Raw genomic sequence first — 135,921 nt, 5'->3', positions numbered from 1 at the left:
TCTATATTAAGCACAGTTTTAAACATTTTGGTTTTGTACAAAATCTGGTAGTTCTGTGCTGCAAAATCGTAAGTATTCTGCAGAAAGCAATAGGTTAAGAAAATGAGCTTCTTTGTTTCTCTACTTGTGCTGCTGGCCGTCGTCTGCTTCAAACCAAGTTTGCAAGGTGAACTCTAACATGGTGTTTTTTCTATACTTTATGTGAACTAACGCGACAGTTTATATTTTTATAACGGGTCGGGCTTTCCAGTTTAAATTTGAATAAAACGGGTTTAATTCGAATTTGAATTCTCACTATCATTTCCGTCCTAATTTCCAACCAACTTCGGCCCAGTTTGCAACATCCTTAATATAAGATGTGTGTTGACTTTTGCGAATCTAAAACGTATTTATGTGGCACAATTTAATTAAAGAAAGAAAATATATAGAGGTTACGGCCGTATTAGGCGTTTAATTGAATTACTATCAAGGATTACCAGATTTTTGTTACCTTTGTTAACGCATTGTTTTCGAAGATAGAAACTAAGTTATATTTTATTAAGATTGTAGATTTTTTGTTCGTTGTTTTAAGTGTCCATGCATAAAAGATAAAAAATGACTAATTTTACTATCCAGTTCCTATTTCGATGTTTGTTACATTTCAAATTATTTGAAAGTGTTATTAAATGTTTCATGAAGAAAACAGGCATTTTAAGTTGGAAAAATACGCTTATGTCATGAGCGATGTTTTAGATAAGATACCTAATATTTGTTCGCTTCATTTGCTCATGAACGTTTTTGTCTCGTTTTTATGGAGTGCATTAAAACATGACGGGATTTTTGGATGTTGGCAAGATTTCCAAGTAAATAAATAAGTTATGTGCGTTTTTTCCTAAAAGTTACTTTACCAATTTTTAAGAGCATGTAGTTATAAGTTTCGACGTGCTAAAGGGTTTTGTAATTACTTTGAGAAAAAGTTCACCGATTTTGACATAAATACTTTTTATATTCTTATTTGACAGCCATGATTACAAAGAGAACAGCTTTTATCACAACCCAACCACTCTTGGAAATTGCACTACAGTTCATTGTGTCAAAGATGCTGTAAACAATAGTATGGTTTAGCCTTTTGGGACAAACGCTTTTACCGGAACCGCCATCGAGAGAGCTGTCAAAGTAAGGCGTTGTTTCAGCGGGATATAAAATGCAGAAGCTCTTAACTTTAAAGCTTCTTATAGATAGATTTCAGAAGCTCAGCCAACGCCGCAACCTCCAACAAATTTCTGATACTTACAACATACCGAAAAGCAAACCCTGTTGAGTTGACTAGCATGTGAGTATTTAGCGTAATGACCAATTTTATATTTGTTTTTAAATGTCTTTTTGTTTTTCGTTTTATTCGTAACCATATTGTTGCTACGACATCCACCCCAGTGACAACCTTTATCAAAATTATTTCAATTTTATTGAATTCATGTGTATGCTCACGGTCATTGCCTTTCTTTTTACACAACAAAAACAAATACGTTAAAAATAATTCCCAAAAAATAGCTTTTTTTATTGTCTTCATAAACAGAGGACTGAAAGAAAACTTTATGTAACTGCAACACTTTGCTATCAACACCAGTCTTAACCAATTAAACCTACAACACTTGCATTGCTTACAACAGTTACGATTTGACGAGCAACAACAACATTACAGTGTACGCCATTGGAATCGGACCAGACGTTGTGTGTTATGAACTTCAAACCGTTGCTAAAACCGCAGTTACACTGTTGGCCGATTTTGCCACTTTTGGTGACACCCTGAAAAATATTGTATCTGAGATTATAGCAAATGCATCCATACCAGAAGGTATTTCTTGTTGTTATTAGTCGGTGTACGACATGTTTCACAAACTTGTTAAATCTCGCACTACGTTTGCCAGACGTAGAGGAAAACAATATTTTAGAAAATAAATTATATCTAAGCTGACCATTACCGGTATACAATCATGAAGTGATCTTTATTCGTTACAACTCACATCAAATTATTTAGTTCTTAACTTCAAAACCCCATTAAATGGAATTAGGAACAAACAAGGTAGTGAAGAACCCGTTTCCGTCTTTACCTCATATATTATGGACATTTAATAAAATCATTAACTAAAGCACAGGAGTTTTGCTTTTCTGTGTTTATTTGTTTGAAATACTGACCAGTTTAAAACTATGATCAGCCTGGGATGTATTTTTTCACTTTAATTGCAATAAGGCATTGCGGTTTGCATTTGCAATATTTGCATGGTTAAAAATGTCAGGAGAGCGCTAAACACCTTAAAATATCTGCTTCACTAACTTGCCATGGAATTGTTTTGTTCCAGATCCTTCATTCCTGGATGAGTTGACAAATTTAAATCCTGCAAGTGTGAGGGAAATAGAAAACATCGAAATGCGAGTTGAGAATTTTTCCCGAAATCATTTTCAAACAAACGGAACCACTTATAGTAGCGGAGATGCTCAACTGCACATCGTAGTTACCAACATCAACCAGGAAACATACAACTCAAATCTTCAGCTTGGGTCATCTCACATCAACTTTACACTGCAAACAAATGGAGTGAAACAAATCATAATTGCGGTGCTTGTCTTCAAGATAAACTCAACACAAACTACACAGACTCAACAGATCGAAGCCGGTTCATTGGCCACAACGCGGTACATAGCTACGTTCAACACACCCTACATTGCTATTGTGGGTTGGGATGCCGATAGCTTCAAGCGCTTACGCCGCAAACGATCAACTACCGATGAAATAAACGATCAATTGCCTGGAGAGGCAAGTTTCGTCATACCTCCAGCATCACCAGAAACGGTCTGCAAGCTGATCAAAGTGGGAAATATATCCCACGAAAACCTGAAGATAAAAAAACTGGAACCAATCTGTCTCTTCTTCGACAGAGTGGAAAGAAAATACTCGGATCGTGGTTGCGTCACAATCACCGATGACGTAACAGGCAACGTCACCTGCAAGTGCAACCATCTTACCTTGTTTACAGTTTTACTGGCTGTCGAGTTCACCACCATACCAAAGGGGGTCAAGGTAAATATTTAAATGTGATTTTTTAAACAATTGCTTGCATTTATGCAAAATTTCGTTTCAGATCACCTCTTACGCTACAGAATAAACTTCAGTCGTGTTTCTGATCGCCACCATAATAATCCTCTACAAGTCGAAACACAGCGGAGATCGGGTTCCGGTTCAAATCAGCTTGTCATTGGCTCTTCTGCTTTTCCACGCTGTCAATATATCACATGATCTTGCAGTGACGCACGAGATTCCATGTGTGATTCACACAACAGCCAATCAATATTTGTTGCTGTCTTCAGGTAAATAAAGTAACAAGCATTGCCTTATATTATGTGTTCTGGTGCATTTGTTTGTTTTCAGGAGTGTGGTTTTTAGTTGAAGGAATTCGTCTCTTTATGGCAACTTCGTTTCCAGTCAAGTTTCGAACCCAAAATGCGTCAAAACGTTTTAAGATCTTCATGGTTATCGGTTGATCATTCCAGCATTGATAGTGGGACTATCCTTCGCTGTGGGGTTTCTCCTCGACATCTACATGAAGCCCCAATCATTGTACGAGCAATGCAACAAATTTGTTCAGGTTCGAAAGTACGACAGATGCTGGTTGACTCCCGGTACTCCGATCTTCTACTCCACGGTCGTCGCTCCTCTTGCTTTCGTCCTCCTTATCAACTCCATGATCATACTAAAGATCACACATGTGATGCTGCACTCGAGGAAGATGCGGAACAGAGGAGAAGATCCCGGGACAGAAGATGCTTTGAGAGCTGCAAAGTCTTTCATCTTGCTCTTCTTTATGCTTGGTGGAACTTGGGGTTTGGCTTTCTTTACAGGTAATATTTGTGCATGTGAATTTTTCAAGTTTCATTTACATTTGCATCAGTGTTAGGACTTTCAAGGTTATGCTTTATCAACAAATCGTTTTTGCAGGTATCGTAAACGAGATTTCGAACGAGGTGTTTATGTAGATCCACAGCTTGCTGAACGGATCGCAGGGAATCGTCGTCTTCCTGCTGTACTGCGTCATGGATGGCGACATCAGACAGAAAATGCCGACGTGCAAACGTGAAGCTGATTTCAGGTCTCAGTAGCAGAGAAATAAGGCATATGCAAAAGAGGTGAAAGTTCAAAAAATTAGTTTGCAGTTGTGCAATGTTATGAAAGAGCAAGCGTCATTGGTTGTCATTGGTTGTCTCAGACAATATAAAATTTGGTTGAAGCTCTAAACCACCAAGTCGGATTTTGCTATTCGATACTGTATCGTATTGTATAAATGTTAACGTTGGAAAAAACTATACGTTGAACTTTTTTATGCTTGCTTTGCCCCTCACCCAAGTGCTGAGTGCCTTCTAAGGGGTTACCCCAACTTAGTGAATAATCATCAAGCAAAGATCGTGTGTTTCGTTTTCAGATTTGACTTTGACGTTTCGTTACTATTTGTGTCATAGCATTGCATCTGTAAATTCCGTTATATTTTGCATTGGTTGGTTACAAGCAGATTTTAAATGGTTCATAAACATGAGTTTGTAATCATCGGGCAACGAAACCACATTCCTTAAATTGAACACATTGTTTAGCTAATATAAGATTATTTTTTACTTATAACCACAAACATTTGGGTTTTGCTTGGTGGGAAAGACACGAATTTAGTTTTTGCCAGCAAACATTTGATGCCACCAGTGTTTTTCCACTGTAGACATTTGCAAGCATTCTTGTTTTTGTATTGTAATGCTTCCTGTGTGTCTGGCATTTGATTTCACTGCAATGTTTGTAATCTTACTTTGTAATTAAATGAGTTTTTGTCTTATTTACACACTGACGTATTCTCATGTCATAACTAAAACATGTGTACTTCCTACCATTTCGGCTTCTCTGGACTCCAGTTAACATTAAGATCCCGGGAAATTATCAGGAAAACACAGGACACATTCAACCATAGCTCCTCCACCGATGTTGTGTTGTTGCGTTATGTTGTCAGAATATCACATGCCTTTTTGACCCGTTGTACTGCACTGATACCATGACATTAGAGCGTGATAATAAACAAGTGTGAGTGTGTATAAAACTAGTGACATTTTTAATGTGTGCAACTAAATGTTTTTGAACAAATCCAATCAAAACGGCGCTTTCCAATCATTTTAGCAATTCCTCAATGGCACCTTAAAATATTCACGTTTCCACCCTAATTAACTATAGCCAAACTAGACAAACACCTTTTAAGATGCGGTTTTACGTTGACGTACCTCCTCTATGGATGAAAGTCTGTTCTGTAATGGATCGGTGGAATCAAAACAACTTTCGTGTCATTTAATCTTATGTTCTGCCATGGCTTTTGTGGCAATTTTAGTTTATACCACAGGGCTAGCGTGCTTTGGAGAAAGTTATTTTCTATTTAGTATATGGTGTAGCATTCTAACAGGCCCGTCAACAATTCGAAAAACTTTAAAATGTGTGCTACCAAAAGCAACTGATTGTTTTCAAACAACTCCAATCTAAACGAAGATTCCTATCTTTTTTTAGCAATTCCTCAATTAACAATTTCAAACATTTTCATTTTTACCCTGAGAGGCCAAAGTCGACAAACGACGCCAAACTACAAACACCATTTAAGATCAGGATTTGGATTGTAGTCATCGCTCTTATTTTAACGTGCCTCAAATTTATTACATTTTGTTCAATTTTTGCTCATCTAATTATACCTTTGTTAATATATGAGTGCACTGTAAACACATTCTTATTATGTTTATATTTTGCCCTATTTTTGCCTAAATTTTAAAGTCCACTTTTCTCACGGGTTTCGAAACCAGGACGCTCCTGAGGTCGAATCATATGAGTGTAACGCCTCGGACTAATTGGCCCAAGTTTCTGCCAAACTGTCCACATTATTCCAACACATTACAGTTAATGATGCACCCATATTTCGGTTGGCCGAAACATTTCGGCCGAATATGCCGTTTTCCAATGTTTCGGTTTCGGCTCGAATTTTTTAGAAAACCGGCCGAAACCGAACTTTTTAATTGCATACATTTAATCCCAAAACTTTCAATATCTCGAAGATGAAATATCATAAATTAACTGATTGCTGCGTCTAAAAAATACAAGTCACGTTTTCTGCAAAATATTGGAAGCTTAGCAAAGCTTATGCATTGATGGTTAAAAACCTGAATCAGAAAGAGGTTTTAGAATATGCTTTTCAATCGGGTTCTTGGCGGATCACCATTTTTGTACGGGTTCGAACCCAGGACACTCCTAGAGACGAATCTCGGTCAGGTTTTTTATGTCTGTATATGGATCAGGCACGCCAAACCATTCGGCCAAGTTCCTGCCCATTCAGGCGGTTTGGTGCATCACTAATTACAATGACATGCAAACTGCAACAGACCTGTTTTTGTTTTCAAATTTTTCTGCCGCTTGACGACGCTAGTGCACAAAATTACATCATTTTGTCTTGAACGAAAGTGAATCATCCAAGTCACCGAGTTGAGTTGAGTTTATTTCGCCGGTGATACAAATCGTACCAGCACAATTGCGCTAAAATATTCACCAAACCGGAAATAGCTGCGCAACGTTGGGACGTTATAAAGCGCGACAAAGGTAAGGGCACAATTGTTGGAAAGATGATAAACCAGCTGCAGCTACACCGTTACTAAAAGCGTTATTTTCTATTATGACGTAACAACACGCTGCCTCTGGTCCGTCCCGGAATCGGTTAAATGTTGTAAAACATGGCTGATTTGTCCAAATGGCGTTTTTGATTAAGTCTTGTAACTTTTTGTATTTGTACTCACCTAACATTGTTCTAGGGCAGTGGTTCTTAACTTTTTTTTACTTTGCGACCTCTTTAGTTGTTTCCTAAAACAACGTAAACCCTTTACAAATACATTTAAGAAGTTTTACTACCATAATGTGTTTATGAACGTCACGTTTTCTTTGCGGTACAGAAAACTTTTCAAATTGTGGGTATGGCCTATGTCACCATAAATCTTTTCAATATTTTGTGGTATTTATTTTAGAAACACCTAAAACACAATCGTATAAGATTATATGTTTGCAAACGATGAATTCTAAATCAATATGTTGTGTGAGTTATAACTCTGAACAGAAGACACAGGGAAAGTTTGAATAAAATTTTCCCAAAATTTTTTGCGTCTTCGCGAGCCCTTCAGAATTGCTTGGCAACCCCTTTGGGGGTCGCGACCATTAGGTTGAGAAGCACTGTTCTAGGGGGATATTTGTGCACTCGTTATGACTGAAGACCCTAAAATTGAACTACCAAGATATTAAACCTAAGGTAAACCGTTTTAGCCCAAAGACCAGGTTGAAGAAACTAAGCATGATGCAATAACCAGTGGGTAATATTGAACATGCCCTTTGTTTATCGGGTTTGAAATTTAACAACGTTCCTCATACATTGGAGGAAAGTTACACAAACCGTTTTTAAGTAAACAAGTAATATATATTTCATAAAGTTTTAACCACGACCACGAAGTGCACCATCACAGAAAAAAGCGAAGATAGGAAGAGGTTGTTGAACTCCTTTGCTGACTTGACTCAAAGTTGATTTTACCTTCACAATCAATTCATATAGGTAACATGCTACAGGAGGCAGGTGGATTTGGCCAACTGTGGAGAACCGATAATAAGCATCAGGTTTTTCATACAGTCTTGCTTTCGTGTTTGTACATAGCTGCCTTGCATGTAATCAATCAAGTATTGCTGCGAGGAAATTGTTGTGATGCTTTTGACACTCGTGTCATGACTCATGACCCCGGAAGTTGAACCTTTTGTTTTATACTTACAACGCTTCGCAATGAGTTGATATTACATGAACAGAACTTATTACTATTTTCAAACGTTGTTGTGACCTTTATTACCTTCTTGTTTATTCCTGTATAAACAGTGCCAAATTTAACCGTTCAAATAGATAGGGTCAGCTACTTGCAATGGCCACTAGTGGCTCCAGCTGATCCATTTTTGTTTGCGTCGTTGTCATTAAATGTGTCAAAACTGCTTACTTACTATATGCACGTGAACGAAATAAATGAATTGAATAGCTACTGGCTGGTGTTGCTGCGGTCAGTTAAAAATAGAAAGATACAATGCAAGGTGATATCAAGGTGAATAGTTTAGGACCTCCGTGGGTCTGGCAGTTTAAGTCTAAGACGAATGCTGTCATTGGTTTCAAATGATTTTGTAGAAATAAAAGTAGTTTACACATGAATGACTATGTTTTTTGCATGTTTGTGTCGCAAGCCTTAACAAAGTGTAATTACGTCTAATTTGACCAGTTGCAAAATGGTTTTGTACAAAATCTGGTGGTTCAGTGTTACAAAATCGTAAGTACTACAGAAAACAACAAGTTGGGAAATGAGCTTCTTTGTTTCTCTACTTGATGCTGGCCGTCGTCTGCTTCAAACCAAGTTTGCAAGGTAAACTTAGACGTAATGTTTTTTCTATGTAACATAACATCACAACTATGTTAATTTATTAATCACTACATACATAATGTCTTGATTCTGTTATGCGGTTTAAAGTCAGGCAAGGTTTTTTGGCCACATTCGATAAATAGAACAGTATGGGTTTGTTTGGGGGTTAACTGATCGCACTTGGTATTATTTCTGTCTTAATTTCTTTTTACTTTCGGCCCAGTTCACAACTTTGTGTGGGTTTCCTTTGCAATAAATGTGATGCCAAATTTGGTGAAAATCTGGTGACTCAGTGTTACAAAATCGTAAGTATTCTACAGAAATCATGTGGTTGACAGAATGATCTCCTTTGTTTCTCTACTTGTGGTGCTGGCCGTCGTCTCCTTTAAACCAAGTTTGCAAGGTAAAGGATCTGACTTCTCACTATAATTTCTGTTGGAAATTTTCAATTTCAACCCAGTTTGCAACATGTTAATTTCCTTTACTGTGCGAGTGTGCCAAATGTGGTGATTTGGAAATATAGGCTACTTATGTGGCAACGGAAATTAAACGTTTGTCTACCCTCTAGATCAGGGGTGTCCAAACTTTTTTTAACGGGGCCAAATTTTACCAGGTAATGACGCCCGCGGGCCAACGTTATTTCAGAATTAAGACACAAATTTACAGGATTTAAGGAAATTTTGTGATTTTGTTGAGTCAGCACCTTCCTTTTTACCGGTAAATGAAGTTCCATGGAAAGCTTTTGCGTGAAGTAGCGTCGCCAAAACCCAAAAACTTAATACAAAGTTCCAAACTATGGCGGGCCATACGCAACATAATTTAAAAAAACAGCCGCGGGCCACTTAAAATGCCGTCGGGGGGCCGCATTTGGCCCGCGGGCCACAGTTTGGACACCCCTGCTCTAGATATTAGGGTCGTATTAGGCGGCAAATTGTATTGCTATTCGGGTTTATACGTAAGTTAGAGATTTTCGGTCTTTGTAAACTCGTTTGGCTTGTTTTGGGTTCTGGCGCAGTTTGGACACCCCTGCCATGTGTATTTACAATTTAACCCCGGTTACCAACCTTTGCCCCGATATTTTTTCTTTTTTTTTTCAGCTCAACAAATCGATATTGTGTTTTTGGTGGACAGTACTAGCTCAATAACAACTTCTCAGTTTGCAACATACAAGAGTGCTTTTGTAACAATGGCTGATGCTCTAAAAGCGGGTTTCGACAGACACTTACTGCAAGTTGCCATTCTACAGTACGGAAACAACAACATAGCAAAGTAATAAAATGTTTCAATAATGCGCAATATTTAAGACCACTTACTTTTAATTGGATCGCACATTGTTTTTGTACGTATCAACGCAGCGTAACATTACGTGTAATAAAGTACTAAACTTTGTAAGTACCTCATACGTAACCACCCATATTGACGTTTGGCATATTCCAAATAATTTGTAAATATTTTGTTGTTGTTGTAAATAGGATGCTTCATGTGAAACATTTTAGTCTCATTCTTTGCTTGACAACGTGCTAGCAGAATTAAAAAATCGTTGCCAAAAAGTCTATATGAACGTTTTGTGAAATACAGCAAATAGGTTGGGTGCTCTTGCAGTTTTTTTTTTTGTCCCAATAACTTTACCAATTTTCAAATACATGTACGTGAGGTTAATAGCTTTTCGACATCTTGAAACTTGGAAAGCAATGTGCATTAACACGGTTTAAATCTATTTTTGGCAGCATTGACTACAGCGACAACAGCTTTTATCAGAATCCCACCACCCTTGGAAATTGCACCACAGTCCAATGCTTTAAAGATGCAATAAACAATAATATGCCTCATCTTCTTGGTGGAATCACTTTTACCGCAACCGCCGTCGAGAGAGCTGTCAAAGTAAGGCGTTGTTCTAACAAGAAATCAAACGCAAAATTTATTATGACTTGGTTTTCTGTTTAGATCGACTTCAATTACTCTGCTAACGCCGCAACCTCCAAAAAATTTCTGATTCTTACAACGGACGGTGCTGCAACGGACGCTCATCTTTTGGATACCAGGTTGGTGTTTTAAGTAATGAGCAACATTCACTTACGTCATTCCCATTATAATCCCGATATTTGTACTCATTTTTTTCGTATCCTTAATGTTGTTGCTATGGCACCCACGCAAGTATAGATCAACGTATTTAACCTACTCGTTCCCAACCTTACACTGATCGCAATACACCTAACGAATTTTTCTTTCGCTGCGTCCAACCTGAAACTGATTTGACTAAATGGACCAAAACAATAGGTCTGTTCTACTTGAATAGTATAACATATTTCTGCAAGCGACAAGGTTTGGCCCAAAAATTGGACTTATTTGATTGCATTCCAGACGTGTTTTCTGATGGGCTTTGTGATGTGTTACACACGTCGAACAGCAGCATAAAATGCTGTTTAACCAATACAAGTAGTAGGGAGGTATAAAATGTGATGCTGATTGTTTTAGCCTATTTAACATGAATTCGTGTCAATTCTTGATCTTAAAATTGGTATGGCAAAATTCAGAAAGCCACCTGCCTACCATTAGGAAAGTGGTATCAAACTTTAGGAACCACTGATTTAACCTTTCGAAACTACCCAAAAAAATAGATTTCCTAATTTGTTTTTTCTATTAAGCAAGATAATTTCAAAGGCTGGGGAAAATTACCCTAAACATATCTGTCAGATTGTATTACAAGAAAAACGACGGTAATGAAATTTTTGATCGAACGACCTTAGTTTGTATACCTCTCATGGACAACATTTAATACTGGTTAAACCTACAGCACTTGTATTGCTTTTTACAACAGCTACGGTTTGACGAGCAGCAACAACATTACAGTGTACGCCATTGGAATTGGACCAGACGTTGTTCAAAGTGAGCTTCAAACCATTGCCAACAAGGGAACTAGCAACGACAGAGTTACAATGTTAACCAATTTTACTACTCTTGGTGACATCCTAGTTAACATTGTATCTGAGATTACACCAAATGTATCTGAGATTACACTAAATGTATCTGAGATGACACCAAATGTATCTGAGACGACACCAAATGTATCTGTGATGACACCAAATGTATCTGAGAATACAACAAATGTATCTGAGATGACACCAAATGTATCTGAGACGACACCAAATGTATCTGAGATGACACCAAATGTATCAGAGATGACACCAAATGTATCAGAGATGACACCAAATAAATCTGTACCCGAAGGTAACTTTTTGTTGTGATTAGTCGGTGTACGACGTGGTTCTCAAATATGTGAAATCTTGCACTACGTTTGCCTTCGCGTAACCACCAGAGCCATAACAAAAAAATAATATTTTATTAAGGAAATGATATCTAGGTTGTCTCTTACCATTTGTTAATCAAAGTGATCTTCAAACCAGTGCCAACAGAGGAAATAGCAACGACAAAGTTACAATGTTGCACAATTTTACTGCCCTTGGTGACACCCTGGTTAACAATTTATCTGGGATTACACCAAATTAATCTATGCCAAAAGATAACTTCTTGTAGTTTTTAGAAGACGTGTTGATCGAATTTGTTAGGCGCGAAGGCAAACATGGTTAGTGTGGCATCCGATATACCAAATTGTCATTGAGTTGTTTTGTTACAGATCCTTCATTTCTGGATCAGTTAATAAATTCAAATCCTGCAAGTGTGATAGAAACAGAAAACATCGAAACTCGAATTGAATTTTTTTCACGAAATCATTTTCAAACAAACGGAACCACCTATAGCAGCAGAGATGCTCAACTGCACATCGTGGTTACCAATATCAGCCAGGAGACATACAACTCAAATCTTCAGCTTGGGTCATCTAACATCGACTTTACACTACAAACAAATGGAGTGAAACGAATCATAATTGCAGTGCTTGTCTTCAAGATAAACACAACAGGAATTGCACAGACTCAACCAGTCGAAGCCGGTTCATTGGCTACAACGCGGTACATGGCTACGTTCAGCACAACCTACATTGCTATTGTGGGTTGGGATGCCGATAGCTTCAAGCGCTTACGCCACAAACGGTTCACTACCGATAAAGGAAGCGATCAACTGACAGGAAACGCAAGTTTAATTTTTCCTCCAACATCACCAGAAACCGTCTGCAAGCTGATCAAAGCGGGAAATTTTTCCCATGAAAACCTGAAGATCAAGAAACTGGAACCAATTTGTCTCTACTTCGACAGAGTGGAAAGAAAATACTCGGATCGGGGTTGCGTCACAATCACTGATGACGTGACAGGCAACGTCACTTGCAAGTGCAACCATCTCACTTTGTTCACTGTTCTACTTGCTGTCGAATCCATCACCATTCCAAACGGCGTCATGGTAAAGATTTAATGTAAACTTGAACAAATGGCTCACAAAATGAACAACACTTTATTTCAGATCACATCTTACACCACAGAATCAACTTCAGTCGTGTTTCTCATCGCCACCATAATAATCCTCTACAAGTCGAAACACAGCGGAGATCGGGTTCCGGTTCAAATTAGCTTGTCACTTGCTCTTCTGCTCTTACACACTGTCAACATATCACATGATCTTGGCGTGATGCACGAGATTCCATGTGTGATTCACACAGCAGTCAACCAGTATCTTTTGCTGTCTTTAGGTATATAAAGTAACAGACCAATTTTAGTTTCAAGCATTGATATGTATTTTATGATCTGACGCAATTGATTTTTTCAGGAGTATGGTTCCTCGTTGAGGGAATTCGTCTCTTTATGGCAACTTCGTTTCCAGTCGAATTCCAGACCCAGGATTCGTCAAAGCGTCTTAAGATCTTCATGATGATTGGTTGGATTGTTCCAGCCTTTGTAGTGGGAACATCCATGGCAGTGGGGTTTTCCCTCGACATCTACATGAAGTCCCAACCATTGTACGAGCAATGTAACGAATTTATTCAGGTTCCCAAGTATATGAGATGCTGGTTGGCTCCCGGTACTCCGATATTCTACTCCACGGTCGTCGCATCTCTTTCTCTCGTCCTCTTAACCAACTTCATGATCATCCTGAAGACGACACATGTGATGTTGCACTCGAAGAAGATGCGGAACAGAGGAGAAGATCCAGGGACAGGAGATGCGTTAAGAGCAGCAAAGTCTTTCATCTTACTCTTCTTTATGCTTGGTGGAACTTGGGTTTTGGCTTTCTTTACAGGTAATATTTGTGAGTTCTTTCAACGTTTAGTTTTCTTAAGTTGTATTAATGCGAGGAATTTCAAAGATATGGTTTTACAAACAGATTACATTTTCAGGACTCGGGAACGAGATTTCGAACGAGGTGTTCATGTACATTCACACCTTGGTGAACGGGTCGCAGGGAATCGTCGTCTTCCTGTTGTATTGTGTCATGGATGACGACATCAGACAGAAAATGCTGACGTGCAAGCGTGAAGCTGATGTTGGTTCGAAGCAGCGGAGAAGCGAGGCAAAACCAAAAGGAGGTGAAAGTTCAAATGCAGATGGAGGTGAAAGTACAAATGCTGGAGGAGGTGAAAGTTCACATGCGAAAAGAGGTGAAAGTTCAAATGCAGAAGGAGGTGAAAGTTCAATTGCAGAAGGAGGTGAAAGTTCAAACAATTAGTTTGCGGTTGTGCAAAGTCAGCTGAAAACTTCATTTTTGCGACCGTTGTTCTAAGTTTAATACGTAACTGTAAATATGTTTCCATTGTTTTTGCGTCGTGTTTTATTGGTGTACGCCGTTGTAAGGATAAACATAAAAAAAGATACTACTGATTAGCTATTGGTCGCTTTTACACCTTTAAACTCAGTTTTCATCAGCGTTGCAACAGTTTTCTGTGCGTTTTTACCCTGTGTGGTGTTAAAAGATCGGATAATAATGACTTCTAGAAAGAGACATCGAAACGTTAGTCCCTTTCGCCTCACGCTCGTACAGCTACTGTCTTTTGTCAAACTAAAGTAGCAACAAAGTATCAAGTGCTGCGCATTTTGTCACTCTCATCATTAAACACATATCGTGTGTTTGTTTTTCAGCTTTTGCTTTGATGCTTTTCTTGTGTGTAAGTATTTGTGTGATACCATTGCATCTATTGATACTGTTTTTCTGCATTACTTAGGTAACGTTTAGATTTTTAATGATCACCTTTTAACAATGTTTACTAAAAAGGAAATGTTTTACTTGTGGTGGCGCCTTCCTTTGAACATATTTTTTAAGTTTATGTAAAACGGAGTTGACTTATTACCACGAACATTTGGATTTTGGGTACGAAAGACTCCAATTTAGTTTCTGTCGGCAATCATTTCATGCCACCAGTATTTTTTCACTGTAGACATCCGCGAGTATTCTTATTTTTTAATTGTAATGCTTCCCATGTATCTGTCATTTCATCTCGTTACAATGTTTGTACCTTGCACTTTTGAACGCGTTTTCGTCGTATTTTACGCCCTGACAATGCCACTCGTTCCAAATGCCTACATATGCGCTTCCTACCATTTCGGCTTCTCTGGGTACCATTAAACGTCAAGATCCCAAAACTTATCAGGAAAACACAGTACACATTAAACCATTGCTCCTCCGCCGATGTAGTGTTGTTGCGTTTTGTTGTCATCGCATCACATGCATTTTTGACCCGTTGTACTGAGAACGACTGCATTGATACCATGTAATATGCGCGTGATAATAAATGAATGTGTGTGAATGTGTGTTAACATACTGCCTAATTTTTGAAATGTGTTTTTCCATAGGGAACCAATTGGTTTGGAAAATTCAGCGCTTTCCAGTCCAGATATTAACCAAAGCCATACTAGACAATCTTCATTTAGGATACGGCTTTACATTGATCCCAATGGATTAAATTATGTTTACCAGTAACCATATGTGACAATAAACTAAGGTTCTTTGCGCAGAGGTAAATCGTTTCTTATTAAAGAACAATTCTAGCTGAAAACCACTAGGCTAAAATAAAACTAGGGGAAAGTAGGGCAAAGCGGGACACGGGGCAAAGAGGGACAATGGATTATTTTCGCAGATATTGTCGTTAGCGCCCCCTAAACGTTTTTATGCAAAGTCGACCATCTTGTCCAGCAGGTGATGGAAAAGTTTGAAGAACTGGTTTATATTAGTTCAGTTATGAAAGAAATACTCCTTCTTAACTTAGGTGCCTTAACTAGTTTGTTCATAGGCATAGGTTACTCAGTACCATACTGGTATTCGAATGGTTGACACCCTGATAAGAGGTGCTCCTGAAGGTTCAGAAGGATTTTGTTCATCATCAGACAGGGTTGATTCTGACATTTTCCACAAGTGGTTAATTCACTTTAAATCTCATTCCAACTCAACTGCTGAAAACAAGGTTTTGCTTATGTTGGATAATCACAGCAGCCACTTATCTCTACCTGGAATTGATTTTGCTCGAAAACATGGAATCATTATGCTGTCAATCCCTCTACATAGTTCGCATAAACTTCAACCTTTGGACAAGACATTTTTTGGCCCTCTGAAAATATTTTACAATCAAGAAGTTAGCAAATGGCTGGTCAATCACCCAGGAAAACGTGTTAGTGACTTTGATGTTGCTGAGTTGGCAGGCAAAGCTTATGTGCGTGCAGCCACGGTGGAAAAAGCATCCAATGGATTCCGATCTTGTGGGATCTCACCATAAAATCCAGATGTTTTTTGTGACAGTGACTTCGCTCCTTCAAATGTCACAGAGATCATTGCTGGAACAACCTCTGATGCTGCATCTCTATCAGATGTGTTGGAAACTGAAGCACCAAACTTAGAAAGTCCTTCAGCTAACGAAGTGCCAAGTGTTGCAGAAATAAGCAATAATATGTTACCAGTTGTGATAGAAAGTGCTGCACTAAACCCAGCCAGTACTTCAACTAGTGACCCTGTTGTGGCTAACGCAAATGCAGAAGCATCCACTTCTGGTGACCTTTTTGAAACAGCCACAGCCGAACTTTTGCAACCGGCGGTTGATGATCAGCCTTGCTGCAGTTCTTCGATGCAATCATTGGCAACGCCACGAAACGTTTCTGTGCAAGACATATCGCCATTGCCTCGTGCTAAACTCTCCTGTCGTAAAAGAAAAGCCAAAAGATCAGAAATTTTAACATCATCACCATTTAAGAACAGTTTTGTGGCAGCTGGAAGCAAACCAAAACCAAAAAAAAACAAAATCCAAAGTCCGAGAATCCAACAAAGACCAGCCAAAAGAAACTGTATGCGAAGAAAGTTTAGGTCATTTTTCTTGCATGCATGTATCTTGACGTATTGCACCGGTCAAACTCGGTCAAAACTCGCTTTTCTTTTTTCTACACAAAAGCTTGACCGGCTAAAACATGTTTTCTAATCACCGCACTAGTCATATACCGGTTGAAGGCTATCGGTTTATCGCTAATTTGCGTGTTAACGGGAACCAAGTCTGAAACGGCTTAGATTAAGAACCACTGATTAAGGATCACTTTTTTAATTATTGCGTCTACTTGGACTACAGTTTAAAAACACATTTTGGTTTTGTCTAACATCTCTTAAATTAAGAACTGCAAAATCGTAAACAGCGGCAAGCACAATACGTTGACAAAATGAGCTTCTTTGTTTCTGTACATGTGGTGCTGGCCGTCGTCTGTTTTAAACCAAGTTGTTTTAAGGAGTTAAGAAAATGTATATTTTTGGGTTCGGGTTTGTCCTAGTTCTGGCAAATTACCCGGTCCAAATCGGTTTGCGGTTTTTAGAACGGTTCAAATCCCCTTTCGTTTAAAGTCTTCAGTTTTGAAACGTCTTATAGCTGCATGTCGTATTTATTCTTCAGTGCCCTGTTTTAAAAGAAATCACAAAAACATAAAACTGTTTTGGTTCCAGTTCGAGCACAACGTCAAATAAAAAATATGGTCCAACTTCGGTTCGTTTTTTTATGTAATTGTAATTTGCGGCTCGGTTTCAGTTTCGGTTCGACTCCCTGGTTTTAAATGCTGCACTTGTGTCGTCTTTTACCAGTTACGGTTTGACGAGCAGCAACAAGATTATAGTGCACGCCATTGGAATCGGTCCACACGTTTCTCCAAGTCAGCTTCGAACCAGTGCCAACAATGAAGTTAACAACGACAGAGTTACACGGTTGAGCTATTTTACTACCCTTGGTGACACCCTGGTTAACATTGTATCTGAGATTATAGCAAATGTATCTACGAAATGTTCCGAAGGTAACTTCTTGTTGTTATTAGTCGGTGTACGAAATGTTTCTCTATTTTGTAAAATATTTTACATTAGCGTGCCGGTAAAAGCCGGCTTAAACACAATTTGATTTATAAAATATCATTTTCGAATATGAAAAACTTCCGCATAATTCTAAGGGAAAAAGTTAATTAATGAAAAAAAAATCCTGTAACAAGAAATTCTGACCAGTTTAATATACAACACAAACTTCCTAAAATATTTGTTTTACCAACCTTCCACTAAGTTGTTTTGTTACAGATGCTTCATTTCTGGAACAGTTGAGAAATTTAAATCCTGCAAATGTGATGGAAATAGAACACATAGAAAATCGAGTGGAGAATTTTTCCCGTAATCATTTTCAAACAAACGGAACCACCTACAGTAGTGGAGATGCTCAACTGCACATCGTAGTTATCAACATCAATCAGGAGACATACAACTCAAATCAACAGCTTGGGTCATCTTACATCGACTTTACATTGCAAACAAATGGAGTGAAACGAATCATTATTGCAGTGCTTGTCTTCAAGATAAACTCAACACAAACTGCACAGACTCAACCAGTCGAAGTCGGTTCATTGGTCACAACGCGATACATAGCTACGATCAACACAACCTACATTGCTATTGTGGGTTGGGATGCCGATAGCTTCAAGCGATTACGCCGCAAACGAACAAGTGTCGATGAAATAAACGATCACATTTCTGGTAATGCAAGTTTCGTCATACTTCCAACATCACCAGCAACCGTCTGCAATCTGATCAAATCGGAAATGATATACAACAAAAACCTTAAGATAAAGAAACTGGAACCAATCTGTCTTTTCTTCGACAAGGTTAAAAAAAAATACTCGGATCGTGGTTGCGTCACAATCACCGATGACGTGACAGTCAACGTCACCTGCAAGTGCAACCATCTTACTCTTTTCACAGTTTTGCTGGCTGTCAAATCCACCACCATACCAAAGGGGGTCAAGGTAAAGATTTAAATGTGAACCTTAACAAAAGGCTCCCAAAATTAACAACATTTTGTTCCAGATCACATCATACGCCACAGAATCAACTTCAGTCGTGTTTCTGATTGCCACCATAATAATCCTCTACAAGTCGAAACACAGCGGAGATCGGGTTCCTGTTCAAATCCGTTTGTCATCGACTCTTCTGCTCTTTCACGCTGTCAATATATCACATGATCTTGCCGTGATGCATGAGATTCCATGCGTGATTCACACAGCAGCCAATCAATATCTTTTGCTGTCTTCAGGTATAGTAAAATTAAATTAAAATTTTCAAGTATTGATTTATGTTATGTGGCAGGCGAGGATTCAACCACTGAACCATATTATGTGATCTGACACAATTGCTTTTTTCAGGAATATGGTTCCTCGTTGAAGGAATTCGTATCTTTATGGCGACTTCGTTTCCAGTTGAATTCCAAACCCAGGATTCGTCAAAGCGTCTTAAGATCTTCATGATGATCGGTTGGATTGTTCCCGCTTTGATAATTGGAATATCCATTGCCGGGGGGTTTCTTTTTGACATCTACATGAAGCCCCACCCATTCTACGAGCAATGTAACGAATTATACAGGTTACAAAGTATGACAGGTGCTGGTTGGCTGCCGGTACTTCGATCTTCTACTCCACGGTCGTCGCTCCTCTTGCTTTCGTCCTCTTAATCAACTTCATGATCATCTTGAAGACGACACATGTGATGTTGCACTCGAGAAAGATGCGGAACAGAGGAGAAGATCCAGGGACAGGAGATGCGTTGAGAGCAGCAAAGTCTTTCATCGTACTCTTCTTTATGCTTGGTGGAGCTTGGATTTTGGCTTTCTTTACAGGCAATATTTGTGCGCTTTTTTATATTTTTAAACGGTTTGATTTTCATAAGTTGCATCAATGCAAGGGATTTCAAAGATATGGTTTCACAAACTTATTACACTTGTAGGAATCGGGAATGAGATTTCGAACGAGGTGTTCATGTACATCCACAGCTTGGTGAACGGATCGCAAGGAATCGTCGTCTTCCTGTTGTACTGCGTCATGGATGACGACATCAGAAAGGACGTGCTGACGTGCGAGCGTGAAGCTGGTCTCAGGTCTCAGTAGCAGAGAAATAAGGCAAATGCAAAAGGATGAAAAAGTTTAAACAATTATTTTGCAGTTGAGCAATTATATGAAAAAACAAACGTCATTGGTTGTCATTGGTTGTCCCATCATGCAGCCGATATAAAATTTGTTTGCAGCTCTAAATGAACCGTCTAGTCGGATATTGTCATTTAATACTGCACCGTGTAACTTACAAATGTTAATGTTGGAAAATGCTGTACGTTGAACTTTTCAATGCTTACTTTGCCTCACACCCACTCTCTAGTTAAAACTATTAAAGCAGTTTCCGGCACATGAAACTCACAAGTATTGGGTGCCTTCTGAGGGTTTACCTTGATGAGTATTGCACAAAATGTGTTTCGTTTTCAGATTTGGCTTTAATGTTTCCATGATTACCGTTATATTTTGCACACTTAGATTTTAAGTCGTTGATAAACTTGAGTTTGTACCTATTGGGCAACGAGAGTGTCCACATTGTTACGCTAATATAAGATTAGGTTTTAGTTATGACCACAAATATTTTGGTTTTGCTGGGTACGAAAGACACCAATTTACTTTTTGTCAGAAAACATTTTATGCCACCAGTATTTTTCCACTGTAGACATTCGCAAGCATTCTTGTTTTTTTACATTGTCATGCTTCCTGTTTCTGTCATTTCATCGTATTGCATTGTTTGTAGTTTGTATTTTTAAATGCGTTTTCGTCTTATTTACACGCTAACGTATTCACATGCCCTAACTAAAACACATGTACTTCCTACCGTTTCAGCTTATCTGAACCTCAGTTAACATTAGCATCCCGGAAATTATGAGGAAAACACAGGAACCATTAAACCATAGCTCCTCCACAGATGTTGTGTTGTTGCGTGTTGTTGTCATCACATAACATGCCTTTTTGACCCTTTGTAATAAAAACGACTGCATTGATACCATGTTATAAGTGTGTAATAATAAATAAGTTTGAATGTGTGATAAACTAATGACTGATTTTTGAAATGTGTGTTAACCTACTGCCTAATTTGGACCTGTATCGGACTTTAATTTCAAATCATTTTTCTTGCATGCATGTATCTTGACGTATTGCACCGGTCAAACTCGGTCAAAACTCGCTTTTCTTTTTTCTACACAAAAGCTTAACCGGCTAAAACATGTTTTCTAATCACCGCACTAGTCATATACCGGTTGAAGGCTATCGGTTTATCGCTAATTTGCGTATTAACGGGAACCAAGTCTGAAACGGCTTCCCGCCATGTTACATTTGACGTTAATCAATTTAATGAATAATTACGGTTCAGAACGTAGTTAATCTTCTCGGGCATACGTTTTTAGAACTATGAGCGCATATCAATATGTGACCTGAACGCTGTATAAATCAGCGTGTTTTAGACTTAAAATGAGTTTTCCATAACAGTGCATAGGTGTATAACAAGTGTACATGGGCAAAACAGAGCAGTTGATAGCTCACGCATTGGCGTTCTGACATTTGTGTTGCGTGTGTAACCGCAAAGTGGCGCTGTTGTGTCATGCTATATCGAAATATAAATTTGGGAATGTTACTTTAGGTTTAGTTAAGCAGCGTTAGTTTGTTTATTAGAGTCAGATTGACGGAGTGTTCCAATTGTCTACCTAAAGGGCCAGTACAGACCCAATAAATGAAATTCTGTTTTTAAAACCATATTTAATAATGGATGGGTTCTTTTTTTTCACGGGGTTCGAACCCAGGACCCTCCAGGGGACGAATCCCGATCAGGGTTTTTATGTCTGTACATGGGTCAGGCGCGCCAGACCGTTCGGCTAAGTTCCTGCCCTAATGATGGATGGGTTCAGTGCATCACTAATCACAATGACAGCCAACCGCCACATACCTGTTTTGTGTTTCAAGTTTTTCTGGCGCTAGACGACGCTAATGCACAAAATTTTATCATATTGTCTTGAACGAAGGTGAAACATCCAAGATACTAAGTTCCTATTATGACGTAACAACACGCTGCACCTGGTCTGCCCTGGAATCGGTCAAATCTTGTAAATCAATCAATCAATATTTTATTTGTCGCGCTTGACATTGAAACAGTTGCATAAACAAAATAGTAACGAAAGTAATGTATGCGCGACCGGGTCAGTGAGAGCCAAACTTTGGACATCGAGTCACTTGACCCGTTTCTGTTTATTTCAGAATCAAAAGGAGAAGGGAAAAAACATTTCGTTTCTACCCTGTAAAACGTGTCTAATTTGTGCAAAAGAGGTTTTTCGAAGTCTTGTAACTTTTGCATTTGTACTCACCTAACATTATTCTAGGCAAGTGGTTCTTAACCTTTTTTTACTTTGCGACCCCCTATAACGCGACCTCTTTACAAACACATTTAAGAAGCTTTACTACCAAAATGTGTTTATCATTAAACGTCACGTTTTGTGCGATACAGAAAACTCTTAAAGTTGTGGGTATGGGCCATGTTACCATAAACTCTTTCAATATTTCGCGCTATTTATATCGGAAAAGCCAAAAACACAATCATATAAAAGTATATATATTTCCAAACGCAGTTGTTTCAATTCTTAATCAATATGTTGTGTAAGTTACTATTCTAAACAGAAGACACGAGAAAAGTTTGCAAAAAATCTTCCCTTCGCAACCCCTTTCGGGACTTTGCAGCCCCTTTGGGGTCGCGTCCCTAAGGTTGAGAAACACTGTTGTAGGGGGATAAATGTGTGCACTCGGTATGACAAAAGTCCCAGAAATTGAATCACCAAGATGTTTGAATAAATCCATCAAAGTAAGCCATTGTATACAATAGTCCAAAGCCCAGGTTGGAGAAACTAAGCATGGTGGCAATAAACCATTGAGTAATATTGAACATGCGCTGCGTTTACCGGGTTTCAAATTTAACAAACGTTCATGATACATTGGTGGAAAGTTACACAATCCGTTTTTAAGTAAAAAACTCACATATTTTAAGTTGGTTGAACTCCTTTGTTGACTTAATTCAAATTTGTTGTTTTTTTACATTCACAATCAAATTCGTATTGGTATCAAGCTGCAGAAGAGAGATGAGTTTGGCTTAATTGCATGGAACTGATAATAAGAATCAGCGTTTTTCATACAGCCTTATTGATTCCGTGCTTGTATATAGCTACTGACTGGCGTCGGTGTGGTCAGTTGAAAATAGAAAGACGCGATGCAAGGTATATCAACGTGAATAGTTTAGTACCTCCGTGGGTCTGGCAGTTTAGGACTACGGCGAAAGCTGCCGCTGATTTCAAGTGATGTTGTGAGAATCAAAAGTCATTTACAGCAAAGCTACATTGTGTTTTGCATGTTTGTGTCATAAGCTATAACCAAAATAATTTCGTCTACTTGGACCACAGTTTTAAAACACATCTTGGTTTTGTCCAACATCTTTTGAATTGAGAACTGCAAAATCGTAAGGAGGCTATTCTACAATAGCAACAAGTTGGAAAATGAGTTTCTTCGTTTTCCTACTTGTGATTCTGGCTGTCGTCTGCTTCAAACCAAGTTTGCAAGGTAAACTCAGACATGGTGTTTCTTCTATATTTTATGTAAACCTAACAAACACAACCTGTTGATTTTTCCTTACGACAATCAAATAGATTCGATTCGAAAGCATTGACATTTGCCCCCTGGGGTTAAATTTTGGCCAACAGTTTCCAAAGTTTAAGGCCGTATTATAAGTCATATTGCACTAAAATTAGGGTATACAAAATAATGTAACTATTTGGAACCTTTCTTAACTCCTTTACCGCCCGATTGTGAACATAAAACTATGCCTCGCATAAAACTGCTCCAAGACCAAACTTCAAACAAAGTTTGTTGTTAACGTTATGTTGAAGTGTGAAAAAAATATCAACCAAATTAGGCAAAGGATTTTTTATAAGAAATGTTACAACGTAATGCTTGTTTTTATTTACCCTAGCGGCATTACAATTAATCCCCACTTACCATTTCATTGAACTAATGCTTTTTGTTTTTCCAGCCCAAGAAATCGACATTGTGTTTCTGGTGGACAGTACTAGCTCAATAACATCTTCTCAGTTTGCAACATACAAGAATGCTTTTGTAACAATGGCTGATGCTCTAAAAGCGAGTTTCGACAGACACTTACTGCAAGTTGCCATTCTTCAGTACGGAAACAACAAGATTTTGAGGTAAATAGTTCGTTGTACAAAAATTTTTCTACTGGCGTAATAGATATGTCAAATTTCCGGTAACCTGCTTAAAATAATAAGGAATTAAAAGTTTTTTGGGAAGTGGGGTTGTAAATAGGATGCTTCATGTAAAAACATTTTAGTATCATTTTTGCTTGGCATTAAAACGTGCTAGCAACATTAAAAAATCGTTGCCAAAAACTTCAGCAAATAGGTTAGGTTGTCTTGAAGTTTTTTTTTTTTTTTGTCCTAACAACTTCACTAATTTTCAAACACAAGTAGCTACGTGTATGAGGTTAATAGCTTTCGACGTGCGAAACTTGCAACTTGGAAAGCAATATACATCAACACGGTGTATATTTATTTTTGACAGTCCTGACTACAGCGACAACAGCTTTTATCGATATCCCACCACCCTTGGAAATTGCACCACAGTCCAATGTATTAAAGATGCTGTAAACAATAGCATGCCGCATCTTTTCCACGGAAACACTTTTACCGCAACAGCCATCGAGAGAGCTGTCAAAGTAAGGCGTTGTTCTAACAAGAAATAAAACGCAAAATCTGGTATGACTTGGTTTTCTGTTTAGATCGACTTCAATTACTCTGCTAACGCAGCAACCTCCAAAAAATTTCTGATTCTTACAACGGACGGTTCTGCAACAGATGCTAATCTTTTGGATACCAGGTTGGTGTTTTAAAAGTGATAAACAACATTCGCTTACATCATGCCCATTATAATCCCGGTATTTGTAGTCATTTTATTCGTATCCTTAATGTTGTTGCTATGGCACCTACGCAAGTATAGACCAACGTATTTAGCCTACTCGTTCCAAACCTTACACTGATCGTATAACACCTAACGAATTTTTCTTTCGCTGCGTCCCATCTCAAACTGATTTGACTAAAATGACCAAAAATAGGTCTATTCTTCTTGACTAGAATAACATATTTCTGCAAGCGACAAGGTTTGGCCTAAAATTTGATTTATTTGATCGCATTCCAGACGTGTTTCCTGGGAGGCTCTGTGATGTATTACACACGTCATACAGCAGCAATAGTGATATCATAAAAGCTGTTTGGCCAATACTATTGATAGAAAGGAATAGAAATAGATGCTTATTGTTTTTGACCTATTTAACACGAATTTGTTTTTAAACGTTTGGAAAATACCCCAAAAAAGATTTTCGAAATTGGTTTTTGCTTGTCTATTAAGCAATGATTATTTTTAAAAGCTGGGAAAAATTACCCTGAACATAGCTGTCAGATTGTCTTACAAGACAAACGAAAGTAATAAAATTTCCTTAGTTTGTATACCACCTTAGTTTGTATACCTCTCATGGACAACATTTAATACCGGTAAAACCTATAACACTTGCTTTTTACTAGTTACGGTTTGACGAGCAGCAACAAGATTACAGTGTACGCTGTTGGGATTGGATCAAACGTTAATGAAAGTGAGCTTGAAACCATTGCCAACAACAGAACCAGCAACGACAGAGTTACAATGTTAACCAATTTTACTACCCTTGGTGACACCCTGGTTAACATTGTATCTGAGATTACATCAAATCCATCCGGACATAAAGGTAACTTCTTGCTGTTATTTGACAAGTTTATCGCATTTGTTAGTTGTTGGAGGCAAACATGGTTCGAGCTATGTTTAAATTTATGTTACGCTTACGCCTTATGCGGCCTGAAATTGATTTAAGTCCGTTAAATTTATGTTACGCTTACGCATCGTAAATAACACAGGCACGATATGAGGTAAATGCCACAATGCACCCTTGGCTTAGTTGGTGTAGAAAGTCAGACAAGTTAGAATATTTACAAGGAGGAAAATCCGTTAAAACTAATTAGGCATCTCATTTACCAAACTGTCATGTTGTTGTTTTGTTACAGATCCTTCATTTCTGGATCAGTTAAGAAATTTAAATCCTGCAAGTGTGATGGAAATAGAACACATTGAAAATCGAGTTGAAAATTTTTCCCGAAATCATTTTCAAACAAACGGAATCACCTACAGTAGTGGAGATGCTCAACTGCACATCGTAGTTACCAACATCAACCAGGAGACATACAACTCAAATCTTCAGCTCGGATCATCTCATATCGACTTTACACTGGAAACAAATGAAGTGAAACGTGTTGCAATTGCAGTGCTTGTCTTCAACATAAAGACAACACGAATTGCACAGACTCAACCGTTCGAAGCCGGTTTACTGGCTACAACGCGGTACATAGCTACATTCAAAACAACCTACATTGCTATTGTGGGTTGGGATGCCGATAGTTTCAAGCGCTTACGCCGCAAACGATCAACTACCGATAAAGAAAATAATCAACTGTCAGGAAACGCAAGTTTAATTTTTCCTCCAACATCACCAGAAACCGTCTGCAAGCTGATCAAAGCGGGAAACATATCCCATGAAAACCTGAAGATTAAACAAGTGGATCCAATCTGTCTCTACTTCGACAGAGTGGAAAGAAAATACTAAATATATCGCGGTTGCGTCACAATCACAGATGACGTAACAGGCAACGTCACTTGCAAGTGCAACCATCTCACTTTGTTCACTGTTATACTGGCTGTCGAATCCATCACAATTCCAAAAGGCGTCAAGGTAAATATTTCAATGCGAACATTTAAATAATAGCTCACAATGATGCAAAATTTTGTTTCAGATCACATCTTACAGCACAGAATCAACTTCAGTCGTGTTTCTGATCGCCACCATAATAATCCTCTACAAGTCGAAACACAGCGGAGATCGGGTTCCAGTTCAAATCAGCTTGTCATTGGCTCTTATGCTTTTCCACGTTGTCAACATATCACATGAACTTGCCGTGATGCATGATATTTCATGTGTGATTCACACAGCAGTCAACCAGTATCTTTTGCTGTCTTCAGGTATATAAAGTAACAGACCAATTTGAGTTTCAAGCATTGATATGTATTATATGATCTGACGCCCCTGCTTTCTTTCAGGAATGTGGTTCCTCGTTGAAGGCATTCGTCTCTTTATGGCAACTTCGTTTCCAGTCGAATTCCAAACCCAGGATTCAACAAAACGTCTTAAGAACTTCATGATGATTGGTTGGATCATTCCAACCTTGGTAGTGGGAACATCTATTGCTGTGGGGTTTCCACTCGACATCTACATGAAGTCCCAACCATTGTACGAGCAATGTAACGAATTTATTCAGGTTCCCAAGTATATGAGATGCTGGTTGGCTCCCGGTACTCCGATCCTCTACTCCACGGTCGTCGCTCCTCTTGCTCTCATCCTCTTAACCAACTTCATGATCATCTTTAAGACGACACATGTGATGCTGCACTCGAAGAAGATGCGAAACAGAGGAGAAGATCCAGGGACAGGAGATGCGTTGAGAGCAGCAAAGTCTTTCATCTTACTCTTCTTCATGCTTGGTGGAACTTGGGTTGTGGCTTTCTTTGCAGGTAAGATTTGTGCATGTGAATTTTTTCAAATTTCATTTGAATTCACAGTTACATAAGTGTGAGGGCCTTCAAGATTACGCTATATCAACGAATCATTTTGCAGGTATTGGAAACGAGAATTCGAACGAGGTATTCATGTACATCCACAGCTTGGTGAACGGATTGCAGGGAATCGTCGTCTTCCTGCTGTACTGCGTCATGGATGGCGACATCAGACAGGAAATGCTGACGTGCAAGCGTGAAGCTGACGTTGGATCCAAGCAGCGGAAAAACGAGGAAAAACCAAACGGAGGTGAAAGTTCAAATGCAGAAGGAGGTGAAAGTGCAAATGCGGATGAAGGTAAAAGTTCAAATGCAGAAGGAGGTGAAAGTTCAAATGCAGCAGGATGTGTAAGTTCAAATGCAGAAGGAGGTGGAAGTGCAAATGCGGAAGAAGGTGAAAGTTCAAAGATCTAAACGAGTCGCGCTGAATAAAAACAAACGTCATAAGTTGTCTCGGTCGAACTAAAATTGGGTTGTAGCTTTGTATGAACCTCCAAGTCGGATTTTTATACTACATCGTGTTGTTTGATTGTTAATGTTGGAAAGCAATATGATGAACTTCAATGTATGCTTTGCTCGCCACCTATCCACCCTCCTGTTAAAGCTGTTATTTTTTGAAACATGAAAGTAACAACCGCTTAGTGCCTTCTAAGCGTTGAACCTTAGTGAATAATGCACGTAATGTAACTCTCATCATTAAATCACTGGTCGTGTATTTGTTTTTCAACATTAGCTTTGATTTTTGTGTATGTATTTGTGTCCTTGCATTGCATACGGTGATAGTGTTTGTTGCATTTCTTACGTCAAACTTTGTTTTATTTAATATGGTTGGTAAATTTTAGATTATAATAATTGCACAATGAAATATGTTAATCCGCTCTTTTGGAACATCAAGTACATTGGCAATTAGATCGTTTAATGCACAGTTAAATCACGCTGACGCCTTTATTTGAGCATAGTGCTAAGCTCAAGTAAGGTAAAGTTGTAAGTTATTGCCACAAACATTAAACTATTAGGTGTACACCAAAAACACTCGATTTTGGTTTGTATCAGCATTTACTTTATGTCATCAGTATTTTTCCACTGTAGACAATCGCAAGCAATCTTGCTTTAGCATTGTAATGCTTCCCTGTCTATGTGATTTCGTTTTATTGCAATGTTTGTATCTTGTTTGTATGTATTTTGAATGTGTTTTCGTCGTATTTACCCACTGACGTATTCACCTGTTCCAAATGTCTACATATGCTCTTCCTACCATTTCGGCTTCTTCTCGCTCCAGTTAACATTAAGATCCCGAAAGCTGAAAGGAAATCCCGAAAAGCTGAAAGGGTCCCTGAAAGGAAAAAACATGACTGTTTATATCATAGCTCCTCCACCGATGTTTTGTTGTTACGTTATGTTATCATCTCATTACAAATTTTGCCGTTACCTTTTTCAACCTTTGTACTGAGAGCGACTGCACTGATACCTTTTAAGAGAAATTCCTTCTAGAACTAACTGAACTGAAATGATAACTTGCCTACTTAGCTACGACGTTAACAAAGTATGTAATTGTCGTTGTTCCACCAAGGCATTGTTTAGGCTTCAAAAAAGTTATAATTTCGTTTTCGCGTTTGTACTGCACTTATAAATCAACCCAACATTGTAACAACATATTTAGTGGATTTTCAATTTTGGTTGTCTCGCTCGTTAGAAGTAGACATAGCGACACAATTGCACGAAGACAATCACTAAGCCGGGAATCGCTGCGCAACGTTCAAACGTCATGGAACGCAAAACATTGTATGGCATCATTAGCGGGTAATGGCTAAACGCACTACAGCGACACCATGAGATAAAGCGAACTATAATTTATATTTGCAATTTAATCTGAGACACCAAAACAACTTTCGTGTCATTTAAACATGTAAAGTTTTTGAAACAAATGTTTACACTTACAGTTCGTTCTGCTCGATGTTCGTAATTTATAGACATATGTTGTATCGTTTCGTCATAAGTTAGATCAAGTAAGATATAACTTGCAGTGCTCTAACATACATCTAATTATTATAAATAGCACAATATGTTTATAGCAATGTGGCTATTGGATTTAACATTGCCAAAAGTGATGGCATCCATCCTGGTAAACCGACTGCGAATACCTTTAAATCGAGTAAAAAGGACTGGACTTCGGTCATGCAACCAAACGGTCCTTTTAATTTTAGATTTTCCAAATGGTTTATTTGATTGTTCAATCACCGCCAACAAATTCAGAGCAGCTCACTAAAGCGAATCAATCCCCACACAAAAACTGATTGTACATCTTTTCGATAGAAACGCCGCTTCCACTATAAGCAGCCATTAATAGAAAAGTTGTTCTGCCTGATAGGATTGTTAATTGTACCCAATTTTAAATATCACTCTCGTTTGGAAGTAGCGGTTATGGGGTCATTTATTTTCTTAAAATCGTTTGCCACCACACACGGACATTAACAGTATCTAATAACGTTCTTTCCTTTTCATACCAAAACCATATTTTTAATGTAATAGCACTCAAAGCACAAAAGAAAAACAAATACAAATGGCTCATAATACAACATCATTTTGCTACATTTCCAAAGTTTATCTGTACAATATTCGGAAATAAACAAATAATCCAATACTTTTTATTTCTGAAGAGGAATTTAAATGTAAGAAATCGGTTAAAGTTAAAATGAAAATACAAACTTCTGAATTCTTCCAAAATGAAATGCCTTTTCAATTTTTTTTTAAATTACCAATATTATAATCTTGGTATTGCTAACGTTAAAATTTTCGTGGAAATATGTTCACACAAATATGTTCTAGAAAATGTACACAAATAAACAAAGATAACTGTTTACAAACGGAAAACAAGAAAACGCTTGGACAATAGCCCTTTGCGCAAGCAAAATGATTAATTACATGCTGCAAAACTGTTTTTGCTGTTTAAGCCTTCCCTTCATGTAGAATAATATGTGCAGTAATGTATGGCTGCGTTAGGTCCATACGCTCCAGTGTTTAAAAGTGTAAAATAAGAATCTCATCACACTCATGATAACGACAAAAATGAAATATTTTTTAGTGTTCGTTTCCATTTTAGGCAAAAAACATCCTAAACCTTTAATCCTACAGTGAATGTAATCATGTTAACACTAGTCCACGACGTACGCCTAATCGACTATTTCTACCACTCTGTCTTCCTCCTGAGCGTTAGGGTTGTATCTAACTGTAAAAAACCTTACAGGATTCACAGAAGTGGGCAGAGTAAATACTTTCGTATCCACCCAAGCTCCTTTTGCCTTGCTCATACATTGACCAATGGTTTTTGAGTAAAGCAAGGGATTCAGGGCGCTGTTGATTGGAAGCAACAGACAAGCGCTCAACACGTAAGCATCTGGTGGCATCTTAATTCCTCCAATACTCAAATATCCCATGACACAAATTGGAATCCAGCAACAGAAGTCGGTCAAAATTAATCTCGAGATTCTCTTCTGCATCTTGGAGCTGGCATCATTGCTTCTAGACTCTTTCATACGGTTGCTCTGTTTGTAGATGAGAACATATGCAACCACCATGTAGATAAACATGAGGAAGTTGATTGTGATGAGCAATGTTGAGTATTCCCATGCAAATTCATTAATCGTGGCAAACAAACGTGGCATACAAACACTTGTTTCTCCATAATATCCAAACTCCCCTTTAATGGAATTTCGTGGGAAAGCTTCTGCAATGATTTGTTTCACATCAATCCAACTCTCTGATTTTGTCAAAGAAATTCTTTCCGCAAGCAAAGTCATATTTTCTCGGGAAACAAAATCTGTTCCTAAGAGGTTGTTTGGGAACCAAACATCAGTTGTAAAATATTCAGAAGTAACCCTTAGTATTGGAATAGTGGCCAGAAGAGTCGCGACACTCCAACAGAATATTTCCACAAGCACAACTTTACCCACGCCCATATGTCGAATAGAAAATGGATTGAAAACTGAAAACATGCGAAAAGTTGTCATGGCTGTCATAGTAAACGCAGACGATTCTGACGATATCACTGCAAGCGCTCCAAGTCCTGAACACAAACTACTAGATCTCCATTCCTTGTCAAACAAACAATACGAGCCAGAAAATCGAGTTCCTTGCACAATAACTGCAAGCAGATAAACACCCATCAGGAAATCCGCAAAACACAGGTTTAAAATGAAAATCCGGGTGTTAATAAATAGGTTTCGGTCTTTTTTCACCTTACATAAACTGTAAATAGTCCCAACAATTACTGATAAGTTTCCTCCCAAAGCCAGGACTGAAGTGATCCAAAAAATTACCCGATAAAAGGGATTGGCAATCATTTCGTTGACATCTGCAAATGCGTCACTGGCCAAGTTCACACATTCGTCACTTCCGTCCGAACAATCCTGAATTCCATTCTGTACGACTTTCCAGTCAACAGACAATGGTTGTTTGTTTGTGCAATAAAATCTTTTGTTTCCACATCGACATTTGCTTTCGTCAGATTTATCTTCGCAGTCAAATATTCCGTCACAAAGATTGTTATTGTTGATGGAGATTCTGTCTTTATTTTTGCAATAATAGCTTGAATTGTTGCAAAGTTCCGCAAATTCATCAGAACTATCGTCACAATCAGGTTTTCCGTTACAGACGTTACGAGCTTTTATTTTATTCCCGGGGCTGGCCAAACATTGAAAAATGCTCGAACATTTTGAGTCTTTCGCAATATCACTGTAATTTTCAAAAGATTGTCCACATATCAAAAACAAAAAAAATTCTACTTTAAATTCAAGTTTGGATGCAAAGCGTGCAAGACGATTAGTCACATCTTTTCCACCGATTGTAATTCCAATTCTGTCATCGTTTGTGTTATCTAAACAAGCCTTGGTATTTATTTGATCGCGGCACTGTATCGTTGAGTTGCACAAAATAGTCTTTTGGTCGACACAGTCTGTTTCACTGTGGCAGTGCATTTGATTTGGAGGACAATTACCCCGTATTTGATGACACAAACTCTGATTTGGACACAAACATTCATCTGACATGTCAAAACAATCGATTATGCCGTCACAAACTTGCTTGGGTGATATGATCAGTTTTCTATCCAAACATTGAAAACACCTGAACCTGGCATTGAGAAAGCAAAGATCAGAGCCGTCATAACATTGAGCCGTGGAATCATATATGTTGGCTTGCGGCAAAACACAAACACCTTGTCTCGATGATCCAGAGCATTTAAACCCAAAACCTTCCCTAATTTCGTCACTACGGTCTTTGCAATCCCATGCATCTCTTACATTACAAAAATCTGTTGAAGGCACCAATCCTCTATCTTCACAAATAAAAACTTCCTGGCAAAATTTTGGCGGATTCTCACACGTTGCAGTTAAACAGATGACTTTCTCAATTTCACAGTTATTTGGATCCAAAGCACATGATGTTTGGATCACTGTGTTGCATGATGCTGGTAAATTAGAGTGCACAAGATACCTGGCAAGTTGTTCACTCTTACAAGTTGTAGCAAGCATTGTGCAAGATTGACATGCGATGCTATTGACAGAACAAAGCTCGTCACTTCCATCATAGCAATCTTCAATTCCATTACCCAACCAGTTCAATGGTATACATCGACCATCAATTGGACAACGTTTGTTACCAGGATCACATGGACATCTTGCGTAAACTCCAGAACAGTTACATGTGTGATGTGCCTCGTCACTGCCGTCAAAGCAATCAAGTTTTCCATCACACACCAGCTTTCGATTAACACAATTTCGTTCTGCATTGAGGCATTCTTCTGTGTCAGCACATGCGCATTTAAACTCATCAAATGGACAAGTGCAATTAACTTCATTACTCCAGTCTCCACAGATGTTATATCCGTTGCACTGTAATGCTTTGTTAACGCAACCAATTAAATGTGGACAGTGTTGTGTTTTGTAACAAGGACATTCTACTGCATCAACAGGGCAAGTGCAACCAATTTCATCGCTCCAATCTCCACAGTCATTAATGAAATCACATACCTCGTTTTTATTGATGCAACCGCCGGTAAAAATATCGCAAGTTTTGGTCTTATAACAAGGACATTCAAACTCATTGGCCTCACACGTGCAATTAACTTCATCACTACCATCCAAGCACTCAATTTGCCCGTTACACTTCCAGTCTGCCTTAACACAGCCAATAAAACCTTTACAAAATGTGTCAAAGCAATCACACTGAAAAGTTCCATTAGGACAAACATCCATGGGTAGCATTTCATCGCTCCAATCTCCACAGTCGTTATTCCACCAGTCATTTACCTTCGACATCTCAATACATCCTGGTTTGTCCCCACACCGACTAAACTTGTGACAAGCACATTCAAACATCGAAGAAGGGCAGGTGCAGTTGGGGACTTTGTACGGGGGTTCGCACACTGTGAGATTCCTGTATCCTGCAATAAGTAAAAATAATATTGGCTAATTTGTGGGTTAATTAAAAACGAAAAAAAAATATATTTTCAAACTAGCCTAGTAAAAAATGCGAAAGACAAAAAAACGAATTTTACCTTCGAAAGGTCGAGGAGCGAGACTTATATCTTCTCCCGGACATTGTTCATGTGCGAAACCAACAGCAATCAATAGAAATAATAATATCATTTTGTCTACGATTTCTATGAAAAATTTACAGAAAATTGATGTTCTAGCAAAATGTTAGTTTGTGCTGTTTAAACAATGTCTTTTTCAAGGACACGACTTTAAAACACAAATTCCAGAACCGATTTTAAACATGTTAAGCAAAGGCGACAAACTGAACTCATGGCAGAGTAAAGAAATTTTCGTTGAGTAAATTTATCGGCAAATTAGGGTACTAAATATAGCGTTGCTTTAATGCTGATTACTATTCTATTAGTAATGCTTCTAATTGCCAAAAGTTGATAGCTTTCATCAATTGTACCGCAAAACTGTGGCTCGCAATAGGATGTTATGCACGAAACAGTTTTCAGGCGGAGATTTAAAAAAAACGCGCAGTCCCCTATAGACACCAAATAACCTCAACCAGCAGTTAAGCTTCACCGACGGGCACGAAGTCATTTGATTTGCTCATAATAAACCACGCTAGTGAGTTAAGGTTTGCAATTAGCAGAAGCTGACAAAGCTAACTCAGCTGTTAATGCAACTACAGCAGCGAGCCTGGACAAACTCCTGAAATAGCTTAAACTAAGTGAATACCAAATAAACTAGATTGGATTATTTTTTTCTGTGAGTTAACTGCCTACAAATGTGTAAACATGACAAAATACATGCAAAAATAAGCATTTTGACAACCCGCAACTTGATATTAAGAAATGACACCAACTTCGCGACAAACCCAACACTGAACCACAGCAATGGACAACGTTTATAGCTGCAGATGTGGAAATCCATTCAAACGCAGGCAGTTTCACGTCAACGTAAACTGACATTTCCGTTGCTGAAATTCTGTCAGCGATCAGCAATTTGATATTTCCTTGCGATGATGGACAGCAATATAATCGGGTCTATTAAGCGCAGTGACAACGACTATAGTAGGCTACGTGGGTAAGCTAAATCTCTTACTATGTAAAACTTAAAGTGAGGAATTCAACACCAACTAGAAGTCATTCAGTAGAACATCGATTGTTTTACCACTTGTGACTTCACAGGTCAACTGTTACGTTTATTTGGGAAAAACAGTACACAACGGTTGGTGAAAACACATAATTAACTAAAAAATCCTACTTGTTCGAATATGTAAACATTATTATTTTGAAATATTGACTTTCTTAGATGTAAAATACTTTAAACTACTAAAAACAATCTATGCATTAAAGATTAAAATAGTCAAACAATGAACATGACATCATGAATGTGACGCTTTCTCTCATGTGTCCTCCCTTCACGCAAGCGTCACACAAAGTGGCTCAATAAAAAAACGCTGACACGATAAATAAACGGAAATTCGTTTTTATAGTATGGTCAAATCCGTTTTTTCTAAAGAAGAAAAACGAAAGCACATAAAGAATCAATCGCTCTACAACACGAAACAAAGTAAACATACCGACTGTTTGGCCACAAGGGTTTTTGCATTAAATGATGCCTTAAAATCCGAACAAATCATGCACAACATTTAAACATTTACAGGTTTAGAACTACACATTATAGGACAAAGCTAAACTTACCAGCAAAATGATTCACGAATGAAGCTCAATCACAATTAGCAATTTATTTTTACTTTGCAGCAGCTAAATAAAATTATCAGTGTTTAGATTACGCTTCAATACAAATTAAACGTGTCAGCTGTACACAAACACACACCACGAGGCACGAGGCAAGTTACAAAATAATTGCAACATACACAGTAAGCAGGCAATTGACGTCACACAATGGAACACTTATTGTCACGCAATCGAACACTAACTGTTGCGTTACAGGACGATTGTTATACGTTTTGCCGGACAAACGAAAGAGACAAATAAAATCCACACAGGTTAAATTTTGAGCAAGAATTCTATTGTTTCAATTAAAAATTAGATTACTTTGGACAACACATCCTTACAAATTAAGCCAACCCCTACTAATTAAACAGTAAAAGCACTGGACAGCGTCAGTGGGCAGGGCAGCAGTTGACAGCACGGGTTTCGAACCCGCATCAGACTGAAACACAACAGATGTGAATGCTAAGTAACCACTTAAACAAGCCAGCACCGAATCGCAATGTCTAAAACGGGTATATGAACGCGAGTGTCCTTTGTAAACAATCCCATTCAGTCGCTCCAAACAACAATGGAACAAGGCGAAATTTAATCTCCTTGTTCAGTTTGCCGATTAAATGATATGTCACAACAATTGGTTGATAGACGCAAAAATATTTTTAGATGATAAACGACGCAATTTTAGTTGCAATCGTTGTCATGCCAAGGTTTAAGCTATATCATGACAATATATATTTTAATTTTCTTGCCGATATAAATTTCATTCAGTCCCTGGGCATTTCAAACAAACTCGCGCATATACTAGATTGAAGAATGTTACACTGTATTTATAAAGTACAAACATAAATAATGGAAATTATATTTTTTGGTGAGTTGGTTTTGCATCTGTAGGTAAAGTCATATTTCTTCTACGGTGCAATAAAAATGTAGCAGAAAATAACACTTTCTACAGGTATTTTTTTTTATCTAAAACTTATTTACAAACAACATTTTTATTTCAAAAAAGCTATTATAGTTACTGTTAGGAGTGTGATGTTAAAACTGATGTGATTTTTTTTAAAGAAAGTTGTAATTTTTTGTTGTGAGAGAAAGGCTGTGTTGGTCCGGATAGCTTGACACGCACACTACATTTGAATAAAATGTGTTACGTTTACGTGTCAATGTGTTGTGAATTAGTGGAGACGCCGGTAGGCCCGGTACCTTATTGATTTAGTTTTTAAAGTGATAGCAAAGGTTTCATGAAATATTTTAAACACTTAGTTATACAAGTATCATTGGCGCACAAATTTTTTTTTAATTTGCTTATGTTTTTATTCTCAATTCTTTACATGCATTTTCTGCAAACTGCAATTAAAACTTTTGAAGTTATATTTTTGCCGTTGAGCCAGTTTTGCTACAGGTGTATGTCTGTAAAAATGCATAGTGGTAGGTTTCATATAAATGTGTTGTAGTGTTGCATAAAACTATGAGCTACATATTATTGAAAACTTTATTAAGTCTTGCAAAAAAAATGACCGTGTCTGTGCAAATAAATGACTAACATTTTGCTCTTACAATAGGTAGCATTGTGTTACAAAAATGCCTACTTATATTGCTGTACTTAACTGTGTTGCATTGTGTTCGTTTTAAAACTACTAGCAACGACCAACAAGCTTGATTGAAGAACATAGTTTATCATGTAATTGTAAACCATTTTGTAACAAATATAATGATCTTCTACAATTTGTTTGAAATTGCAAAACATCATGGTATATAAATTTAACAACCTTAAAGTATGCAACATTTTCATAAAAGTGCAATCCGTAAACTTTTCTAATTAAATTATGTTTAAAATCTGTCTGGTTTGTAAAAATGTGAAGCATAAAGTTTTGTTAGCTGATCATTTAAGTGTGCAATTTTGCTGTTCTACCTGCTATAAAGCAAATGATATTCAATGCATGGTTTGTTCGCTGGGCATGGTTTACCTGAATCATTAGATGTCTTTTGGGGGTGGTTAAGCAGTGAGAACCCTATTCTTCCCATGTTTTGTGTTTAACATTTAATACCACACTTCTGTACCCTACTTTTTAATGTATTGAAACCTTTCCAGGTTGTTCACAGAAAGGAGTCTGAAAACTGTTCTAAATAGAATCACATCATGCGTCATTATTTATTCCATTTGTTCATCATCTGTTTATTCCAGCATCTGCACAGCACCTTAGCTGATGCGGGAAAGGTTGTTTATGCAGTTAATGCTGGGGGTGATGAGCATACTGATTCATTTGGAATTCATTATCTGTAAGTTAATGCTTTTTTTTCTGTGTTGTTTATTTATGTAAAATCACCCAAACATTAAAATATTTTACATTTGTTTGGGTCTAAAATATATATGAACTGTTTTTATTTGGTACATAAATGATTTTTTCCACTAAGAAAAAAACTGTATATATGTTGGTATAAGTGTGTGATTTCCAATTATATTGAAAGCTGGTAACATTATAAGCTTAGTGTAATGTATGCTAACATCACATTGTACCATACCTATATCCAGGGTTGCCATCGACTTGAAACCAAAAATAAGGACACCAAAAAATGAAATTTTTGTTCAAAACTAAACCAACGTTTTTGAACAAATCTTTGCATTTACAAGAGCCACGACATATCATATGCAATATTTTTGCCAGAAACAATCTTTTTTAGCTACTCCTTGTTCGTAGAAAATATACTTCGTGCAACTCACAACAGCTCAGGTCTAGGCGAACTGTTACTTGCAGCATAGATTTGACCAGTAATGGTGTTAAAAAGAAGACAAAAGAACGACTCAAGTCAAAAATAAGGACATTTCTTAGAAATAAGGACAATGAACTTTTCTAAGACATAGCCATTCAAAATAAGGACAAATCTTAGAAATAAGGACGGTATGGCAACCCTACCTATATCATATTGATTTAGGTTGTTATTTTGTTGATTATGCTACTGACAATATTTTAATTCAGTGCCTTTTGTTTGCCAAGCATATTCTATCCAACAGTATATATATATATATTACTGTATTGAATTATTAATGAGTTTATATGTAATAACAGCCCAGAAACTGTTTCTTTGTTGTTGTTGTTTTTTTGTAATAATTTGTGTTTTTGTCATGTCAAAATTCCAAACACTAACTTTAAGGTGAGAACTGTCATGGCCACATTGCAAGTTAAGTGTAGTGAAAATTTTATGATATTCTTTAGAAAGCAGTTTCAAACATGAACAGATGTTGCTCTATGTAAAAGCAATATTGACCAGATGTTATTGATGGTTTAGTCCCTGTTTTGTTGAATTATTTACTTTAAATTGTAATTTGACACCTTGACCAACTGCTCACATTCTGAGATAATAAATGTTAGTTGCTAAAAGCATGAATATTATTTCCTAAAAAGGTTGATCACAAATGTAATTGAAAGTGTTAAACTATATATATCATCAAATCATTTTATATCTTAATACACATACAGCTGTTTTGTCAAATGCAAATTGTTAATGCAAAAGCAATGATAATGGTCTTTACTCCTTTGGGGTGGCTAGAAACCAGTTTAGTGGGACCAGTCAGTTGTTTCCTAGCAACAATACTTGCAACTTTGAATTAAAAATAATCAATATCACCTAAAAGATGTCTAAATCCCCCTAAAAAAATCTATTTATCTATAATAGACTGTCTTTTGCCAAACCCTGATTTTAGTGCAAACAATGGTGATTTTCTCGAAATCTGTTATATATACATCTGGAAACCTTATCTGTTGTATAATTACCATGATCTATATAGGTTACATAAAATGTAACAGTGCCCAGTAGGAGATCTTTAAGCACTTCCCAGCAAAAGCTAGATTCCTTAATTGCCCTTAGTTTAACTTAAAGACATGTCAATCAAGATACATGTGGTGACGACTGACGGCGTAAAACACGCTTTCTGTCAGGCAAAAATGCGGAGTCTTCAATTTTGTATGCTTGTCCTGCCAACAACCATCAAACCAGTTCATATCTGTTGTCACTGTAGGCTATTAAAGCTAAAGACAGAAATGGCTGTGCTGTAAAGCAAGGGCATTACAAGTTTGCGATTATTGTGTTTAAGAATTAACTTTGAGTATACACAGCCAATTTCGCATGGTTTATGGTGGAATGGTGGAATAATTTATATTAACGGCATGAACTAAAATAGATGCTTTTCAGAAGTAAAATGACCAAAACAAAAAACACTGTTTTGTTTCCGAAAACCACTGTAGATATCTCATCACTCTTCAGGATGTTAAAACAAAGCCCTTGTTGTCCTATATTATATGTAGGAATTGGAAATAAGCCTAGACACAGGCGCCTTAAGCCGGATTAAACTATTGACACAAGGATGCAGTTGCCTAATAAAGGACCTGGGCTGGTATTTTAAATACAATAGTCTCTCTGATAACAATCATCACAGACCACCATTTATTTTGTTCAGCTTGAAAAGGTTCTAAATGTTTTAATTAAAGTATGCTGAAAATTCCATTTTAATTCGGTATATATAAATGTTTTTAGTGTGTGTGTGTGTGTGAATTGTCAGATAGGTTACATGTTTTATAAAGCGTCTTATTAAATACTTTTGCCATCATTAGTGACATTGTCAAGTTTATACTTAAATCTAATATAAATCATAAAGAGAAAATGCTTGGTGACCGGCTGATTCGGTATAACTTCTTTAATAGGCCTGGCGTACATACTAAATCGTCCATGATAATTCATAAAGTAATCAACTATAAAATATCTCTCTTTTTTCGCAGGACCGACCCTCTGTCGATCGGGGTCAAAAGCGACTACGGTCGTCGGCAAGCGGTGATAAGAGCGGCACCTAACGACAATATATTATACCAGACAGAAAGATGGCACGACGCCTCGTTTTCGTACGACATTCCCGTCAAAGATGAAGGCGATTATGTACTGGTTCTCAAATTTGCTGAGGTGTATTTCTATGGACCAAACCTGAAGGTAAAATTTGCTTTAAATGATGAACTTTACTGTTGTATCTGTTATCTATTGTTTCGTGTGCTTAACCGACAAGCTTGATTCGGTATAGTGCCTTTGTTACGCCAGACCTACTTTGATTTGTATATCAGTATGCCCTATTTGCTGGTCTGCATGAACGCTGCAGGACTGATCCCTGTTGTGAATTAATATTCATCTAAACTGGCGACGTTCTACAACGAAGCTGACATGTGCATCATACAAGGCAGGCAACGGTGCTTGTGATTTGACTTTCGACGGGCTCACCACTGAGTCTGTGTAGCTCAATTTGGTAAAGCGCGAGTCCCGGAAAGGCTCCTGACCTCCTATGGTGGGTTCGAATCCCACCACAGGTCAGATTTTTCTAGCTCATGCCTGGTTATATGCGAAAACACTTGACAGACTGGCTCAATTCCGTATGACCCCTTGGGCCTGACGTACTATGATTTATATATCAATGTGTCGTGATCCCTGGGCTGCATGAATGCTTCAGGCCTGATCCTAGATATAAATTTATATCCATCTTAAATATAGGCAGTGTGATGACCACGTTGACTTACCGAGCCTTCTTTCAAGCACTATTTATCACCATCGTTTTAGCGTATGTTTCGCATTCCTCCAATTTGAAAACACACAACCTTTTAACGTGGCTGGTCGAATCACAGGCTCCTATTTTACCAACGGCTACCGTCAAGTCATAAAAAGTCAAACAGCTGGGCGAGACATTTTTGTGGCCTGCAAAATAAAATACATATCATTCCAGACCAAAAAAGCTTTTGAAAAGCCAGTTTTAGAAGCCAAATATGTAGCGAAATAATTGTTGTCAATACGCAGTCGCTAGTAGATGTATTTAACATACAGCAAAATTTCGCGACGACATATATACGTAGTATGGTCACTTAAAACAATTTTAAATGTCAAGCCGTATCAGTTACTGCGGTAATTCAGCTTGTCCTTTCAAGTTTGGTGTCGTTTGTCTGTTCTGCAAGCAATTCATGTCTCTGCCCTTTCTTTATTATTTCCCATTGCTTTGTCGACTTGGCATCATTTCAATCGCTTTAATCGTCCTTACATGTTGTCAAACAGAACAACCTTCAATTATCAAATGAGTCCCATTTTACTACCAACGTGGTTGTGTTATTTCAGCTAATTGAGAACTTTCATAATGAATAACTACACTAATGGAAAAGATTTTTCCAAAGAATGCAAAAAAATTAACATATATTCATTTAAAAGTGATTAGGTGTGTTAAAGTTTGTTGAAGTTTGTTAAAGTTTGTTACTCCTGTGAAATCAGTGATGCACCGAACCCGCCTAAGATGGTTCGGGCCGAAACCGAATATTCGGTCATTAGGCCGAACCCAAAATCCCCGCTCTTACTGATGTTTTCAACTGAACCTTGTGTTGTTAATGCAAATAAACTCAATTATGACACTCCAAAATCACTTTCACAATGCGGAAGCTTTACTAAACTTGTAATATTTTGGAGACAACGTGGCTCGTATTTTATAGATACAACAAATAGTTAATTTATGATGTTTCGTGTTGGCGAAAATAAAAATTAAGGAAAATGTTTCGTTTTTTTTTAATTGAAAACTTTGGGCCAAAATCAAAACATGGAAAAACAGCGTATTCGGCCCAAATGTTGCGGCCAACCGAAAGTTCGGTGCATCACTAGTGAAAATAGACATATTTTCGCAAATTTTGTTGACTTCTTGACTAATTCTCCATATTTTTGTCGGTAGGTCTTCAATGTTCGACTTAACGATCAACACTTGGTGGCGCAAGACCTGGATATCTTCAAGAAAGTCGGTCACAGCACAGCACACGACGAAATTATACCGCTCACAATACGCAAGGGAAAATTAAGCGTTATGGGCGAATTCTCCACGTTTGAAGGTGTCCTAAAACTCGAATTGGTCAAGGTAAAATGTTTTTTGGTGTTGTTTTATGCAAGGTTGTAGAGTGAAAGGTTAAGAACATAGTCAAAGTTGGAATTTTTGATTTTGTCCACAAAATTTAAAGATTTTGGGGCTATTTTTTGCCAATTTTGTCAAAATTCCGTATTAAACTGGAACAATTGCCTTTACAAGTCAAAATCGTGATGGTTTCTACGATTCGTAGGAGTCACGGTCAGACTTAACTATCAATATACACTGTTTCGACACAAAACTGATTGTGTACTTTGGTTTGACACATCCAGTTTTTGTGAGGCAACAATTGAAGCCATTGTTTATTCTGTTAGCGAACTAGAGCATTTGTTACGTATACACCTCATAAAAGGCATATGTGACTAACGTCAAGTCGTAATACACTGTGGTTTTTCTGCTGCCGGCTGAAACGTGTTTGTTATCTTTGCACAGGGCCAAGCTGACAACCCAAAGATTTGTGCGTTCTATCTTATGAAGGGAACGCCGGATGGTAAGTTCTTAACACTAGGGTTTGTTTTTGATGGAGTTTAACCCTTTATAAGTAGTGCACAGCAAAGATATGTTTTGTCCTCAAGCCTACACATAAGCTGCTATAGCAGTGGTTCTCCGTACTTGTGGTACGCCGGATAATTTAGGTGATATGCAAGTAGCTTTCTATCATGATTGAGCAACTCAAGTGAATAAACTAATCAGTCGCAACGGATCATACGCGTTTGCAATGGCACTAATTGCTATTTCACCAAATTGCTGAGTCAGCAAGCAATTATTGCAATTTACAAACGCCTATGCTCCGTTGCGCCACTTACAGGAAATTTTCAAACCTCTGGTCTGAGTTCCTGTGTTAGTAGCTCTACCAAACGGAATATGCAGTTAGAGATTCATCTGTACCTTAATCTTCAACATTTTTTACTTGTTAATCCAATCCAGACGTCCCTAAGCTCCCACAACTGAAGAAGCCAGTTGATGATGAAGACGACAGTGAAGAAGAATACGATGAGGAGACGGAGGACCCAGTAGAGCCTGCATCTTCTTCCAAAAAGTCCACATCTAAGAATGGAAACAAGAAATCCAAAATCAAGTCTGGTCCTGCAGCAGCAAATCCGTACGCAGAAGACAGTAGCAGCCTTGTGATGCCAATCATGATTGCATTCGGCCTTTTCATTCCGACTTTACTTTGCCTGTGCCGACTTTGACCACTGTCGGTTCGGTTTTTATACTGACATTTAGGACATCCCATTGTTTTTTGCGCCCCAACGACGGAGCAGGGCATTTTTTTTAATTCATCTGAAACATTCGGGGAGCAATTTCAATCGTTTTTATCTGTATGTAATTTGCTGAGGCCAATTGAAATTAGGTGTTGGTTGTTGTCATGGTTACAAGGGCACCAAACTCTGTGTCACAACGATTCGGGTAATTTTCACAACGATTGAGGGCCGCATGAGGTAAACATCCTAATGAAAAACAATAAATGAATAAGTTGAATTCTTTAGACTTAAAAAAAAACTTGATTTATTCTCACCGCCCAACAATTTGAATTTCTGGCATATGTAATAATAAAACAAACACTTACGTTTTAGGAATATTCCGGTCAAATCGTGTGGTTCGTTTTATTGCATACTGGTTTTCAAAGAACCCACTAAAAGCGTGCATTTAAACAGACCACTTGTGTGCAATGCGTCCAAATGCTCAAATTCCTAAGATGAACATTACTGAAGTTTAAATAATCCCCATATATAGATGTGTGCTTCACTATAGGTTACTGAAGATGTCACCTTTTTCCAGGTGGCGTAGTTTAAACCAGCCTATTTTGTTAATCTCAAAGTCGTTCACCCAAAAAATCCCTATTCTGTAGGATGATTGTTTGACCTAATATTTAAACCCGTTTTGGGGACTTTTTTTCTGTTCGAGTTTGTCTGCTCTGTTTTGTTACTGCTTTAAAACAACCTGTTGTAATTTGAAAACATTTATTTATAAATTACGCCAATTTCTGTGTTAAGACGCATGCAAAACGTAGGTACGTTTTAAACCAAACAACCCGATTGACCTAAATTTGAAAATAATATTCACATTATGACGTCACATTGGAGCAAGCGTCATGCCATTTACTATTTAAATTCACTTCCAATGCGTCAACAGAAGTACGAAAATACTTGTTTCCAAATGAGATAAATTTTAAACCCTACTTTTAGCTGTTTATGCAAATTTGCTTATGTGCGCCCCCAAGTGGCGATATCTTACCGTTTTTGCACCAAATGTTCGTCTGTGTGTTCGTTCAAAGTCTGTAGTGGTTGTAATGTCATCGTAGTGGCTTCTGCGATACCAGTAGTTCTGACACTAATCTGCTCCCTGCTTTATGTGTACTGAGGATTTTTTTCCTTTTCATGCCGCAAAAATCTGTCTGTTCTGTAACGGCAGTGGTTCTGAACCAGACCCGAGAACCACTAGACGAATTTTTTTGCCCATTAAAAAAACGATTGTCCATTACGTCACAAAAGTATGATGTCACCAAATTTACAAATAATAAATGTAATTACCACATAAAAATGTTGAAAGGTTATTACCCACTGGTTAAGAACCACTTCCGTTTGCTACAATTCTCACATAAAAGTAAGTCATTATCTAACTAGCTTTGTGTAGTCAACTGTGACTTTGACACACAAAGTTGCACAAGTTTTCTGCCTGAAAAACATAGCGACATTTCTATTAAGCGGAATTTGATGATCTGCAAAATGACTTCATCCAATTAGGTTGTGTGTTTTGTTCGTATGTTGTGAAATTTTCGATGTTCAGTTCGCGTTTGACGCACATTTTCTTCCACGTTTCTAAGGTAACCAAGACAATTTCAAGCTGGTTTCATATTTGGCCTGTCAGTGTTTTTAGCAGTTAAATAGATCAAATCTCTTTGTCAGTTTAGAACAGGGGTAACCAATTTTTTTAACTGCGGGCCGGATAATTTTAACAATCACGCTCGAGAACCGCATGGGTTACAAGCCCTGAAGCAGCCTTTCCCAAACTGGCACTCACGAGGCGATTGTATTCAGATTGTGCCACTATTTAATTGTAAAATTGTGAAAAATATAAAAGTGTCTCATACCAACTAATGCACGTTTATTTATACCATAAAGAACTAAAGAGGCAATTGTTCGCACACAATTTCTATTCTTTGCTTTTGTCTGTGACGTAACAAACTGCTTTTGGATGATACTTATGCCTTGTAATCCTGTTAGACCAGGTAAAATGTATTACGAATGTTTTCACAATCTTTAACGCCCCCGGGCCGTAATTAGGTGATCCCTGGTTTACAACATAGGCAACGGAAACTTCTGCTAGTTCCATTGCTGCATGTGCACTGTCGTTTTTTGCCTGTTTTAGGGGGAAGGGGGGCGTAAAGTGCCCGACAAACACCTTAGGGGGGGGTGGGCTAAAAAAGGTTAAGAACCGCTGAGTTAACGAAAATATCCAAAAAACAAAAGTTAACATTTATTAAAACACAACTACCAGAGAACTTGTTAATATGGAAACATCTTAGTGCAGACGGTTTCAACAATCGCAGTTATCATCAACAGTTCAGTTTGTCAACTTTAGAAGTTATGTTTTTTATGAAATTAGTTTTAAGTAAGTGTATTATGTTCACAAGTTAATATAACATTGAACATGACCTCCAATATAGACAGTGACTTCTTGAAGCAAGTTGATTTATTCGCGAATGTTAAACACCAACAAGAGTTGGTGTCAGCAAAAATCTGAAAAAGTGAACGAAATCATTTCTCTGTACGAGATCTGACAATGTGCTTTAAAATCCCGTTATCTCTATTTTCCAGTATTACTTTCAACTTCTGTTAGTGGCTAGCGATGCGATATAAATGCGAAAAGCAAAAAAAAACAAGAAAGAAAGGTCATAGTTGAAATAAAACAACAAAACAACGTGTCATATACCTGTTGAGATTTAAATGAAGACAAGTTGAATAATATTGGTTAAAATACAAGAATGTGTAACCAGCAGTACAAGCCGTTAAACATATTTTCATTTTGAGACAACAATATACGAAAGAAGAACCATTTGATTTGCCCCGAAATTTTATTTTCGCAGCATAGTTTGTCAGTTTTGCACTGGGTTGTTCGTTTGTGCATTTTTTTGTTTAGAAGAAAAAACAGCAAAATGTATAACATGCCTCAAAAACTTGATAATTGTACATCTTTAACATAAAAGCGTTGCATGAAAATAACACGCATATAGGAATGTAAAAATCTAAAGTCAAAACTAGAAGAACAGCCACGTGACGACGATAGCCAATCAAAACCCACCAACGCATAAAGGTGCCAAACATACAAGTATAATTTTTCCTTCTACTTAATCGTGTAACAGTTTTGGTTCAAAACGTTTGCTCAAAGTGTAACAAAGAAAATAACGGTGAGGTGAAATCTTGGTTTGCACAAAGAAGTTGTTGTTTTTAAAAAAGTAACAATCAGTGGTGGGATTTAAATATTTTGTCAGCCGGTTCTGTTATAATAAAAGTCATATTTTTCAGCCGGTTCTGTTATAAAAAGTCCATTGACAGTAACCAGTAATGCTAGACGGTTCACCGATCTCATTTTTCGTGAGACGGTTCTATAGATCCCACCTCTGGTTACAATGGAGTTGTGAGCAACAATAGGATGCCACAACAAATAGTGTTGCGAAGGCTCGGATTGTCATAAAGCGTGCCCAAGGGGAACAGGGTTTTTTTAACACCCCTGAAGATAAACCCACACGAAAAAATTCACTGCCCAGAATTTTGAAAAAGGGTGTTATCCATAAACAACAAGTTTTATAGGCTCCCACAAACAAAAATGCAGACCAAGAATGTTTTAGTCAAATTAAAGTTTCAGAACACGTCGTTATTTTTCAACAAGCGACCCAAAGATAAAAACACACTAAGCACAATGAGATATGAGATTCAATCGAAGATTTGAACTTCGAAAATGGCCATGAAATCACAATTTTTTATTGAGACTGAAAATCTAAATTGCGGCGTAAATGGCTCGAAAGCTGAAAGCGGTAAATTATGAGCATTCGTTTCATCATATAATTGGCAATTTTGAATAATCCAGCACCAAACCTGTATTGTATTGGCTGTAGAGGAAAATGGTGAAAGTTTTCTAGTTAATACTAAACCACGGTGCAACAATGGCTGCTATCTATTGATGTATTCACTAGATACAGGTTTCGGGCAGTTTCTTTGCCTAACTTATTCAGTTTAGGTCGCTATTGTGTAGACCAGGGGTCGGCAACCTTTTAGGCGACGCGTGCCAATTAACATGTTATTTTCATGTGTTAATGACCTCACGTGCCAACGTTTTTCTCAATAGTAGTGGTTCGTGCCAGCAGATATCAATAATAAAGAGAAAGCAGAGTGTTTTGTGCATGTCAAGCTGTTTTTAAGACCATAGCATGATAAAAACTATAAACAAGCAGTGTAACAGGTTAAATTGTTATTCAATATAAACGCGCAAATCGGTGGGCGTGCCATGAAAAATCATCTAGCGTGCCAACCTTGGGGTTGCCGATCCCTGGTGTAGACCAACACATACAGATGTTCAAGCCTCAATAAAAAAAAACTGACAGTTTTACGGAAAGCTCCTACACGGAGCCAAAGCGAATGGTCGAAACAAAACAAAAATAGAAACTAGAAAGGGAACAAAAAGTTTTTAACAACGCTTTCTCGCGAAGCGGTGTGCATCTAAGGCTTCGTGACGTCATCGTTGGTCAACAAAGGGCTTTCTGACGTCGTGCTTAGAGGACTGATGGGGGCACTGTCGGGCTGCTGAACTTCCGGGGGCACTTCCGGGTCCGTGGGAACAACTGGAATCGCTACAGCGATTGGTGTTTCTCGGTTTCTGGCGGCAGTCGGCTCTGTAAAAGTATTACTGAAGTTCGTTTTTGGTTGATTTCAGTGGCTAATTACCTTGCAAACATTTTTAACCGCACAGTACTGCATTGGCAACCGTGTATTATGTCTGATGTGGTTTCCCATTACGCATTGTGCAGTAATGTACAGCGGTGTAAATATCAATATTGGGTGAAACGTTTTAAACCGTTTTAAGCGTGAGGATTGTGTTTCCATTTCTTAACACGGTAAATAACAACACGAACATCGTTGTTATAGTTGTTTGTGCTTCTAAAACTAACATTTGTTAACTAAATCATGCACGCGAAAAAAATGTTTGAGATTTGTATGAATTAAAAAATGAATGCTTTCTACTCGATTGCTGACAATGTTTTTAACAATGTCACAGTTCACCGCACAAAGCTAGTAAGACAACCCATTATCAGTAATATTCACGTTATACCGTATTTCAATCGAGTAAGCATTATTTCCCGAGTAACTAAACCAGTTAATGAATTTACATTGAATATAAAATATATCACCTAACTGCCGTCTTTTGTTCCTATAAAACCACAAGATAAAACTAAAAAATATGAAACAGTGATCGTCGACGACCAAGCTGCTAGCTAGAGGGTCTGATATAGGTCTATTTAAACACTATCAGTTCTTTTGAGTTTTACTTCACATTCTCTCTGTCTTATACCTTCTGGTTGGACGCTACATCTGCTTTCTGTCTCCGATATATAGGAGGGCGGAGGGCCAAGAGCTTCCTCACTGTTCGTTGTTACGTCATAACCGAGTGGTTTCAGCTGGTTGTATGACGGAGGCAGATCGGAGAAAGGGGGGCGTGTCGGAGGCGCGTCCGGATCGTAGAATGAAACTGAATCGCTATCTCTCCAGTAACGACCTTGTAAAAAGAAGCAAGTGTTTTAGTTTTATCTAGAATCTCTCAGCTCATTGCTTGGTGGATGAAGATTACAACGAACCTTATGCTTATTGATTCAAACGATTTAAACATCAAGTCATTCATTTAATCATAAACATAACTGTCACAAAACTTGTGTATATAGAACACATAAAGTACACGTTTCAACAATCATCATCAGTGCAGGTTGTCAATCAAGCTGTAGAACACGGCATATAAACCCTTCATCTTTATGGAAGTGTTTTTTTTTTTCTTGAAAGTGTTTCATGAGATGCAGGTACGTGTTATGTTAAAATGTCTGCTTTTTAAGCTACATATTTTTAGTGAGAGTAAATACGACCTGGTGTGTTGTTTTGTGATTGCATGTACAAACTGAAGATTTACAGCTAGAGTTTAATGGAAAGGCAAATGTTTGAAATAAAAAGCGGATTGAGACGTTTCAAACCTAACACTGCTTTTGAACATAGGCTGTGAGCAATTTTGTCATAGATGGGGTTTCAATTCATTAGAAAGGCCGCCATTCGGAGTTGTAAGTCGATAGGGCTTTAGGGAATAGGGCTGGAGCAAAAATAAAACGGGCTTGATTCGGGCTTGGCTTCACACTTGGGACTATTTGTGCCAGAAATGCACCCACTTGCCTTAGTAAGGCTTTGTTTAAAAAAACTGACTTGGTCAAGTTTCAAGATTGCACTTTCAGGCTTTCGTGCAAGCATACAACACTGCGCCAATCAGAGTAAGTACAGCCGGACTTTTCGGACCGGGTTCAGGCTTAGGTTTCTTCAAAAAACGGGATTGATTCGGGTCTGACTTTACACTTTGTGTCAGTATTGTTTCAAATAAATTTTAACTAGCTAAGTAGCCAGTTGCTAGACCTGACCTAATGTCAAACAGTCCTAAAATGCCTTGTTTAAGACCAATTGTATATTATTGTCTGTTGTGTTTGTTGTCTTAGTCTTTCCTGAAACTTCAATGTATAAACCTGTCAAATCAAACTTTCGGGCCTAAACGGGCTTCTCGAACACGATTCGGATTCGGGCCGGGTTACGAGCTAGTACTTTCGAGTTCGGGCCCCAATTACAGGCCCGTTTACAACAATACAATAATAGTAACCTAGACTTTGCGAAAATGCCCAATCCCGACCTTCACAGTCATTTAATCCGTACCTGCAGAGGAGTGGCTTATTCTGCCACCTGGTGGACGATGTCCTCTGGGAAGAAAACCGTGATTGTGGTAGATCGCTCTTCTGCCTCTGTGGAGGATGTTGCGTGAGAGGAAGAGCAGAAGAGTGATGACGACCAACACCGACATGCAACTCACGATCAACCTCTGTGTGTCTGAGAGGTTCGCGAAAGGAGCGTCTGTGACAAAAAAACGTAAAAAAAGTTAGTGATAAGTGAAAAATTCTTCTGATACGGAAAACTATGGTCGAAATGTACATAAGTTTTGGCTGGGTTGAACAATTCCGCTGGACAATTGGCCTATATCACAACAGTATGTGTTTATTTTTTATTTGGGAAATGTTTATTTTCTTTATTTAGGAAATGTTTATTTTCAGGTTTAAATCTGTCGGCAATCTTATGACGGGATAGACAAATATATTTCCCTTAAAAAGCATCTTTAACGAAACATATTCGTTCTTTATAAGTTTGCCAACAGATTTTAACACGGAAATAAACATTTCCTTAACTTGTGAAATATATAGTGAAAGGTGGAAATCGTTGAAAGGATGGTAATAGAACAAGAAATGATTCTCAGAATAAATTTATTAGGTAAAGAATCAATCTTAAATTGGTAGAACAACTGGCGTTCCGGCGAAATCTTATAGCAATTTGTGTCGACGTTTTGTTCTAAAATTATAAAAATAGACTTCAAAAATCGATATGCTTGTGTCCGAAAAAATCTAGGTCAAGGTTTTGTCTGTTGACCCCACAAACCTTGTCACTCAAAAGCTCGTTCTTTTAAAAGCAAAGTTGAAAGTGAAATATTTTAAATAGCGTTTTTTTAAGTGTGAATTAATACGTGGAAAATTTTACAAATTGAAGACAGAAATCCACTAAGACAATAGTATTACATTCAGTCACAACTAGAGAAATGTTGAATTTCCACGGAAACCCTCTTGCACGAATCGTAAGGGGAGCTTGAAAAAGCGATCAATCCCGAGTATCGCAGTTTTGTAAATACCTATAAGGAAGCTTTTGCGAAATTCCTGGAAAAAACGTAACCAGCCGAGACAGGCTCAATAGTTTTGCATTCACTGTGGGCTGAAAGACTTAAACCGAACACCGGAACGGTTCGGACCAACCCTACTGTCAACAAAAACTTGTTTATAATCACCACAAACAAATTAAAGGCGCGAAAATATTACATACGTGGCAGAAACGTCATCGTATTATTCCGTAATAAAACACTAAGTCAGCTGACAATGTGAAACAATAATAACAAACAATGTGGCTTTATGCACAATAAGGGTTTGACATAAAATTAGAATTAGTTTTTACTGCTCAAGGCGGCCTAATTATATATCGACCAAAACGGGTGTAAAGTAGAGAGTTGTCTTTAGTAAGAAAATAGTCGTTCAATAACTAACAAGGTGCTCCATATATCGATTGCTGAACTAAACAATCGTAAACATTAAGGTAACGTCCGGAAAAATCGACCGAAACAATAGGTTGTAATATTTTAAGTAATAGTCGGTTGGTGGTCATTGATCCACAAAGGACAATCGGTTGATGGACAATAAAAGCTTAAGCGTCGACCTTGCAATTTTTATTAATGGCCAATAAAATTGCTCTGTACGCCAACTCCAACTAATTGCTTTAGTCACAAATGTGTGAACTGCTTTGACTTTTTTAATTGACTAGCCGAACCGCGGTTATATCGCTTGGCGTTTGCTGCCTAATAAAGCCACTTGCAGGCCTCTTAAAACACCTACTTGTGCCCACACTTTTAATTTCAACTTGGAGCCAAATTGGGTGAAGTCATTATATTTATTTTTTTCCAAAAAACAACACATTTACTGAAAATAGATTCTTAAAATACTATTTAGCAAACTGAAACTACCTAAAAATTCCTTTTACACAGTTTAACGATTATATCACTGACACCACAAAAAGTTGTACATGCATCGTATTAAATAGTGTTATTTGAGATATGCTGTAAACCTTGGTTACACCAGATTCAGTTAATCCAGTTCTTTGCCTAATTTGGACAAAACTTGAGGTACAAATGATTTGTAATGTGGTAAAGCTTTAACCAATATACATCAGTTAACTTTGGACAAATATTGTGGTCCAAACGGGTCCGGATTAACCACGGTTTACTGTATATGCCAACCTTACAAAACAAAAGCAGTCATTTGTTTACTTTTTTTCAAACTGAACGAAACTCAGCCATCTATATAATTTATATTATTATACCTTAAAGCAGGGGCGTGCAACAGTCCGGCCCGCCAAGGTGTTTAGTGCAGCCCCCACCAACACACTGATTAAGATAGAAAATGCAATTCTTCTGAGATTTTATCAAATTTTTCCACTAGTTTTTAGTAAATCTCCTAAGTTGCTACACTATACGTAACAAATATAAGCTAAATCAGCGTTTTTCAACAGGTGGATCATACAGCAGTTACAGCAAGTAGCCTACTTCACCGAATGTGACATAACAATTCCCTTTGTCTAGTGAACAATTATTTTGTTGCAAAAGTCAGTGTTGCACTGATACTCTGTATGTTGTAGAAAATAGAAACTATTTTATTGATGCTTTTGGAAGAATTTCGCATATTTTGCGCACATGAAAAGAAGTTATGTGGCCCTCGCTTGAGGTCCGAAATTGGTTATACGGCCCACCGACGAAAAATGTTGCACACCCCTGATTTAAAGTATGTCACAGTTTCAAATGCTTCACTTTTCTATTTATTGTGCGTTCAAATTTGCTTTAGGGGCAATTTACAACACTACCATTTGGTAAAAGGATTTGTCAAGCAACAGTCTTATTGCAAATGAAACAAATAAATTTCTGGTCAAGAATTTAGCTTTGCATGAAAGGCCTTGGTATTATAAGCATAATTCTACATGTTATTCAGTCTTTTTATATGAGTCCAGTCCATTAGAAAGACTACTGTAAGTGGGATGTAATCTATTATTGATGAACCAAACAAAATGCGGGGCAGAAAGGTTGAACCCTGCTCAATGCTAAGAGGTTTAATTGTTTCGTTTGTAGGTTTTTACACAGAAACATGCTATGTCAGAAATTTAAAACAGCATTTTATAAAAAAAACTTCGTGGTTGCATGTTTGAAACATATTTTTATTGATAGCAACTAAAACTTTAGTTAGAGGCTGAGTAGTAGTTAAAATGTTTTCGGGACTAATGTGAAAATAACTAACTGGCTATTCAAGCAACATATAAAAATAAAAATTTCTATTGAATCATCATATTTAATGTTTTGTTGAATTAATGCACGTTATCAAATTATTAACATGTTTAAGATATTCAAAGTCCATTTTAAAACAACATGTTGCCCATTTGCAAAACTGCACTAGTCAACTTGCTACAACATACTAGGTCTATTTATTGTTTTATTGTGACAAAATTCTTGTTTTAACATGACAAGTCTTTTATATATATAAGCGATTGCTGGCAGGCATAATATCAAGTTTATAAAATTGGCAGAAGAGCTCTATAAACTTGACAGGCTCTTTTGTTGAGTAAAAATTTAAAACCTTACAAACAAAAAACAAAAAGTGTGGTTTTACACAAGCAAAATGCAAATGCTCAAAACCCAAAATTGCAAACTTATCATACTTATTCATACCTGGTGCTTCAGTTGCAACCTCATGGTAATCTCCTGATGAAAGACACTGGCAGCAGATATCCCGATCCGGTCCATAGCAGTTGGTAGCCAAGTTGGGATAACAAGTGGCAGAATAGCAATACACGGGTTGGGAGTCATTGCCACAGATGCATACTTTACATTTGTCCCCGTCATTGAAAGGAATGTACTGCGAGCCGACGTCCACATATTGCGAGTTACTACCCAGACATTTGGAGCAGGTTGACTCATCTGAGTTGTCGGAACAGTGTGCTTTGCCGTCGCAAACATGCTTTGAAGAAATGCAGTCCCAATTGTCGCAAACAAACTCATCGGCACCGCAACCTAAACGAGTTCTGACCCCATCCCTGTGCAGAAAAGATAACATATGAATACACTTTAAAACAAAAGAATTACTAAAAAACAGTGTTTTTTTTAAGGTTTGGTTTGGGTGACCGCTAAGTAGTTTTAAGAGACCGCAAGTGTTTCATTTAAATACCAAAAAATAGCCATATTTGCTTAAACGAATTATTTATTAGGCTACTGGCAAATTTTGGGAAACCGCTGGAGAACCCAAAACACCTTAAAAAAAACACTGCTAAAAACATTAGAGCTTAGATAAGTGCATATCTATTGCTGGAATTAGTCCTGAAGTGTTCATACAGATCAGCAGTTAGGGCACACCCATATACAAGTATATATAGTATGCTAGGCAAAAACAAGACAAAGGACTGTTTATTAGTGATGTATAAATCCTGCAAACTGCATATTCGGTACATCTCTACTGTTTATGATTTGACTTTATATGCAAAGTTTTTTAATTTGGAAAACAGAATCAAAAATTTGATGAGAATAATTATGCTGCAAACAATTTGCTGGTTTGCTTAACAAAGCAGTAGTGACAATATTTTATTATTTTTGGGACCCCAAACTGGACCTATTGTCTGAGATAGGTTTTACTAAAAGGTAAACCACAAGCATACCTGTAACCTTTCCTCAACAAATGCTCTTTCAGCAAAGGAGTGACTCTTTGAGAAACACTGAATAATATTGACGAATCGGGAGAGGTACGTTGATCGGTTGGGGACAGGAGAGGACAAAGGCTCAACACATAATAGTTCATGACGATGCATTTTTGCAAACTACAAAAATGAAAAGTTTGTTAACAAGGTTATAGATTCAAGCAGGGTTTAAAACTTGCACTTAACACACCGCACATGCAGTCGTGAAAAAGTAAAAAAAAACACATTTTAACATGTTGACTGCCAACTACGAGTTATCTCGTAGTTGTCAATCTAGCCAGGCTTGCCAGATACAAGTATACTCGTAGTAGACTTATTTGATTGTAACGCGCTTAAAACGACCTGGCGTCTCAAACAAACGTCGTGGATGCATTGTGGCAACACCGAGACACCCTACATTTTTTATGGCACACAAAATATTTTGACCTGATTTTGACCTGATTTCAGAATGCCACTAAAACATGTTTGGCAAATTTGAGCACAACATAAGAATATCCCTTGGCAGTCAACGTGTTAAACTGCTTTAGGGAAACTTAACCTTACGATAATGATAGATGAAGTCACTAATACAGCGATAGATACAAGAATCAAACATTTAATATTAATAAATGACCATTCCACATAAATGTCACATATCACATGTTGCTGTTACTTGTCTAAAAAACCAGGGCTGAAACAACAATCGCCTTAACAATGAAACAAAGGAAATAGCTATGATATACAAAAGCCATTGTGTACTAATAATACTAGCATTCATGCCCAATCTTTAAATAAACACTGTAACACAATGCCCTTTGGTTAGGCAACAAAGACACAACAACATTACTTATATTGTTGTTTTCCTGCCTTTAAAGTTACAAACAACACTATGAACAGAGCTATACTGGGTTTATGTATAATACACCGGGCAGAACCAGCGCGTTCATGCCAAAAAGACAATTAGAGAGCCTGATATTGTAAGAAAAACCATCAAAAAGTGGCATAATAGGTCATTATTTGTTATCCACTTGAGTTATGCTAGGTAAGTACCGCTATTATAAAATGTAAAAGGAAAATAACTTAACTATGTCACAATCACCAACCTGTTCCAGTATGCAAGATCACACGGCCCCTCAACCGACTGACAGCAAGTTTGTTCACATTCTTCCAAACTGGATGCAGTCAGCTCATGTAAAGCAGTCTGAGCTGCTCTTGACCTTGAAATACAGACATGGTCCAACCGGAACTTTCTTGTTTGTAGCATGTTGCATGATGAATTAGAACTATTGTTCTTCCTTGAGCCACTAGGAGGCAATCCGGTGCTGAGTGACAGAGCACAACATAACAGAGCAAAATATGGCAGCAACATTTGCATAATGCTACTTTTGGTTCATGGTTTGAAGGAAATATTTATTTCTGCAAGCAAATAACAAACTCCTATATTAATTTATTCACACATATAATGTATTTTGCAACAAAGTTTTTATTTTATATAGTTTGTTATAATACAGGGATGCATTTTCCAGTCATACAACAATGCATAAGGTGTTAGCTGATGTATCCATAGTCAAAGGGACTCAAAAGATCTACAAGGATGCCTTTAGTGACAGGCCTACAAATGGGCCACAAAACATACACATTTGTAAACAGCATATACATAGAATAACATAGTAAGGCAATGGTTTTTGTCAACTCATATTACCCTCTTAACCATAATTCAAAACTTACAGAGTCACGCCCCAACATAAATGGCAACATAAGATGTTACAAATTTGTAATGATTCAATCCAGGGGTGGGCAACCTTTGTCACTGTGGGGCCAAATACAATTGCAATAATTAAATCGCAGGCCGCACCTTTTTATGACACAAGGTGATTTTACTTCGTTGCATACCAAAAATGCCTTACTGCAAGTAAAATTTGCATTAGATTCTTGAAGCATATTGTCAGGTCGCAGAAAAATAGCACCAGGCGCACTAATCTGCTCAAAAATATATAATAATTGGACCCGTTTGCCAGTACATTTTAAATCCAAGTGTCTCTGTGGGCCGCACACCTTTAATCAAGGGCCGCAGCTTGCCCACCCCTGATTTAATCTGATCACAAGATTATTTTCCTTTGACTAAACTCATCATTTATTAGGAAACAGTATATTTAATGTATCGTTTCTAAAAACAAAAATCGAACAACAGGTATTTGACTCAAATATATTGCCTTGTCTGCTTCTTGATGTTTCAAGACTTAAAAATGCTGTTAACAGTCATTCAGAGTTTAATAAGCAAAACCCTTTGTACTATATAATGACCATTGTAGCACTGTATGTAACTATATCCCTATGTGTCCTTCCAATCAACTCCATTCACATTAAAAGGTGCGTCTTATTTTACAACCATGTTGGGTAATTCAACCAGAATCCAGTCTGCAGAACATGGCAGTTCCCGACGAGATCTCGTGCGTGCAGGACCTATATGTCCTGCGTGCGCGCGTGCACGACCCATAAGTTCGCGTACAAGACCAATTTCAGCAGGCGCAAAGCAAGTAAAAGAGGTCAAGACAGCCCAATTAAATGCCTTTGGTGCAAAATTTTCCCGTGCAAACCCCAAAACTCGGCGTGCAAAAAATTTGTTTCAAAAAAAAATCGCGCGTGCAGCTGCCACACTCTGCAGACTGGACCAGAATGACAGAATGAAGTCTCATTTATGTTGTTTATTATCCGAATCAAGTTTTGACATGGATATGACAAGTCATCACAGTACAACTTGAAAATTAATTTGTTGATAAACAAAACAAAAACAATATATATAACATTTATATGTATATACTCAGTGGTGGGATTCAAATTTTTTGTCAGCCATCATAAAAGTCATATTTTTCAGCCGGTTCTTTTACAAAAAATCCATTGACAGTAACCAGTAATTCCAACCGGTTCGCTGATCTCATAAAATTTTGTGAGACGGTTCTATAGAACCAGTGCAAACCGGCTGAATCCCACCACTGTATACCAGAGAGAAGCCAGCGCCCAATCGCTTTACGCTGAAACTAAAAAAGATACTGTATTGAAATTTTGACACAATATTCTACGCTTTTAGAGCGTTTCAGCGCACAAACTTTCGAAAAAAAATATTTTCCAGTTATTAATACGCGTATGTTGAAATTAATATTCAGCGATATGAACGTCATAACGCCAGGGGTACTTCATAAAATGTCTTGCAAAGTCTTCTCCTAAGCATATGCTTCAAAATAAGCCCAAACACAATGATCTAGCAACGGGGAGTCAAGTCGAATTATTAATAATAATATGCCATATTCACCCCCAACAATATCCGATGTGCGCTGGCCCTAAAATTTAACGCAGTTCATTGAAATTTACAAATGTTGTTCTCTACATTCATACCTTTAAAATGAGCCATCACTCGAGCTTCTAGCAACAAGTTAACTGTACCAAATTTGCGATTGATAATTCATTAATAATGTCCGAAATTAACCCAAAAAGTATGCGATGTGCGCTGGCCCTAAACTTTATCGCAACTCCATGAAATTTACAAATGTTGTTCTCTACATTCATACCTTTAAAATGAGCCATCACTCGAGCTTCTAGCAAAAGGGAGTCAGCACGAAAACACTATCGAAAATTCATAACCGACATCCCAAAACCGATAAAATTCCACCCAAACAATATTCAATGTGCGCTGGCCCTAAATCTCATCGCTACTTCATGAAATTTATAAATGTTGTTCTCTACATTCATACCTTTAAAATGAGCCATCACTCGAGCTTATAGCAACAAGTTAACTGTACCAAATTTGCGATTGATAATTCATAAATAATGTCCGAAATCAACCCAAAAAGTATGCGATGTGCGCTGGCCCTAAACTTTATCGCAACTCCATGAAATGTACAAATGTTGTTCTCTACATTCATACCTTTAAAATGAGCCATCACTCGAACTTCTAGCAAAAGGGAGTCAGCACGAAAACACTATCGAAAATTCATAACCGACATCCCAAAACCGATAAAATTCCACCCAAACAATATTCAATGTGCGCTGGCCCTAAACTTTATCGCAACTCCATGAAATGTACAAATGTTGTTCTCTACATTCATACCTTTAAAATGAGCCATCACTCGAGCTTCTAGCAACAAGTTAACTGTACCAAATTTGCGATTGATAATTCATAAATAATGTCCGAAATTAACCCAAAAAGTATGCGATGTGCGCTGGCCCTAAACTTTATCGCAACTCCATGAAATTTACAAATGTTGTTCTCTACATTCATACCTTTAAAATGAGCCATCACTCGAGCTTCTAGCAAAAGGGAGTCAGCACGAAAACACTATCGAAAATTCATAACCGACATCCCAAAACCGATAAAATTCCACCCAAACAATATTCAATGTGCGCTGGCCCTAAACTTTATCGCAACTCCATGAAATTTACAAATGTTGTTCTCTACATTCATACCTTTGAAATGAGCCATCACTCGAGCTTCTAGCAAAAGGGAGTCAGCACGAAAACACTATCCAAAATTCATAACCGACATCCCAAAACCAATAAATATCCATTTTTTAAAATTTGCATGCCTTATGACTTGTACAGACTTGTTTTTAGGTCAGTTTTGGACTTGTTTTTCTAGGTCAAGGTTGTTTACTTGCACCTTGACTCCTCGTTCGCTGCGTGATGCGGTTCCTGGCGAGCGCGGAACTATTGTTCCTTATCACCGTACTCCGAGGCGGTCAAAGTTCCTTAATCATGGCTCGAGCGTAATCGTAAGGACAATGGTATATATTTGCTGAGCAAACAAAAGACGTTCTATTCTCTTTGAGAACTATTGTCTTGCGGAACGAACTCTTGCCAATCAAGCCTTTGTTTGCAAAACGAATTTTTGTTTATTTAAACAATTGAAAAAAAACTTTGAAGAAAGATGAAGATGTCTAGCGGTTTTACCCTGGTAAGTAGGTTTGCTATCACAACAATGACAAGCAACCTTTGGCAAAGTGAATGTTTATTTAGTGTAATTAAGTTATTATATCATGAAATTTGTTTTCAGGTTTCTGGAATGAAAGTACCTCGTGGATCGAAGATGTCGCGTGTTGATTATCGCAAAGGCGTCTCCGGAAAGCAGGTCGAATGGATCATTCCCGCACCACGGAGGCCGAGAAGCGTGTTGTTTGTGTCGGACAGCAACGCAAGGAATCTGGTCAGCCCTTGTGTAGTAAAACCTTCGCCTCAATTTTGTTTTGATTTTGCAGCAGTTAGCATTCCCGGAGGAACCATCGGACATGGAATTGTTGAGCTGCAAGATCGGGCTCCCGTTCCTAGGGTCGATGTTGTGGTGCTGGCCCTTGGAACCAACGACGTACTACGAAATCTAGGTCAAATCAGGACAAACCCCGGCGGACTGATTCGGAGTATCACCGATGATATTGGTCGCCTGGTTGAGAAGACCAAATTCCTGTATCCTTGTGCCAAGGTAGATATATTTGTAACATTTTTAGTTATGATTTGAAATTGTTTTTGATGCGTATAAAAGTTTATTTGTCGGTTACACATTTTGTTTTTGACAGGTGTTTTGCTGTGGCATACTGCCACTTCATTGGTACTGCGAAGGTCACTTCATTGGAGAAATAAACTCGGCGATTCAACAGGTTTCGGCCCGAAGAGGAGTCGAGTTTATGAACTTAATTGTTCCCAATTGTAGTGATCTGTGGTACGATCACATCCATCTTTCCGATGAAGGTTTACATATTTTCTTAAAACAACTTGAGGAGTGGATTCGCCCAAATGTACCAAATCACAGTCTTGCAGCGACGCCGGACAAACGTTTCAACTTTGCCGAGGAATTTCCGCCTCTGTCCGGCAGCGCTGCTAAAGAAACGCTGAATCTCCCTTTTTATCAGGTATATTAAAACATATAAACATGCCGTTTGCTGTTGTTAATGTTTCTCGATTTTAATGAGTTCGGTTTTTGTTTTTCTGTGGTACCAATGTAAAACAATTTTTTTCTTAATAGGCGACCAAAGCGAATTTTGAAACAGCGAAGAAGCGGGCTCAAGAGGCGGCTAAGAAAAAGCGAGAAGAAAAGGAGGCGGCTGAGAAGAAGCGGACAGAACGGATGGCGGCAGAGAAGGAGGTGGCTGAGAAGAAGCGGGCAGAACGGATGGCGGCTAAGAAGGAGGCAGCTGAGAAGAAGCTTGCTCAAGAGATGGCGACTAAGAAGAGGCGGGCGGAGAAGATGGCGGCTAAAAAGAAACGGGCAGAACAGATGGCAGCAGAAAAGGAAGCAGCTGAGAAGAAGCGGGCAGAACGGATGGCGGCAGAGAAGGAGGTGGCTGAGAAGAAGCGGGCAGAACGGATGGCGGCTAAGAAGGAGGCAGCTGAGAAAAAGCGGGCTCAAGAGATGGCGACTAAGAAGAGGCGGGCGGAGAAGATGGCGGCTAAAAAGAAACGGGCAGAACAGATGGCAGCAGAAAAGGAAGCAGCACCGTTGGAACAAACCAACCAATTCGAAACTTGTTTTTACGTGTCAAGGAAAGTGTAGGTTTGATACTTGTCAGCGAACATTTCGAATTGATTTAAAAGAGCTAGACAGCAAGGAATTTCAGGTTTCGTATAAGGGGGAAATAAAACACCGAATGAATACAGTTGTTGCTTGTCCCTTGAAAGGTTCGCGTCGCGCTGAATTAAAAAATACCTTGCGGCATGTTGCAGCGCGTGAACAACATTCTGAAAGCATTAAAAAACTGTCGGAGGATGTGTTTGAGTCAGGCAACAGAGATTTAGCCCCAAATGAGACAGTTTTAAAGAAGGCACGCCAAGAAGCCAGAAAGATACAGGTTTTAGATGAAAGCGAAATGGGAGCGTTGCAAAAAATGTTTGATAGACAGAGGGAAAACAGTGTCGGAGAAAAGCTTCCAGGTGTGTTAAGAAAATGGTCAGGCGAGCCACGTTCTGTTATGCTTTGGTCAGAAGAGACGTTGCGGATTTTTCACGACAGAACCCAGTTTGATGCAGCCTACATTGATGCAACAGGAAGTATAATTACAGGTGTTGCAAAAGAAAAACCTTTTTACGCATACGAAATCGTCGTACGCCATCCACACAAGGGTAGAGCACCGATTGCTGTAGGAACGTATGTCGCAAATTCTCACAACGCAACATCAATTAAACATTTTATCGGGTCTTTTAAAAGCGACGCAAACAAAGTTTGTGGAAAAACGCGCCCCAGACATTTAATTTGCGACGGTAGTGTTCCTCTGATTCAATCTGTTTTGGCTGAGTTTTTTGAGGAAAGTTTGGAAACGTATTTGTCTCGTTGTTTTTATGTTGTAACAGGAACGGCAACTGCAGAAGTGCTTGCAAAGCCGTTTCTGCATTTGTGTGGCAGCCACACCATGAAGAACATGAAAAACTTGGCGAGTTTAGTCAAAAAACGTCGGCAGGAAGTTATGTATATAATGGGCCTACTTACTTGCGCAGAATCCATGGAGGAAATAGAACAAATTGTCTATCATATGACAATTTTGTTTACAACGAGAGACGCGCTTGACGCAGAGGGCAGCTGGAAGATTTTGCAGCAGAAAGTTAGCCGCGATAGTGAGGCTAACTTTTCGGAAGAGAAAACCGTTTCGGACGCAAGCGACGATGTCCCGTTTGGCGATACTTTGACTGTAACTTCCGACGCATTGTTTGATAACTTACAAAAAGTAATCACACGGGCTAAAGGCAACGTACAGTCAGACGGTAAGGTTCAAACTAACGATTTTTTTTGTCCAGAACTTTTGGAAAAATTTATTAAATACAATCTTCCGAAAATTGCGCTTTGGTCAGGATTGATGCTCGGGGATCTCGGGCGACACGGGGACACACTTGCTTACAAAAATTATTCTGACATGTTTGTAAAGGTGCAAAACAGAGTCGAGCAAAACTTTACGAAAGACAATAGAACGCAGGGTATTATGGAAAAGAGTCAGCAAGAGTTGAAAAGAACCAGGTGCCAGGGAAGAAGGTTCAAGGGCCTACATGAGTTTGCACAGCTTTATGCAGATACGCATCTTGGACTTGTTAGACAGTATAAAGATGGGGTCAGAGTTGGAGCAAAACGCAAGAGAACAAAAACAGAGTCGTCGGAGCCTGCGGAAAAGTGGAGCAAGCGAACAAGAGTAGCGACTCCAAATAAAAATGCAGGCAAGTACATGCAGGCCCCTGTAAACGACCTTCGGGGTTGTACGAGTAAAAGAAAGCAAGTTTTAGACAAAAAGCAGGATAGTTGTAGCTGTCGCATGCCGAAAGACTGTTTGGCGAGACGCTGCTGTGCTGACAAGTTTATACCAGATTTTTCAATGAGTTCTCAAGATTATTCGGATTTGCTGCAAGCAGATGAATGGTTAGGCGATGCGCACATTGACTCGGCAATGCACATGTTGGCACAGCAGTTTCCGAATGTTATGGGTTTACAAAGTTGTTTGGCTTTCTCCAAGTTCGCGAAAAGAAACCCGGTATATACACCCACAAAAAATTTTGTGCAAATTGTTAATGTACACGGAAATCACTGGGTAACTGTATCCAATATTTTTTCACCAAACAAACAAACGATTGTTGTTTATGACAGTGCCCCTAAAGCGGAGTATAGCGATTACGATCAGTTCATTTTATCTAAACTTGTTTCTTGTGAACACAAGGAGCTAACATGTATTTTTCCTGGTGTTACAAAACAATCGGAAGATTCTGGAAATTGCGGTCCTTTTTCAATAATGTTTGCAGCCGCTTTGTGTTTTGGAATTCCTCCAGAAAACGTGCAAATCGACGAGAAAAGTTTACGAAAAGTGATATCACGATGGCTTCAAAAGACAACGGTACAGAAGAAAGACTTAGTTAAAAAGAAAAGTGTTTCAGAGTACAACAGAGAGAGTCTTCAGATTCCTGTATTTTGCACATGTCGTTTAGCTTACATCAAGGAGTACAGCATAGAGTGTAGTAGATGCAAAGAGTGGTATCATCCAGGTTGTGTCAAGGTCGGGGTTCCTAAAAACGTGGCTAAGAAAAACGTTTCCTGGTTGTGTGGTAATTGCTAAGAAACTCATCAAAATGCTTTGACAAATTTGCTGTGCATTTTACATTGTAATTTTTTAATTGAACCTACTAACACAAATTAATATTTTCGGATTTCATTTCATTTGAAAAGATTTGGAAAATTAATATAATGACTCACAAAAGTCTGGCCTTCCCGAGTTGAATCAGTCGTTCTCCAGAAACCTGGAGGTAATCATCGATCTGATTCCGGCGAGAGTCGTAAGTACCTCAGGATAAAAGAGGGAAACTAACAGACGAAGTTTGAATATTCATCGGTTTTGGGATGTCGGTTATGAATTTTCGATAGTGTTTTCGTGCTGACTCCCTTTTGCTAGAAGCTCGAGTGATGGCTCATTTTAAAGGTATGAATGTAGAGAACAACATTTGTAAATTTCATGGAGTTGCGATAAAGTTTAGGGCCAGCGCACATCGCATACTTTTTGGGTTAATTTCGGACATTATTTATGAATTATCAATCGCAAATTTGGTACAGTTAACTTGTTGCTAGAAGCTCGAGTGATGGCTCATTTTAAAGGTATGAATGTAGAGAACAACATTTGTAAATTTCATGGAGTTGCGATAAAGTTTAGGGCCAGCGCACATTGAATATTATTTGGGTGGAATTTTATCGGTTTTGGGATGTCGGTTATGAATTTTCGATAGTGTTTTCGTGCTGACTCCCTTTTGCTAGAAGCTCGAGTGATGGCTCATTTTAAAGGTATGAATGTAGAGAACAACATTTGTAAATTTCATGGAGTTGCGATAAAGTTTAGGGCCAGCGCACATCGCATACTTTTTGGGTTAATTTCGGACATTATTTATGAATTATCAATCGCAAATTTGGTACAGTTAACTTGTTGCTAGAAGCTCGAGTGATGGCTCATTTTAAAGGTATGAATGTAGAGAACAACATTTGTAAATTTCATGGAGTTGCGATAAAGTTTAGGGCCAGCGCACATTGAATATTGTTTGGGTGGAATTTTATCGGTTTTGGGATGTCGGTTATGAATTTTCGATAGTGTTTTCGTGCTGACTCCCTTTTGCTAGAAGCTCGAGTGATGGCTCATTTTAAAGGTATGAATGTAGAGAACAACATTTGTAAATTTCATGGAGTTGCGATAAAGTTTAGGGCCAGCGCACATTGAATATTGTTTGGGTGGAATTTTATCGGTTTTGGGATGTCGGTTATGAATTTTCGATAGTGTTTTCGTGCTGACTCCCTTTTGCTAGAAGCTCGAGTGATGGCTCATTTTAAAGGTATGAATGTAGAGAACAACATTTGTAAATTTCATGGAGTTGCGATAAAGTTTAGGGCCAGCGCACATCGCATACTTTTTGGGTTAATTTCGGACATTATTTATGAATTATCAATCGCAAATTTGGTACAGTTAACTTGTTGCTAGAAGCTCGAGTGATGGCTCATTTTAAAGGTATGAATGTAGAGAACAACATTTGTAAATTTCATGGAGTTGCGATAAAGTTTAGGGCCAGCGCACATTGAATATTATTTGGGTGGAATTTTATCGGTTTTGGGATGTCGGTTATGAATTTTCGATAGTGTTTTCGTGCTGACTCCCTTTTGCTAGAAGCTCGAGTGATGGCTCATTTTAAAGGTATGAATGTAGAGAACAACATTTGTAAATTTCATGGAGTTGCGATAAAGTTTAGGGCCAGCGCACATCGCATACTTTTTGGGTTAATTTCGGACATTATTTATGAATTATCAATCGCAAATTTGGTACAGTTAACTTGTTGCTAGAAGCTCGAGTGATGGCTCATTTTAAAGGTATGAATGTAGAGAACAACATTTGTAAATTTCATGGAGTTGCGATAAAGTTTAGGGCCAGCGCACATTGAATATTGTTTGGGTGGAATTTTATCGGTTTTGGGATGTCGGTTATGAATTTTCGATAGTGTTTTCGTGCTGACTCCCTTTTGCTAGAAGCTCGAGTGATGGCTCATTTTAAAGGTATGAATGTAGAGAACAACATTTGTAAATTTCATGGAGTTGCGATAAAGTTTAGGGCCAGCGCACATCGCATACTTTTTGGGTTAATTTCGGACATTATTTATGAATTATCAATCGCAAATTTGGTACAGTTAACTTGTTGCTAGAAGCTCGAGTGATGGCTCATTTTAAAGGTATGAATGCAGAGAACAACATTTGTACATTTCATGGAGTTGCGATAAAGTTTAGGGCCAGCGCACATTGAATATTGTTTGGGTGGAATTTTATCGATTTTGGGATGTCGGTTATGAATTTTCGATAGTGTTTTCGTGCTGACTCCCTTTTGCTAGAAGCTCGAGTGATGGCTCATTTTAAAGGTATGAATGTAGAGAACAACATTTGTAAATTTCATGGAGTTGCGATAAAGTTTAGGGCCAGCGCACATTGAATATTGTTTGGGTGGAATTTTATCGGTTTTGGGATGTCGGTTATGAATTTTCGATAGTGTTTTCGTGCTGACTCCCTTTTGCTAGAAGCTCGAGTGATGGCTCATTTTAAAGGTATGAATGTAGAGAACAACATTTGTAAATTTCATGGAGTTGCGATAAAGTTTAGGGCCAGCGCACATCGCATACTTTTTGGGTTAATTTCGGACATTATTTATGAATTATCAATCGCAAATTTGGTACAGTTAACTTGTTGCTAGAAGCTCGAGTGATGGCTCATTTTAAAGGTATGAATGTAGAGAACAACATTTGTAAATTTCATGGAGTTGCGATAAAGTTTAGGGCCAGCGCACATTGAATATTATTTGGGTGGAATTTTATCGGTTTTGGGATGTCGGTTATGAATTTTCGATAGTGTTTTCGTGCTGACTCCCTTTTGCTAGAAGCTCGAGTGATGGCTCATTTTAAAGGTATGAATGTAGAGAACAACATTTGTAAATTTCATGGAGTTGCGATAAAGTTTAGGGCCAGCGCACATCGCATACTTTTTGGGTTAATTTCGGACATTATTAATGAATTATCAATCGCAAATTTGGTACAGTTAACTTGTTGCTAGAAGCTCGAGTGATGGCTCATTTTAAAGGTATGAATGTAGAGAACAACATTTGTAAATTTCAATGAACTGCGTTAAATTTTAGGGCCAGCGCACATCGGATATTGTTGGGGGTGAATATGGCATATTATTATTAATAATTCGACTTGACTCCCCGTTGCTAGATCATTGTGTTTGGGCTTATTTTGAAGCATATGCTTAGGAGAAGACTTTGCAAGACATTTTATGAAGTACCCCTGGCGTTATGACGTTCATATCGCTGAATATTAATTTTAACATACGCGTATTAATAACTGGAAAATATTTTTTTTTCGAAAGTTTGTGCGCTGAAACGCTCTAAAAGCGTAGAATATTGTGTCAAAATTTGAATACCGTATCTTTTTTAGTTTTAGCGTAAAGCGATTGGGCGCTGGCTTCTCTCTGGTCCACTGTATATACTGTTCTTGTTTGTTTTTTTAATTTAGCGACAATCCTTTGCTATTTAAAGTGGACTGAAACAGTACACTGCTGATAAACAACAAAATCATTTTCATTTTATTTTAGTGTATTGCTTTATGAGTGTGTGTAAATTTAAATACATTCATTGAATCCAAAAAGAATGTCAGATCGATCAATTTCACAGTTTGTACCATGTACAAAACCATATATTTACCTAACCTTTAATGCATAGCTAATTCTAGTTGATTTTAAGCAAGTCGGTCTAAAATTGCCTTGAACATTTCGAACACTTTCTCTGCCCACATTATATCAGCAATGACTGTCAATTTCCTTTCTTACCAATACATTATGCCACACCACACAGTTCCTGTAAATGTGCAACAACAAAAATGTGAAACTCGACGAAGAAAAAAACAGGAATTCTACGTGCGGTTGTTTTGTCATGCTTGGATGCGCACGCCCTTCAGCAAAGATTTTTTTTTTACTAGTGTTAAGGATCTTTTTCGAAACTAACGATCATGAGTCGAATCGCTTGTTATATGGGTTCAGGTTCGGTTTGGGTTCACTACTTATTGGGTTTTGTTGCGGTTCGGGCAATTTACCCGATCCGAACCGGTTCGCGGCGTTTAAACCGGTTAAAATAGCCTTTTGTTTAATTTTAATTCCATCGATTATTATTTACATGGCATTAAGAAATCCGCAAAAGAATTTTGACTGTGCGCTGCGCGACACCCTGTAATTCATCATTTTTTACACGCCCTACTGTTGTATCTCAGTCCTTCCAGATTTTTCGGTAGTTGCTCTAAAATCAATAATCTTTGTTGAGGCGCTTAAAAACATATTACAGGTTGCCTTCTTACTGGTTTGTTTGGGGTTCCTGTTCCTGTAACATACATTTGTTTCTATTCCATCGGATCAAAACAACTAAATTAGCTAGTTGATGCAGTTAAATTCACAGTAAAGGCAATAGTCGTGGATTCGAATCTCACCGCAGGCTAGATTTTTACCATTGCTTGGCGACCGGCTTTTTCGCTACAACGCGTTCAATAGGCCTGGTGTAGTTCTGCTAGGATTCAGTACATGTAGTTATGCACTTGTGAATACTCGATTGGAACTTATATAAGATTGCTGGCAGGTGTAAGTATGTTTTGTATAATTGTCTCTTGTGACTCTCCAAGTTAGCGAAAAAAGGCAAAGGATATCCCAGCAATAGGCTATTAAGTGGAAAGTACAAAATTCAAAGTAAAAGAGCGTTTTTATTTGTCGAAAATCGTCGGTTACAATTTGTAATAATGGTCAACCCTCTGATCCGATTCCTTGATACAAACAACACGAGAGAACCAAACCGAACATCTGCAGAAAAGATTCAATTTGCAAATTGATCAATCATTGCATACAATTTTATTTACTTATTTATTTTTATTAAACGTACCTCTACAACAAACACACAAACGATTATAATCCCCAACAGCCAGAAGTATACTGCCACCTTGTGTTTGCACCCCTAAAAATAAGTTTTGTACCAAATTATGCAATCTAAATCAGGGGTACCAAATTATGCTCTCTAAATCATTTTGCACTGCGGACCGTTTTTGAAACTGAAATTTTATGGCGGACCTGCCTTTAAAAAACTACAAATATTTAGTAATAAAAACGCTTAAACAAGTTTGTTTTTCCCGGTATGCACAGAGACAATATTTCAAATCAATTAGTCTAAAATCTACGGCCCGGTAACGAATTTCTCGCGGACCGGCACCGCGGGGCACCTTGGTATGAAGATATTCTTTGTACATTCCTGGCGACTTTGGTGTCCACATCATACAGTTGGTAAGATTTAAAACGTTGGCTGAGGCCCCAATTAACTAAAAAGGCAAAAATAGGTTATGGGAAGGTGTGAATGAGTGGCTAATCGTATCACAATAGTTTTGTACGACAATTTAAATGTAGAAAAAGTTTTACTTCATATAAACAACATTTTAAAAGGAAAATGAACTAGAAATGGTTTACGGAACTGATTTTCGTTTGCAACATGAAGTTGGGATAAACTGGGCTTCCTCCACTGGCATCCATCTTGGCTCTAGTTCTGTTGGAAACGAAGTTTGAATTGGAGCAGGTAGAAACTGCTCTCTGGTGGCATTGCTCGGGGAAAATGAACTGTTATTGTCGCCGTTAGGTGGCGTGAGATCGGTAAAAGTAAGATTGAAGTTCCCTTGGTTGATCCAAAATGTTTGTTCCCAGTCTTCCGGCCCGTTTATTCCACAACATTCCCACTAAAAATAATAGAGCTGGTTAAAATAACAATGCTCGTGCACAACTGGTAGTAATGACGTAAACGTCTGCCAAGATGGCCGATTGGTTGACTAAACGCATTGTGTTCACAAGGTTGCGGGTTCTAATTCTATCTCATTCGGTTGTGTTTCTTGAGCAAGAAATATAAAAAAAAATGATTTAACGGACTTGCAATAAAACAAGCAGTTTGACGACGAACTCATTGTGAACATAATGCATTCAGGCGTTGAGGATACTGAGGATAAAATGAAACAAACAACAAGCTGTCCAGTAAAAATCGCTGTGAAAACGTGAAATTGTTGAAATTGCACGGTTTTGGAGCTCACAGTGGCTAACAAAACAACTTCATTTTAATTTTTAAACTGATCATAAAATTTCATCCAACTTAAAGCAAGCATGTTAGGTCACATGACCTAGATATCTTAGGATAAATTGACAAGTGATGAAAAGCGGTTTGGTTTCTATTGTTTTTAACTTACGACAGATTGCAGTGCGTCCCAATTATCTGTTGTCATTCGGTTTCTATTCAAATTTCCGTATCTTTTGATCATCGATTCCTTCATGAATTCTTCGATCTGCCGAGAAGAAATATGTCGTTGAGTATAGCTCATAGTCTTTTCGCCGTTTGCGGAAAAAATACACTTGCCTTTGGAAAATAGAGAATTCCCAAAATTCCTGCCACCGTTTCCACAATCAAAACGACAAGTACAACAAAGAAGAACTAAAAATGCAAAATAAATTGCATTATTATTATTTTTTGTCGTTTAAATGTCAACATTAGCTGCTGAGAGTGCACACTGTTTGTCTGTTTTGACCTACAAAGTCTCATCAGTGCAGCTGGTGACAAGAGATAGGCCGTATTTGCTAGTGGAGAAACGTTGTGCACTGTTTGCAGCTTATCATTTATTGGCTTAATGCATTTACAACATCAACATTCTTACGATAAACATTTAATCACAATAACCACTAATTTGACTATTTCGTACCGTTATGAGCAGGCATTTGCTGTCGTTTAGGGCACCACAACAGCCGAGAACGCCGACAAAAAAGATAAAACCTCCAATAAAAAGCAGAAACCAAACGCCGGAAATTATGGCTGGATTTGAAACAGAAAGAATTTGTTGAAAACTCGAACCGTCGACAAAAATCCAAATTCCAACGCCAAGCAAAGTTCCTCCACTTAACTGCAATATTAACGAATCATTTATAGATAAAACGGCCTGTTTTAACTAAAAACTATATATCTTACCGAAAACAGAAAGTTGAATATAAACATCAAAATTCGAACTATATGGAAACAGCCATCAGCCATTTTGAAAACAATTTGCCTCTGTAGGACAGCTTCAAATTTTTTTAACTGTATAATCTGGAGTGCGTATGTTTGGCGTACATAACGGCATGCCGAAACTTTTTCATTCGTTGTTCTAATTAATTGACGTCACAATGTCAGGTTTAATTATTCGAACTGGTACCCAGTGATGAAATCAATACCTATATGTAAAACAAGTGATAGGCGACACTGGTACTAGCTAATTTAGGCCAGGGAAGCGAATTTTGTTGAATACTTTCTAAATTTACGTTGACATTTTTCAAAAAAATACTTGCAAACTATTTATTGAAGTGAAACCATGTTTTAAAATACCCGTACAATATTTAAAACCAGAAAAAAAATTTGTTTGGGAACATATTACCAGATAAAACCCGCTAATATAGAAAACGTTTTTGGTCGTTTTTACACGGGTGGTATAACGAATCTTCGTAATTGTACTGAAAACGTGAAAAGAAATGTAAAGAAATTATTTGCTTGAAAAATCCGTTGGTGCTTTTGTTTGCTCAGACTCTGTACCGCCCCTTGGTGGTCAGTTTGAGAGACAAGCCCGCAGAAAATTTGTTCTGGTGTGTTGGCAATTGTCGGTAAATGTAAAATAATGTTTTCTTTTCAAACTTGCATTACGGGGAAAAAATTAGCCCAAATAGTAAACGCAAAATTCATTGAGAAGTATGAGAACAATTTCTGCTAAAATTTACGTTACTTTAATCGTTCGGATTGCAAAGTTTCAAGTAAAAACATTTTTAACACACCATACTTTTAAGTTTTCATTATGTTTGTATTTCTGCAAACGAATTAAACCAATTTAGAAAGTTATTTTTATTGTAGCCTTGGCATTGTTTTTATTTGTCGGTTAAATAAGTAACTTTGTAGTGTTTTTTTATGTGTCGTTATGTTATAATGTGTTGTTCTGCAATAATATACATTATTTCTTATATTTGTAACAGCTCTTGAAGGGCTAGGCCATTGTGAATGTGTCTGACTATCTGAATTATTTCATCTTGTAATGGTTTAAAGACAGCCAAGCAGATATGGTCCTCTCTTCTAGACAAAGAGATGAATTGTAAGTCATGAAAAGCATGAAATATTTTTCCTTGATTCGAAGTGTTATTTTGCTTTTCAGAAATTCAGCTATATTGGAATACCTAAAGTCAAATGGATACACAAAATCACTGGAGGCTTTTAGAGAAGAAGCAGATGTGGTACGCTGACTTTTTTGTTTTAGAATCTTTATTTTCTCTGCATGTAGATAAGCTTGCTGTACACCAGTCTGCAGAGTATGGCAGCTGCACGCGCGATTTTTTTTGTGAAAAAAATTTTTGCACGCCAAGTTTTGGGGTTTGCATGCGAAAATTTTGCACCAAAGGCATTTAACTGGCCTGTCTTGACCTCTTTTACTTGCTTTGCGCCTGCTGAAATTGGTCTTGCACGCGAACTTACGGGTCGTGCACGCGCGCACGCAGGACATGTAGGTCCTACACGCACGAGATCTCGTCGGGAACTGCCATGTTCTGCAGACTGGGCTGTACATACACATAAAATGCCATGATATGAAAACATGTGTACTGTTTGTTTTTCTATAACAATAAACTATTTTCTAGTGATGGGACGAGTACCCGGGACTCGGTTTCGATGGTATCGATCGATTTCAGTGGTATCGATACTCGTACTCTGTATCGAAATATTTTGTCTCAGTTTTCGATACCAACATGCGAGTACCGAATGCCGATTTACACCATAAGAATACAGGCAACTTTATGTCAATATTTGCTTCGGATAGCACAAAATTGGAAAAAAAGTTCCGCCAGTTTATGTATCTTTTTCGCTATCATGTGGTGATTACATTTTTCGGCATGTGTGTGTTCTCGCCTGTACCCCTGCCATGGATGATAAATTAGCCAGTGATATACAACTAAGTACAATTCTACGCTTAAGTACTCGGTAATCGTACTCAGCACTTGGTATCGAGGATATATACATGTGGTACTTATACTTGGTATCGGTACTCGCTTCAAAACCTGGTATCATCCCATAACTACTATTTTCTTAGAGAAAGCATGGAACTACTTGATGTGGTACTGTTTGGTTAAAAGTTCCAAATAGGAACAAACAAATGATAGGCTACATAGAGAAGTGTATGGTCTTCAAACAAATATTTATTATTTAACTTCTTATTTTTCAGACTGAACAGACAGACAAAAAGTATGAAGGACTCATGGAGAAAAAATGGACCTCTGTTGTCAGACTTCAACGCAAGGTGTTGAAATACTTGTTACTTTTTAAATATGTGACGACAAAAACAAGTGTTTGCAAATTTAGGAGTACATTTTTTGCAGTTATGTTATATCTCTTGTTAATCATTCTTTCAATAGGCTAATGCTGCTAAAGCTTAGAAAATAAAGGATCTAAACATGTATTGTTCGTCATAACTTATCTGTCACTTGTGTAGATGAATATCAATTTAATGTTTCATGTTTAGGTTATGGATTTGGAGACAAAGTTGAATGAACTGCAGAAGGAAACAAGAGACGGGCTTGCAAACCCACGTAAAGATCCAGCCGACTGGATTCCGCGTCCACCAGAGCGATGCTCACTCAGCGGACACAGAAGTCCGATAACGAGAGTGATCTTTCATCCCGTCTACAGTATTGTGATTTCAGCTGCTGAAGATTCTACTATTAAGGTATGATTTAGGCACACAACGACCATGTTGGCTTAAAATATATTTCTTCAAAACTGAATTTCAAGATGTGACATATATAAAATAATTGACAGCTAATGAATGACCAATAACTGGGATGAATTTTTTCAATGTTGAATATTGTATGAATTATAAGTGACTTTTTCAGTTCACTAAATATATACAATGAACGTCCTGTGACTCAAAGAGTTTTTATGAAGCATTAGTTGAGAAGCACTGGATTAAACCATTTCATGTATTCTGAATCTTTAAACCCTGCACAACTGATCTCTGTTTTAGGTTTGGTATCAATTAACAATACATCAAAACATGAAATTGTGATGAACTAGATTGTTACTAATCAAAATCATTAGTGTTAAAAAGTCAAGTCCCTTGAAAAGTCAATCTTACTGTTAGGGTTAATCTGCAGTCACACTGGCAGCAAACCTTTACAAGGAATTGATAAAAAATAGCCATATCCATCTCGATTTTGCTTGACAATATACAAGTGGTCTTATCTGGTGACAGTGATGTAGGGTCATTGATGTTACCTTTGAGGTTTATAAATTTGACTGTTGGTTGACAGATTTGTGATCACTGTCACTTACATCCCACTTAACCATCTGTAGAAAGTGTTTTGCCTCTCATGTAACTCAGATGCAATTACTAAATCAATATGTCTACTGAGGGGACTTGTAAATTATGTATTCTGGGTCAATACTGCTGTAGTTACATAACAAAAATACACCTTGTAAAAGTAAGGTATGCATGTAACAATAATAATGTATATGTTTGCCTGCCAATGGTCAAAAGTTTTAGCATAGGTCTTAAATGTTCAGAGTTGTTTTATCATAGGTCTCTTGAAGCTAAAATATAAATATGGATTTAGTGGAGCTATGTGTCCCAAACTATATGGGCTTGATAAAAAAACTATTCAAATTTGATCATTTTTTTCTGGTTTTGAAAATTCAACTGGATAGCCCCAAATTTAAAGTTTACGATTAAAATTCATACATATATATATTTTAAAGCATACTTAAAAATAATGCATCATTTTTATACTTTTTCTGTTTTTGTGATAGTTTTTGTCAAATATTATATTCTGCAAACAGTACATAAATATACATAACAATCACACATATATGTATTTTAACATATATATATATATATATCACTGAAAAAAGGTTGTGGTGACAAACTATATGAGTTTAAACTTTCTCGCTTATAAATTCTTCCAGTGGTATGATGCGACACACATAGCAGCATTTTGTTGGTCTTTCCCTCCCACCAATAAAAAATTCATGAGTTTGTTTAAAGAGGAAGGTGCATCATAGGATTCTTGCCTTGCACCTGACGACATATCTCGCAGTTTAAACTAAGAATGAAAAATATTTGCAGTATAAAAGCTGATAATTTATATATATATATATTATCTATCCAAAATATTATGGACTTATAATGATTAACTTAGTAATCTGTGTGTTTTGTTAAAAGTTGTATTAATAAACATTTTGGTAATATTTCATTCATACCTTGCAGTTAAATGTAAGACTGAAAAATGTTTTTCTGTAGAAAAAGCTGATAGATTTTTGTCGTGTTTCCAACAATAATTGGGTTTAAAAATTGGGTCATTTCAGTGATAGGTCATGCCTTCTTGGAAATCATTATTTTACATTTTCTCACGTACATGCAATTTCTTTTGTACACGTTTTACAAAAGTTGTGCAGTATTTTATGTTTTTCTTTCAGGTTTGGGATTATGAAACGGGAGATTTTGAGAAAACACTCAAGGGTCACACAGACTCTGTACAAGATATTTCATTTGATTCATCTGGAAAAATTCTCGGTAAGCATAAACTCAAGGTCCAGTTATCATTTTGCCATCAATAGTTTTTAAGTTTTTGTGTTCTTTATTGCCATTATCCTTTTCCTTGCTGTCATAGCACATCACACAAGTTTTTGTAGCTGTGTCGTGTGTTTTTCTGGTGTAACATTATGAAAAGGTGTTCTTATATTTTTGTTTTTAACTTCACAGCTTCTTGCTCTGCCGATTTGAGCATTAAAATTTGGGACTTCGAAGGATATGAATGCACAAAGACATTGACAGGTTTGTTGGCATATCAAAAATAACTTGCATAAAAAATGGACAAGCATTTTGACACCAAGTTTTCAGTGCTTCACATAAAAAGGTGCTGCTAAGTGCTCTACTGAAAATCACAAAACTTAAATTTTGAGTTGGGTTATGTACACAAAAATCAAAAACTGAAATACTGCAATCAGTAAGAGCAAATAATAAGCAAAAAGCAGTGATATTATTGTTTCTTCTGAATCACATATATATATAAGTTTAATCCATGGTTATTTTAATTTTTTGAAAACACTTTTTAGGCAGAGTTATCACTTTTAAAAACAAAAATGGTCACAATTAAAATATTTTCAACACTATCTTTTTGATACAGGTCATGATCACAACGTTTCGTCAGTATCTTTCATGCCCGACAACGACCACATTGTGTCGGCAAGCAGAGACAAAACTATTAAATTGTGGGAATTAGCCACTGGGTAGGTTATAATGTTCCTAAACATCAGTTAAATTACATGAAAGTGCTGCATCGAAATATTGTTGAATTTTTTATGTTTATTATGCAGCCTAATTGTTTCAAAACATTTGTAACAAAAAAAAATGATAGTTGCTGCTTGTTTTAAATCTCCCATTAGGTACTAAAATGGACAAAAATCAGTTACAATCAGTACTTTAATGACAAACGTAAACAATCAAATTGGGTATAGATTAAAAAGCATATTTACATGTTGGTAAAACACCGAAGCGTATTGTTTTGGCATCTTTATATCCAAGATAACCTTATCTTATGGGACTAACAGGGTGATTTTATTGGCATCAAAGTTTTCTGATCTCTTGTTATTAATGTAAACAAGGTAACTCTATCCGTGTGTGTGATGTAAACAGCTTTTTATGTCGCTCCTGCCTGTGGTATCGAGCACAAATTAAAACCAATCTATTCTATTTGCTGCAGATGTTATCCAGGTGTAAACAAATATATGTGGCTGTAACTTGAATGAAAAGAGAATGATGCAATGGCAATGCACTATTGAATGATTAGGAATATAAATTAAAATATTTGTATGTGCTATTTAAAAAAGTACAAAAAAATTAACATTTTAATACAAGCACACACAACTATGCATGTATCAAAATGTTGGAACTCTTTAACTATATGGCTTCACAAGTTATTTGTGTTTTAGTGTTCAAAATGTTTTAGTGTTCAAAACCAGGAAAGTTTTTATGTATTTGCATTTTCTGTTTCAGATATTGTATCAAGACATTTCTCGGTCACAAGGAATGGGTTCGAATGATTCGACCGAATTCGGATGGATCGCTTTTGGCAAGTTGCTCTAACGATCAAACTGTAAGTTAGAGGTTTTTACATGTGGCCAGCTATTTAGATCTAGTTTACAATTTAGCAACAAATGTTGATTTATGAGTGCACATGATTATCTATGCTGCACATAAACTGGTGTGTGGCCACAGCATGCACATGAAATGTTGTTTTAGTGTACCCTGGTGCCGTGTGTGTATGTCCAGGCACATGAAAATCTATTTTGCTTACAGTGGTCTTCAGTGTACTCATAAAGCTTGTGTGTATGCCAAAATACAGCTGCACATGACTTGTGTGCGGTCACAGTATGCACATCTAGTGTTGCCAACAGTGGTCCTAAATGCACTCAGGGAGCTGGTGTATATGACTAGACACATAAAAATCTATGCTGCACAAAAACTGATGTGTGACCACAGCATGCACATCTAGTGTTGCTCTCAGTGGTCTTCAGTGTAGCCAGGGAGCTTGTGCGTATGTCTAAATACATGAAAATCTATGCTGCGCATAAACTTGGTACATGGCCACAACATGCATATCTGAATGTTTTTAAATTAGAAACGTCCAAGCAACCAATTTTATGGTTTACAGGTTCGAGTTTGGGTGACAGCCTCAGCTGAGTGTAAGTTTGAGTTGCGAGATCACGATCATGTTGTGGAGTGTGTTTCTTGGGCTCCAGAGGCGTCTCATGCAAACATTTGTGCTGCTGCTGGTGTTGAGGTAAGCTATCTTCACTTCCATTGCTGATTACAATTACATGGTTTATTACTAGCAGGGATTTTTAACCCAGGCCAGATTTTCCTGGTCTGGTTCTGGTTTTCAGATAAGCTTTTTTGCTCATGATGATAAAATGCTTAAATTGTGTAAATTATGTTTAAACAAAGAATAATATTAAAAATAATTTGCAATTGTTAAGTTACAGTTATGCTTTTGTCTCACTACAGTCTCTTTAATGAATTTTGTAATTATAATATCATAGTTGCATATAAACATCTTTAAACACAGTTATACACTAAATTCATAAATGCAACTGTAAAAAAAAACTGTTTTTAGGTGCGCAAAGGTGAAAAAGTTGGGCCGTTTATTGTCTCTGGATCTCGGGACAAAACTCTCCGAATTTGGGACGTTTCAACAAGTCAGTGTATGTTCACACTGATTGGGCACGATAACTGGGTGCGTGGAGCTGTGTTTCACCCACGGGGTAAGTTTCTCCTCACATCATCCGACGACAAGACCCTCCGTGTGTGGGACATCAAGAACAGACGATGCCACAAGACTCTCGCTGCGCACGAACACTTTGTCACTGCTCTTGGTAAGTTCAAAACTTGTTGGCTAGAATAAAATACCTGAAAACTCAGAAATTATTATTCGTTTGTAAGCGCAGAATACAATAGTAATAAAGATATCATGATTCTTTCATTGGTGTAAGATGGAAAACTTAAAAAAACATAGAATTCATGAATTTTTTTAAGTGTAGAATAAAATAGTAACCCAGAAATCATTAATCATTTGTAAGTGTTGGTCTCCTTCCTGGAAAATGATGCAGGCTGATTTTGTTTGACTACACTTTTTGACCATATTTGACCGAATCAGTTGAAACAATGGTCAGCAATCACCTGCGGCCCGGTACCGGTCCGCGATTAAATTTCCATTTCAAAAACAATCCGCAGTGCAAAAAGGTTGCCGACCCCTGTGTTAACACAAAGGCTACTGAAACATGAAATCTTTTAAAAAAATGTTTACGAGATTTTGTATTCAATTTGAAAATAGATTTTGCATGTAGATGTGAAGTTGGGGCATTTCAACTGCTGGCAATATAATTCAACTTAAAGACATATTGATACTGATTTGCATCATGTCTTATTCTAGTTGCTTTTAATTGAAACCCTTTTCTTTCTTTCAGATGTTCACAAAAGCAAACCATACATTATCACAGGTAGTGTAGATCTTCTAGTGAAAGTGTGGGAGTGTCGTTGATGGTCGGCTTCTATCACTGGGCTGCACCACATAAAGACAAATGTGTTAGCATTTAATATCACACGAATGGTGGCAACCCTATGAGCACTGCAAAGACATAATGAAAAATTTGGTAAAAGCGTTAACCTCACTACCAAAAACAAATGCAGAATTTTCATTTTCTGTTGGTAACGTATATTTTCTTGCAAAATTGTTGGATGGTTGTTTAGCTTTCTTTGCACTAGCATAAAACATTTGTTACAAATTTATTTTATTTGGGTATTTTTCACGCGTTATTGAAACCAGTTAAAGAAATGTTACATTAACCCCAACTGTGGCCTTGGGATGATAACCTTGCTCAAAGCATGTCACGTTTTTGTGTCGTAACTGCAATATATCTATTGTTGGTCATGATAGAAAGAAGCATTGCTGTCAGCATTGGCTGGCTTAATTTTTTTTTCTGCTGCCAAATTTGCTGCTTGCGTCAGAGAATTTGTGTTGCTAGGCAATTGTCACATGTTGCAGGTACTACTAAGTGTTGTGTGCAAAATCAAAGGATTAAAATCTTCAATACGACCAATGTTTCAATTTAAAACCAAGTTTCATGACTGAAAACTATTCAGTGGTATTTGTTGAAATGTTAAGTGTTTTGCAGGATTTGGTAAAAAAAAATGTTCAAAAAAATGTAGTTCGAATAAAAAACATAAGTTTACCTCCAACATAAGACTTGACACATTTTCGGTCAATTAGCTAATACCTTTGTTTAGATGTTTTAGGGTAAAAGTGTAAACAAAATGGAAACAATTTTGTGATCATTATTCCTACACAATCTACATGATTTATTAAGTGTTGACCTAAATTTTTCTGAACAAGCAACCGTTTTGGCATCTGAATTTGGTGTTTTTCGCATGAATTGTTATTATTAGTGGCGTTTGCGTGTACATATAAATTAACTTGTTTAAACTATTTAAATTGCTGCAGCGTTTTTTTCTGTGTTCCGCAAAGAATGTCGGTCTAAATTTGTGTTGCATCATTTACATGTGTCATGCAACAAAGCATGGAAGTTCCAAAACCGAAACAACTGTTAGAGTTTTGTTTATTGTCAATTTTCACAAGTTCATAACGTTGTAATGGGGGACGGACCACTTATGTGCTATTGTTCAACTACAACGCTATATGCTAAAATTACATGCGACAGCTTTAATGGAAGGTTGGCCTACATCAAATTGGTTTGAAATTAAAAGTAACAAAACTGTGGAAATTTAAAGCATTACATCACTACTATGGCCCTCTTCTGGCTAAGGTTAACCATACCTTCCTGAAAAAACACATAACTTACTCTAAATGCTGGGTTGGGGCCCATGACCACAGGCATCTTAATGTTGGATTCAAATATATTTGCTGTAGTTTGTTTTGGGTGCATGAGCTTCCAATTATTAAAGCAACTAACAACTTCTCTTGCATCAAATTCACGTCACACAAACAAGACATTTGAATTTCACCTTTAAAAATATAACACTGTAACAAACGCTGAATTCTGGCTGACTAAATTCATTAAAGTTTTGATTTCACATATTGTCTTCGTAAAATATAAACCACGAAAGTTTAAGTTTCCCCCTGTTAATCTTTATGCTTGGAAACCTGGTGATTATTGTTATCATTCAAATACATGTCGTCAAGCACTGAGTGTTGATTTGTACAGTCTATCATGAGGTTTAGTTTAGAGTTCACAAAGTTGTTGTATTTTTTTGACATACAGTAGACCAGGGGTCGGCAACTCCTGGCACGTGTGCCAAGGTTGACATGCGAGGTGGTTTTTCACGGCACGCCAACCGATTTTCGTGTTTATATTGAAGTAACAAACATTAACCTGATACACTGTTTGTTATCTTAAAATTCAGCCTTACATGCACAAAACACTCTGCTTGTCTTTATTATTGATATCTGCTAGCCCAAACCACTATTATTTAGAAAAATGTTGGCACACGAGGTCATTAACATGGAAACAACAAGTAAATTGGCATGCGTCTCCTAAAAGGTTGCCGACCCCTGCAGTAGACACTTCACAATGATAAAACACCACCCTAGGGCTAAGTTAGTAAAAGTATTTTTTTGCTTAATCTTACATTGCTTGATACTATTTTTTTTCTGAAACACAACTTATAGACAAGCAACCTCGCAGTTAATTGAAAGCTTTTACTTAATCTCCAACCTGCTTGACAATTTAAAAGTTGATTGATTGAAGATATAAAGTAAAATATGTGATGTTCTATCGTTCTGTACCTTGGTGTAACAAGCAGTTTTTCAAATTTTGGTAAGTGTGATTTAACTTAATAAATCTTACGTCTTATTTAAACACAGTGATTTTATAGACTTGAACAGCACTAAAGTGTATATACAAACGACAACAGCTTGAACATACACATCAAATTTACTTTACTCAAAAAAAAACAGTTTTATATAAGACATCAACAAGTCCATAGAAGATCTGCACACAGAGAGGCATGTTACACAGTGTGTTTGACGACATGGGCTGCCTCCACAACAGTTTGCACTGGTCTTCTTACCCGTGGATCCAATACTGGGATTGCGAGACTAAAAATACAAATTGAAGTGGTTAAATACCTTAATACAGCATTTGGTAAAGTGATCTTCATATAGTTCAGTGTTTCTCAATCTGGGGTTTGCGACCGGACAAAGGGGTTGCCAAGCACTTTTCAAGGGGTCGCGAAGACGCATCCCAATTTGGAATGATTTTATCCATGTCATAAAAACTTTACCCATGACTTCTGTTTGTCATAGTAACTGAGACGGCAGTTTGATTTAGAATTGTCACAACAGCATTTGCGATTATATACTTCTGAATGATTGTGGTTTTTGACTTTTTTGACATAAAAAGACGACATACAACAGAAATGTTACACAAGTGTTGAATAATAGAGAAATGTTACTTAGAAACAGAAAATGTACAGAAGAACATGGTTGTTCATTTTCCTGTATAAAGGAATTTTCACAAAAAAAAAACATCACAAAATCAGCCCCAAAACAGTGGCTGCATTTTCCTTAAACCCAACACAAACAATCGAAAACCAAAAACAGAATTTTCAATCAAAAACCAACAAGAGATGATCACTTCAAGTTTGCACACATTAATACCATCTCCACTCTTTTTTGTGCCTTCTTTAAGCAAGTGCAGTTTATTGACTTGATGGACCCTTGAGTCCATGATAGGAACAGCAAACCTGATATAGTGTTGTTTGTGTTCAATTTACAAGTGCCAAGAGTTTTCAAAGGAACATTATTTGACTAAAACTAATTTAGGACGCCATAGCGGCATTATTACAATGCAAGGTAACAATGTTATGTTTTGTTTGGTAGTGGTGGCCTAAAGTTTTAATTCTCATTTGTATTTAAACTGGTAACTTAGCTATATATTAACTAATTTAATCCAATTTTAGCTATATTTGTTTCAGATAACAAAATTGTCACCAATATAAAATTGAGCTATAGAGCCAACTACTTGGGAGTCATAGCTCCAAATATGGTTTACTGCAATAAAATGTCATTCCAGCAGCACTTATAAGCAAAAAAATAAAAATTGATTTTTGATCACACCCGAAAACTAAGTAGAACAATATATTACAGCCGAAATATTCAGTATTATAGCCGAAAGCATAAGTAGAAGGATGTATTTCTTGTAACTTACTTGACGTTCGTCTTATGATTCACAACAAACAGTGGATTATGTTGGGAGAGAATCTCATCGTTCACTGAAATACCGTCCAAGTATTGCTTCAACACATGCCGAAGCTGCTGGTTTTCCTGTGAAAACAAAAAGCCCACATTAGAAATAGCCAGATCTTGTGTTTTATCAGTTATTAGAATAAAAGAAACTCGTCTGCTTTGTCAGTTTCATAACTTCCATTATAAACAGCTGTAAAATCCTCTAACAGTTTCTTTAAAAGTTTGATTTCGCCACTGAATATTTAAACTCTAACGAAAAATAAATTGAAAAATATATTTTCTACACCTGAAAACAATCCTTTAAAAGAGAAAATTTAGATAAGGCATTAAAGATAAATCATATGTTAACAATGTTCTTTTCAACAAACCTGGGTGAGAATTTGTCGTTCCTTGTCGAGAGCCAACTTATCCAACAAAACCTTGTTGTGTCGCTTCCAGAAGTTTTCCAGTGAAGTATATTCGTGCATGATACCAGCGAGTGGTTCACTGGGTGTTTCCATCACTGCAGCCTGAAAAAAACAAACCATCAACATACAACAACAAAGGTCCAAAGACAAGCAACATCTGACAATATATCTTTTCCGTGCTTTGTTTACAGACATGATGCAAAACCTCAGTAAAAGGCAAAATATTGTGTAAAATACGGCAATATTTTGTTTTTGCTTACTCTGTTTTGTAATGTTTTTTTTTTTGCTTCAAAAACAAAATATTTATTGCAATAGTGTCATTTGTATATTTGTTCATAATTTCGGTGCTACTTTAAAATAATTTACAGTTTATAAAGTCTGCAAAACATATGACATCAATCCAGTTTTCTCAACAATATTTTTCCGGAACTGCTAAATTTGGTTGGTTTTTAAGTGTAATAAGAAAAATAACAGCTCCAATAGACTCGGATAGCGACATGTTTTACTAATCGAACGTTTCGGCAAATGTTATTACTAGTGATGCACCGAACCCACCTAAAAAAGTTTGGGCCGAAACAGAATATTCGGCCACGAGGCCGAACCTAACATTCCCATTTCTATGATGTTTTCAACTGAACCTTGTGTTGCTGATGCGAATGAACTCAATTTTGACAAACTAAAATCACTTTCACAATGCGGAAGCTTTACTAAACTTGTAATATTTTGCAGACAACGTGGTTGGTATTTCATAGATACAACAAATAGTTAATTTATGATGTTTCGTAAATGAAATTTAAGGCCTTAATTCCATGCAATAAAAAAAAACATTGGAAAACAGCGGATTCGGCCGAAATGTTTCGGCCAACCGAAACTTCGGTGCATCACTAGTTATTACCATCATCATTGATATTTGAGGCCGCATCAGTTACACTTGTTTATTGGTTTATGTAACAAATACTTTAAAACTAAAACCCAAACTGACCTCAACATCCTCTTGCTCTTCCTGGGATAAAGATGAGGCATAAAATGGAAGAACTTTCTCTTCTTCTGTCTCCAACTTCCTGCACATCTCAGCAAGTCGCAGAATTAGTTCACCCTTGCTTTGAACTCTGGATAATTTAATAAAGAATGTCATGAAGACATTGTTACAGCAACAAACTGATTTCAATTTTATAAAAAAGAGAACCACCAAATATAAGTTAAACTTGATGAAGTTAAAGTGTGCAAAACTAAAATATTTCTTTATTCTGAACTGTAAATAATATAAACATGTCATGGTTACGAAGCTGTAGCACTTTAAATATGCAAAAGAGGCTTTATTAAATAGAAAAGTACATTCAACCTTTACTTATTTTGATTATGTTAATTTCGGGTGTTGGTTTATTAGAAAATATCTGGTTAAACATCTGACTTGTGACAGCTGTTTCTCTGTTTATAAAAATAGTGTTCGAAAGGGTATCCAAGAACAAAAATTACTGTTTTATTAAATGCGTCAGATGTTGGAATAAAGCGCATTTCTGAGGTCTGTATAGGTTAACACACTGTTGGTGGTGTAAGGGACTTTGAAAAGCTACAAAACTAGCGGCGAATTAAGAATGCTTGTGACGTCACAATACACCGAGCATGCTCAGCCAGGCACCGAGCATTAACATGAGATGTGCGGTGCTCGAACCAAACAGAACATTTCCCTTTTTGACACATCCCTAAAAAAATAGTTAAATCTCAAGTTTTGAAACAAAGGGTTTCTTACTGTTTAAGTTTCTTGATAGCTGCATTGCTTTGTAGTGTGAGAGTTGTAAGTTGTGATCGTTCCCGTTCCCGTGCTTGATTCATTTCACTTTTAAGTTGTTGGAAATGTTTCTGAACGTGCTCTCTTTCTTCTCGAAGCTGTTTATTTCGCTCCTCACATTCACGAGTGTTCTGTTGCATTTTCGCCTTGAGTTGACCGATTGTGTCCTAGAATAACAAAATATATCAAATAAAATCGGTCACCAAGATCAATCAATTTCATACCAAATGTAACAAGTTCTTCTTTGTCATTTATTTTACAGTATATATGCTAGTTTTTTGGACGTTTTTGTAAAGACTTTTCTTTGACAAAAACAAATCATATGACATAAACAGAAATTAACTGAAATCTTGTGTACATGTATTTAATGCCTGCCTTTTTCATGTAAACAAATGAAGAATGAAGAAAAGTAAACACATTTTACACGAAACAGTTTAGTGATAAAACCCATCATAGATCTTGCCTGAATTCTCTGCAGCTTTCTCATTTGTGTTTCAATTTCCTTTGCACTTTTTTCATCTTTAGATTTCAGATTCTCAAATGCAATTTTCCTTTCCTCTGTCGTCTCATTGTAATTTTTCAAAGCAGATTGGAATTGTTTCCATAGCGACTCGACAGTGCCCTCAAGTTGAATTCGAAGAGCATGTTTCTCCTCGAGATTCTGTGAGTAAAAACAAATGAATCTCGTTCTAATGGCAACTTTGTATTTTAATATTCAAATTTAAACATTGTTTAAAAAATCATAGGTTTTCGGTCAAAGACAGGTTGCCTGATGCTTCACTGATAAAACGCATAAGTTAAAAGCTGGTAAATGTATAAGACAAGGTCAAAATTTGGCTTAAACTATGCAATGAAAATGGGTAGGGGTGATCATAAATATGTTTCGTTTAGGTTAAAAATAATGAAAACTACATCTTTGAAAGTCACCTGTAGGTATTAAAAAAAAAAACATTTCATGTGTATTTAATTTGTCATTTTTGGCAATTATTTAAAACAGTCATAAAAAAGCAATTATATAAAACAGTCATAAATTTTATATTTAGAATTTGTTAGTCTATGCCTTGCCATATGGGAAAGTTTAGTGACAGGCCAGTTTATTATTACACCTCTAATTAGCCTCTTCAATGGTCTGCATAAACACTTGAGGGCTAATCCCAGTTATGAATTTAATTTCATCATAACTTTTACATTTAACTTATGTCATTGCGGAACAGGAGTATTGACCTTATTTTTAATCTCATCCCTCATGCTCTGGAACTCTTGTCTTGCATCGGATTCTTTCTCCTGGTGGTTTTGTTCCATTGCAAAGATCACATCTTGGAGATGTTGCATTTCATGTTTGTGACATTGATTGATGAGCTGCCGTTCGTCCTCGAATTCTGTTTTAACTGTTGTTAACTCTTCAACATATTCACCCTTAAGTGTGTCAAGGCGTCTTCGGTGGTGGTCTGTTAAAAAAGTGTAGTTTAAAAAATTGTGAAATGGTGTGCTATTTGGCAAAACAATCTTAGATTTGTGCCAAAAAGTGCACAATTTTGGCCATAATGCAAAATAGCAGCCATATAAAAATGTTTTTTAGTCGCGATTTTGATTAGATACAGGCCGTTTTTAGTGTCAAAGTGTGGATTACATTTGCCATTTCAGCTATTGAACGATCATACACTCTGTAGTAATAAACTGATACAATAAAGACCTTAAACCTGATCTTTGTATTATATATATAAAAGTGTTTTAATAAATTTGAAAACACATTCCAAAATCAGTCATTTTTTGAGCAAATGTTTCCAAATTCAATTAGTTTGAAAAAATAAGTTTAGGTGTACAACGTACCAACTAAATTATCCACATTGCCAAGATGGCTTCTCAATGCCATGTTATATTGTTCTTCTGCTTCTTCTGTGTCTTTAGCAAGTGCCTTGATGACACTGTCCTTTCGGTCAACAACTCTTTCAAATGTCTGACTCAAAATCTCAATGTCCTACACAATAAAAATTTCTTAAATACATCGAAATGTTATACTTCACTATATGACATTTCAACTATATATACAGGGTTTCCCACGTAAATTTTCGTTCTTAAATTCCTAATTTTCGTTCTTAAATGACTTTTCCAAAACTTTTCAAGGAAAAAAACAAATTTCCATAAATCATAATTTGAAAAAACAGAGAGCAATTCCCATTGCGAAACTAGTAAGAATTAGACTTTGGTAGATGCAGCCAATTTACCATACTTGCAACAAATATTTTTATGTTACGTAATTTAAAATTCCTATATTTATCTGGCATTTTCAGGTTAAAACAGTCGCTAAATTTCATACTTTTTCAAGGACTTTTGTAAAAGTTGGCTTTTTTCAAAACTTTTTCAGGTTTTCCATACCTGCGGGAACCCTGACTATAGTTTTTGCCACTGTACCATTTAATCACCCAACGTTCGCAGTTTATAAAACATTGGATTAACAGTTACCATTTGGGCCTTTAATGAAACAAAATATCAGATTTAAATATTGGTTATTGGCCAACTTAAACTACCGATAATTGTTGGTATCAGCCTAAAATAACTGGTATCTGCCTGTCTAGGTTAGAGACATTATAAGACACAAACCTTCCTTAGTTCTTTTGACTTTGCTTCTCGCATGATGTGTCTCCACTGCTGGTTTAGTTTGTTCATGTTCACCTTTGAACTCTTCTCTTCTTTGGACAACTTATCCTGTAATAGAATATGATATATATATATATATATATATATATATATATATCGCAAAAAAATCTCTTTATGTTTGTCTCTTTATGTAAAGTTACTTGTATTGCAGAAAAACATTTTATGTAAAATGTTTGCTTGTATTGTAGAAAAAGTGTTTTTGCATTATTGACAAATCAACAACATTTTGACAAAGTGGATGAAAGAATGGGTTAAATAATAGTAAATTTAGTGATATTGTAATGAGATAAAGGGAAATGTTTCAGGTTGTAGCCTTACTTTTAAAAACTGCAGAAGCATGTCTTCCTTCTTTTTCCGCATCTCCTCTTCAGCCAGAGCTTTTTGTTCGAGATAGAGAATTTGTTCTTCCTCGGACATCTTGGAAAGTTTGCCTCCCTTTTTCTTTCCTGATTTCTTTTTTGCCATTTTGACTTTAATTTATTTCTTGCAAATGTAAACAATCTAAACACAATACTTCAAGTCAAACCTTCATTATTAATAGATCATTAACTTAACAACTTAACAACATTACAATGTATTTGATAGTAATAAATTAAACATTATCTGTTGTTGCATACATGCATGACAGTACGCACAGCTTGCCACATACACACAAAACTATTTTGTTTAAATTAAGCCCTAAGCGCTTTCAAACAAAGTTAAATAAACAATTAACTGTAATGATAAAGCAATCCTTAGTGTTAAATTAACGTATCTGTTCATGCAGTATGAATATTTTTGGATAATGGCATGTCAATGTCAAAAGAAACATTATAAAGAACTCAATATCACATAAAGGTAACATGTAACTTAAGGGCGAAATGCAGTATTTATAAAAAGTATTTTACTTATTCGTTTACTACACTCTCAAAAATTTGCGTCTGATAATTTGCTTCGTCGCACTTTATTGTCAGTTTTGTTTCGAAACATTGTTTAAATCTTTCAATCGCAATACAACAGAATCAAACAAAAACTAATATTCAATTAAAATATTTGACAGCTGATGTTTTGCCGAATGAGCGAAAGGAGTTTACCGCTGTTGCCATGACAAATTTTTGAAAAAATATTTTTTTTAACTGGGGAGTGAATATCTTTTTTTTAGATTAATGTTACTAATTCCATGCATGTTTTTTTTAAATGTTGTAATGAGTGTCAATGTTTGTGTGAGAATTTTTATTGGATTGCGTCTTAACAATCTGCACTGGACTGCCCAAGTCAAATCGATTATGACCGGTGATGATTATACACAGGTTCCAATTTTTTTTCAAACGCGTTGCTGATGCATGAAGCAATATTTCTACACAATACCGCCCAGAGAAGAGTGTCATGGGTAGGCTTATGTTTGCGTTGAGATGACTAGACTTCATCCGTACTGGTGTTGTTAGTTACGAAACAGGAGAAGAGTTTCATAGTAATAAGGCAATTATGAAAGTGTAATGTCCATCAGTAGAATGCCAGCGTTAAGCAAAGCAGAATGCCCACTATGCTACTAACTTACTATCAACTACTGTAATCTTTTTATCTGTTGTCTTGATTTTGCGTCGTATGTGAGAGTTTATAGATGTTTACTGCTCAGATTGTCAAAGACAGTATGTAGCGCGTTTAATAAAATGTATAAAATGTTTGAAAAGTTTTAACGGAGTAATTATAACCCGGTCGTGTTGTTTCAAATTATTTCCATAATGAGCATATTAAGCAGGTTGATTAACTATTTAAAAAAAATGGAAAAAACCTGAAAGTCTTTTGCAAGAATACACAACAAAATACAAGTCAAGGCAAAAAAAGTTCTTAGAGAAGCTTTCAGAGGGTCGTTATTAGAAAGGTGTTTTACTGCCTTTTACCGTAGCTTTAATTCGTTTTACCATTCAAATATCATAATATACCTGTCATAATAGTTCTAACTTAGATACAAAACGTTATGATAATATAATTGGTTGTGAGACATTGTGTAACCTACACTAATTAATTCTGTAGTTGATGCATTCAACCATACATTTTTAACTTTAAACAAAACAAATTATTTGAAAACAGATTTAGCGAAACTGTGCTTGTTTCAGTGGCAACATTTAGATGCATGTGCAACATTACGATGTATTTGCCACAAGATTACCGCAGATTTTGCATTTCATCGATCGTAATTACGATGATGACGTTGTTCTTCATCTTCGGGGTTACTTCGGGTCATAGGCGAACCAATCACCACAAAGAAGGTCGGTAACATAATTAATAACAGATCGATATGTGATGAATTTGGTGCGAGCTTTTTGAATCTCGCGGGAGTTTTAACAGTTACGTTGCAACATTGCGTAACTAATATGAGTTTTCCAATATAGGTCCTACTAAAATATTTTCATTCTGTTTTCGAATTACGGTTCTAACATATATAGAACTGCTTTAACGTTTTTTTGCACAAAAAAGTTTTGCTACAAATTAAGTTTCAGCTATAATTCATTATGGCTATTTTTTCGTTATTTAAGAAATCGGTTGTTTGGTTACCGGAGATTCTCTTAAACGGCGCAGGGGTCATTTCAGAGTGTAATAGTTTTTTTTAACCTTGATTTATCAGTGGCTAATTTTAGGATGTCTTTATATGAAGCGTGTGCATACATGTCTTTGCGTGGAATTTATTTATACATGGTCTTTGTGTTGATACGACACCTTGAGGGCAGAGTTGCAATGTAAGCGGGTCAAGAGTTTTTGCCCCAACCCGATTTAAAGAACGAAAAACCAGACTAAGACCGAAAGTTGGCGAAAATGAATTGATGCCGTTTTTTATTGAAACTAAAACCCCAAACCGAACCTACAGTCGACCCACCAACAGGGTCCAACTTACAACTCTACAAGCGATTGCAAGTTTTCCTATAGGCACATATCGCCTTTACGCAATAATGTGAGTTAACCATTTCATTCTGGAAGTGTTTCTGTGCGTTGTGCTGTACATTTTCTGTGCAACAAGAATGTGTTGATTTGTATAAATCTTTAACTGGCAGTCTTTCAGTAGCTGCCTAAAAGACACAACATTACCCATAAAATATAAGGTGTATGACAGCAGTTCTCCAACTGTGCGTCGCGACGCCCTGGTGCGTCGTTTCAATTTTCCAAGGGCGTCGCAGAATATTCGTTTCGTGGCTTTTTGTTGTTGTATCAATGAACACAACTTTAATAATAAGTTTCCTCATTAACTTTTATTTGCTGGTGCGTCGCAAGTCCAGAAAACTTTTCCAGAGGCGTCGCAACAAAAAACGTTTGAGAACCACTGGTGTATGAGATTACAAAAAATACGTAAAAACGACACCTTATACTTCTATATTACACTTTTTTTGATTATTTTGTTTATCAGATGAAGAAGAGGAGATTGACGGCGAAATTCCGATTTATCTTCACGAACAACATTTGTCTGACATGTTGGTAGGTGAAGAATTCGGATATTTCAGGTTTGTTTAAAGTAATTTCGTTTTTTTATCAACCTACAAAACCTATAAGCAGGGTTGCAATACCGTCCTTATATCTAAGATTTGTCCTTATTTTGAAGGGCTATGTCTTAGAAAAGTTCATTGTCCCTAAGAAATGTCCTTATTTTTTGCTTGAGTCCTTATTTTGTCTTATTTTCAACAATTATGAGTCAAATCCCTGCTACAAGTAAAAGTAAACCAAGCCCTGAGCTGTTGTGAGATGCACGAAACATTTTATACAAACAGTGAGTTGTTGGAACAGATTGTTTCTCGCCAAAATATTGCATTTGATATGTCATGGCTCGTATAAATGCAAAGATTTGTTCACAAACGCGTTTTGTTTCGTATGAAAATTTGATTTTTTCGGTTGTCCTTATTTTTGGTTTCAAGTCGATGGCAACCCTGTCTATAAGGTTGCTGATACTTTTGCGCCAAGGCGTTACAAACGATTGCAACTGTCGCTTGTTAAGTTGCGCAACAAGTATAGGCATAAGTACAGCGTGAAGGAATGTATATTGTTTATTGTTTTTAAACGAAGTAATCTACTCTACAACATTTCATTCTTTTTAACGTTTGTTTAATATTTGTATTTTTACGTGCTTTATCACTAATTTCAAAACGAGAGTGTTGTAAAAATGTTTGTGAATGCTTGTGTATTTCCTATCACCATTTGACAAATTTTTTATCCAGAAAAACGCCCTTCAACAAAATCTATTTTTTTTATTTCAGGAGAATGGCCAGACCTGTGAGAAATTATAACGACACGATTCGAATCGAGTTTCAAGCTGGTATGATGCAAATCGTCGACTTGCACGAAAAAAATGTGAGCAAACTTTGATTGAGTAGCTTTACTGAGGACAAACTTGTTATTAAAGTATAAAGTCAAACACTTCTTGAAAGGTGCATAGAATTAAATAAATAGTGTTTTAAGGTATTATGATATTCCAACGACAGTTAAGTTTTAGTAACAGATCAGCGCTAATTGTGTTTGACATTTAAAAGTATTTTTATTATTTTGGTTCTGATATAACTTTTGTGAATGTATTACCAAGTCTTGGAAAGTTTTTGTAAGTTATTGGTGGTTATCCTGACTTGATAATAATTATATTTTGTTTACCAACTTTTCTTTCCACTTTATGTTTCACAAAAACGCAGGAGATCTTAGTAACCCGGATGTGGCTTACTATGGGATGGATTGACCACGATTTAACCTGGGAACCACGTGATTACGGGAATTTGACCAGTATTCGACTTCACACAGATGACCTTTGGTCGCCGGATTTGACCTTGTACAATACGTAAGAGGTTTGGTTTATCATAGTAGCCTACGCCAGGTCTATTGAATGCGTTATGCCGGCGGTTCTTAACCTTTTTTTGACCATGCCCCCCTAAGATGTTCGTTCCACACTTCACGCACCCTCTGAAACAGGCAAAAAGCGGCTGTTTTTCTTTAGTGGAAACTGTAGGGTACCCAAAATTTCAGACCGTCACTAAGCATTCCCATATGGCAAGGCGTAGGCTAGAAACATCTAGCCTGCGGTGGGATCCGAACTTAACTTTAGTATTCTAAATAATTCTTAAGTTTTACCTATTGCTTTTTTCAGAGCTGAAAGCTCGTTTAAGATTCCACTGGCCAACCTTGCTGTTGTGCGTCACAATGGGACTGTGACGTGGGCTGGTCCAGTATTGTTTCGTAGTTCGTGTTTTATCGATATGTCGAATTTTCCTTTTGATCGGCAAAATTGTTCCCTTAAACTTGGACCTTGGTCTTGGACGACACATAAAGTCGACATGGTAATTTTTCAAATCAATTCTTATTGATAGTACCTGAATATGCTTACTAGTGGAATATTTAACTCGTCGAATGTAGTCTTTGTTGCTATTTTGTGTTTTTAACTCTACAATGAAGATAATATTTTTTGACGGGTTAACCTACAGTCTAAAGTTTTGTCAACCCCACTTTTTAACCTCATAAGTTGATAGCATTTTTGCTGTACTGTTTTACTGCAGTAGCCTAATATGTAATTAGATTGTTTAAAAGCTTAATTTGTCTTCTGGGGTTAACACAAATTTTAGCGATGAATTATCGTTGCCTTATTTAGGACAGAGTAGCCTGGGTTAACTTTTCTGTTTAAACACGTAACATTCCTCGGTGGGATTCAACCTTTTGTGTTCGAATCAGTTGGTTATTTTTGAGCAAAATGTGACGCTTTACAAATCTTACATCACGAAAACTTTGCCAGGTGATCAAACACAAAATCGAGGGACATCCAAAACTTGGTTTTGTTGACATGAAGAGATATTGGAAAAGTGCAGAATGGGAATTGGAAGCAGCTTACGGTAAAAATATTCACACGTAAATAAAATGCAATTTTGTTTGAAAAACACCTTTCATCGATCGACAAGGTTTAAAGTGGGCGAGTATTTGGTAAACCAACTCAGGCAACCTGATCTTGATTCGTATACTAGAGAAAGCTATTAAAAAAGCAATTAAACAAATATGTAACATTAGGTACACAATACACGTCAGTTCTAAATATCCGGCTTCTAAATATATCAGTGGTGTTTTACACTCGCGTTCTGACTTTTATCTTTTTGCTCAAAATATATGAGGTATTTCAAAAAAATATGTAAAGATGGAAACAATCCCTGATTATACAAAAAGTTCGGATTTTAAGTATAAATCGTTTTGCAGGCGTTAAAGCGAACCGACATTACGAAACCACCGAAGAAGACACTTATGCGGATGTGACGTATTTCCTAATCCTGCGCCGACTTCCGCTTTTCTATGCCGTCAACACAATTGTACCATGTTTGGAAATTTCTGTCATAACCATCATGGTAGGTTTAACTTAAACCAAAGTTTATACAAAACGCAAGTAGTCCAACCCATTGTTACGCGATAGAGCCTCATGAACGCCTATTTTGTTCAAAATGATGCGGGTGTTGGAAAAAAATGCATACATTGTGTGGTTTGTACAAACTGGAGCTTTAACGTAAATTTTATTGGCCAAATTGTAAGATCTCAAAAGTTGCATTTAATTTGGCAGATCAAATTTGCATCAACAACTTCAGTTTGGAAAAAACAGACAATAGCCTGTATGCGTGTTTTGTATACCAGCTGTGTATTTTGCACATAAATAGGCTCTATGAGGCTCATGTCGCGAAACAATGGGTTGGACAACTTGTGTTTTAAACATACTTTGAACTAACTTGTTTGGCAACAGACAATTATTTTGTTATTTTCACAAATAAGTGTTTGTTTTTAGACGTTCTTGTTACCTGTGGGAAGTTTCGAGAAAACAATTTTGAGCATTTCAGTGCTGGTTGCCCTAACAGTGTTTCTCATTGGAATTATTTCTACTGTGCCACCAACTTCTCTTGTTATCCCCCTACTTGGTAAGATTTTCTGATGAAATTATTTGCATCTAAATTAAAACATTTACCCGCTTTGTCGTCTACCCTTGTATTTTTTATATTTTTGTAAACATAAGACCAGTGGTCCTCAAACTTTCATTTCTGTATAGCGTTCCCCTTACGCATTTTTTTCTTTAAGTACTTTAAGAGTCAAAGTTGAATGTGTGTGTTTCGCTAAGCAAAAGCCTAATTTACGCGTCATTATAGGGTTGTCCAAAAATATGTTGGGGCAAATTTTGACTTCGTTGAAAATCGGGTTTTGACCCCAATTTCAGGCCCGCTTGCAATTCTGTTCCAATGTCTCTGCGTTGCACCAGCATCATGCTAAAATCTTTGATAGATCATGTAAAGCAGCAAAATACTAGGTTTTTGTGTTCAACAGGCAAATATCTTTTATCCACAACTGTTGTACTTACTCTGGCGATCATTGTCAGTGTTGTGAGCGTTTCGATTCACTACAAAGATGCGACGACTTGTAAAATGCCGAAATGGGTTCGCTTTGTGTTCATGGAACGTTTACCAAGGTTTGTGCTAAGTTATACGAAATTAGAATTTAGCGAGAACTGTTCTTGGTGGTAGTACTAGTGATTTCTGTGCCAATCATAAGAATGATTTGGCAACACTGATAATTCTAATTTTTTAGTTGGCAACCCTGATTTTCGGGCCACTTATAAAATGTGCCTACAGGCCAGCAGACCCTGAATCCGGCACTGGTCGCTTGTATTCGAAGTAATAAAATTGTCTGTGTATAACCCTTGATCATGTTAATTCTAAATCCTATAATGTACTGGAGAGGGTCATAGCTAACTTTATGGTTTTGCTGGATTATACTCATCACCTTTATTTTATCTAACAAAAAACAGGTTGCTTCGCATGAAAACACCATCATCAGTCAACCAAATTTGGGTCAAGCAAAAAACAGCCCGGACCTACGAGAGTCTGGTAGCTGGGAAAAGGTGGGAATACTTGCTTCTTTTATTGTTCCCACAAATAAATAAAATATCAATAATTCTAAAAATGTTGGCGCTTTCTAGCATTAGTTAGTTTACACTAAGAATACTTTTGTAATTAGTCTATCAGTCTATACAGTTTGATATGCGACGTGAAAAAACACGATACCCACTTTACGATTTTTCCGTAATCCTGAAGAGACTATATTCGAATGACTAACCTTGTGTTTCCAAAGTTTTTTTATAACCGCTCGATTTTCTTGGCTGGCAATTGAGTGTTAAACCTACGTACATTTTGTGGTTTATTACAGTTTTCCCATGTTCACCACTGGCAACAGAGCCACGAATTTTCCTTCATTTCAAGATCACCGCTCATCCTGTTTTGGAAAACTGCTCACCAATACCTTAAATCGGATGCGAGCAAGGGGACTGTGTAAAAGTGACCTCGTTGTAAGCCTTAGTTCGATTTTTTTAATATGATTGATAAGTTTGACTTTATGCCATATGCTATAATCTCTTTTTTGATTTTTGCACATTATTAAGCCAAAAAAACGTCATTTAAAATTTTCACATGAGGTAGGATTTGAACTTACGTCTAAACAGCTTTCAGACAGTTAAGATGAACATGAATTCATAACTAAAACTGTTCGTACAGGCGATCGCCTACTGCGAAGCTGACATGTGCAGTATACAAGGCAGGCAACGGTGCTTGTGACTTTCGGCGGTAATGCTCGAGTCCCGCACAAACTTCTGTCGAGGGTTCGAATCCCACCGCAGGCTGGATTTTTCTAGTCTGCGCCTTGCCGTATGAGAATGCTTTGTGACCGACTGATTCAGTATCACGCCTTCTATGGGCCTGACGCACTATGGTTTTTATACAGCCATCAAACGTCAAAGAAGGCCTATGTTTTTAAAACGTCAGTGGCAGAGGCACCATTTGAATTTTTGAACTTCAAGGCAACTTACTGTCCACAATGTGGGGTTTAATTGTTTCAGGTCCATATTCTTTACACTTACAGGGTGGAATCAGTCTATCAGAATATTATGAGGAACATTGTGGAGCAACTGAACAACCGGAGAACGATTTGGTGATTGGCAAAGACGAAGCTTTGTACCATGATGCCATTGAAAGTTTGACGTAAGTTTTGCAAGTTGTAAAAAAATAGAAGTGTAAATATATGTCCCTGTAATTATAATTAGTGTTTTTATTACGGTTAAAACTTTAAGCTCCTGGCGGTCCGGCAAAAATCGCTTAGCGTCCACAGTTTGGTATTCAGTAATCGCTTTGTTGGATTCAATGTTGTTGCATTCTACAATGTTTCTTATTCCAAGTAAGATCTGCCTTTACTGTAATTTATCATTTGCTTAGAAAATATTCCGGTCATATCCGTATTTTGGTCAAATGCAAGAAAAAGAATAACTAATTAATATTTATATTTAACAGAATCGCCAGCGGTACGAACCAACCATACGAAACTTTAAAGTTTATTTTGGCCAATTGGCATCATATTAACATGACACATCGAATACTTGTAAACTATATAAGTTAGTTTTACATTCAAGGTATATTTGTGAGCGGATTCAGCGACAGGACGAAGAAGGACGAATCCGTTCCGAATGGAAATACGTCAGCACTGTTTTGGATCGAGTTTTTCTCATTGTTTACGTCATAATCAATATTGGAACTGGTTTGATGTTTGCCGCAACTTACCACGAAGAACCACAACTGCCGCAATGAACAAAATTCATTCGGATAATTATCATGTAACTTTTTGCTCCAGGGATTTATCTTTGAAATAAGCATGAAAAATATAGGCTACATGAACTGCAAAAAAACATATTATACTTTTTTTGTTATTTCATTAGGTGGCAGTGTTTTGTGTCACAAAGTGTTAGTTGATAAGTAAAACAGTAAACATCGATTAATTCGGACTCGTTTAGCCAAAAATGTTTGGTTTAGGCGAAGATCCGGATTAACCGATGTCGATTAATGGAAGTCTTACCACATAACAAATTATTTGTTCCTCGAGTTTTGTCCGAAATAGGCGAAGATCCGGATTAACCGAATCCGGTTTAACCTAGCTTTACTGTATTTTAAATGTGACATAACTTGGTATGAAATTGTGGATGAATTACCGTTGAACGTAATCATGGTTTAAAAATAACGTAAAAATCACCAACAATTCCGGCGAAACTAACGTCACCGTCGGCTAAGTAATACCAACTGAGCAAAACAGCTCGTGGAAAGTTGGAAAACGACCGAAACAGACGAATTCGGGTATTCGCTTTATCCGTTTTATTGTGTTGAGAGTATTGTCCGGACAATCGCGCAATCTGGAAAACTGCACAAATTGGTTATTGTATTAACTGGATTCGCCTGTACAAAACAATGCGCGTATGCGACTTCTATGGCCATGTTGTTCTTGGTTACTCTTCAAGTCCTTGCTCTATGTACCAAAATATGACACAACTTCCTTAAAGTAATTAATCCTTGGTGTTTAGTAACGCTTATACCATCTAGGACGTTTTTTTATTCAAGACTCAACTCCCAATAAATTACTGGTGCTTCTGGTTTATTGACAAAAAAGTTGTTTAAGTGTAGAAGACATTAATAAGGAAGGTTAGTACTACATCTACGATTGGGTAACGAAAACGGTTTTGTTGTCTTACACTACAAAGGCTAAATTACAAAATTCAACCAGTAAAATTAACTCAAATATACTGCACATTTGAAACCCACAGAGACACGACATGCTTTTACTTATTTTGTGTCCAAACTCTTGAATTTTGTCACCATTAAAGGTCACCATTTAGAGGCTTTTTACACTCTAAAATTTGAAAAATCAGCTTAAGTAATTTCCGTCATCTAAATTTCTCCTAAAATCAGCCCTGTGGTTTTCAAATGAGCACTTCTAGAACAGTGGGATAAAATATAAGGGTAATACTGGTGCAATCTGTAACATTTCCAAACAGTTACACTAAAATCAAACTGACATCTTTTTGAAAGAATTTTAAGCAAGAACAAAAAATTAGAATTGTTGCATACCCGGCTTAACACACTTAGAGCAGGTTTCCAAACGAGCTTTGTGCAACCAACCATAACGATTTACAATAGCCAACACTCTAAATTCAATAGTTTGACATCAGCTTAAAAAATACACCTGTCTGTGAACATTTTTTTTAGTGGCGATTAAAAGCTAATTAGGAAACCTGCTTGAGTTATAAATTAATACACAATTGGTTTGAAATACCTGATTTTCGGCAAAAATGTGAAAAAGCATAGCTACAAAGATAAATTCAATTGAAAACAAATATAAGAACATACTTACACAATAAAAAGATAACATATATGTGGAAGGAATGCATATATTACACATGTGGAAGGCACTTTGCATACAATGGCAATCAACAAGCACATTTAGTATTTACAAATGCAATATATTTTTGCATACAACAGTATTTAATAAATTTGCAATATTGTTAAGTGATAACCGTAACCGTAGTTAATGGCATATCAGCTGGTTGTGTATTCCATTGTATTAAGTTTAATTGGATAGTGAATTAGATGTGGAAATTCGTTGAGTACTTATAAATCTAGAGCAGTTTTATAACTTTTCCGAAAAAATGCAAAACTCTGGTTAGGTGCATAGGAAAGTTTTTGCATTTAGGATTGGTGATTAACAGTACCTGGATAAAAGCTAAAACCTTTAAAATAGTAAACAATATTTAAATGATTCAGGAAAAAACAATGAACATAAGTCTGTACCAATGCCGAATTTGGCACACTGTTAAAATTTTCATCTTGCAATAAAATCATCAACGACACTCGTACCACCAATAAGTACCCAGGATAATAAAGTTTGTGTAGCAGACTCTTGAACTGAGCAGAAAAAGAATATAATATAGCAATAACATATGTGAAGTATTTTCAAATGAGGGTAATATAAGTATGTCAGTGCAAATGTGTTGTGGAAATGCACTGTGTTTTGTTTAATTGCTATTTTTCTGCAAAGAAGCAAAAGGGAGGTAAGAAGCAAAATTCAGTTTTAACACTGTGTTATTTCATCACATCTAAACCTACTTAAAATCAATGTGTAATAGTATAATGTAAAAACAAACAAAGTCAACGTAGTTAAAACCTGAAATAGGCAGAAAGTTACATACAATCAGACTTTTTTTTTATAAAACTAAAACCTGAATTTTAGCTTAATTGTACAAAGTGCATGATTGTCATTTTCAAAGAAAAAATGAAAAAAATCTAAATGATTCACTTGTCCAATATACACAGGATAAAACTATAGTCTTTGGTCTAAAGATTGTCACAAACTAAAAAAATGGGGATTGTTCACTCTGGCAAAGAAATCATACATAAAATCGAAATCATGCAAGTGAAATCAGGAATATCACGAGTTGAAACAACACAACCCTCCAAAAGATTGTCATATATCAGGCAATGTATCACTTTAACACGTGTAAATTATATGTGCAACTTTTCATGTAAGTTTGTTGAGTGTTTCAACCATATTTAGATCTCGAACAGATGTTTTTGTCACAACCATTAGCAGACTTAATGTAAGCATAAAACATAAAAAAATAAAGCAATTAAAGTAAAATTCTGCAATATGTTATGATATGAACTCATTACACTATTTTAGTGACAGTAGCTTGAAGTAATAAAATGTCAAATTAGTCAAATGCAGGGTTGTCATGGCCGCTATCTTGCTCGGTAACCTGCTGTCCGTTCGAAGGTGCAACACTTGTTTCATTCGGTGGAGATTTTTTAACGGTTACATTTTCATCGAGAACCATGTCTTGAGTGCCCTCCGGTGTTGGTGGTCGTGGTTTGTACGTGATGTAAGACAAAGCGAAAAAGCACATTGTGCAAACCTGTGTATAAGATATCATCAGAAAAATTAAAGGAAAAGTAAGTCCAAATAACTTTGGATAAGATATTTGGTAAGTGAAGACAGATCTGATGATCACAACCCTGTTACACAGGCTGTAGTCTGTTATGACATTTCTATTGCTTGTAAAATTATGTTTCGATTTTTTTGCTAACTCTACTGAACATCAAACTAACATTATGTTGGGTTTGTGATATAATTGAACTAAAATTCAACAATTTGGAAACACTAAAGCATGATGATCAAGTGCACGAGTGGTTGAAAGTCAAGCTTTGTAATTCAGGAAAACCTAAAAAAAAAACTGCTTTTGAATGCGTAAAAAACATAAATATTCTGTTTCAACTGCTTTCAAACATTTTAATCGGGTAATAATTGCTAAACTCACAAATACAAGCAGAAATATTGATTTCAAACTTATCATATGATTAGAATTTTTTGTCCACAATGCAACCTGGACTTGTACTTTGTACTATCCAGACTTGCTGATCTTTAAAGAGTCTGCAGCGTGCTGTAATTTAATTACAGAAACCGGAAATCAGCTTGCTAAGCCAGTAATGTCAAGTTTCAATTTGGCAACAAAACACTTACAACAGTTTTAACTACAACTTTTAACAGTATCTTTTCAGTCTCTGCCTTGTCATGTAAAAATGCTTAGGATACCGGCTAATTTGGTTTATTGCCTTCAATGTGCCAGGTGCACTATGCTCTTTATTTAGTTGTTTTATTCATTCAGTCTACCCATCTGTACTGTTTCTTTGAAATTAGAAGCATCTAAAATTTGATTGGTTAACTGGTATCAACATTTTTGTGACTGCCAAAACTTTTTTTAATGTTTACCTCTACAAATATGTGTTTTTAAAGTTTCTACTTTAAAACGATGTAACACAGAACCATATTTTACACAGAAAAGGGTATTTTTAGGCAGCAGTTAGTTAAAATACCTTGATCACAAGGGAAAGAATAAGAAGATTTCTTGAAATATGTTCGTTGTTGTAAACATTGCACGATCCCTGCTCACCACAGGAAGTTCCCCAGATGTAGCAAGCTTTATCCAACACAAATCCATACAAGATTGGTCCAGGAACTGACCCAAGCGCTCGAGCTACAATCCACTACAACAAAATAAAAATACTTTAAAAAACAGTACTTAGCAAAAGATAGTTTTTTTTGGTAAACAAAAATCTCCAAAAGTCTAATCATCTAATGACATTGCACAGAACATGTGAAGCATGAGTTTTTACCCTGTTACTCCCAACAAACTAGAGTGCTGTTGAATGGCTACACTAGCCAATATGGCCAATCTCTTGTCACCAGCTGCACTGATGAGACCTTAAAGGTCGAAACAGTGTGCACTGTCTGCAGCTTATTATTTATTGGCTCAATGCTTTTACATTCTAATGATTTTAACTTGTTAATTTTTTTATACATCTTTCTTTTGTTAAATTAAAACAATTTTTAAAGCAATTTTTGTAAGTTTATGTATTAATAACTTGATCCAATACCTGCATTACTAGATAGCCTACATTTTTCTGCTATTATTTACTAGAAACATAGGTTTGTTTTAAATATCACTACAACTTAGCAGTTGTGGTTTGGATAAGAATAAAGGTTATTAGGCTAACAACAAAAACACATACAATTATTTCCAATAAACACAATATGCATTTTTTGTATTAAATTATTTAAACCTACTTGAACCCCAACAGCGAGTGATCTTTGGGAGAAAGGGACAATTCGGATCGTGGCCTGAAGACCTGGGATCGCGATAAGGAATGTAAAGAGGAGAGACATAAAGATGAAGGCAAGGAAGAGGTATTCTCCTCCGTACGGACACGGGTCCCCAGCACAATAACCACGAACTGCTGTCATCGACGTTTGATTTCTCACAGCTGTGCCCAGGCATTTGCAGTTACTAAACTGTTAAACGTAAAGAGTTCGTTAAACGTAAAAAGAGACACAAAAATCTAATTTAAGTGTGTTTTCAAATTAATATGACATAGGATAACATAACACACAAAAATTAAAAAAAATACACACTGTGATAATATTGTCATTGTGGCTTTTTAAAACGTCCCCAGTTAATTTATATTAGATGTTGTTTCAAAGCATAACTGGATCAAACCTTATGTTGGTTTGTCACATATTATGTAAATCCATGGGTTTTAAAGAGTAGGTATTTCCTAGCTGTCAAAATGCCTTGTTAAAAAAGTTCTTGTCTTTGGCAGTTGCGTAGTAGTAATATTTAGTGTCATGAAATTTGAAACTACTGCATAAAGACAAACTTTTGGTTTTTCACGACTTATGTAACTCTCATTATTGAAATTATTAATCAGAAAGAGTGCATTTTTGAAAATAACGTGACATTTACCGACATGAAATTGAGACTGCCACATGAACTTTTGGTTTTTCACGACCTGTGCAACTGTAGTGGTAGCCATTTGTTAAGAAATGAATCTGTCTAATCACATAAATCAGCTCGATAATTTATTTATGTGAATATTTAAAAAAAGTCTGTACGATCAAAGCTTAATTGTCAAAAAGCTTTTGCATCAAAACACAAATGCAATGAAGTGCTTACAATACATACAAGCACAAAATATGCAACAAAGGCACAATACAAAATTATGTATCAATAATAAACAATCAATTGGTTTCCTTACTGTTGAATTGATGTATGTTGTGCAACCAGCTAGGCAAGCTGAGTAATAGGAAACATCATCGGATCCACAAACTGGGTCAAACACATCAGCGTTGCACATACAACCCAAGTTACATGTCGCGTTGAGGCCGCTTATTGCCACATCACCAGTGTAAACAATGTTAGCCCCAGCAAATGCTGAAATTGAATAAAAACATGTATCAAAAATCCAGCAATAAAATAATGTAGATAAATGCTAAACATGGAGCTGAAAAACGCTTTTTTAATGCATTTTAAAATGGAATGCTAACAGGTTTTTAACCAGAGATGAATTGATGTGCTTTGGGGGTAAATAAAAGTATGAAAAATTTTGATAATTAGGCAAAAAAAGGTGTGATATAAATTTTAGTGTAAGTTTATGTTAGAAACCTCCATTGGGATAAACTAGAGACAGAAGGTTAAGAACCTAAGATGCAGCAAATAAGCACAATTTAATGACACTAATTAATTTTATTATATTATTTAAACTTACAGTGAAAGTATATTGATCTACAATTGTTTTTAATCATCCAAAAAGCCACACATACATGTAAAAGGATTTTTTTGTGATTTGAAACAGGCATACATTTAATTAAAATGTCATGCAACACATTGACACTTTTGCAAAGTAGTAGTACAGAAATTTGGTCACTAACATTGTGCTTTATTATAAATCTTTAAGTGCTTGAACAACAACATTATAAGGCAACAGTTACATATATATCTTCTAGTTGGATATCTTGTGTCACCTAAAACCTATTGTCATTGAGTAACTTAAAACCACATGTGACGCAAATTGATTTCATTTCACCTTTTTATCACAGAACTATCGGTTACCAATCTGTGAAATTTAGAAACTGTGTAATTATATAGTTTGTATGTTAATCAATGCCCTCGGGATTATTATTTACATGTTCTTTTGACCTTAGGCAATAAAATAACTGGAGTTGCAAGTAACTGTCGTACATAGCCTAGCATTTCAAAGGTTTTGCACATTCTATGAACAGCAACACTATATACTGCTAAGGGCAGTGTTTCGAATTTCAGGTCCTACACCAATTTGGCCATGACATATACATTAGTGGGGTTAACAGGAATGTGACATTTTTAACCCGTTAAAGGCGAAAAAGGTGCCAGTTAGGTGAAATATATATATTTCACGTAAATTTGGTTACTGATTCTGTTAATTGAAAAATATTTTCCATTCTAAGTTAAACAATATGGAGTTAAAACAGAAAAAATCCATTTTGACTTGGATAAGAAATGCTGGTTTATGGTCCTGTATATCTCAGTCACAATTCTAAGTTAAAACAATATGTCACAATGCACCAGGCCCATTGAAGGCGCCATACCGAATCAGCCGGTCACCAAGCATTCACCATCATATGGCAAGGCGTAGGCTAGAAAAAATCTAGCCAGCGGTGGGATTCGAGTCTTTGCGGGACTACCGCTCTACCAACTGAGCTACATATGCTCAGTTGAAAATCCACCGAAAGTTAAAACAATATAGAGTTAAAACGGAAAAATATCATTTCGGGTTGGTAGTGTAAAAACCTTGTTTGACTTATATAAGAATGCATATCTCAGTCAGTCACTCACCTCCGTTGGGGCATGTTTGAAGAAATATTAGGAGACAGATCATAGCAAGAAGTGTCATTCCCATACAGTAAGTCAGAATCTGTCGCACTGATAACTTGGCTTTTGTAACAATAAGACCTCCGAAAAATTGACCAGTAGCACCACTTAATATTGCAACCAAACCTGAAAAAAATATTTAATAAGTTTCTGACATGAACAATGCCCAAACTGTTGGTAAGAAATTTTGGAAAACTTTTATGTAATAACCACACTATCAACGCCAGTTTTTTCATTCTCATATTTTTAACAGTTAAAAAGTACATTTTTTGAAAGAAAAAGTACATTAAGGTCACATAATATGCCATTTTTTGACTTTTCTGTTTTACCCTAATGCACAACATATGATATTAATATTATTAAATTATCAAATTTTACCTACCAACAGCAAAAGCTGCATTGGATGCTGTTAATTTGAAGAGGGATTCATTTACTTTTGCTCCAAATGTTGAAATGCCAGTAAGCAGACAAGACTCTGTTGCTGCAGCAAGCGACAAAAATATGAACGATGGGTTGCGAAGAATACTTGCTAAGCATTTCGGGAAGTCTCGAAATCTGCAAGTACACAAAACTTTATGTTACCAAGGATGTAATATTAATTTCTCCGTTGTAATTTGAGCAAAGAAAAGTGTTAATTTAGTAATATATGTTTACATACATATAAAATCTCTAAGCAAATGCAGATTTTATTGGAATGTAAAATTAGAAAAATAATGTCAAACAATATACATGTGATGCCATTTATAATTTATTTTACATATTTTGTATTGAAAATATTTTAGTCATAATAACTTCTAAAAACAGCAAAATTGGAATTTAAGCACTGTGAAACTGACTGCAAACCATTCAATTTACATTTGAACTAATTGTATGGTATTTCCAGTTAATTAATTAAACATGCTGCATCCTAATTAAATCTTAATTTCATGGTCACAAGTCCACAATATGACGTCAACTTAAAACAAGTTGCACACAAAATGCTATTACATTTCCAACAAAAGTACAATTTAACAGTATAAAGTGTAGGTGGGTTTGACAATTGGCAAAATAATTCATGAAGAGCTTGAAGCATGAGCTAAATTCATTTCACTTCACTGAGCATTACTTATTTTCTGCTTGGCCAACCATGCTAGGCTTAACATCACGGTACTTGACTAAATCATCAATATATATTGGGTAACATCAAGGTAAGGTGACTGTTGTACTAAAATGGAAACCACCATGAAATACTGAAGCTGGTCTCCAAGCATGTCCAGTTCTAAGGAATGATAGAGTAATAGCCCATAGCTTAAATCCCCAAACTGGTTTTATTTTAGTGTTTTAGTCACGGTTGTCTTTATCAAATCTCATTACAGATTTGTACATTTAGTTGGTAATATTACCAGCACCTTAAATAGCCTTTCAACTCCTAAATCAAATTGTAATGATACACAATTCTGGCAAAATTTTTAACAATTCACATAAAAGTTTTTTAAACATTATGAGATTAATGAATATAGAGTTGTTGCCAAGCATATTTCACAAACTTTCTTTTTGTTCCACTGGCAGAATATGTGTAAGTCATCTGATGTTTCAACGTCCTATACAAGTCTTTATCAGGGCAATATTAGTTACACAACACAGTCATTTCTATAACACCAAAAGGGTGAATACAAGAAAGACACGGGTACATAGAAAGGCGATAAAACATACTTGAAAGCGTTGATAAAAACTGTATGTTAAACATATGATTACCACCTACCCTTTGCCAATGTCCTGGTTTTCTTTTAACTCATTGGCGATTCTGTCATTGTGCATTTCAGTTTCACGATTTCTTCGAACTTCGTCGGTGCCCGGTAGTTGCCGTGGAAACATCAACATGGGGATTCCCACAATCACAAAAACAACCCCGAAAATCAAAAACCCTAACCACCATGCCCCAATGAACTGGGGGCTCTCTTGGGGAAGTCCGGGGCTGCAAGACAACAAAATAATTTATTTACATACCAACAATACTGACCTGTATGAGGTGAAAAAATAAATTTGTTTTGAAATGTTTTTGACAATTGCTGTGTTATCTAAGGGGCGAGAGTCCGATTTAATGGAAATTGGCTAGTGTTGTAAAATTTGGTAAAATCTGTAAATGTTAAAATGTTTCCAATAAAATGCCTTTAGTATGCACAAGATTTTTTATGAAAATGTTCACAGCATGTAAGTAGCATGTTCCTAAATTATTATTTTATGTAGTGTGCTCTTGCAAGAAAATTATTTTTTCAATATTATCGATCAGGATAGGATTTTTTAAGGTTCAAGTTTATACAGTACTATGCAGAAAACACTAGAAAACAAAAGGTGCATGGAACAATTCATCACGGCATATGTGAACAGGAAATAGGTGGTCGGGTAAAGCGGAAAATTGCTCAGGTTACCAAGATACAAATGACTCATAAAAAAAAAAAAAAACATTCTGAAGTATGTGATACCTTAAAATACTGTATATATCACCTGGCTAGGTTTTTCCATAAAACAGTTCAAAGTAATTGCCATTAAAAATCCGGAAAAGAATTATTTCGTCAAAATTTTCAACCTTAGTTTCACTGTACATGCACACATACACAAATAAATTAAGTTTTAAATTCAGGAATTGAAAAGCAGCAAAACTTACTCTACTCCTAAATCTGTGTAAAAGCCAAGAAAAGTTCCAGCCAACAAGAACCCAATTCCAGGTCCGATTAGGGCAACTGCATAGTAGACACCTGAAAAATCAAAACAAGTATAATAAGCTTAAAAGGCAAAGATAAAATGCCAGACAGAAAACTATACAAAATATAATGCATACTATTTAATTGTCACCATGCAAAATGCTTGAATTACTGCTTTAAACATACAATCATATTTTTACTGAGTTTAAGTAACACAACAAGGCTGTAAAAGTGTGTATAAGCTTAAAAAACAAAGCTACGCAAGTGTATACTGTTGTATTGTAATCATGGAGAGTGCTCAAACCACTGTTTTAAACATACAATCATATTTTTACTGGTGTTTAGCAACATAGCAAGGATGTTAACTATGTGAAAATTGAAAACGCACCATGGTATAAAGATGACTTGACTTGCTTCACATTTTCATCAAGGTATGTTACACCAAGCGTGTAAATTCCAGTTGCACCCAGACCAATCAAAAGCATGGCAACATAAAATGCATACCTACAAAAAAATTAACAAATACAATTTAATGAAGTAACAAATTAAAGAATAAAAAAGGCCTGTTAAAATGACTCCTTTGGCGAAGACTTGAAAAAAATAGTGTAAACGTAAGAAAAAACTACAAAAACTGTAAGCATTAAAGATAAATTTCCACTTAAATGATTTTTATTTTATTAACTATCTTTTCACAAATAATTTTAGTCGTAAAAATAACCTGTAGCTTCTTAATGCTGTGTTTGAACAGTCAGAAAGCAATGTTGAGTTGTTACAAGTTCCCTCAGTGACACTTGCAACTTCGTAAGGTGGGGCCATAAATTTAGGTAATGAAAACACAATGGAACCAATCCCCATGAGGACAAAACCCCAGCCAAGCCAAAGTGGTTTGTGCCCTCTTCCTCCAACATATGTGACAAAAAGCAAGGTTACACATTGTGAAATGTCATAACAACTTGCAATAAGTCCAGCCTCTGCACTGCCAAGTTGGAATCTGAGAAAAATAAAAACAGGTAAGTCAAATGTAGTAACATGCATTAAAAAATAAACAACCAAAAATTTAAACCTTAATTTATTGTATTTTTGTTGTGTCTTTTTTTTACCTAAATTTTCAAGGAAAATATAAGTTCTAAAGGCAAAAACAAACAGGCATGTTCATAAAGAATCTATAATACCAGTCATTTAAATAAATTATTTTTTGTATCATTTAATTTCAAATAAAAATGTAAGTAACAAAAACATAGCCAAGTTGAACAGAAAATTAGAAGTTTAAATTTAACGGCAAAATTTAGGATGTATGAAGTGTTACCTTGTTTCAAGAGTGGTGATAGAAGCATTGACGAGTCCATTTACAATCAATCCTTGCAAGAAACCACCGAGGCTGATTACCACCAAGGCTCCTATTGGCGTTGCACAACATTGGAATATTCGAGTGGGAAATCTGTTTATTTTTTTTAATAAGTTATTGGAAAACATAAATTTGGTTTGCTTGTACCACTTAACACAGTTTGAAATACATTAACCTGAAAAATGGTTTTAAACCAAGAAACTTACTAAATAAAAAACACAAGTAAAATTTAATTTTTACAACAATTTCATGCTGTAAAAAACAGTTTATTAAAAAGACATGCTTACAAAACTGAAGCACCTTATAAAACAAATAGTCATACCTAACAAGAGAAAAAAAACGTCACTTTAATATCTACGGTAGTTTTAAACAAACAAATTGCTATAATTTACCAGATATGTAAAAATATTTTGGTACCTTTTTGTAGTAGACTTAGTGCATCCAAATTGAAATCCACATGTTTCATCTAAACTGACTTCATCATCAGTTTTCATTGCCTGTCTTGTGCGTTGCAGAAAAATTTCCAAAAATAGCAGAATAACGTAATTTGCAAACGCAAGCTTGAACAAAATAAACACAAAAGAACTACGAATACCTACAAAAATATTAAAAGACTAGTTAAACATATCAGAAAATATAGTTTACCTAAGCAATACAACAAAAGCGCCCGCTCAAAATTCGAAAACAAATTTAAGTGGTTAACTCTGCAAATTTCGTTTCAAAAAAGCTCGAGCTGTAAAAACGCGAGGGAAATGAGAATGCTATTTTGAACTATCACGCACTAAAAACTGGTGACGCAAAAACTACCGTAACTACGTCATCTCGTTAACTCTTCCTGTGCCGAAAGCCCGAAACTATCGCCTCAAGCATATTCGTTTGTGAGTTTCCACCGTTTGTTGTTTTGATTCCGACCCCAATGAGTTCGTATCACTTTAGGGTATTTTCACTTTGTCATAACAAAACAAACAACGTTTAGTTTAGTGGTTTCTTTAAATAAGTAAGGAGAAAATCAACAGCGATTTACAAACTTGCTTGTTTCATTTATTAACAATTTTACTTTTAACTTTTCTTGCCAGAAAACGTATTGATCATGCACAACACAAACAGTTCAAAAACTTTCATTATATCTGGACATAGATAAAAAAATAACATCAATAATGGTTCTCGTATCTAACAAAACCTCGTATAGCTGCGCCGCTACACTCTAATTTTTTTGTGACCTAAATATATGGCGATTTTTAGATCAACAAACAGTAAATGACGTAATTTTTCGTGTCCTGTCGGTTCGTGTTTTGTGTTGTGTTTTTGTGTACAGCCATGACGTAATAATTTCTCAAAATTTTCTATTTGGCATTCGAATTCGAACTTCAGATTCTTTTCTTAACTTCTGCTTCTGCTATTGTAATGTTTTCAACAGCAAAAACATTTTTGTTATTCTTTCTTGTACTGATTTGAGTTTGAGCAGATATTTACGCCTAAAAATGTTAAAGTTCAGGGGCATTTAACAAACGTTTTTGACTGTTATGCAATATAATTTATAATTCTATAATTCAATCGTTTATTTTTACCCACACACGCAAATATCAAATTGAACAGTAAACTGATGGTATACGTTTAAATTTTGATTTTTCTTTCATTTAGATTGTGGTGCTTATAAATTGTATAAGTATAATCTTTACTGTAATGTGTTAAGCAGCAAATACATTTTTTGTGTCTCTTTTGAAAAGTCACGTGAACTATTTACAAATTTCCAGTTACTATTTACAAATTTCCAGTCACGTGAACTATTTACAACAAAATGGACGATGACTTTAATTTGCAGTCAAATGGTATGTTGACAATTCTTACAGTAGCTGTTTACATTTATTGATGTAACTGATGTTATTTTTTTCAGATACTGTTCCAATTACACCCAGCAATGGAGAAACCACCCCACTAAAGGGAAGTTTAAAGCGACTTGACAAAAGAATCGAAGAAAAGGCTACAAGTGATATTGGACATAATAAATCTGATAGTGTCGGGAAATATAAGGTAGAAAACTGAATAATGTTGTGGAATTTTTGTTTTAAAATGAATAATTTTTCCAAATATGTTTAGGTTGTTATTTCTTCGTTTCAAAGCAGTGTGAAACTGTGAATATCATTGTACCATTTTATGTTACTATGAATTTTAGGTTTTAAGATGTAAAAAGAAACAAAATAAAAAGAAGACTGTTTTCTGCCAAATATGAAGCCTAATATAATAATAGGGCTAAAAATACGTCTGTACATTTCCTGAAAACATGATTGAAAATGTATTTTACACAAGCAATTGGATATGGCTACTTTGTAATTTAATCGCATTTGTTTACTTTTTAGAATTTCACATCAGATGTGACAGACCCAGTGGAAGAAACAAATGTTAACGCTGTTAGATTACAGTAAGTTCTGCATAACATACCTTCAAGATTGTACTTTTGTTTGAATTAATTCCTTTAGTTAACACAAACTTTTATTGTTGTTCAAAAAACAAAACAAAAAACATTCTTGTCTCGCCCTTTCTATTCTGTTGTCATTCAATAATTGAACCCACACAAATAAACAAGGCTACAATAAATGCTTTAAAGATAAGAATATGCAATGCAAATCCTCACAACTTAATTCCAAGTTTTTACAAATGATAAAAAAATACATAACAATGTTATGTACATGCCCCACATACTGTTTTGTGAACTTTAAATATAAACTACTGTGCAAACTTTGTGTTAAAGCATTGGTCACAGCTCCCAACTAGAGTACTGTTAGCTACAAACAGCAAAAACTAGGTTTAAGATGGTTTAAATCAGCGGTTCCCAAACTGGGGTCCGCGGTCCTTTAGGGTCCATGAGGCAATTTTTGGGGGACCGCGAAGCGGTTGAAGTACTTCTATAATCTTATTTGGCGTCAGTTTGTGCCACTAAATAAGTTTAAATCAAAGTAGAATTGAGAATCGACTGTCTCCATTGCTAAACGATGGCCTTTATTGAATTACAACTATCAAAAATGCAATTGTTCGCGCACGATCGTAATGTTTTTGTCCTGTTTGTGATATCACATGCTGTATTTGGATGATTGTTGTGCGCAATTTTGCATAACTAGCTAAAATCCTGCAATCAACTTTCGTTTTTATGAAATACACATTTAGGCTTAAGGACCGCGAGCCCTCGAAATAGTGGCAAAAGGACCGTTTTGAAAAAAATATGAAAAAGTTTGGGAACCACTGGTTTAAATCATATTCATACAACGTTATTTGATACAACTGTTCCAAAAGCAATTTTACCACTATGCAAAGTAATAAAGTTGATCACAATTATAAATACCAACAAAAAAAGTTAACAAAAAAAACAGAAACAGATCAAAATTGACAATTGACACATTTTTAGTAATTCCTGTACGATCCTGTCACTATGAGCCTAATAGTTTCCTGCCTGTAAAATCTGTCACCATATGCTCGCAAATGTTGTTTACATCTTGTCTGTCACTGAATCACTCTTCTGATAAAAGCTGCCCCAAATCCCAGGGCTACTTAAAGCAACACGAACTGCATGCAGTAATAGCAATTTGCAGGTCTTTTAAGGAACCATGTGGTTTGTTAAGGAGTGTATGTGGTGACTAATGAGTTGTAGCTAATGTAGTAATGTCACTTTTGGCAGTACAGCAACATATGTATTCACTGGTTGTTAGTCATACATGTTTGGCTGTGGATGCAATTTTAATTAGGCTGAGCTCTTATTGGCCGAGGTGTGGGTTATGACACTCGAGCAAGTTGCAGCTCATCAATATTTCAGACTTGTGGTTGCTTTAATACAGCAAACTTGTGGTTATAGAGTGAGGTCTCTGTAGGGAGGCTGTAGAGTAGCTCAGTGTAATAACAAAGTCTTCTTATTTTACTCCTATCTGCACCATCTACATACAAGTACACTAATCCTGTATCCTCACTTAGTAGACTGGATGCAAACATAGCCACACCAGAGACAGAGTTTTCAACTGACTGTGTTTTAGTATTGTGTTAATTTTGACAATGGAGAGTCAAGAGGGCTTGAGTGGAACTGTAAGTTTGAAGTGGCTCACTGAAGTTTAGTTGCTTGTGATATCAGTATAGCATTGGTGCCCAGTAAGCAACAGATGTCCTATATATTTTTTAAACATAGTTGAGATGAAGTGAATAGTGTCGTAGCTGTGGCTGTGTTAAATACAAGCTGACTGGTATAATATTTGCAACACATTGTCTTGTGACCAAAATAAGTTTATTGTTGTGATCAAACTTCCATAAGTGTTTTGGTCTATGGAGACAACATTGGCAACTGTTTAAAAGTTGCACTTTGTCTTTATTTTTGTGGTAGATAACAGGACCATATTATAAAACAATTACAGTTTCTTAACCTTACTGAAACAGTTGTAACATAGTTTGATCTTTTGTATTGAGCATTGAGAAAGACGAATTGGTATAACTAAGTGTTTAGGCATAGAACAGTTGTGTTGGTTAAAATCTTGCTTCTTAAAGTCTTAGGTTTGAAAAGTGTTGTTTTATGTGGGTTAGCACAAAACTAAACAATAAAAGGCAATTAACTTTCAAATGACAAATAAGTATTTTGTTAGAGTGGAAGTGGAAAGATAGCCTAAATCACTAATACCTAGCCTAGTCAGCTACAGATGTTTTGTGGTGTGTAAAGCCTGTCACGCACTTCAGTAACTTATACATCTATTAGAGATACATGTTTATTTTGTAGCATTGTGTAACATGGTTTAATATAAATAACAAATGTATAACATATTGTCGTCATACTGATACAAGCAATGATGGGTACTGCGGATGTTAGTGGCATTGAAACACAAAACGGTGTTCGAACAATTTGCACAACTCCTGATCTGTCAGTCAGTAATTATGATGCTACTACTAGTGGTGGTAATATTCAACAAGTGGACAATGTGCCTCCCTCACAAAACCCAAAGTTTTTAAGTACACCCACACATACACATATCAGGTGGGTTATTGTGCTGTACTCGGTTTACCTACAGTATTACCTCTGTCTGATCCCTACACAAGCTTTATTACATGCACAGTCAACTTTTTACAGGTCAAATCAAATCTATTGCATGATTAGTAATACACTGTTTCATAGAATATTTGTGACTGACACTTATTTTTAAAATCTGAAATTGTCATACAGTAATATTTTTGCAATTAAAATAGTTCTATTTTGAAGTGGAATCGTAAAATCTATTTTAATGCAACAACAATTACTGAGTATCCCACTGAAAAGTTTAATTAACCTATTGTACCTTTATGTTACTTAAAGTATGTATGTGCTGTGGTAGCACAAAAAACGTTTTAATAAAATTAAAAAATTAAAAATTATCGACAGAAAATGTAATTCAACTACTGTGTCTGCTATGAAATAAAATCTGCTGTGTATACACCAATACAATCACTATGTACATAGTTAATTTCTTGCATTTTTTTATTATGACAAACAGTTTATGATATTATGTTGTTTAGGTTTGCTCCCCGAGACAACACCAGCGTGTGGTCGTTAAACAGTAGCACTGCATCGAGCGGAGCAGCCGTCGTCAGGTTTGTTTGCAATATGTTTTGATCTTAAACTTTTATTTTTATTTTTACCATACCACTTCTTTGTTGAGCTGAACTTGGCTTGCAATTAGCCAGTGCCTGTATTTTCTATTTACAATACACTTTTATGGTGTTTGCTTTTGTGTTTTCATATTAAGCAAATGTTTGTACCAGGGACCATTAAGGCTGCTTGTTTGTGGTTACACTTTGAATTTTACAAGTTACAATGCCAAAGTAAAGGTTTCATAGCGGATAAACGATTGTGTCCTGTTGATCAACTTTATTGGTATCATTGAAAGTGTCATGTTAATGCATGTAAAACACAAACTTAAGGCTATTAAATCCAACCGAATCAGTGTTATGTGGTTGTGGTTATGTATCCTTATGGAGAACCCTACCATAAAACTGCTTCTTTTGAAGCCTCTGTTATTTGCTACTTGAAAAGTGATTTCATTCTCAATTTACTCTCAATTGAAGTTTAAAGGTTGTAGATACAAATGTAATAAAAAAATGTGGAGGTCTCAAACCATGTTTGTGCTAGGAAGGATATCATTTGTTACCCTAAACACAGACTGATTTAAAAGCCTCTGAGCTGTTGTTTGCGTTTCAACAAACTTGAATCACCTGTAGTAAAGTGTACACGGTTTCTGGCTATAATATCCCTTACATGTTTGTACACTTGGCATATGTATTTGTTCTCAATTTCGTAAATAAATTTGTTTTCTTTTGCAGATGGTACAAACATCCTAAAGTTCGTGAACATTGGAAAGTTGTTGTCGCATCGTTTGTTTTGTTTTTTATTGGATTGTGTAAGTTAACCAAAGATAAGATAGAAATAAAAAAATGACAAGCGTCCCTTACATTTAACATTGATGCAATATCATAATGATCATGTGAAAAACATATACCAGATGCCTTTATTTTGTTGTTTTAAATAGCATTTTTTTGTAACTTATGTCTCTATTTTTGTTCAATTTTTTTTGTCCAAAGCTGTGTTGTGTTTATGTTGGAGTAGATACATGTAAAATAACATTTGGCAATAATCTTTAGTGAGCTACTTGTAAGCATTATAAGTGTTTGTTGGTGTAATGTTAATGGGATATTTTAACCCCTTCACTTCCTTCAAATGTAACATGCAAATGAAATGTTGAAACTTGTGCCTGTCAAGCAACTGTAAACAATGCAGTTTGTATGAAGTGATCACAACAAAACCACACTACATTAATATTTTGTAATAATATAAAGTATCGAGTCCATACATGTTAAGATAAGCTTGCAGCTTACTCATGTTGACTAAAGTTGTTATATAGGTCAAAGTGCACCACTTTTGCAGTGCTTATAAGCCCCACTTTTTGGGTTTTCATCTCTAAGCATATTGCTTCCTAATTTTTGAAAAGTTTAACTACCTTAGCTGTTTTGAAAGCATTGAGCTCAATTGCAACATTCCTGACATGTTATAGTGAAAAAAACTATGTTATAGACAAAAAGTCCTTGCACACTTTAAGCATTTGCTAACCAGGAAACATAGTGTCTCATTATAATGTAGATGATTAAATGGTAAACAGGATGTTTTTGTTTTTTAGGTTTATGTGTAACCGGAATTATTTTGGAAGCCCTTCAAGTAAAATGTAAGTATTTAATTTTTGTACCCCATGTTTGTTCTTGTATGGGTTTTACCAATGAGCCTGCCAATTTACTTGTCATTTCCAATTGGTAATGGTATTGGCTTCACATGTCAAAATTTGTATTTCTGCAATATTCAGTAAGCAGGCATATCTATATGCGTAGACCGGGTTGTTATCACTGTTACAAACTAGAACAGGCAATGTGTTAGTTAAAACTGTACCAAAGAGTACCTAAAAATGTCTTTGCCAATCGTTTGGCATGCCACAAAAACTTGTCACCATGCCAGGTGTTGCTAAAGCCTTGAGTTTTAAAAATATATAAGGTATGTATGCAATGAAGTCCAAATGTTTATTTTTTACCACCTAAACTTTAGTAAACATTGATTACCCCATGTTAAATTGCTGCTGTTTATTTTGCAGTAAGCGGTATCTTCATGCTTTTTGTTATTGGAGTCATTTGTTTTATTCCTGGTGGTAAGTGCTAGGTTTTGTTTTTGGGTAAATACTTTGTTCATTATAATAACAAAACTGCTTTAGTATAAATCTCTACATTAGTTGCCTAGTTAGCCGAATGGTTGTATCAGAAGTTTGTGTTTCCCTCAGCAAGAAACTTTAGCACAACTCAGTGGTTCCCGATAGGTTGAACTATTATAGGTTCACATGTTCAGACCTTGCCCACCTCCTACAGAGGATAAAAGTGAAACAAACAAACAAACCTTTCTACATAACAACCTAAAGCGATTGTGTTTAGTAAGCTGCTAACAATCCACTATTTTGGCTGATAAGATCTCATCAGTACAGCTGGTAATGAAACATTGACCTTTTTAGTGTAACCACATGATTTGTAGCTCACATAACATGTAATTCGCTTATGTGTTGCACCTGACATGTTTAACACCAATCGTAGCAAATGTTTGTTGCTTTAGTTAAGTTGTTGAATATTTTTTGTACACCTTACTATTTCCTACTTAGCACTTTTGTAAATTGCCATTTTATGTTTGGCGTAAGTGTTTCCTGACACAGCTTTTCACTAAGAATTTTAAAAATTGATGAGAGCTCCCTTATTTTAATAATTCTGTGAACACTAGAAGTTTTTTAAGGTGATAGTTCATGTGAGACAAGTAACACAACACAACAGGAGACACAGTAAAAATACAATTGTCATGTGGTAAAAATGTTTCTAACTTATTTTTTTGTTGAAACAACACTAGTGCTAAAATGCTTAGACTTTACATTTGCAAAAACATGGGGATAGCCTTAAGGCCTAAAACCAATTGCCCTTGCTATAGTTTTAATATACATGAACAAAATGTCATCTGCAATCAACATCAATTCGTACCGAAGAACAAAATATAAATGTTCAAAATCTCAAAGACACTAGCAACTGAAAATCATGTCATTTTTAATGTTGAACCCTAAATAGTTCTAAAGCGAACAACTATGGTTTCCATATCCCCTTTCAAAGTTTAATGCATAAATCACAGTCTTGTTTTTGAAAACATAACATGAAAATATATGTGACAAATATATTGCACTCATCAAAACAATGAACAACAATTACATGAACCAAGTGGTTCGTTTGAAACCCTGATATATTGAGTTCAAAATGGTCCTTGCTTGTTTCAACGATTCTGCTTCGAAAACATAACCTTTAAATTGTTTGCTGATTGTGCAAAATGTGTCCCCTGCAATATAACAAAACCTGCACTCGTTTGAAAGTATTTTCCCGCAGCTTGAAATGTCTGCATACTTGTGTGAAAACAAAGGGGTATCACTGTCATTGTCATGCATCAAGGTCGTTTCTACAGCGATCTGCGTCAAGGTCATTGTGACTCGAAGCGCTGACTTGTCCATGTGCTTGTACGCCATCTGTCTGATGACCTTCTCTATCTGCATCACACCCCCGTCTTCACCAGTCAGTACTTCACCAATGTACTGAACCTGGTATTTTCCCCCGACGCCGTCCTCGGCTGCATGGGGGTCCAAAACAGGGGCTTGGTCCTTTGTTTTGCTGGGGGACATCATTTCAACCTGTTGTGCTTCGTCTTTCATTTCCTTGTCTTCTACTTGTTTCTGTTGCTCCTTGTAGTAAATTTCCATCCAAGAGTGGTACTCGGTCAAAATCAGCCGCAGGGGAGAATAAATACCCCCGGTGCTCGGTGATCGTGGCTTAATGACAGTCAGTTTGCATGGTATGCTGTGTTTTCGACAGTATCTCCATACAGAACGAGCATCATTGTCACCACCAAATGTGGCTGGAAATAAAGGTTGTCCGTTCATTTCCACCAAAAGATCCCCAACTCCCAGATTGTTTTGGTCTGCTGCCACACTGCCTGTTTTCAGTTTGGTAACAATGCCATAACCTGCACAAAGAGTTTTGTTTTAAAGGTAGAGTTCATATTTGTTTTGCCATTTAATTTGAGTCAATATTTAGTTCAATGTTATACCAGCCCATGTTTTATTTAGGCAGTGATGTACAAACAAGTGGCTAATTTTTCTAAGCAAATCTTAGCTTTAGCCATATATTCTGCAGAATGAAACTGTAGCATAACAAAAAAGGACTTACAAGTTTCAAGTATTACTGCTTAAATTGCTACAGTTTACTCATTTTGACAAAGCATATTACCCAAAAATAATATAGATCCGTCCAAAAACCAACGGTAAGTGATATTATGCAAAATAACCCGGCTTGGATTTAGTAGAAACTGTTAGGTTTTCACACACAGATGGTGACTAGCCCCAGAGTAATACTTAGTTATCAATTAACTGACCATGAATGTAGATTAGTTCAATTCCAAGTTCACTAGTTGGTACAAACTCGACAGTAGCGATCGACGGCATCAGCCAAGATTCATCCAGAAAATATGAGTTGTCTAATGCAAGTTCAAAGTTCAAGGAGGTTGAACAGGTCAAAAGTAGAGATCTACAAATGTCGTGCACATTAACTACCCAAGTTTTACTACAGTAACTTATGTAACATTACTAGTTAGCCTATTAAGTCTAAGGTAACTATTTAAGCTATCATGTAACTGCACTTAATTTAGAGTATAATATACATACAGCAAGCACTAAATGTCAGTACATTGTTTTCAGTAAGCACAGTTTACAACATGCATCTGTATTATGTTTAGTTGGAAGTATTTTGATCTCAACTAGACTGCTAGGTGATGGTCAGGGTTTGGGTTTCAAATTTTAAAATGTGCATTAGTCACAGTGGGCAACAAAAACATCACTAATGGAATTGGAACATTAGAGTTTTCGCCTGCCAAAGGGCACCAGGATTACTAACTTAATTGTTACTGGCTCATTGGCATTTAAATGTCACATGAAACATGTATACAGAAGTGTGAGTAACTGACCTTTAACGTTTGTAAAACAGGCTATTATAAGTTTTTGGGAGTAGAGAAATGTTTATCAAATCAACTAGATTTCAAGATGCAATACTACATTATTAACTAACACTTAACTTGCTCAGTAGTATTTGAATGTCACATGAACTACAGAAAAATAAGGTGCAGACAATTCACACTGTTTCGACCTATAAAGTCTCATCTGTTCAGTGATGAGAGATAGCCATATTGGCTAGTGTAGCCATCCAACGGCACCCCAGTTTGTTGGGAGTAACAGGCTAAAAAGTCATGCCTCACCTATTCTGTGCATTGCCACAACTGGGCATACAACACAAAGAAAACTGGCTCACAATGGCTAAGCAACTGCTTGGGAACCTAAGTGAAGTCAGCTCAGTAACTACAGAATGCCTTGTTAATGATTTCACACCTATCATGAAATTTGGAAAATGAACTGTGGTTTACCAAAAGATTTCGACAAATTCTTGGACTACTTAGGCAACAATTATTCCCACCTGAATTGCTCGGATAATTCTTCATGAATCAGTATAGAGCTTCCCCCACCGAACTGAGCCATTGTTTTCATGGCATTTGATCCACTTTTCTGGTCTTCGTAATACCAGAACTTTAGTTGGTTTCTCCTGCTTTTCATGAATTCAACAAGAACATGCAGACTTCGGTGCACCAGACAGTGCCGCATGATATAGCGAAATCTGCCATCATTCGTTTTGAGTCTGATACAAAAGAGGGCAAGTGTTTAGAAAGTAAATGTAGTTTTGTTAGAAAAAAGTGTGTTTAAATATAAACAGTGGCCAGTGTTCATGTTTTTTTTCTTATAACAGTAAAACCGAATTTCTTTTTGCTATCATCTTTACACAAAAAACAGTTTTCCAAGACTGAGATGGAGAACTACATCAGGGACAAGAGACATTTTCCATTCAACCACGATTAAAAACTTGTGACAAAATTGCCAACATCTGGGAAAGGATTTTGTTTCTAATTAGGCCACCACTTTCAATATGTACTTTCAGTATCTTTGTGTTTGTAATTAGGTAGTTAAAGTAGTTGGAACCATCTATTTTCACTTCGTTGTTACCTTTTGTTTTTTAAAGTGGCTTGTATTGCTGCTGATATTGTGAATGGAATAGGTCCATCTGTTTCGTAGGAAGACATAATTTTCCAGAATCGTTGTCTTCTTTTTGAAGCAACACTGTCTTTACCCACATCCCACTTGCCTGAAAATGCATAGAAACAATGATGGTTTTTGATTTTTACATACAGAGCTGCCGATGCTATGTGACCTAGTTATATCTGCACCATTGTGGGTGTGAGTCGTACCACAGTTTTGCATTTTCTTGAACATTTTTTTTCCAAAACTTGCATTTTGTGTTGAAATTAAAGGACAGAATGTCAAATGTATGTTGAGTTAGTCATTAAACGCTTCTGGGGAAAATGAAACTAATGCTGGCAAACAACACTTAATGCAAGCTAAACAACATATTTTAAGTGGTTGTATAACACTCCTACCGTAGTATAATTAAAAACTGTTGCCCCAATACCGTTACAATGACTATTTTTATGCTAGCGTAACCATTTGTAAACATTAATGTAGGTTTTGTTAAAGTATAGCATAGAAATCTTAATTACAGAAAATACAACTGTACCTTAAGCAATATTTTAAGAATAAGAAATAGTAAACAAAGTGTTGGTACCTTGCTTCATTCCTTTCACAAAGCATTGCTCCACTGTTGAACAAAATTTATCCAAGTAAACATTGTCGTCGGTTATTACTTCACCCATCGAGTGAAACTCTTGGATGAGAAACTTTACACTCTTCAACAAGGGGTCCATTAAAGACATCTTGTATATTTGTTTGCATTACTGACCAAATTGACAATAGAATTTTGTCTCTTAAATTAGCTAATATATAAATAAAAAGCTTTGAAATATAAAAACAATAAGTTAGTAACCAAAAAACTAATCAACTTCTTAAAAGCACCTCCCAGCCTAGATGTGCCTTAACTTGTGCAAACTTGGAGACTTTTAGATATGCACCAATACTTAAACTGAACACAAGATGCATTAAATATTGATGGCACCTTTTTTAATATGATATCCAAAGTTACAACAACTTGAACTTGCAAAGCATGTGTAACAAAACAAAGCTTTAAACGAGTACTTTTACTACTTTAACTTGATGTCATTTTTTGGGTTGAAAACAATATTTGTTACAAATTTGTTCATCGCTTATGGTAACAACTTACATGCCTGTCATCTTAAAACATACATTCTAACATGTGATTGTTTTCAATTTTCACTATATTTTTTCATGGCGCAAACAACTTGCAAAGCTTGTGTTACAAACAGAGCTTAAAATAAAGACTACTACTACTAACTTTACGTTATTTTGTAGTCAAAATCAATGTGAAGAATTTTTGTCACACCTTACGTGCCTTTCAATTTAAAATATGCGTTCTAACGTGTGATTGTTAATAATTCTCACTATATTTTTTCCCATGGCACAAAGGATAGCACATAGCTCTTTGAAAACAGTGTTTAAGTGACAGACTGGTTAAACAAGCATGTGGCACCTAAATAAACAGAAAATAACAGGAAATGCTGTTTAATGACTTTCAACCATCAACATGCTGTGTCAACTGGTCATTCATTTCCACATTTTGCTTTTAAAATTCTTATATTACCAGTATAAACTTGTTTTGCAACATACAGTCAAAGTAGTGTTACACTATGGCTAGTAACTGTTGCCTTGTGCTTTGTTGGCAAGTTATTGACTAGTGACATATTTGCATTCAGGATGCATAATGTCAGCTCTAACAAGCCGATGATACATATTTTAAACATAATATGCTTATGAAATTCCTTCTACCATTCTGAGACTAGGACACTTAACATCAAATTGCTAACACCACACTAAGCAATTAGTTTAGTTAGGTGTAAAACAGCAACAAAACGCCTTTTATGTATATTTTAAGCATAATATGTTTGCTTGATCCTTACTACCATTCTGACACTAGTACACTATACACAATTTTATTAACTAGCAATTAAGTGGCATTCAGTTAAGTTCAAAACAGCAACAAAAGCAAAGAAGTAAAAAAGCAACAATCGCTGCATAGCAACTGCAATGATGTGACAAAGTCAAACACTTGCAATCATGATCTGACAGATTTGCTAATTCGCATATGCTGGCACACAACAAGTGGCTGAGTAACAATCACAGCACAGCAGCAACAGAAGTCGTGCTTGAAGAGTGATAGACTTCCTGTTGCCAGTGGGCACGCTTCCTCTCAGGCAGACTGAGATGTCACACAATAGTTGCCATTTTTCACTCATTTGCATTGCAGGGGTGACCTTATGTTAAGACTGGAATGCTTAAGCGTCAACTTTTAAGTGTAATGTTAAAGATATAAACTGTATGTTTAAGGTGTTCTTTGCAATGATTAAATGCTTTTGTTTTTATTTCAAAATTGCATAACCTAATACCATACAGATGTGACGCTAAGCTACCAATTGCTCACATAAAAGCTTTGTGCTGGTTTTTAGCTTAATTAATGTGTTACAATATTTTTGCCAGACAATTTTGCTTCTTATGTGACATATGCACATCAATTCCATGTATCTAGCTTTGGTTTTGTAATATTAGTTTGCAAACAGCACCACAGATATGCATGCAACTATAGGTACCAAAAACCAACCATTCTCTTTATTTTCTCTTCATTTAAAAAAAATCACAAAGGAATCTAGAAGTGGTAATATGAAACACTATTCTTTTGATTTTCTTATTACTTCCCTAGACATGTATTATTATTATTATTGTAACCCTATACATGTGCTGAACTTTTTCTAAGTGATAGCTCAGAGCATCCTTTTGATAAACCATACACAGCTGTAAAAAGCTACCAAGTCAAATACAAAACCACAAAATAAACCTTTCATACTGTTGACTACTAGACCATGTGAAATAACAAGCAGTAACACTGTTAATATACCACAACAGTGATGTATAAAGCAATACTCATGTCTGGTATTTGCCACAGTTTTTATGGTTGAGTCAGATCATGGTTGACTGCTCAACGTTTTCCAAAACTGTTCCAAATATGTTTTGAGTGAAAACATGGTACTGTTTATGCTGATTGACGTAATAGGGCTAATTCTGCATTCTCCAAAATTACATGGTCTTCTGCAATATGTTAGGGAGAATACTGTTGAGAGAATGGCTTACAAAACGTTAAAGAAGGGTGTTAAAAGAATTAACACTGCTTGAATAAGGCCTCTATGAAACAAAATTTAATAATTATTAACTTTCAAAATTTTGAGCGTTTAATTTTTTCTGTCTCATGCTGGTTTATTTCAAGCGTTTGGCCAAGAAAGAGTGCTTTTTTTGTATTTACACACATGTTAGTTTAGTTATCCAAAGTTGATTGGATGGCCAAGTGGTTTACCCACAGGCCCCCAAAATGTGCAATCTTTGGAAACAGCTATACTTACTAAAGTGCTTAATCCAGGAGTTTTATACTTTATTAGTTGATGCATTATTAAAAATTTTAAAACCAAATTGTGTGCAATATTACTTATTGAATTTTTTTGACATGAATCTCCAGTTCTATTGGAACTACTGCTTTACAAAAATCTAACATGATTTTGCCTTTACTAATCCCCCTTTTCTGTTTTGCAGTCTACCACGTTATAGCGGTATATTACGCAGTGAAGGGAAAAAGGGGATTTAGTTTCTACAACTTACCGCTTTTCAACTAAGTATCAAGCAAGCAGTCAACAAACTGTATAAAATCTTCGTTGAAATTTCCTTCGCATATCATCGACAAAAGTCTTCAAGCCTACAGACATATGCAAAGACTGACATACTTATAACACGAGTAAAATATTGCACTTCAGATCAGCCACTAGGTGTGCTCTTGCATCTGGAAGTAGACACTCAATGTGCCACAGATCAATGCAATGTCGTGTTGATATGATGAAGACAATATTGTTCTTTTTTGTAGCAATTGATCTGTCCTGTAAATTCGGTACTTAGTAAACTGATATTGTTTTGAGGCAAATGTTGAACCCCAATATCTGTCATTATTATTGTTCACAAGCATTTTTTGCAGTGGAACAAACTTGTTTCACACCACTGAACTAGATATTGTAACTTTGGGGCTTGATTTAAGGAAAATAACCTTCATTGCATAGTGTAGAAGAATCACCTGTATAAAATAATTTTGTTGCTGTAACTGAAAGTAATTTTTAGGTGTCAGCATCGAAGTTTTTCAGTAATAACTGCAAATCACTTTTAAGTCCGGCCTTACATGAAGCAATTTCATTACTATTTTATGTTGTTTAGAAGATTTAAATCATGTCAATTGAAAGCAAGTTATCATCAAAGTTCATGTAATTGTTTAGGTGAGGAATGTTGCTTTCATCAGCAATTATAGAATGACAACATTCCCCTGTTTTTTGTATTTACATTAGTTGCACTAGATCGGGTTGTTCATTATTTTTTCAAACTTTGTTTTTACTGTTGCGTTTTTTCTTGTTTATATTTGATTGTTAGCTTATGCTTTGCGTCGATTATGTTAAAATTTCGGAAACAAACATTGAAACACTAGTTGGGGTTTTAACCATTTTGGCTTACACTTGCTCAATTGACTGGTTATAATTTTGACTGCTTGCAGCAAAAATGTTTTTCTAGTGTCATCCTATTATTGGCAAATATAAATGAACAAACCAAAGATAAATTTGATTAATTGCATAACCTGATAAATAATATTTGGTTCAGAAATTTTAAACACACTTTGTTTATTTATAAATTTTCCAGTTAACCATATAATTGGGTTAATTTCATAAAAAGCTGTTATGTGATGACAAATTAGTTGACCAAGAAAGATTTTAGTGCTTTAATTGATAAAACTGATTTGTCTGTACTATGAAATATCCCATTAAGTTGCTGCATTCCTGTTATTGTGTAATCCTACAGTTTTTTGATCAAAAGTTTTGGTTGATGAATAGAGCAAACGAATATTTTGTAATTTTTTTTGCTATATACAATTGTGGCTAAATGGTGTGAGTAACTGGAATTTTCTCAACTAATTCTAGACTACAAATTGGGGTTTATCTGTGAAATATGAATACGCGATAAAGCCAATTTGTCTGTATTTTTCATGGATTTCAAGCATTCTGCATTGTGTCAGTTACAAAATTGTGTGCAAACCTGTGTTTTCCATCCTGTTTTCCCTATCCTTTAAACCATAACAAAATTTCAGAAAATGGGTATTTGTTTACTGTTGCCAAAACAAAAACAAGTTTTGCTTGATACCTCATACAACTCTTATCAATTCAACTATTTGGTCACAGTGAACTGTATTGAATTTTATGCTTGGTTACATGTTAAAGGTACCACAACTTTTTATGTTTACATTAAGTAGGCAGTAGACTGCTCTTTTTGTATAATTTGTTTTCTACTTAAACTGTCCCCCACACACCATAAGTTTGCAAGTAGCACTTTTCAAACGTATCAAAAAACATGTATCTGTGTTACAGCATTTGAAACAAGTTTTCATCCTAAAAACCATTACAGGAATAAAAAGCAACCTTTTTGACATTTTGAAGAACATGACCTTTGTGAATTAGGTTTAGGAATGTGTGCGCTTTCATTACTTTAAACTTCACTTCTTCAAAGAAGTTGGTGCTTGGAATATGTTTATGTCTTTAATACACATTGGCAACTGCAACTTTACAAAGTTGACTGCAACTCAACATATTTTGTTACCACTACCACTATAATTACTTGCTAAAAATACACATGAAAATAAGATTCAAAACATGTTGAAATTCTTCAGCTTGTTTTGCTAAACATTGAATGACTCCACATGTCTCATATTGTTTGCAGCAACATTGCTTTTCATGTTTACCAAAAGGTCTTGTTGTTTTTCTGACTCAAAAGTCACAAAACAGCATTATTTGTAATGTTTATGACCTAAACTTTTTTCTTTTGTCGCATCTCGTTTTTTGTTTGCGAACGATCTAACATTTTATTGCTTCTTTGTGCTTTGCAAATAAATTAGCTACAAGTTTGTTAACATTTGTACTTCGTTTATTTTGCTGCAACATTTATCCCATGTCTTTATGACAGTGGTTCTCAAACTTATATGAATCGAGTACCACCTGACAACTTTTTCTATCGCTGCGTACCACTAAACCCTGTTTGAATGGATAGACCAAGAAAAGTGGCCCTTTTTTTAAACTGGCTAGCATATTTAGCAATTTCAAAGAATGTCCAAAACAAGAGTTTCGCCCAAACCAGAAAACTACTCACATCCACCTAAAGAGCTCCAGCGTAGCACTAGTGGTATGCGTACCACAGTTTGAGAACCACTGCTCTATGAGATATTTCTGTTTTTTATTGATAATATGTGCAATTGCTAGATATTATCTTTGTTCAAAATCTACATTGCTGATAGTACTTAACTATGTATAGCAGAAACTCAATACAACATAAGCATTTGTAACCCATTTACCAGGCCATTTTATGACCAAATATAAACACACAAACTTAAATCTTTCCGTTTTTAATTGCTCAGCGACAATTTAGGTTAAAATGCCACTCTTTCGCTAAATGCAAATACAGTCTCATTAAAACTCTAATTGTAAGTTGTAACATTTTGCTACCATAACTATTAGCACACAAATTGATCAGATGTGATTGCATCCCATGTTTTTCCTGCTAATGCAGCTGGCTCTTTGCATTTCATCAGATGAGGGTCCTGAATAACTGAGCTGTAAGAAATTTTTTTTTATTAAAAAGGTAACTATAAGTTTACCACTCTTTAAAAAACTTTCTACATACTAATCAAGTTTTGTTTTTTCTAGAAAGAAACAATCACTACAATGCTTGCGAATTTGTTTTTGTTGAAAAGGAGTAAAAATAGGATATACAACTAAATCTCACTACATTCAAACAACTTTCCTCCAAAAAGTAAGACCTAATTTTATCCATTCAGGTTTTAGTGAACTAAGCGACATAAGAATTGTTATGTAACAAACCTGTTTTCTTGGTATATTTTCAACCATTTCAGGTTACAATCACATATCCAGTTATCTCCCCATAAGTATATCATATAAATGGAAGGAAGAAATGATTTTGAAAACAAACCATTTGGCAAGGTACGAAATGGATTGTCATTTAACCACACAGTCTACAAAAATGGTTTATTTTACAAACAGTTTAAGTTTTTTTATAGGAGCAAAAACAAGTTTTTTGCAGTAAAAAATGATTTTATTGGTTATTTTTTGGTTAAAAACAACATCAATTTTATGGTTAACCAGAATAAACTCTGAACTGGAATTTTTACAAATATCAGAATGCAAATAACTGGAATTGTTCTACAGTTTGCCAACCTTGCCCTATAGTGTGGGTCCCCTGTTACATAAAGCATGTCATAATGCTGCAGCGCTTTTTCCATTTATCCACCATTTGTCCCATGTTCTTGTCTCACTTTATAACATCTTAGCGCTACACAGCTATTTTTGACAACTTGAATATTTGAGCATAACTTGTTTTGATTTGTTTCACCGAAAAAGTTTTATTGTTTCTATTGTACCTGCAGCGTTGACAACTCAGCAAATGCCCCAGCTTCAACAGAAGATATGTTGCTAAAACTGATATCAATGTCAAGAACTGAAGATAACCCAATTAGAGTGTTGTTAGTCAAACTACTGGTAATGTGACAATCATTCAATTCCAACATTATCAAATTGTGTAAGCCTTGGAAAGCAAAATCCTCAATAGTTGTCAAACTGCTTTGCCAAATTGAAATGTCAATCAGCTGAAATCGTAACCAGGTATGTTTATTTTTTGTACATTTCACTAATAAAAATGTTCTGTTTTTTATGTTGTTGTGCTTTTGTTGAAATTTTATTTTGCTTTTTACTTAGGTGATGTACATTGTCTAATAAGTTTGTAAATTTAAACATCACTCGAGTTTTTCCTTTTTTTTACATTACAAGTGGCAATATATTTTTGCTAAACAAGTTTACAATAAAGTTTATTTTGTTGTACATTTTTCAGCACAGAATTTGCAGGTTTTATTACGATTGGTGAGTATAGAAGCAAAATAGTCAATGCCCAACTGTTGTGATCTAACTGTTAATCAACATATGATGTTAACTCTGTATTAAAATGTGTTTTACCTTAGGAAGGTGGGCGAAAGCATGACTCTGTATCACTTTTATTGGATTTCCAACTAAATCCAAGTCTTGTAAAGAATCAGGAATATTTTTTGGTATCACATGAAACTTGTTGAATCGAAAATTGAGGACCCTTAACTTTGTCAATCCTGTCAATAAAGTTTTGAGCACTTGTAAGTTTAAATTATTTTTAATGCATAATTTTACATTATGAATCAAAACATATATTTTATTTCATTTTTGAAAGCACAGCAGAGTTAACTTTTAAATCAGAGCGCAGTCAACTTGTTGTTTTTCTCAACAAGAAAGGATTTGAACAGCTTGATAAATTGCTCCATTTATGGTCAAATTTACCTTTTAACATGGTGGAATGTACTGATAAATCTGTTAAGTTGTTAAATGAAACATCCAGCTCAAGTAAATTGGGTGCATTTTTTGCTAAGTTTGTCGGCAAATTTTGTATCTTGTTGTATTGTAGTTGTAAAATTTGGAGATTCAAATATTTGTTTTCCTTAAAGTCGATGGATAAAACCTGGAAAATGTTACTACATTGTAAAGATTCTTTTGGTTCATTAAAAATATAAAAACTTTTTTTTCCAAGTAAAAGCATCATGCTAAAAAATGATAAGCTGCAGACAGTGCACACTATTTCGACCTATAAGGTCCCATCAGTGCTGCTGGTGAAGAGAGATGTGGTGTATGCCTAGTTGTGGCATCGCACAGATTAGGTGAGGCATGAGTTTTTACCCTGTTACTCTCCAACAAACTGAAGTGTTGTAATTTGGATACACCAGTCAATACGACCAATCTCTCGTAACCAGCTGCACTGATGAGACCTTATACGTCCGTGTGCACTGTCTGCAGCTTATCATTTTATAATAAATGAAAGTGTATGTTTGAAATGGAAGTTTGTCACACATTATGGAATGGGAATTTTCTTTAATTAAAGTTTTTAATGCTACTGTTGAGTTAAATATGTGATATTGGTAACATGCCACACTTTTATCAAAATGGTTTGCCGAGTTATTTACGCAAATGTTTTTCTCTTATTGTGAAAATATTTTTAGAGTTACACAGGACAAACCTGACCAGCAGCTATTGAAAGGAGACTAATATTTTTAGGAAGCTTTGTCGGAATTTGCGTCAAATTGTTTGCTCCTATATACAGGATCAACAGATGGTCAGCCGATCTGAAACACTGAAGAACACACACAAAACATATATATATATATATATTTAGGGGAAGTATAGGTTGAAGACACTATATAACCACTAGGACTCTTGACAATCAACCAGAGTTGTAAGCGGATCCGCAAATGACCAAAAGTACAAGGCCAGAACCCGGCCCGAAACAAAATTTTAAAAAGTTTGAATTTACCCCAAAGGTTACATGCGTTATCGTCTGCGTGTGCAGGCAGGCCAGAATTTGGCCTTAAAAGCCCAACGCGGCTTGCAATTTAGTTCAGTTGGGTTCATTGAATCGTATTTATATATATATATTTTTTTTTTGAAAAAACAATGAAAACAACATGAATGAAAACAAACAATCGCCGAATGAGAAACAAGGCGCAACGGCACGGGATAACTAAGTGGGGGCATAACTGGTGGATCAAGTCCAAAGCCAACACAGAGTTCGGGCCTTTGCTATAAGCAATGTTTCTGCTTACCCCAAACTCACTGTGTTGTGAGCTCCCTTTAAATAACGCTTTATAGGCCATGATCCACCAGTGCCCCCTATTTTTTGTACCTGGTAACGTTGCGCAGCTATTTCCCTTGACTTGGTGATTGTTTTAGTGGAATTCTGTCGCTGTACTTTATGGTTTCACCAAGCGAAATAAAGCTCGCTTGCGTGATATCTATAGCCTAGTACAGTGGTTCCCAAACTGTGGGCCATGGCCCAGTACTGGGCCACAGAGCCATTTGAACACATTCTACTATTTTGTTGTACTGTAGATATTATGCACTTTGTTTTGAAAAACATTATATTTGCAAAGAATTCCGAATCTTGTCGCCAAATTTCAGGAGCATGTGTCTCATTAAAAATAAATTGCTAGAAACCGTTTCGCCTGTTTTTGAGTTATTTTTTGTGCCCAAATTTACAGCACGTGGTGGGCCACGAATCGTTATTAAATAGACATTTAGGCCACAGACCAAAAAAGTTTGGGAACCCCTGGCCTAGTGAATCTGGTCCAGTTTTATGGAAATTAGGCTTTTGTTCTCACATGTTCGGCCAGTCCATTGTCGGTGAGGTAATTTTCGCTCAAATCAACTTGACTGAGATTTGTCAAACCAGCAAACGAATCGTCGGGTAACGAATGGAAATCGTTAATGGACAAATCGACGTTGCTTGTCTGCTTGGGAAGATCCGGTATTTTTGTCAAATGCAGTCTGCAAAATAGTTCAATACATTTCATTTACTAGTTTGTTTCGATTAACTGTTGTATGAGGTACAAATGCCAAGATGATGTGTTAGCACAATCGCGCACTTGTTAAATTTTGTTGTAACACATTAATGCTTAGAAATCTCGTTAGACCCTAAACGTTATGCAAAAAAACATTTTTTTTGTACATTTGCAAATAGTTATCGATATTATATATCAGTTTATGAACAGACCTGCTGCAGTTCACAAAGCCCTGATTATCGCAGTCACAGTTTGGTGGGCAGTTGCTGTTCGGTTTGCTCCACTCCGATACTTTAAACTCGAAATCCAAACTATCTGCAACATCATGTGGCATATATTTTATATTGCGACTTCCACATGACAAACCAAAGACCAACAGAGTGATTACTAAAGCAAACGACTTCATCTTGTTAATTCTGTTGTGCTGTTAAGTTTGCGACTGTGTGATATTTCAGCTGGTTAAACTGCGTTGGTTGTTTAACAAGTTGATTAGTGTCGTTGTTAAGTGTTTGCGTTAGTAACTGATTTGTGCCGAGTTTACAAACGACAAACAATTGCCTTTGCGAAGTAAATTGACTGTTCTTGTCGGTGCAGATTTAAACTAGTTTGTTTTCCTTGTATTATCGGATAAAATCAGGAAGAGATAATACAATTCTAACTTGACAATAGCAAATGCAAAACCCCACAGTCGAACTGGAACTGAACCCGAACCCGCAAACCCGTTTAACCGGTTTAAATATAACTCCAAACGTGAATTACATTTTCGAAACGTTTACAAACGACAAACATTTGCTTTTGCGGCGTGAATCGACTTCGGATAAAATCAGGGAGTCGAACCGGAACTGAACCCGAACCGGCGAGGGTGAACCCGTTTGCTCGGTTTAATTCATTGAACCGAACAGTTAGTTTATTTTGCTTAAACCCGAACAGGATTTGAACGCTATATGATTTTATTATTATTTGTAATCGCCACCACAAAAATTATTGATTTCAGGACAGCGTAGGCTACCGAAGAATATGTGAGTCAAAGTTGACGAAATATACGTGCTTTATAATACACAGGCATAATTTCTTTTGGATTTTGACAATGCAGTGTGGAAAATTGGTAAAATTTAGATTAGGTCAAAGGTGTTTAAAACCAGTTTTGAAACCGCGAACCGCTTTGGAGCAGGTAATTTGCCCGATTTTTTAGAAAACCTAAACCAAACCTCGGAAAATCCACAGTGAACCCGAACCAAATGACAAGTAGTTTGACTCCCTGAATGAAATACTTGTCATGAAATCTTCAAAATGTTTGGTACGTGACAGCTTCATAGACTTGTAGGGACAGATTTTGCCCCAGTGTAGGCCTAAAATCACAATTCAATTTTTTTTAAGATAAGGACAAAAAATGGTTGTGAAACTCAGGGGTAGAAAATCGTATTTGCAACGTAGGCTATAACGTTACAGCGTCAATTTTTTTGAAATATTTGGTCACTTAACAAAGTGGTGGGGATAGAGAGCGGATCATTGTCTGCAATCAAAACAGGAGACCATCAGGTACTCCTCAAATTTCAAATGAGTCAAGTGTGATTTTAAGCATTTCCAACCTACGTAATAAAACCACTGCTGCTTTAAACAATTGTGCTCTCATTATATTCAAGCTATAGCCTAGAAATTCATTGCGTGTCGGTTTGTTATGTAAAAACATGTAGGCAATGTGGTCCTAATGGTGGAAATAAGATTTTTTTGTTGATTAATAAACAAGTTAAATTTACGTGTGGCCTATGTGATACCGACGATTTTCATTTAAACTAATCTTTTTAAAATAAACGGCTTGTCTATTAATCATATAGAGATAAGAATAAAACTTTTAAGAGGCGACTGTTGGTGTTAACGATTGTGGTGCGTTTTTAGATTTCAGGCTTGGCTAAACGACTTTTGTTCTTTCTGTAACGTATATATACAGTTGAGAATGTAACACAAGTTAATATTCTGCTTCCCACATTTTTTTTCACACAATAGGCAGCTATATGACACTTTAGAGAGAGATTTGGCCATCTGCAAATTGACCGGGTAGCATTCAAACTCTGCATGGGGTCTGAACGCCACAAAAGATCTCAAATCGTTTCTGACCTACTAAACTGGAGTAAGTGCCAAACGGGGGAAGGGAGGCAACTCCACTGTTTAATATCAGCGTCAGCATGTCATTCAAAGCTGGTGCACTTTGTACTGGCTTCAGAAAAGGAAATCTTATCATGTCGAGCTTGGTTTGGTAACAGGTGTTTTTGTGGGACGGGCACAGAATAGAAAAATACGATGCCAGGTTTTACTTAGTCTTGAAGTGTCATGGGTAGATTTGAACACAAAGACTGTTATGATTTGTTTAGAATTTATATCATTCTTAAATTGCTTTACAAATAAACGTTTCGACAATCATTGTTGTCATTGTCATGTTAAATTAAAATCGATACAAAAGATGTAGCTTGGTTGGTATCGCACAACAAGGGGGCAACTGAAAGGAACATATAAAGTTTTTTTTTACAAAACGATGACAGAATTCAATGTTGAAATGTTTTGCACTGAGATACTAATTTTCGTGCTTAGTATTTTTGTAACAGTGTTTTAGAGATTTGCATTTCGAAACAACAAACTTTATTGTCATCAAATTCGAGTCATAAAAAATACGGATCAATTGACAAGGATACAAATGTACGATGGACTTTTGGCTTTTATATTGCCATAGTCACATGGTTTACGATGTGTTCTTTACAAAGCGAATATAGTGCCTCCTTCGTTGTTTGTGAATTCCTTTTCATCATACTTATATTGTTAATCAAACGGTAATATTACAAGCGAATAGGCTTTGTTGTTTATGAAACATTACTGGCCAGAATCATGACCGTAACACTTCGATTATAAATCAAAACTAATTATAAGGCTTTTTTAACAAGTGTGGCGGTAAATTTTGCTTTAGAAGGTCTCGCAGGTGTTTTGGAAGGTTTAAACTTAGTGGTTCGTGGTTAAAACGGGATTAGGATGATATTAAGGAAACCAAACCCGCGATTTTGTGACGTCATAGTAGCGCTTAGATTTTTCTTACCCGTCGAGCGTCACAGCGTGATTGGAAGATTGTGACGTCGCAAATTGCCTGTGTGACGTCTTAATGAGAACATTAGGGTTGTAAGGAGTAAAGTGCCAGCAGATTTATGGTTAGTATTTGTAAGAATGTTTTTAAAACAGTGATTTTGTCCTGGTTTGATTTTTGATAATTAAGATACATCTAAGAACTAAAAGATATGTACACACAGAAAACTACAGCATATTTTCTAAAACTAACATAATATTTCAAAGTGAAACATAAACATTAAGTAAAGGAATTAAATCTGTCGCTGCGTTTTATTGTTTAAGTAACTGTGTTATGGATTTGCTTGAAATGTTAACCTAAAACGAAAAATGCTTTTGTCATTGACTATTTTCTATCTCGGAAGCATTCGAGTTTCAGAAATGTAAATTGTAAAATTATTTCTGTGTATGGTGTGAACAAACAGGTTAAGGCGGGAAATTTAAAGTTATGTTTTGAACTTTGAACTGTGACCTTTAACCTTGCGCAGTGAACATGACCTATTTGGCGATAAACACAACAATAAACACCTGCAACGGCTGAGAAAAAATAAAATTGTAAAATTCCCACGACATTATAACATAAATATTCGTACTTGTATATTTTCGTAAACTCAGTCGAAACCGCAGTTACATAAAAACGCAAAGGGAGTACAGAACACCCTTTTTGTTCTCACACAACGCAACATCAATGGGCAGCAAATTAACGAAAGAAATGTTCAGCTATGCCAAGAATGTTATACATCAACGTCGCAAAATTATGGATGCGCATATTTCAAAATACCGAAGCCACGACGGCGTCGACATTAATTGCTCTGGCTGCGTTGGATGATGTAGTTTTGCCTTCAGGCTACAGCCACCGTGCGTATGAGTCAAGTGTCGCTCTTTGCTGAAATCGCCATAAATGGGCAATGTCACGAAAAACGCTGACAATTAAATTCGCTCCAGCGTCAGTAAATAACGAATTTAATCATCACGTCATTTTTTTCGTCCAGCAAATTGCCGTAATTGCAAATTATCCGTTCGATTTTAAGTCGTTTGATCGTTTTGAAATGGTTTAAATGTTGCTAGTTAGATATACAACTCGTTCATTATCTTAGTTACTTCATAAACATAGATATTTTTTAGAAACTTAGATTTTTCGTCAATGATGATAATCCCATAAAAATCTTTCAACAATTAAAATAAAACATAAATGCTTGTAAAGTTCTTGAAGTGTTAAACATATGGACAACCAGTCTTTTGGAAACCCTTACGCTTTAGGAATTAGGTTTGAGATGTGATCAAAAAATGAGTTTACATAAGTCACCACAGACTTAATCATAATACCTTGGTTTTGAACTTACCATCTTATGACGGCATAAATATAAGCCTTTACATCATAACACATCCATACATGCCATTTCTCATCACTTTATATTGCCCTTATATGGATGCAAAGGACATAAAATTTTCATGTGATGTTTAAATATTCAAGTCCACCCACAGGTTGATTCACTGGACTCCCTCGGTGAGTCAGAATTTTGCTTGACTTTCAACGATGAGGTAATTTGAATACGAAAGCAGTTGTCCCAGTTTTGTGAATCCTTGTTTAATGTCGCTT

At 36.2% G+C, this 135,921-nt stretch overlaps 13 protein-coding genes, 2 long non-coding RNA genes and 1 pseudogene across 20 annotated transcripts; 10 read left to right on the top strand and 6 right to left on the bottom strand.

Moving 5' to 3' along the window:
* Positions 1 to 10,290: 10,290 nt before the first annotated feature.
* LOC145215246 (uncharacterized) lies at positions 10,291 to 11,714 on the top strand. The gene is made up of 3 exons (XM_080083964.1): positions 10,291 to 10,350; positions 10,414 to 10,511; positions 11,288 to 11,714. The coding sequence occupies exons 1-3, from the start codon at positions 10,291 to 10,293 to the stop codon at positions 11,712 to 11,714; spliced, it is 585 nt and encodes a 194-aa protein (XP_079940090.1).
* A 193-nt stretch (positions 11,715 to 11,907) lies between these two features.
* Positions 11,908 to 14,174, top strand: LOC145215164 (putative adhesion G protein-coupled receptor E4P). Its single transcript, XM_080083855.1, has 5 exons — positions 11,908 to 11,943; positions 12,058 to 12,822; positions 12,883 to 13,108; positions 13,186 to 13,656; positions 13,712 to 14,174. Exons 1-5 carry the CDS (start codon positions 11,908 to 11,910, stop codon positions 14,080 to 14,082), a joined length of 1,869 nt encoding a protein of 622 aa, XP_079939981.1. The 3' UTR covers positions 14,083 to 14,174.
* Positions 14,175 to 15,673: 1,499 nt separating this feature from the next.
* LOC145215074 (uncharacterized) lies at positions 15,674 to 23,951 on the top strand (annotated as a pseudogene).
* A 13,278-nt stretch (positions 23,952 to 37,229) lies between these two features.
* On the top strand, positions 37,230 to 45,445 carry LOC145235492 (malectin-B-like). Its single transcript, XM_080099590.1, has 6 exons — positions 37,230 to 37,345; positions 37,757 to 37,944; positions 40,440 to 40,644; positions 42,404 to 42,583; positions 43,022 to 43,079; positions 43,517 to 45,445. The coding sequence occupies exons 2-6, from the start codon at positions 37,805 to 37,807 to the stop codon at positions 43,780 to 43,782; spliced, it is 849 nt and encodes a 282-aa protein (XP_079955716.1). The 5' UTR covers positions 37,230 to 37,345; positions 37,757 to 37,804; the 3' UTR covers positions 43,783 to 45,445.
* An 822-nt stretch (positions 45,446 to 46,267) lies between these two features.
* Positions 46,268 to 56,631, bottom strand: LOC145205296 (uncharacterized). Its single transcript, XM_080077987.1, has 6 exons — positions 56,292 to 56,631; positions 55,171 to 55,329; positions 54,191 to 54,555; positions 50,545 to 50,739; positions 49,160 to 49,363; positions 46,268 to 48,482 (listed from the first exon to the last, which is right to left on the bottom strand). Exons 1-6 carry the CDS (start codon positions 56,561 to 56,563, stop codon positions 48,310 to 48,312), a joined length of 1,368 nt encoding a protein of 455 aa, XP_079934113.1. The 5' UTR covers positions 56,564 to 56,631; the 3' UTR covers positions 46,268 to 48,309.
* Positions 56,632 to 60,039: 3,408 nt separating this feature from the next.
* LOC145205280 (uncharacterized) lies at positions 60,040 to 61,888 on the top strand. 2 transcript variants are annotated; one of them, XM_080077978.1, is made up of 4 exons: positions 60,040 to 60,136; positions 60,236 to 60,658; positions 60,753 to 61,085; positions 61,199 to 61,888. In XM_080077978.1, the coding sequence occupies exons 1-4, from the start codon at positions 60,110 to 60,112 to the stop codon at positions 61,724 to 61,726; spliced, it is 1,311 nt and encodes a 436-aa protein (XP_079934104.1). In that variant the 5' UTR covers positions 60,040 to 60,109; the 3' UTR covers positions 61,727 to 61,888. The 2 variants fall into 2 exon arrangements, with proteins under 2 accessions (XP_079934104.1, XP_079934097.1); XM_080077971.1 differs by having other exon boundaries at positions 60,040 to 60,658.
* Positions 61,889 to 64,849: 2,961 nt separating this feature from the next.
* LOC145205326 (uncharacterized) lies at positions 64,850 to 67,690 on the top strand. The gene is made up of 2 exons (XR_013853636.1): positions 64,850 to 67,294; positions 67,651 to 67,690. It is a non-coding gene; the product is annotated as an uncharacterized LOC145205326 (long non-coding RNA).
* A 1,248-nt stretch (positions 67,691 to 68,938) lies between these two features.
* On the bottom strand, positions 68,939 to 71,732 carry LOC145205316 (tetraspanin-18B-like). Its single transcript, XM_080078006.1, has 8 exons — positions 71,241 to 71,732; positions 70,978 to 71,175; positions 70,638 to 70,712; positions 70,471 to 70,566; positions 69,715 to 69,972; positions 69,469 to 69,564; positions 69,135 to 69,206; positions 68,939 to 69,055 (listed from the first exon to the last, which is right to left on the bottom strand). The coding sequence occupies exons 1-8, from the start codon at positions 71,301 to 71,303 to the stop codon at positions 68,999 to 69,001; spliced, it is 915 nt and encodes a 304-aa protein (XP_079934132.1). The 5' UTR covers positions 71,304 to 71,732; the 3' UTR covers positions 68,939 to 68,998.
* Positions 71,733 to 72,247: 515 nt separating this feature from the next.
* LOC145205306 (platelet-activating factor acetylhydrolase IB subunit beta-like) lies at positions 72,248 to 81,037 on the top strand. Its single transcript, XM_080077996.1, has 11 exons — positions 72,248 to 72,384; positions 72,445 to 72,523; positions 73,504 to 73,578; positions 73,801 to 74,004; positions 75,750 to 75,846; positions 76,036 to 76,107; positions 76,460 to 76,562; positions 77,329 to 77,428; positions 77,987 to 78,115; positions 78,449 to 78,707; positions 79,299 to 81,037. The coding sequence occupies exons 1-11, from the start codon at positions 72,353 to 72,355 to the stop codon at positions 79,370 to 79,372; spliced, it is 1,224 nt and encodes a 407-aa protein (XP_079934122.1). The 5' UTR covers positions 72,248 to 72,352; the 3' UTR covers positions 79,373 to 81,037.
* A 726-nt stretch (positions 81,038 to 81,763) lies between these two features.
* On the bottom strand, positions 81,764 to 88,480 carry LOC145205265 (dynein regulatory complex subunit 2-like). 2 transcript variants are annotated; one of them, XM_080077953.1, is made up of 11 exons: positions 88,268 to 88,480; positions 87,893 to 87,997; positions 87,122 to 87,269; positions 86,516 to 86,739; positions 85,755 to 85,952; positions 85,253 to 85,458; positions 84,485 to 84,611; positions 83,464 to 83,604; positions 83,058 to 83,173; positions 82,508 to 82,593; positions 81,764 to 81,946 (listed from the first exon to the last, which is right to left on the bottom strand). In XM_080077953.1, the coding sequence occupies exons 1-11, from the start codon at positions 88,412 to 88,414 to the stop codon at positions 81,915 to 81,917; spliced, it is 1,530 nt and encodes a 509-aa protein (XP_079934079.1). In that variant the 5' UTR covers positions 88,415 to 88,480; the 3' UTR covers positions 81,764 to 81,914. The 2 variants fall into 2 exon arrangements, with proteins under 2 accessions (XP_079934079.1, XP_079934087.1); XM_080077961.1 differs by lacking the exon at positions 82,508 to 82,593 and having other exon boundaries at positions 88,268 to 88,478.
* A 1,545-nt stretch (positions 88,481 to 90,025) lies between these two features.
* Positions 90,026 to 98,327, top strand: LOC145209521 (neuronal acetylcholine receptor subunit alpha-3-like). Of its 2 annotated transcripts, XM_080079828.1 has the most exons (14): positions 90,026 to 90,198; positions 91,329 to 91,422; positions 92,170 to 92,263; positions 92,596 to 92,738; positions 93,045 to 93,234; positions 93,684 to 93,780; positions 94,136 to 94,281; positions 94,710 to 94,839; positions 95,240 to 95,381; positions 95,721 to 95,813; positions 96,119 to 96,257; positions 96,827 to 96,945; positions 97,035 to 97,138; positions 97,371 to 97,542. In XM_080079828.1, exons 1-14 carry the CDS (start codon positions 90,063 to 90,065, stop codon positions 97,478 to 97,480), a joined length of 1,737 nt encoding a protein of 578 aa, XP_079935954.1. In that variant the 5' UTR covers positions 90,026 to 90,062; the 3' UTR covers positions 97,481 to 97,542. The 2 variants fall into 2 exon arrangements, with proteins under 2 accessions (XP_079935954.1, XP_079935955.1); XM_080079829.1 differs by lacking the exon at positions 97,035 to 97,138 and having other exon boundaries at positions 97,371 to 98,327.
* A 36-nt stretch (positions 98,328 to 98,363) lies between these two features.
* Positions 98,364 to 109,663, bottom strand: LOC145209520 (solute carrier organic anion transporter family member 4A1-like). The gene is made up of 12 exons (XM_080079827.1): positions 109,467 to 109,663; positions 109,011 to 109,142; positions 108,423 to 108,695; positions 108,093 to 108,208; positions 107,668 to 107,758; positions 106,765 to 106,977; positions 105,406 to 105,578; positions 104,988 to 105,149; positions 103,372 to 103,547; positions 102,404 to 102,628; positions 101,653 to 101,823; positions 98,364 to 100,694 (listed from the first exon to the last, which is right to left on the bottom strand). Exons 1-12 carry the CDS (start codon positions 109,541 to 109,543, stop codon positions 100,494 to 100,496), a joined length of 2,010 nt encoding a protein of 669 aa, XP_079935953.1. The 5' UTR covers positions 109,544 to 109,663; the 3' UTR covers positions 98,364 to 100,493.
* A 1,012-nt stretch (positions 109,664 to 110,675) lies between these two features.
* Positions 110,676 to 126,707, top strand: LOC145209524 (transmembrane protein 134-like). Of its 2 annotated transcripts, XM_080079833.1 has the most exons (8): positions 110,676 to 110,878; positions 110,944 to 111,080; positions 111,407 to 111,468; positions 114,567 to 114,641; positions 115,371 to 115,447; positions 116,222 to 116,266; positions 116,684 to 116,737; positions 124,307 to 126,707. In XM_080079833.1, exons 1-8 carry the CDS (start codon positions 110,848 to 110,850, stop codon positions 124,384 to 124,386), a joined length of 561 nt encoding a protein of 186 aa, XP_079935959.1. In that variant the 5' UTR covers positions 110,676 to 110,847; the 3' UTR covers positions 124,387 to 126,707. The 2 variants fall into 2 exon arrangements, with proteins under 2 accessions (XP_079935959.1, XP_079935960.1); XM_080079834.1 differs by lacking the exons at positions 110,676 to 110,878; positions 110,944 to 111,080; positions 111,407 to 111,468 and adding an exon at positions 113,793 to 114,051.
* On the bottom strand, positions 117,310 to 121,579 carry LOC145209522 (uncharacterized). The gene is made up of 5 exons (XM_080079830.1): positions 121,323 to 121,579; positions 120,707 to 120,845; positions 120,126 to 120,344; positions 119,035 to 119,186; positions 117,310 to 118,626 (listed from the first exon to the last, which is right to left on the bottom strand). Exons 1-5 carry the CDS (start codon positions 121,468 to 121,470, stop codon positions 117,821 to 117,823), a joined length of 1,464 nt encoding a protein of 487 aa, XP_079935956.1. The 5' UTR covers positions 121,471 to 121,579; the 3' UTR covers positions 117,310 to 117,820.
* Positions 126,708 to 127,180: 473 nt separating the features above from the next.
* LOC145209523 (osteomodulin-like) lies at positions 127,181 to 131,712 on the bottom strand. Of its 2 annotated transcripts, XM_080079831.1 has the most exons (8): positions 131,429 to 131,712; positions 131,037 to 131,202; positions 129,899 to 130,012; positions 129,169 to 129,346; positions 128,818 to 128,963; positions 128,229 to 128,453; positions 127,672 to 127,823; positions 127,181 to 127,404 (listed from the first exon to the last, which is right to left on the bottom strand). In XM_080079831.1, exons 1-8 carry the CDS (start codon positions 131,620 to 131,622, stop codon positions 127,305 to 127,307), a joined length of 1,275 nt encoding a protein of 424 aa, XP_079935957.1. In that variant the 5' UTR covers positions 131,623 to 131,712; the 3' UTR covers positions 127,181 to 127,304. The 2 variants fall into 2 exon arrangements, with proteins under 2 accessions (XP_079935957.1, XP_079935958.1); XM_080079832.1 differs by lacking the exon at positions 127,672 to 127,823.
* On the top strand, positions 127,508 to 130,876 carry LOC145209526 (uncharacterized). The gene is made up of 4 exons (XR_013855116.1): positions 127,508 to 127,603; positions 127,704 to 127,791; positions 128,235 to 128,469; positions 128,823 to 130,876. It is a non-coding gene; the product is annotated as an uncharacterized LOC145209526 (long non-coding RNA).
* Positions 131,713 to 135,921: the final 4,209 nt, after the last annotated feature.

This window comes from Phallusia mammillata, chromosome 1, assembly GCF_965637545.1.
Source record: "Phallusia mammillata chromosome 1, kaPhaMamm4.hap1.1, whole genome shotgun sequence".
Lineage (NCBI taxonomy): Eukaryota > Metazoa > Chordata > Ascidiacea > Phlebobranchia > Ascidiidae > Phallusia > Phallusia mammillata.
The sequence above is the reverse complement of the archived record's forward strand: the minus strand, read 5'-3'. Positions and strand labels throughout refer to the sequence as shown.

Bases quoted from the DNA above. Each gene is read 5' to 3' on its own strand.
- LOC145215164 (XM_080083855.1), top strand. From the start codon at position 11,908: ATGTTGCACAATTTTACTGCCCTTGGTGACACCCTG. The intron at 11,944-12,057 runs GTTAACAATTTA...AAACATGGTTAG, and splicing joins CTGCCCTTGGTGACACCCTG to TGTGGCATCCGATATACCAA. The intron at 12,823-12,882 runs GTAAAGATTTAA...ACTTTATTTCAG, and splicing joins CCATTCCAAACGGCGTCATG to ATCACATCTTACACCACAGA.
- LOC145209520 (XM_080079827.1), bottom strand. From the start codon at position 109,543: ATGAAAACTGATGATGAAGTCAGTTTAGATGAAACATGTGGATTTCAA. The intron at 108,209-108,422 runs GTTATTTTTACG...ATTTTTTTGTAG, and splicing joins ACAGCATTAAGAAGCTACAG to GTATGCATTTTATGTTGCCA. The intron at 102,629-103,371 runs GTAAGGAAACCA...TACGTTTAACAG, and splicing joins CAACATACATCAATTCAACA to TTTAGTAACTGCAAATGCCT.
- LOC145205296 (XM_080077987.1), bottom strand. From the start codon at position 56,563: ATGCAAATGTTGCTGCCATATTTTGCTCTGTTATGTTGTGCTCTGTCA. The intron at 50,740-54,190 runs GTATGAATAAGT...TTTTTGTCACAG, and splicing joins GGTTGCAACTGAAGCACCAG to ACGCTCCTTTCGCGAACCTC. The intron at 49,364-50,544 runs GTACGGATTAAA...TCTTTTTACAAG, and splicing joins AATAAGCCACTCCTCTGCAG to GTCGTTACTGGAGAGATAGC.
- LOC145209521 (XM_080079828.1), top strand. From the start codon at position 90,063: ATGTGCAACATTACGATGTATTTGCCACAAGATTACCGCAGATTTTGC. The intron at 93,235-93,683 runs GTAATTTTTCAA...AAACTTTGCCAG, and splicing joins CGACACATAAAGTCGACATG to GTGATCAAACACAAAATCGA. The intron at 97,139-97,370 runs GTAAGATCTGCC...TTTACATTCAAG, and splicing joins TACAATGTTTCTTATTCCAA to GTATATTTGTGAGCGGATTC.
- LOC145235492 (XM_080099590.1), top strand. From the start codon at position 37,805: ATGCGTCATTATTTATTCCATTTGTTCATCATCTGTTTATTCCAGCAT. The intron at 40,645-42,403 runs GTAAAATTTGCT...TTTTGTCGGTAG, and splicing joins TCTATGGACCAAACCTGAAG to GTCTTCAATGTTCGACTTAA. The intron at 43,080-43,516 runs GTAAGTTCTTAA...AATCCAATCCAG, and splicing joins TATGAAGGGAACGCCGGATG to ACGTCCCTAAGCTCCCACAA.
- LOC145215246 (XM_080083964.1), top strand. From the start codon at position 10,291: ATGCCTCATCTTCTTGGTGGAATCACTTTTACCGCAACCGCCGTCGAG. The intron at 10,351-10,413 runs GTAAGGCGTTGT...TTTTCTGTTTAG, and splicing joins CCGTCGAGAGAGCTGTCAAA to ATCGACTTCAATTACTCTGC. The intron at 10,512-11,287 runs GTTGGTGTTTTA...TTTTTACAACAG, and splicing joins GCTCATCTTTTGGATACCAG to CTACGGTTTGACGAGCAGCA.
- LOC145205316 (XM_080078006.1), bottom strand. From the start codon at position 71,303: ATGGCTGATGGCTGTTTCCATATAGTTCGAATTTTGATGTTTATATTC. The intron at 69,973-70,470 runs GTAAGTTAAAAA...TATTATTTTTAG, and splicing joins GGGACGCACTGCAATCTGTC to TGGGAATGTTGTGGAATAAA. The intron at 69,207-69,468 runs GTGCCCCGCGGT...ACTTATTTTTAG, and splicing joins AAGAATATCTTCATACCAAG to GGGTGCAAACACAAGGTGGC.
- LOC145209522 (XM_080079830.1), bottom strand. From the start codon at position 121,470: ATGTCTTTAATGGACCCCTTGTTGAAGAGTGTAAAGTTTCTCATCCAA. The intron at 120,846-121,322 runs GTACCAACACTT...ATGCATTTTCAG, and splicing joins TGTGAAAGGAATGAAGCAAG to GCAAGTGGGATGTGGGTAAA. The intron at 120,345-120,706 runs GTAACAACGAAG...CTTTTGTATCAG, and splicing joins GCCACTTTAAAAAACAAAAG to ACTCAAAACGAATGATGGCA.
- LOC145205280 (XM_080077971.1), top strand. From the start codon at position 60,110: ATGAAGATGTCTAGCGGTTTTACCCTGGTAAGTAGGTTTGCTATCACA. The intron at 60,659-60,752 runs GTAGATATATTT...TGTTTTTGACAG, and splicing joins TCCTGTATCCTTGTGCCAAG to GTGTTTTGCTGTGGCATACT. The intron at 61,086-61,198 runs GTATATTAAAAC...TTTTCTTAATAG, and splicing joins TGAATCTCCCTTTTTATCAG to GCGACCAAAGCGAATTTTGA.
- LOC145205265 (XM_080077953.1), bottom strand. From the start codon at position 88,414: ATGGCAAAAAAGAAATCAGGAAAGAAAAAGGGAGGCAAACTTTCCAAG. The intron at 87,270-87,892 runs GTTTGTGTCTTA...TTTATTGTGTAG, and splicing joins AGTCAAAAGAACTAAGGAAG to GACATTGAGATTTTGAGTCA. The intron at 86,740-87,121 runs GTACGTTGTACA...CTTTTTTAACAG, and splicing joins CAATGTGGATAATTTAGTTG to ACCACCACCGAAGACGCCTT.
- LOC145209523 (XM_080079831.1), bottom strand. From the start codon at position 131,622: ATGAAGTCGTTTGCTTTAGTAATCACTCTGTTGGTCTTTGGTTTGTCA. The intron at 129,347-129,898 runs GTTTGTCCTGTG...AACATTTTCCAG, and splicing joins TTTCAATAGCTGCTGGTCAG to GTTTTATCCATCGACTTTAA. The intron at 127,405-127,671 runs GTTTGTTACATA...AATTTCTTACAG, and splicing joins AAAATATACCAAGAAAACAG to CTCAGTTATTCAGGACCCTC.
- LOC145205306 (XM_080077996.1), top strand. From the start codon at position 72,353: ATGGTCCTCTCTTCTAGACAAAGAGATGAATT. The intron at 73,579-73,800 runs GTGTTGAAATAC...TTTCATGTTTAG, and splicing joins TTGTCAGACTTCAACGCAAG to GTTATGGATTTGGAGACAAA. The intron at 78,116-78,448 runs GTAAGCTATCTT...AACTGTTTTTAG, and splicing joins GTGCTGCTGCTGGTGTTGAG to GTGCGCAAAGGTGAAAAAGT.
- LOC145209524 (XM_080079833.1), top strand. From the start codon at position 110,848: ATGGACGATGACTTTAATTTGCAGTCAAATG. The intron at 110,879-110,943 runs GTATGTTGACAA...TATTTTTTTCAG, and splicing joins CTTTAATTTGCAGTCAAATG to ATACTGTTCCAATTACACCC. The intron at 111,469-114,566 runs GTAAGTTCTGCA...TATGTTGTTTAG, and splicing joins GTTAACGCTGTTAGATTACA to GTTTGCTCCCCGAGACAACA.